General features: G+C 39.5%; 9 protein-coding genes across 12 annotated transcripts; 6 read left to right on the top strand and 3 right to left on the bottom strand.

The window, feature by feature from the left end:
- Nucleotides 1-8,511: 8,511 nt before the first annotated feature.
- Nucleotides 8,512-12,797, bottom strand: LOC120545491 (proteinase-activated receptor 3). Its single transcript, XM_039779853.1, has 2 exons — nt 12,537-12,797; nt 8,512-9,944 (listed from the first exon to the last, which is right to left on the bottom strand). The coding sequence occupies exons 1-2, from the start codon at nt 12,601-12,603 to the stop codon at nt 8,875-8,877; spliced, it is 1,137 nt and encodes a 378-aa protein (XP_039635787.1). The 5' UTR covers nt 12,604-12,797; the 3' UTR covers nt 8,512-8,874.
- A 9,092-nt stretch (nt 12,798-21,889) lies between these two features.
- LOC120545490 (proteinase-activated receptor 1-like) lies at nt 21,890-24,991 on the top strand. The gene is made up of 2 exons (XM_039779851.1): nt 21,890-22,100; nt 23,138-24,991. The coding sequence occupies exons 1-2, from the start codon at nt 22,022-22,024 to the stop codon at nt 24,376-24,378; spliced, it is 1,320 nt and encodes a 439-aa protein (XP_039635785.1). The 5' UTR covers nt 21,890-22,021; the 3' UTR covers nt 24,379-24,991.
- Nucleotides 24,992-28,200: 3,209 nt separating this feature from the next.
- LOC120545492 (proteinase-activated receptor 2-like) lies at nt 28,201-36,850 on the top strand. 2 transcript variants are annotated; one of them, XM_039779855.1, is made up of 3 exons: nt 28,201-28,336; nt 30,856-31,574; nt 36,231-36,850. In XM_039779855.1, exons 1-3 carry the CDS (start codon nt 28,258-28,260, stop codon nt 36,567-36,569), a joined length of 1,137 nt encoding a protein of 378 aa, XP_039635789.1. In that variant the 5' UTR covers nt 28,201-28,257; the 3' UTR covers nt 36,570-36,850. The 2 variants fall into 2 exon arrangements, with proteins under 2 accessions (XP_039635789.1, XP_039635788.1); XM_039779854.1 differs by lacking the exon at nt 36,231-36,850 and having other exon boundaries at nt 30,856-32,237.
- LOC120545494 (proteinase-activated receptor 2-like) lies at nt 28,209-53,768 on the top strand. 3 transcript variants are annotated; one of them, XM_039779858.1, is made up of 3 exons: nt 28,209-28,277; nt 50,840-50,898; nt 51,894-53,768. In XM_039779858.1, the coding sequence occupies exons 1-3, from the start codon at nt 28,258-28,260 to the stop codon at nt 52,946-52,948; spliced, it is 1,134 nt and encodes a 377-aa protein (XP_039635792.1). In that variant the 5' UTR covers nt 28,209-28,257; the 3' UTR covers nt 52,949-53,768. The 3 variants fall into 3 exon arrangements, with proteins under 3 accessions (XP_039635792.1, XP_039635793.1, XP_039635791.1); XM_039779859.1 differs by lacking the exon at nt 28,209-28,277 and adding an exon at nt 41,861-41,929; XM_039779857.1 differs by lacking the exon at nt 28,209-28,277 and having other exon boundaries at nt 50,820-50,898.
- LOC120545493 (proteinase-activated receptor 2-like) lies at nt 41,847-44,555 on the top strand. Its single transcript, XM_039779856.1, has 2 exons — nt 41,847-41,988; nt 43,382-44,555. Exons 1-2 carry the CDS (start codon nt 41,910-41,912, stop codon nt 44,437-44,439), a joined length of 1,137 nt encoding a protein of 378 aa, XP_039635790.1. The 5' UTR covers nt 41,847-41,909; the 3' UTR covers nt 44,440-44,555.
- Nucleotides 53,769-60,150: 6,382 nt separating the features above from the next.
- On the top strand, nt 60,151-62,947 carry f2rl1.2 (coagulation factor II (thrombin) receptor-like 1, tandem duplicate 2). The gene is made up of 2 exons (XM_039780873.1): nt 60,151-60,328; nt 61,158-62,947. Exons 1-2 carry the CDS (start codon nt 60,259-60,261, stop codon nt 62,246-62,248), a joined length of 1,161 nt encoding a protein of 386 aa, XP_039636807.1. The 5' UTR covers nt 60,151-60,258; the 3' UTR covers nt 62,249-62,947.
- Nucleotides 62,948-69,091: 6,144 nt separating this feature from the next.
- Nucleotides 69,092-70,914, bottom strand: ch25hl2 (cholesterol 25-hydroxylase like 2). The gene has a single exon (XM_039780334.1). The coding sequence runs from the start codon at nt 70,789-70,791 to the stop codon at nt 69,901-69,903; it is 891 nt and encodes a 296-aa protein (XP_039636268.1). The 5' UTR covers nt 70,792-70,914; the 3' UTR covers nt 69,092-69,900.
- An 8,398-nt stretch (nt 70,915-79,312) lies between these two features.
- Nucleotides 79,313-90,079, top strand: s100z (S100 calcium binding protein Z). The gene is made up of 5 exons (XM_039780203.1): nt 79,313-79,406; nt 80,532-80,604; nt 86,281-86,598; nt 86,684-86,871; nt 89,850-90,079. The coding sequence occupies exons 4-5, from the start codon at nt 86,731-86,733 to the stop codon at nt 90,003-90,005; spliced, it is 297 nt and encodes a 98-aa protein (XP_039636137.1). The 5' UTR covers nt 79,313-79,406; nt 80,532-80,604; nt 86,281-86,598; nt 86,684-86,730; the 3' UTR covers nt 90,006-90,079.
- Nucleotides 90,080-100,316: 10,237 nt separating this feature from the next.
- Nucleotides 100,317-106,425, bottom strand: LOC120544969 (corticotropin releasing hormone binding protein). The gene is made up of 7 exons (XM_039778877.1): nt 106,293-106,425; nt 106,044-106,137; nt 105,475-105,632; nt 104,732-104,942; nt 104,038-104,183; nt 101,656-101,773; nt 100,317-100,983 (listed from the first exon to the last, which is right to left on the bottom strand). The coding sequence occupies exons 1-7, from the start codon at nt 106,380-106,382 to the stop codon at nt 100,829-100,831; spliced, it is 972 nt and encodes a 323-aa protein (XP_039634811.1). The 5' UTR covers nt 106,383-106,425; the 3' UTR covers nt 100,317-100,828.
- Between the last annotated feature and the right edge of the window lie 14,429 nt (nt 106,426-120,854).

Below are 120,854 nucleotides of genomic sequence, written 5' to 3'. Positions count from 1 at the left end.
TGAAAAAAGCTTCTGGGGGGGTGTTTGGCTCGAGGTCATGGTGTAAAGGACCCTAGGGTGAAACTACTCCGAACCATCACTTTAAAGAATCAGTTCACCCAAAATCCAAAAAAACATAATTACTAGCCATGCAGATAGTACTGTACATGTGGACCTCACGGGGACACCACAGTCAGTAAGACTCATCCTCTGGGAAAAAACATAAATGTCTGTAGAACATTTCAAGGCAATCCATCCAGTATTTGTTGATATATTTCACTCAAAACCAGAAATGTCAACCTCAAAGTCAGGGGATCATCAAAGTCATTAGGATTCATCCTCTGGGGAACATGAATGTCTGTACAAAAATTCATGGCATTTCATCCAGTAGTTATTGGCCGACCAATCGACATTGAACAAGGCGTAGATGTTTCCAGTTCACTCTGGATAATCCACAGAAAACACTTTGACCAGTATTCATTTGTACAGGAATGGATGTGCCCAAGAGTCATTTTTGTAACACAACTTCCTATAGATAGATAGATAGATAGATAGATAGATAGATAGATAGATAGATAGATAGATAGATAGATAGATAGATATGAAACCTACATGACAGTCTGAACAAAATGGCTTACTATATAACCTATTTAAAATGGCTGAGGATTAAAATACACAGAATACAAACAAAAGCAACCATTGTGTTTCTCTATTGCAGTACACAGGGGTGTAAATATAGACAGTGCAGGCAGTGCGGTTGCACAGGGGCCTGTAGAAGGCGGGCCCTCCAATAATGTGTTGAGTGCAGAATGGGCCCTTGCAAGTGATTTATTGTTTAAAGAAGAACTTGTGTAAAATTAGAAACTATGCCATTTGCTATACAGTATATGCCTTCATTTTGCCTTTTAATAAGTGCATTTGTGAGGTTATTGCACAGGAAAGAAATGCTAAAATCCTTGGATAGCTTTCTCTTTGACATCTCTACTTTCCCCAATACAATAGTAACTCATTAAGAAAATAAGTCTGGAGTGCTCAGAAGTGATGAAGGTGCTCTTTGGAAGGGGAACACAAATGTTCAAAAGGGAAAAAAGGTCAGAGGCACTCTTCTAGCAAACATTTTAAAGCCTTTATTCAGGGTGTAGAAGGCCATTTTAAATATATTTGCAAGGAGAGTGCCTTGGACCTTTTTTCTCTTTTGAACAATAGTAACTCATTTGACTTTAAAATCCCAAACTGCACTCGGGCTCTGCATAGTAGCGTGCACTGTTGTCATAATCACCTTACGCCACCGCATCAGTAGAAAGTAGATCCAGTTAAAACTGTTAAGAATGAGGTCTGGGAAGTTGTTTCTGGTAGGACACATTGGTGCTGAAATTGAATTCATGTTGTTAACAAAACTCCATTCACCTTTTATTAAAATAAGGTGGAGGCAGACATCTTAGAGACGAATATCTGGGCAAATAAAACTACCTGCATGGCTGAATACTACTCGAGCTAAATAAGAAAAATATGTTTTCTGTGATTTGGGTGAACAGACCCTTTAAAACCTTTAATCAAAGGAACTCTTGCTGCTACGGTGTAAAAATGCATTAAGCAATTTGAAAAATTAAAACATGTAACATGTCATACTTGTGGGTTGTTTAATCATACAAAAAAGTCAGATAACACAAAAATACAGTATACTGTTTCATTATTTTTTTAATCAGTTTTATGATGATATTTAGTGTCAACGTGATGTTCTGTTGTCATATTTCTTACTCTGGAAAGTAACTTTGTGCGGTAAACAACCTCTTACATGCAGCACATTTATTTATTTTTTTATTTCCTTTTTAAGATAACATATTTTGACCGAAATGCAACCGTTTCAGCATCTGGTTTCCTGATGTTTGATGCTTTATCTCCGTCCGTCTGCTCGTCCGCATCGCCCCCCCCACCCCTCCACCCTGAACAAACTCACTGTTTCCAAAAAAGAAATCCTGCATGCTTGTTACTGAAGTCCTTCTGTTGTGTGTGCTTTTCCAATTTCGGTGTCTTCGCTGTTCCTCTGCGCAGGGGGACACAGATTCCCGGGTCAAAGGTGAATGTATCATTCTCGTGCGTTGTCAGATATTTGTTGTGAACAGGTGTCCATTCTACTGAGTTCTAGGTCGTTGTTAAAGGGCATGCTAGTGCTGAGATGACTGTATGTACTACATGGCGTTATGCAGCAGGGGTGGTCAAATCTGCATTTGGGAAGCAAGGTTTCCAGTTAGTTCACCATCATGAAGTCACAGTAACACGAGTTGCCAGAGTTGTGACTTTTCAGATATGAAAACTTCTGCTGTCAAACAATACGTGGAGAGGTGTGTAAAAACTATGACCTGTCATGGATATGATTTATTTTGATAAGAAAAGGCTCAAGTGAATGCAGTGTGAAGGTGGATTCCTCTGGTGTCTCCGTATTGAATAAAGAGTTTCATTTGAACAGCTGAGGGGCTTTTCTTCATTGTGTTCAAATATGGCTGAATTCAATTACACCAGCAGAGGGAAGCATTTATTCTAAATTAACCAAGAGAGGCTCCTTTGAGTTACACAGGGACTGTTATGGAGCCTTGTTTTGTAGTTTACATTAACTTTCTGATTGTGAAGTATTCATGTTTGTTTTGAGGCCATCTGAGAGGAAATTGGTTCAATAAAAGACAATGTTGTGCACATTCATGTAGTTGCTGCTGTAGGACAAAAAACTAAATGTTCAAATAACATTTTGAACACAACGTTTCGGCCCAAAATTTGGGCCGAAACGTTGTGTGCCTGAATCTGCACTATTAAATATTTTTTCAGAGCATTTCACTGTCGTGCGGACTTTGCCTTATTTGAACATTTGAGAGGAAATGTCACCAATATTTTAAGATTTATTAGACATCAATGGTGGTTCTGGCCCATTTAAACCACAGGGGCCAAACTAGGGCCAGCTGGTATTTCCGAGGGCCCAGTTAAATTAAAGCGAGAATAATTTACTTTCACTGAACAGTGGCTACAAGTTGAGAGCTACAGTTTTATTGCACATGAATCCAACCTCTAATGTGTGAGAGGAAGATTGGGTTATTTTGACTTTAAAATTTTTTTTTTTTTTATTTAAATTGAAATCCCTCTTATAAACATCAACTTTCAACATTAAATTGCCACTTTGTTTGTCCCCGAAGGGCAATGGCTTTTGCAGCTCGGAGTGCACCATTAAACAACCACGAAATAACGACTCAGCAGCACTGCATCAATGGACAAGCATAATCATCAATACGGCTATCCTTCCATCCCCCTACATAAAAGTATAAATCATTATAATGAAGATAAAAATATGTCAACACAATCATCCAGCGGCAACTCCTTTGACCTGAGTTTAAGGTAAATAATGCATTTAATTTGCATCTTATTTGAAAAATGAAGGCCATTTAAGGAGCAACATAAAGGTGCAGTAAGTGATGATGCGTAAAGATGGTTGATATTTGAACTCAACTGCCAAACAAATACAACCCCCCCCCCCCGCCCTTTAGAAGCTCCGCCTCCCAGATTCACGGACAGATAACTACTGATCCGGCACATTCACATGCTGCCCTCCCCCACATTAACTGACGCTGCCTGTTGCCGATTGGCTGGAATAGTGTTTTGTGGCTGTTGCACTCCTTTCTGTTTGTTTTCCATTTAAACAGCCAGGGCTGTGTATTAACGCCAGATTTTTCTTCAGTGCACACAGAAATTAGAGAGCTAGGTGACCGTGAAGAAACATACACTGAATTTGAAGTGTGTATTGGATTAACATCACTTACTATACCTTTTAAAGTGTAGATACCAATGTTATTTTGAACATTTCAAGGGGTGTTTTAAAGGATTGTTATCTCTTAAAATGCAGTTAAAGGTCACATCATCATCAGCTCCTCTAGCACTTGCAGAATTGAGAGTTCAACAGCCTGACGACTAAAATACATACCTTAATATTTTTAAAACACCCATCAAGCTAGCTAGCTCGACCACCTGGGCTCACTTGGACTTACGTGTTTTCTGTTTCCTCCTCGTTGTTGACGATGTAAATTCGCAGGTGTAAATCGATGCAACACAAGATCTCAACGAACAGCATTTGAAGTTATTAGTTTTTGAACACACAAATGAAATCACATACATACATTCATCACAAACCCTCCTGTGTGGCATAACGTAGGAGGGGTTCGAACCCACGTCTCAGCATTGGGGGCGGTTGGTGTCCTTTTCCACTGGACCATCTTCGACGTCAAGTAACCAGAGAACCAGAGGAACCAGAGAGAGTAAGAAGATCAGGCTGAAGCTGCAGAAAGTTCACCTTCATCTACCCGAAGAGAAACAAAGTTTACACTGAATCATGTTCACACTGAATCACGTTCGCACTGAATCATGTTCGCACTGAATCATGTTCGCACTGAATCACATTCTCACTGACTCATGTTCACATTGAATACCTCTCAGAATCCTAAGAACTTAGCTGGTAGAGAAATGTTTTCACTGTGTGAGGGTTGTGACTTCAAATCCCTCTTGTGCATTTTATGTTTTCTTTTTGTCAACCCTCAACATGCAGAGAAACACTGACAAAGTCTTTATTCTTCTCTGTGAGACTCAGCTCATTTCACGGTCCTGAGAGCTAAGCTAGTAGAGAAATTCCTCCAAAATCTGAAGGTTGAGGGTTCAAATCCTTCTTGTACAGTTTGTGTTTTCCTTCTGTTACCCCTTAAAAACCCTTTAACCACGCAGATAATCCACATCTTGAATAGGAGAGTTAGGATTGGCTCAAATTAAAAGCTACAAAAAAGTAAACTATTTAGAATTTTTTTAGGTTTAAAAATAAAGAAAATTTAAATGGAGGAGATAACCAATTAAAACCCTTTCATATATATCGTACTGCATTTATTTATCTATCCATTAATTAACCCTAGACCTGTTGTGAACCTCATAAAATGTGGATCACCCCCTTAAATTTGCACCTTAATGGAAAAAGGAAGATATCCCAACAAGGTAGAAAGCTCAGCAGGAAGATAAACTGATCCACAATCTGAGGGTTGTGAGTTCTAATCTGTTGCTCTTTGTGTTTTTATTTTGTCAGCCCACAGAGATGTCTCTTATTGTGAAAAGCCTCTAATGGATTAGCCTAACTCAGGGGTGTCAAACTCATTTTCACTAAGTGCCACACTGGAAAAAGAGAATCACACCAAGGGCCAGACATGTAGCGTTTATTGACGTGCTTTTGTTACTGCATGTCACTTTTTTTTTTTTTAAACATTTTGGTGCTTTTTTCCAAATTTTTTGTTGTTTTTGCTCCAACGTTTTTGTGGTTTTCTCCGAAATTTGTCACCTTTTTGTAAATTTGTTGCTTTTTCCGACATTTCTGCACGCCTTTTGTTGCATTTTTGTTGACATGAAGCCCTAAAAAAGTCATCCAAAGAGTTCCTTAGCCATCATAGAATTTAGCAAATCAAGAAAAACTATTTTTTTTTAAGAACAACCTGTTTCACAGCCTGAATATGAAAACTCTCTAATTCTGTGGGAATTTCTGAGTCTCAGAGTTGGCAAATCTGCCATATTCTGCTTTGAATGACAGGTAATTGCAGTTTAAAAAAACACTTTCCTGTGTTTTTGGTTTGGCGCACAACTAGGCGGGCCAAAACGTATCATGAACCCAAATTGATATACGGCCGTAACTAAATCTGCAAGGGGCCGGATTTGGCCCACGGGCCTTGAGTTTGACACATGGCCTAACTCCTCTGCAGCTCTGATACATTTCAGCTGAGATATGATTCTCTTCACAAGTCTTCACGAGACGGGCTGAAACACGTTAGGCTCATTCAAGACAGGCTCATCACCTATATGGATCTGAGGCTTGACAGAAGGAAAATGAAAACGAACTGCCAAAGAGAGATATTTGAACTTGCAACCTTCTGACAGTGAAACAGTTCCTCTACCAACTGACTTCCCAAGATACTGATAGGTAATCTTTTACGTAAGGTCCAGACTCAGAGGTTTGCTCCACATTTATTGGCGTTCATAGCAGGTTTCAGGATGGGTGTATTAAAGGGTTTTGATTGGTTATCTCCTCCCTTTAAGGTTTTTATGAAACCCTCAAAACTTGTTTTTTCTGCCTTTTGATTTGAACCAGTCTCATCTTTGCCATAAAGGGTTTTAATGGATTATCTGCATGATTTAGGTTTACTACACAGAAGGAAAACATTTAACTGTTCAGGACAGGTTTGAACCCACACCCTTGTGACTATGGCCCAGTTACCCTACTGGCTGAGCTATCTAGACTTCAAATTAAAAAAAAGGCTGATTTTTACAGTCAAGAATCTTACTTTGTCAGTTGGCTACTATGAGCGTGTGTTTCAGTGTGAACATGATTCAGTGTAAACTTTGTTTCTCTTCGGGTTGATGAAGGTGAACTTTCTGCAGCTTCAGTCTGATCTTCTTACTCTCTCTGGTTCTTTGTGTTGCTTGACGTCGAAGATGGTCCAGTGGAAAAGGACACCATCCCCCGCTCCAACGCTGAGACATGGGTTCGAACCCCGCACAAGGTATGCCACGCAGGAGTGTTTGTGATGAAAGTATGTATGTGGTTTCATTTGTGGGGTCCAAAAACTAAAAATTTCAAACGCTGCGTTCGCAAAAGCCCTTCGTCGAGATTTCCCGTCCATTTCAACTTGCATATTTCCGAATTTACAACATCATCAAGAAGGAGGAAACAGCACACGTAAGTCCAAGTGAGCCCAGGTGGTTGAGCTAGCTAGCCTAGCTAGCTAGATGGGCATTCATTTTTCAATATTTCTTTATGCTTTTGTTTTCTTAAGGCTTTGTGTTTTTGTGCAGGTGAGAGGGGACCTGCACCTTCATATTGATATACAGTAGATCTGCCTAATTAAGGCTTTTTAATGACTATCTGCATGTAGAACCTAACAACTTTCACTTTAATAAAAAAACGGATTAAAGCATTTATAAAGTGAGTGAAAAACTATTTAAAATGTACAAAATTATATTATCTACACTGTAATTTGTATTCCCTAAAGTACCTGAATTCTTCAATTAAGATGCAAGTTGGATGTCAATTAATTTTTGATGAGCACACTGCAACACTGCAATGGTAACTAAAATAGGATTTGCTCTCTAGGGTGCCCTTCCAGTGGAGAAAACATGATGCAGTGGCATATAAAACTTTTCCACTGAGTGTCACCAACACCTTAGTAGGGTTCCTGCCTGCTTAAAACGTGGTTGAAGACACGTATACATATTTAGATTTTGGCAACAGACTTTACATTTGTTTCCAGACAGATAAAGTCACGTACAAATCACTTCCTCTTACAGTTTTTTTTCCAGTTCTCTATAAGTCTGGTGTGTGTCATCCTACATCCTGTGCAGGCCGGGCAGGAAATACCTCCTCCCTCACAGTGTAGCTGCAAACCTCAATATACAGTGAGGCTTTAAGTTATAGAAATTGTACATTAGGCTTGGCTGTATGAAGAGATTTAAATACATTTTGGCTTTAGCAATATTTAATACAAAACATCCAAATAAACACTTAACACAACATAGCTTAGGCATAGTTTAGATTAATAGCTCCATATGTGATGACAGAAATACAAAAAAAAGCCTGGAAGAATTATATCTCCAAAGTCAGTCTCTTTCATGTTATTACTTATCAGGTATTAATTTCAAGCATTAATGCTAAGGCAGTATGTAAATATGACGAAATTACTCCTCCAAACTCTACAGAATTAAAATATGCAACACAGACTGATGTTTAAAAACCAAAAAAAAAACTAAAACCATTAACTATCATGTGTATCATATATAAAATGCATACTTTTCTTTTTTCTTTTTACATACATAAACATTCAGTACAGAAAAATACTTTGTACATCACTAGTAGGCAAAGTGATGGTTTAGTACCGAAATGTTGCCTACTATTAAATTCATTACTTTTTGCAAATTAGACACTGTGTGAGAGTTTCTTTGCAACATACATAAACATTAATATTAAAGTGCCCATATTATGAAAAAAATCACTCTTTCTGGGAATTGGGGTGTTATTTTGTGTGTCTGGTGCTTCCACACGCATACAAACTTGGAAAAAACCATCCATGCTGTTTAGAGTGAGATACGGGTTTCTGAATGTATCCTGCCTTCAGTCTCCGGGTGAGCTGGTCAAAATTGGCAGGGCCTTCTACGTCATCGGCCGAAACATTTGGTGTGTGCTAACCACTTTAGCTAATACCAAATCAGCTAGCTGTTTCTCCAACTTCGGTCAGTACAAGGCAGGATTAGCTGGGAGACTTCTTCTAAACGAGGGCGCACTTCCAACTTTGCGTGGAATACCTTGTGTTGTAGCAGTGTTTTGCCATTGAGAACGAGGTGGCTAACCGCTAGCAGCGCTAGCTTCTAGCTAGTAGTCCTTACCTAGCTACTGCGCATGTGCAACTGCCAACAAAGATGGGACAGAAGTGTGATGCCTCACTCTGTAGCTAAAACAGAGAGCTCAACACACAGGGTGAAAAGAGGAGCTGCAGCAGTGTGCAGTACAACAAAAATATGGTGTTTTTTGAAAATTAAACCATGTAAACCTATTCTGGTACAACCTCTAAATACAATTATGAACCTGAAAATGAGCGTTTTAACATGTTAACTCTCTGTCTTCTTGTTACCTCTCTCTGACACGGACTCCACTTGCAGAAAAGACATTTAGTGCAACAGGGAGTCTGTGTTTTGCTTGTTTATCATAAATGCAGACAAAATTTGGATTGGAGTTGGATTTGGATTCCAGCCACAGAGAAAATGTGCTTCCTCATCTGCTATGCAAATCAAATTCAAATGCAGATTTTCTAACATTTCTAACATTTTTCTAACACTTTCTTAGACAGATAAACTCAGGGATTTCCCCTTTTTAAAGGCCCTGAAGTGAAATGAAGAGCCTGCAGACTTGGACATGAGAAGAAACAGGAAGGGGTCCAGACAGGCATGGAGGCAGCACAAACACACCGCCACTTTAAAGTGCACGTACAAACTCTCCGTTCTATCCACAAACAGTTGCACATAATGGAGGAAGTGCAGGACTCCAGCGGGGGCAAAACACACCAGGAAGATGACAAACACCAGCGAGCTGGCCTTGATGTACATCGCCCAGTCGTGGTGCGATCGATTCAGCTCGCAGACGATTCGGGCGTAGCACACAACCGTGACCACCAGCGGCAGCAGGAGGCCGAAGACAGTCAGAAACAGGTTGTAGTAGAACAGGGAGATGTGGGACTCAAGAGGCAAGACGTCGTGGCAGGTGATGCGGTCCACCTCGGGGATCCAAAAGCTCTGCTGGACCAGGAGCTCGGGGACGACTGCGGCACCAAACACCCCCCATACCACCACGCTGACCCAGGCGGTGAACATCCTTTTGGGGAGACCTTTGTACATGAACGGATGCACCACAGCCAGGTAGCGCTTGATGCTGATGCAGGCCAGCGTCAGGGCCGAGCAGTAGAGGTTGCCATAGAAACAGGCCGTGACCACCCGGCAGGCAGCCTCTCCGAGCACCCAGTGGTTTCCATGGAAATGGTAGTGAGCCTTGAAGAAGAGGGATAGGAGGAGGAAGAGGTCGGAGACAGCCAGGCTGCAGTAGAGGATGGCGGAGGACACTTTTCTGATTTTAGAGGCCAGCGTGCACAAGATGGCGATGTTGGCCGGGATCCCCACGGTAACGACCAACATGTAAATAATAGGGATGACCCGTGTGCTCAGGGTGCCGCGGAGGTACCCGACTGTGCTGTTGCTTAGAGACTGCAGAGCTGGATGGGACTGGGATGAAATGGGAGCTTGTGTACCATTTGGAACAGTCAAGGATTTGGTCTGAATAATTAGGGTTCCTAGAAATGTTCTGGGCACAGCAACCAAATCCTCCGTGCTGTTTCTCCGCCTTTTGCCTCTGCTTTTCTCTGTAACAAAAAACAAGAAGTCATGAGTTAATAATAGTGTTAGGCTATTCATAAGATCCATTACACTCCAACATGTTTTAACCCTTGTATGGTGTTTGGGTCTGTGGGACCCGTTTTCAATGTTTGCTAAAAGAATAAATATGCTATTTATTATTTCTTCTAACTCAAACTCATCGGCCTTGGCTCATTTTCTGTGAATAACATAAAAAATAACTTATTTTCATTGACTTCACACGGTACACCCCCCTACACATACTATTACATATGAGGTGTTTGGGTCTACTGGACCCGAGTGTAATAATTGTGTAATAATTGTAGGTGTTATGAAACTTAACTGTGTCCTCCTTCTAACTGGGCGTGTGTGTGTGTCTGTGTGTGTGTGTCTGTGTGTGTCTGTGTGTGTGTGTCTATGTGTCTGTGCGTCTGTATGTGTGCGTGTCTGAGTGTAGATGTCTGTGTGCGGGAATGTTGTCTTTCTGCACCTGCTATTCCCACACAAAGTTACAAAATTGTTACATTTAAAGCACATTCACCTGCTCTAATTAAGTTCCAAGAAATAAGCACCAATAATGATCAAAAATCTTGTTTCTATTTTTTTTTTTTTTTTTTTATAATTGAATTTCCTTGTTTTCTCACAAAAAACGTAAATGATCATATGATCATAAATGTGATCTCACAGGGGTAAATGGCAAACATGAACCATAAATGATGTATATATCATTGGTAATTGAGTTAAAGTAAACATCTGTTGTGTATTTTTACATAAATTGGCTGTATTGATTTAAAAGCCTAATAATAATGTGGTGGGTCCACCAGACCCAGGAACATTCAATTTCAATTTCAATTTCAATTTCAATTTCAATTTTATTTATAGTATCAAATCATAACAGAGTTATCGCGAGACACTTTACAGATAGAGTAGGTCTAGACCACACTCTATAAATCCAACATTGGCTGTGTAACAAAAATATGAACATCACACAGGGGTTAATCAAAATACATTTGAATGTTTTGTGTCCAGTGGTGGAATACAACTAAGTACATTTACTCAAGTGCAATTTTGAGAAATCTACTAATTAACAGGGGCGAAGCATGGGGGTGGCTTCTGGGGCTCCAGCCCCGAATGTTTTCTCAAAAGCCCCAAATCTTTTAAGGTTTTAAAATAACTAACTCTTTCCTCTCATTTCCTCTTTAGTCTCTCTGACTGGATGGCAAATCAATGGAACAAAAGTTCCATTACTGGGGAAATATGGCCTTCGTTTCAAGATTATTTGCAGTTTACGCCAAATTCCTACCCTACACATGTTATGTAACTTAAAAAATACTGACATCTTTTTTAGGTGCCAGGCCCAGGAGTGAAAATGAGTCATCCTCAACATTTGTTGTGTTCTGGTTTCAGAATGATGAAGACAGTTGGAGAACAATTAGATACAAAACAGGATGTCAGTTCTACAGGATGATTTTATTCCTTGTTGGCAACTATCATGTTTTTGCCAAATGATGTACAGATTTTTAAGGCATTCTATTTAAGGCTTGAAAAACTGTGCATGTAGCTGCTGCCGTAGATGGAGCATGGCCAGGGAGTGATGATTATTTCCTTGGTTAATCATTTTGTGTTTGAAATGCTCGAAAATAGCACAACAGTTAAAGAAAAAAATCCCAAGTGTTCAGTTGCGTCTGACCAACAGTCCACAAACCAATGATGTAATCTTTTATTACAAACAATCTGGTGTCATTATAACTGATAGCGGAACAGTGACGACAGCCACCCCTGTGCAAACGGTGGATTGTTGTTCTTCCTGTGGGGTAAGAAGTATTCAGATAGTATCTATTTAAATTATGAAAAAGTAAAACTACTGGTTTAATAATCCTTCTGAATTAATGCACATGTTGCATTTTCCTGCTGTAGATCTTTAAGGTTGTGCTAATTATAACTCATGTGTAGTCTGTTGGGTTTAATCTACAGCAATGCATATTAAAATCCCATAAGGTCATCATATGTTTGTAGCTACGCTGTCCTGTGAGAACCACGTATCTCAGAAAAACAGCCCTGATTTTAGCTTTGTTTCGATGCATTTCCCAGCTGATACAAGAGGCTTTTTAAAGACTGTATTTAGCTTAAGAAGTGGAAGATTTTTTTTTCAACACGTAACGGAACACTTCATCCTTCACACATCTTTATCACAAACATTCAACATCCACGCATCTGGAGATATGTGGTTTTCACTGGACAGGAAGGGTAGGAAACACTGTACAATGTAAAGTGACTAAAGCTGTCAGGAAAAAAAAATTGTGGCGTAGAAGTGTGACATTGCATTAAATGGAAATACTCAAGTAAAATACAAGTTCCTAAAATATGTACTTTAGTACAGTACTTGACTAGAAATCAACTCAACCAAAGATCATTTATTTACTTCACTGAGAACGATCCCCAAATAAACAGTTGGCACATACAGTTACAGTTGACATTAATCCAAGACAGGTAAATCTTTCAGAATAAGTTGATTATAAAGCAAAATATAATGCAAAATAGGGATGGTACAACAAAAGGCTTATTCTATCTTAAAACTATCTTTGATCAGCATCTCTTACCTTTGTTTTGAAGAGTACCACTCAGACAGAGAACAAAAACGAGGAAGAAAAAAAGTACTTTCGCCATTTTCTTTTTAATCGTTGAACGGCTCTGTAAAAATCACTTCTCTCCGGTTGACTGTGTGCTCAGCTTCACATTTCATCGCTGCTCTGTGTCACCTTTGTTTGCTGCTGCTCTGTTGGTGCACTTGAGTTACAACAACACCTCCCCATGTCTACCACGTAGAGCGGGGAATGTGGGTTGTCTTTGGTTTCTGTTTTAACATGCACAGTGTGAACTTAGGAGGTAACACCCTCACCATTCTCTATTGCCCTGTCCTCTGTTTGATGAGATTTAAAGGCGACAGTACTTTGTATGTGTGTATTTGCCATGTCTATTTGCTCATTGGCTCTTTTTCTTACTTAAACTTTCACCCTAAAATGTTTTTACAAACCCTACTCTGTATGTACTTGTTCAGACACTTAATTGGAACCATATGGTGCTTGACTGTAATATCCAACCCCAAAGTTGCTGTATAGGAGCGTAGCACAAAATTCTGGGCCCTGTAGAAAGGCATTCTCTATGGGCCCCTCCTCACATCCACAGCTATTCATTCTAGCATCTTTTTGGGCCCTCCTCACATGAGGACCCTGGGTACTCAGTCCCATTTCCACCCCAATTCCGACACCCCTGTTGCTGTATGTTATACGTACACAATGCAATTTTCTGCCGCTTGGGATCTCCATAGCATAGGTATAGTCCTTTTCTTAAGACATTTCTTTTTCCGAAAGTATTTCTGCTGAGCGTTTCAAGAATTTTTACACACAAGATAAAAAAACAAAACAGAGATGGGATAAATATTACATAAGAAATGAGGAAAGGGGACAAAAAAAAGACTAAAATAAAACAACAGAAACAAAAAGCCATCAGCTGAATGTAAAAATATAACAGAATAAAAAAACATTTCCACAGAGTAGGTCAACTTAAATCAAGCAATACCCATTTTTTCAAGAGGAAAGAGACATATAGGTAAACGTCCTACGTGACAGATTAAAGGTTTTGTTACATATTTTTAAATGTACATAAATATGTGGCAATTTTGAAACTTTGGGCCACATTTTCCCTGATGCCTGGAGCGATGTGGAATGAGGTAACATACAGGAAGGGGCCAGTGGGTAGGCAAGGAAATAGCTGTCTGAAGATGATAAGCTTGTCCAAACATGAGCAGTTTTGCTTAGTCTTCACCTCCGGAAATGTATCATTTCAACACGCAGATATGTCTTATTGTGGATCATAACCCCTTTTTTAGAAATACTTCCATTCAGCTGTTCATTTCACGTTTTCCGCTTTTGTCTTAAACTTTTATAATTACAGAAAACTTGATGTGCTTGAATAGTGTCGTAACCTTCAGGACAAACGGTTTCAAGTAACAAGTATTTATTTGTGCTTTCCGGTGACCATTTTTAAAGCTCTGCCTAAGCACTAACATCCAGCTGATCACAGATGTGACCTTTAACCAATTGTTTTCATCTAATGTGTTTGTCAGATGTGGGAAGAAGAGATGTTTTCGTTTCCAGCATCTGTTTGACCGATTTACCCCAGATACCACTGTGGTGTCCTCTCCACCCCCCACCCCCCCCTGTGGGGACGTCATTGCTTACATGCAACTAAAATTATCATGGAGATGACTCAAACTGAGACCAAAGAAGTGCATCTGCCTCGACACCGCAGCTTACCGTCAATACAAACAGAACATGGACATGTTTTTTTTTTATGGAGAGTTTTTGTTACCGTAAGATGCAAGAATAGTCAAAGAGTTATCCATGTGTGACACACGTCATTTGTTACCAATTAAAAAGTTTGCCAGTAAATATTTTAATGCAACATTGATTCGTGAACATGAACACAAATGAAGGCAATATTCTATTTTATTTGAATTTTTCATATTAATACCAAACAGTCAACATACAGTAAAAGAAGAAGACCCTAACCCCTAATCAATCCGATTTCATCAAAGAACAAAAATGGTTGGGTGCCTGTGTGACCTAGTGGTAGAGCATGCGCCCATATATAGAGAATCAGTCCTCGACGCAGAGGCCGCAGGCCCATGTCCGACTTGCGTCACTTTCCTGCATGTCATTCCCCCCTCTGTCTCTCCCTGCTGTCACAGTAAAGGCCTAAATGACAACAAATAATAAAAAATATTATGATGATTATATAATCCTGGCCCTACTTTACAGTATCATATTATTACAAAGTGTTAGGGTTAGGTTTCATCAACTGTGAAAAGCACACATATCACACATCTATGTCAGGCCTTTTTGAGATAGGAAGCATGATGACAACTCCTTCCTTTCTGTTCAACACCTTTGATAAGCAGAATGCCCACCTGTTTCCTGTACAGTTTGCAACTATGCAACAAAACTGCTTTCTGTTTCTCACTTACCAATACCACGCCATACGCTTTAAAACAGGTTTATTCTTTCCAAATTAATGATATGAATTTCTGAGAGAAATAAATGAATGTGTGTAAGGAGAAACTGAGATAACTGATAGATAGATATAACTGTAAGTATGTTGGACTTACACATCGACAGGAAGGCTGTGACCTATTACAGATAACTGTGTCTCTGTAATAATTCCTTCAATCTCTGATAACTCTATAAGGTTATTAATAAAACCCTAAACATATTTTTTGAATTAGAATTGTTAGAAAGAACTGCCAGTTTTCCCCACAAGAGGGCGACGTTTCCCTTCATTGACTGGTGCGTTCCATCTTTTTTTGTACATTTTAAGACTACAGCTCTCAAAAATATAGCGGCCACAGTATTTAGTTTGCCATGTGAAAAGAAATAGTCACTCCCTTAAGACACATTTGTAATTACTGGTAATCACAGATGGCTCAGATGGATGCTTTGGATGTTTTCCTGTCCTGTCTTTCATGCTTTCTGCAGCATTTATATAAACACTATTTAACACTGTGGGGAATTTAGACCACATTTGACTGTAAAATGTGCTTCTTTTCTGACATCAGAATGATTTTTAAAAAGCAAACAGGGACACATCCTGCCCCAAATATCCTCTTTGAAGCTCTGCACACTGACAAGTACATGTTGCTGCTAAGACTTTCTGTACATTATAAATGCAGGAATTGTACTTGTAATGGGGTATTTCTACACTATGGTGTTGCTACTTTCATTTACCTAATAATAATTTGTATTTAAATAAATCTTTAACTCCAGACAAGGCATTACATTAAAAATACTACTACATAGCATGTTTGACTGTAGGTTTCCTGCACTGCCCGCCTCATTTAGCTATGACTGCACTCCAGATTTAAAATATTACTCCATCACTCAGTGAAATGTTGGTCCATGCATGCTAAATGTTGCGACTTGCTGTTGAAGAAGTAGTTTAAAAAGTGCTAACTTTTTTTATTCGGACCTCAGTTTGCATATCTTATTTGTAGTCTATTTAATACCAGGCACCTTCCTCTCTCTGATAAACAAAAATACACAAAGTTCCTCTTTGGAGGAGTTTTCGTTGTGTCCGACACGTACACACATATGCAGACAGTAATGCATGTAACTGACTGTTGGTTTTGGTTTTCACAGTTGTAGATCTGAGTCACAGGCCTACACCAGATGGCATATCTGAGATTTTGCAGGAGTGTAGTCAGAATGCCTCTCTCTCTCTCTCTCTCTCTCTCTCTCTCTCTCTCTCTCTCTCTCTCTCTCTCTTTCTCTATATTGTGTCTGCATTTCTTCTAAATAAAGAGTTCAAAGAAAGTAAATTGTATGTTTAGCGGACATTTTGTGGATTCAGGGATCTCTGTTGACCAGTTAAACTTTGACTGAGAACTCAGCATAACATCCTCTTTGCTTGCCTTATTGTTCACCTCCATGTTTTTGTTTTTTGGTTTCTGTTCCTTTTTTCGCAGCAGTTTAAAACAGCCTATTGTTGATTTCAAAGCCCATCCTGACTGGACGATGCCCAGAGGACGATAAAATGTGCTGCAGTGGATACAGAAAACAACAGGAATTGAACTGGGCGGGCACTGTGCCACTGGCTTCGCTCTGGACGAGCTAATCTCCAACAGTCTGTATCCTGCCTCCTCCTATGAGGAGGAATGAGCTCATGTTAGTTCAGAAACGCCCCAAGCCCGGCACACTGCAGAAACAACATAACCTCTAAAGTGTCCAGCTGCACTTTCTTGTTCTCATGACACAATTTCAAGGAGCTCTAAGCCATGTTTCTACATTAACAATAGATTGCATCACCCTGCTCTGCAGTTCCCCTCAGCTCTGTGCAGCTTTATAGTGTTTTTCTTTTCTTTTGTTTTTATAATATTATTAATATTATATTAATATTTATAAATAAAATAACTTTACTGTTTTTGTTTCCTTTTTGCCACTCTTACATATAGTTGTTTTTGGCTGTTTCAGGCAGAGGAAAAGCTCAGATAAACCTGCTGTATGCTTCCTGCTCAGCGCCAAACACCTGACAGGCAAAGTTAGGGGCCAGCTGGTGAACATAGTGGAACATTTACAGCAGTTGTGTCAAACTCATTTTAGTTCATGGGCCACATACCCCTAATTTGATCTCAAGTGGGCCAGACCAGTAAACCACTCCAAAAAGAACAGAAACTTTATCTACCACAGAGTTGCTTGTCAGCTTGATGTTGGCAAACAAAATTATAATATTACGGACCCGGGAGAGAGGGGTAATATTCCAAGGAAAAACTAAAGACTAAAGATTAAAGTTGTAAATTTACAGAAAAAGATCTCTGATATTCTCTGAGATTAAAGTGATACATTTGGAATTGTAATTATTTACTGTAGTTCTCTGCAATTTTCACAGTTTGCAAAGTCACTGATTGGACCCTTTGGTGGGCCTGTTCTAGCCCACAGGCCGTATGTTTGAGACCCCTGATTTAGAGGCTAAAGATGCAGATATTTCCCTCAGTAATGGGTGGAGACCATAAATGGAGCAAAAAGAGAGTGCATTTTAGACATACTTTAATTAGGTGGATACAAACATGACTCCAAATGAATGATATGAATGCATGTTTGGAAACTTGAGTCACTTTTTTGCTAAGGGATAGATGAGAAGATTAATACCATTCTTACATAGCAGAGTGGTACACAGCGGCTGCGTGGCGGGAGCGTGTCAGCTGCGTGGCGTGTCAGTTTTTATTTTGGCTCCCATGTTAACAGGTTACACTGCCTGTTACACACTGCCTGCGTGACACGCACGTCTCGTGTGCCTGCTAGAAATAGAACCGACGCCTATTTTTCACACAACACGCAAGCGTGTTGGAAGCGTTATCAGGAAAAATACAATAGGAAAAGATGTGATTTTGACACAATACATATTAATAAATGGCATGTTGATGTTTGAAAGTCTCAAGGTTTTGACATAAATGCTGATATAAATGTTTATATTATACTGCTGACATCTTATATTTATGTTTAACATGAAGGATACTACTGCTTGAGTGCAGTAATGGGAAACATATATGTGTACAGACAAGACTAGCAGCAGCAGCGCCGCCTCAGACACGTTTTCTGGTGTGTAAAGACATAGAAAAATCCACGCAGCCACCACGCAGCTGACACGCAACAGAAACGCCATGCAGGCAGTGTGTAGCCGGCCTTACTCTGAGCAAGAAAGGGACAATTCCGGCGCAAAATGAACCTAGGGGTTAATAACACATGGGTACCGAGTTAACCGTTCTCTGGGATATGTTTTCATGCTAATCGAATGTGACCAGTTTTAGCGCAATCCTTTAAGAAACATTAACATATATGTATAAGCATGATAAGATCTGCTTTGTCATATGAAGTTCAGTGGACTCATGAGCAAGTTACAGAGCTAACTGTTTTGAAAATAAGAAACACATTATTGTGACAAATAGTTTTGTGAGGAAATGATTTTCAGCTGGCCGTCTGTGAGCTCAGACACAGAATCCCAGTGGATATGAAGCTCAGGATGAATGAGTCAGACTCCCACCCCCATCCTGCCCCCCACCCCCCGCCCCCCTCCAATCATCTCCCTCTGTCAGAAACTCAGAGAAAGTACCCAGAACATTTCCTTCTTTCTTACAAACACACTTTCTCTGCTTCAGCTTGTTTAATCTTGGTATCTACCAGAAGCAGCGGGAACTGCCTTACCATGTGGAAAAATGTAAATATTTATCATGTGAAAAAGGCTATTCGAACATCTAGTTTACAGAAGAAAGCAGAACGATTGTAACAGCACAGAGACAAAAAAGGAAAAGTACAGGGCAGATGTTTCTGTCTAATATCAACATTTTCCCGAGAAAAAGATCAATGCCAAACTCATAGCAAAGGGTCAGACGAAGTGTGCTCCTCACCCTCCAAACTTCTAATCTGTTCTAAAATACCTCGGGCTCGGGGTGACCTCTAGCTCACCCAGTAAGAGCGTGCGCCCCATGTAGGCAGAGTCCTTTGCAGCGGCTTGTGTTCGAGTCCGACCTGCGGCCCTTCGCTGCGCGTCATCCCCCATCTCTCTCCTACCTTTCCTGTCTATCCACTGTCACAATCAGATCAAGGGAAAAGCAGCCAAAAAAATAATCTTTCTAAAATATCTTGGGCTCTGTAATTGTGATGCATCCGTCGGCTACAAACAGGAAGCACTTTGGCATCTCCAGGGATTCGCGTCAAACAAATAATGTGTTTATAGACAAGCTGTACTCCCCTGAAAGTGTGTCGGTGGATGATTTCTGTTCCACAAAAAACTCCACACTCCACTTCAACTCAGTCTTCTCATATTCAGAAACAGCACTGGCAGTGAAACCTTAACCTTTGTGTTGTCTTCCCGTAGACCATTAACTTATTGTCCTTCTGGGTCAAAATAGAAAATGAACTTTTTTTGGTGCTTTTTCCAACGTTTTTGTTGGTTTTTTCTAAGCTTTTGACGCTGTTTCTAACGTTTTTGTCACTTTTTTCCGCTTTTTTTAGTGCATGGTCAATAAACCTAATTTAAATGACATTATACCTCATTTGTGAGTTAAAAGTAGCAGAAATTATGAATTATTTTGACTAATAGTTAAGTTTAGAGCAGGGGTCTTCAATGTTTTTTGAGCCAAGGACCCCTTAACTGAAAGAGAGATGGAGCAGGGACCCCCTACTACATATAGTGTATAAAATGAAGTTGCCTAAAGTATATAAAGAATGCATACAAAAACGTGGCAGTTTTCACAGCGTGTAGTCAGCCTGAGTTTTAATACAGTGTACAGCTGTGACAGTTTTCTCTTCACTTCACTTTAAACTCAAACCCCAGACACACCCCAGCTGGAAGGTCACTACTAACCCCACTTCACATCTCAACAACACCTCTGCTGCTAATAATATATGCATGTTAATGATGTAGCTTATCTTCTAACAAAGACAAATTGCAGGGACCATGGTTCTTCAGTGTTGGCCTCAACAATGTAAAAATGTTATTTCCTTAAAGGTCCCATGCCATGAAAATTTCATTTTATGAGTTTTTTTTTAACATTAACATGAGTTCCCCCAGCCTGCCTATGGTCCCCCAGTGGCTAGAAATGGTGATAGGTGTAAACCGAGCCCTGGGTATCCTGCTCTGCCTTTGAGAAAATGAAAGCTCAGATGGGCCAATCAGGAATCTTCTCCTTATGAGGTCATAAGGAGCAAGGTTACCTCCCCTTTCTCTGCTTTGCCCGCCCAGAGAATTTGGCCCACCCACGAGAGAGAGAGAGACATCATGGCTTGCAAACAAGCAAAGTGGCAGTTGGTCAAGGCCCCAAAAAAATGAAAACCGGCAGCTGATTGGACAAACGCGTCACATGGGTCTGGCTTCTCCCGAATTTCAAAACCGACCATAATGGCGGCTCGTTCGGAATACAATCTTGTATTTTACAAAGATAGACCACCGAAACGTGTTTCTGAAAACACTTTAATCGAGAAATTGGCCGTGCAGTTGCTGAATCTGTCTTCATTTCAGATCAACAAAGGTCAGTTTAAAAGATTTTCGTCCGATTTTGAGAGGCGTTAGTTTTTGTTTGTTTTATTTGGATCCCCATTAGCTTCAGCATCAGCTAAAAAGCTATTCTTCCTGGGGTCCTACAATCTATCATGTGACAATACAATTTACAATATTATATTACACACCATACACAGAAGACATTACTTCACATTACACAACATTTGAAAATACAAATCGCTCATCCCGCTCGTCATTTCCGGGTTAGCACTCCACCAATCAGATGAGTCATTGAGTCCGACTGCCCACTGCCAATCAGATTGGTCATTGAGTCTGACTGCCCACTGGCTGATTCAACAAGTCAAATCGGTACAAATGAACGCCGACGTCTCCTCCTCCGACTGACGACGGCACGGAACACACCGAACAGACTCGAGTCACCGACCTCGCCAGACTGTCCGATGGCCGATAATCGGGTTGGTGTGTCAGCGCCTTAAGGCATAACTTTGGTAAAGTTTTGGATTGAATGTTACCACATGGTATGTCTCTATTTGGCTGACTATTGATTGCTCCCCAGATTTTTTTAACTTAAATCATTTAAAAAACAAAGTCAAAACTCACTCATTTAAAAACAAAGTCAAAACTCACTCTTTTTTTTGCTTTTCTGAACTGATGTTTTTGCTTTTTTGTTGATGTTATTTCTGTTTTGTTCTGTTGCTTTTGTGTCAAAAGCTTTTTGCACTTTGTAACTTTTGTTTTGAAAAGAACGCTGTGCAATAGTAGATACTTTTGTTTTATTAATACAATTTCTGTTGTGATGAAGTCAATACAATACATTATGAAATCAATACATTACCTATACAGAAAGGGTTATGTTTCACTTTCAGATTAAAATTGACGAAAGATTTCATTTCATTTATTTATTTATTTATTTCGAACAATCAACAATGTTGCAAGACAAAAAAAATGTAAAACCATAAAATTAAACACAAACAATCAGAATTTAACAACAAAAAAACTAAATTAAAATTAAAATTGAAATTCAGTTCTGATTAGCCTACTTTACTGAAATGATAAACACATACGCTACTGAATTATTCACATTTGCTTTCAGCATTTTTAGTTGTAATTATATTGTTTGCAGCCACAACGGGTTTCTAAAGTGTCACATTAAAAAAAAGATGAAATGGTCAGTTTCTGTTATGGTTCATTCAGCATTCAGAGCTCTTTAATGGTTTAATATGTGCACGTGGGTTGCTGCTGGGTGACAGGAAAGGTGACATCACACGATAGGAATGCCTTTCGGTGTGTGTGCAGACTGCAGTTGATTAGTGGACCGGGGCGTTCCGGACCCACCGGACTGTGTGGGCGGGAACCAGTTCACATCCAAACGCATTCTCTGGACGAGCAGCAGAAACAACCTGGAGGAGGCACGAGAAACACGGGGGACGTAAACGCAGGATTATCGACATATTAATATTCTCTCTGCTGTTTTATTTTTTTTATTTTTTTGGGACTGCGTTTTTTCGACAGCAGCATGTTTTCAGTGGGTCCAAAAACGTTGCTGTTGGTGCTGGTGGTGTGTGCGCGTGCTGCCTCGGCTAGAGACACAAACGGTAACGAGACTTCAAGTTACTCTCTGCTGAAGTTAAAACAAAACTAGTTAAATAGGATTTTTAAAGGGATCTCATCACAAATATGTAGCATAACTTTGTACAGAAATGCAGTATGGTAGAAAATGTCTATCATTTGTTATGATTATTTTTTTGTTTAGCCTCTTATCGTAGAAAATATGAGTTGAATAGCCTAATCGATATTTGATCGACAGAAGGTTAATCAGCAACTCATTTTGATGGTAGAGCAGAAATAGTGAAATATTGTCAAACAGTCTCTGATTCCAACTTTTCAAATATGAGAATGAGTTGCTTTTTTGTTGTCATAATTAATAATGGGTTGAACATTTTTTGGACATGTATTCAAACTAAACATAGCTTTTGATGACGTCGCCTTGAATGTTGAAATTTAATGGATAATGAAAATAGCCATAAGTTGCAGCCCTGTAATGTAGTAGGCTATATTAGTAGAGGTATGCCAACAAGGGTTATTTTCATTATTGATTGATTTGTGGGTTTTGATTAGTCTATCATTAATTAATCATTAATGTTGGGCTATACAACTTCCCAGAGCCCAAAGGTGACGTCATCAAATACCTTTGTTTTGATTCACCTTAAGTCCACAACCCCCCCAAAAAGCAAGAAATCCTCCTATTTGGAACCAGGGAATATTTATCTTTTTAAAAAAAAAAATTATAATTTTTTCTTGAAATATGACTAAAACCAATTTTCTGTCCATCGGCTAATTGATTAAAGGCTGCAACACCCACTTGTTTCCTGGCTTAGGCTTATCTTCTCGATTAATTAACCGCTAATATTCACATTTGAAAATCTGAAATCCGCTTTATTTTTGGCATTTTAGTAAAAAAATAAATAACTACTTAAAAGATTGATTATCAAAAACAATAAACAAGAGTTGTGTATTATTTTTCTGTTGATTTAATCAACTGATTGTCTCAGCTCTTCAACATGAATCACTGTATGAATAAAAATAACCTGATTTAACAATATTTCAACCCGACATTTCTTTCTCTCTCCAGGCACAAAAAGTGCACGAGGGAGAACCTTTTCTGTTTTTGACCCTTTAGCCGATCCAATAACCCCGGATGCACCAGATGATGGCGTTCCCAAATTGAATAGCTCCGCAGGTGTTCCGGTGGGTAATGTAACCACGGAAATCTCCGATGAGGCGCTGCTGTTCCTGAGGGGCCCTGTGTCCACCGTCCTCATACCTTCCTTCTACACGCTGGTCTGCCTGTTCAGTGTGCCGATCAACATCTGTGCGGTGCTGGCCTTCGCTCGGAGGATCCGACCTAAGAAGCCGGCAGCCATCTACATGCTGAACCTGGCCTGTGCTGACCTGCTCTTTGCCGTGCTGCTCCCCTTCAAGATCGCCTACCACTTTGGCGGCAACAACTGGATATTCGGCGCGCTCGCGTGCCGCGTTGTCACTGCGGCTTTTTACTGGAACATGTATTGCTCTGTTCTCCTCATAGCCTGCATCAGCGTGGATCGGCTTCTCGCTGTAGTCTATCCGATCGAATCCCTGGCGTGGAGGAGGCCGTGGAAGTCATGCGTAGCCTGCGCGGCCATGTGGATGCTGTCCTTCGCCGGTTCGGTGCCGCTCGTCCTCTCCGACCAGACCTACCACCTGAGACAGTTGGACATCACCACCTGCCACGATGTCCAGCGCTCGGGTGAGCTAATCTGGCGCTACAGGATCTACTTCGTCACGCTCTGCTGCGCCCTCTTCTTCCTGCCGCTGCTCATCACAGTGGTGTCCTACGCGCGGGTCATCTGGTCGCTGAGCAGAGTCCCGCGTGGGGTTCCGGGACGCTCGCGCAGGAGAAGCAGAGCAGTGGTGGTCGTTTTGACCATTCTGGTGATTTTCGTGCTGTGTTTCACGCCCACCAACTGTCTGCTCCTGGCGCACTACCTGCAGTTCAACGAGGGAGTCCAGCAGAGCCGGGACGCCCCCGATGGCTCCTACGCAGTCTATCTGGTCTTTATGTGTTTGGGAAGCCTCAACTGCCTGCTGGATCCTCTGGTCTACTACTTTGGATCGTCCCAGTGCCAGAGGGAACTGTACCGCGCGCTGAGGTGTCAGAAGATCACACAGAGCATCTGCAGCAGTCACACGGCATCCAATTCATGCCAATCCACCCGAGGAACGATTGTGAAAACCAGCCGTACAGAATGCTCCCAAATAAACACTCAAAACACAAAAATGGACTCTTTCCAAGGGAACCTCGGCAGCCAGTACAAGAAGCTGCTGGTCTGACGCACTCGCACTGAGCAGACATGCATCAGAGTGACTTTAACTGACCTACCTGTGATTTTAAAGTTATGAAACGGTAGTACTATTTTATTACGAATAGGAAGCAAGAGCAAATAAAGAGCACAATGTTAATCTGCTGGCTTTAGTTCCCTGTATTTCCTTCGTGATTGGAATGAAGGGAGGACAACTGAAGCAATTATGCCAACAGAAATACCTAAAAGTCTTTGTTTCATAACATGTGCAATGACAGCCATGCCGGTCGAGTGATTAATGAAGTAAAAATGGAAGGTTGTTGAGATGAGATAAGAATGTATGTCTAGATTAATTCTTCTGAACAGTTGATACTTTGAAATGCTTTTATTTCAAGCACTGTATGTGTAGGAGCTTATGAGTTTATAAGCTGCAAGTGGCTCTGTAAGTATTTCATTTAACTGAAGGAAACGTACTTGTGTTTTTGTATATATTTTTTTTAATATATGATTGCTAAGAAGCTGATTTTCAAGCACTTGTGTTTTACAGTTAAAAAGCTGTCTTACTTTGTACTTTACAAAATATATATTTACCACTTTTTATTTTTTAACCACTTTTAGTCTTTGAATAAATATGTTCTCTTTTATCCTCGTGATAGTGTTTTTAAAAGGACCAATGAACAACAACAATGGGCATAGTTTGTTCCATGCCGCTCTCTGCTGGTTGGAAATGTGAAGTACTTTGTAAGACTGTTGTTTGAAACCATTGTCTAGATTCTTTTCTCTCTTCCAGCAGGTAGCGCTACTACACTGTTGGTAAAAGTTAACCTGACTCAAGAGACTCAACCACCTCTCTGTCACTCTGTATCAGTCTTAGCAGAGAGTCATGTATAGGGTCAACTTTATTTCTTTAAAGCAGACATCTTCAACAGGGGGTCCGGGGCCCCTAGGGGGTCTTCAGAGTTAATGCAGGGGGCGGGGGGGAGGGGACCTTTTAAATTACTGATTTTCAATTTTTTTTTTTCTAAAATGAAAATGTCTTAACCCTTGTGTTGTCTTCCCGTCAACCATGAAAAACCCTTTTGTTGTCCCTATTTCAATGTTTCAGTCACTTTTTAAAAAGTTTTGTACTGGGTTTTTCCCATTGTTTTGGTCACTTTTTTCAACATTTGAATCGCTTTTTCTGACGTTTTTTGTGCTTTTTTCCCCAATGTTTTTGTCACTTTTTCAATGTTTTGGGTGCTTATTTTTGCCGTTTTTTACGCTCTTTTTGCCATTTTTTTCATAATTTTTTTGTTGTTGCTTTTTTTACATTTGTCGTGTTTTTATTTTCTTTTTTTTTACATTTTCGTGTAAATACAATATGCAACTTCATTTTATACAATATAGTAGTAGGGGGTCCCTGATCCGCCTCTCTTTCAGTTAAGAGGTCATTGGGTTAAAAACACGTTGAAGACCCCTGATTTAAAGGAACCACTGACTGAATAAATACTTTTTGAATCTTTCTTTGACAATTGTTTTCTCAACTTATCGTTCAGTCTTTTAAGTGTCAAAAAATATTGAGAGATTGCCCGTCACAATTCCTGAGAGGCCGTCTTTAAATGTCACGTTTTGTCTGACCAACAATCCAAAACTAAAAGATGTCCAATAAACATTAATATAGGGATGCTTTTCAATTTTATATAAACCAGGGAAAAGCCCCAAGCCCTCGCATGTGAGAGGCTAGAACTTGAAAATGTAAAATAATGTTCTGTTGATTATCTCCATCAGCCAGACAAAAGGAATATACAGTATATATTTGTTCATGCACGATCCGTATAACTTAGAAAACGTGAAATATTTCCTTATTTGGTGAAATAATGTTTTGTGATCTTTTCTATACTTTGTTACCTTTATTAAATGTGCCACTTACATTGGGTTTCAATAAGCTCAGAAGAACAATGGTTTCGCTATTATCATTTGAATTGAAAAGCACTTTGAATTGCCTTGTTGCAAAAATGCAAATAAAGCTGTAAATCATTTTCAACGGCAACTAAACACATTTATGTTTTAGCCTTTTATTCCTTTATTATATGAAATATAGATGATATGCAAAAAAGGACCCCGGCTGGACTTGAACCAGTTTAGAGAAACGGAAGCAGTGAAGGAAGACTTGTCTATTTGGGCAACCATACAGTAACCAAACTATAAAGTATTGCACCTAATATAACATATCACACGCACCCACATGTACAGGTGTGAAGAAACTTTTGTTCTGCATTCTTCATAAGTTCACAAATAATAGTCCTAAAGAGGAAAACAGAAGTAGATCCAACTATGACCTTAATTGTATCATACTTTAGGAAATGCCATTTTGATCAGTTCAATGCTTGTGTTTCATAAACGAGGCTTCCGGCTCTTTTAAAAATCAATGGTGGAAGAAGTATTCAGATCTTTCCCCAAACACTCAAGTAAAAGTACAAAAGTATTGGCATCAAAATCAACTTAATGTACTAAAAGTAAAATTAGCCACCCGTTATAGAGAATGGCTCATTTCAGATTTGTATATTACATTACTGGATTATAATGATGGATGCAATTATGTGTTCATCACTTTAATGATGCAGCTGGTTAAGGGGAGCTCATTTTAAATACTTTATATAGGCCTACTGTGTAGTGTAACCTGTAATAATACCTCATCATTTATTAGTTGATTTATATTTTGTATGAATAATCTGAATCTGCACAGTGACTTGTAACTACAGCTGTCGAATAAATGTGAGTGGAAAGAGAAAGTACTGGTAACATAAAATGGAAATATTCGAGTTAAGTACAAGTCAGCGGATAGGCAGGTATACGCAGTATACCCACAAAGAAAGCTCCAGGATTTCCATATACCCACTTAAAAATGTGCAATGGCACATAACAACAACAAATTATAATTTTGAATGTTCTGAATTGTCATCTGCAGGTTTTTTTTCCTTCACATAGGCTAAATAAAGGTATTTTAACCGTAAATTGGTGCATAAAAGTGTGTCAGAATGTAGAATATGAAGTGACGCTCAAAATTTCCAGGGGGGAGGACACCAGACCCCCCACTATGATATGCCGCCTCCCCCATACATATACAGTACAGCACCCACTACAATACATTACCACGCCACTGGTACAACTACCTCAAATTAGTTTTTAGCACTTGAGGAAATGTATTTAATTAGGTTACCTTCTGTCTAAAATAAAAGATTGGAGTAGATGTTTGCATAGGGGACTTATCTAATTTGGGGTTGAACGGGTTAACCAATCAGACAAGAGGCCAGAAGGGTATAAATAAAAGAACGACAGACGTATAAGAAAAAAATCTGCAGGGTCACGTTCATTTATGTGTCGGTGTGTCAGAAATGTTACCCAATCAGCAGAGACGTGTATGTAAACTCGTGGTAGGCTAATAAAACAAGGCAGGGTGTTGAACGCTCCTACGTTTCACCAAAGAATTTCTAATAGGTTTCACTTTAAATAAAGGTTTTGCTACGTTTTGTCGGGGCTGAACGTGCCCCAGGGGGTTTTCTTCACTAGTATACTAGAATACCCTTCAATAGGCTGAACTATTGCCAGGTGTTGTCAGAGCCTGTCTATGGAGAGCCTGTTCACTCCCTATCTCGCTCCCTATTAAGCCCCATTGTACCAACCCGGAATTTTCCCGAGAGTGGAAGTTCTCCCCTTATTAGACATTCTCTGACTGGCGGCAAGAAGAAGTCAACATACTTCCGACATCAACCTGTGAGGTGTGTCTCGGTTGGCTACGGGCGGTCACAAGACTGGTGACATCACGTAGGTGTTAAAACCGGCTGTATGAAGAAATCCCAGCAGGTACATCTCCGACAGACAGACGGACGGAGCGAGCCACACCTGAGGACGCTAGTTATCTTCTGCAGTTATGGCTCCGCAGACGCGATGGTTTCACCTGTTCCTCCTTTTGTGCTGCGTGCGGAGCTGCCAGTGTATGACAACGATAGGTAAAGAGATATCTTTTTATTTCTCTTTATCTCTGTTGTTTTTGTTGTCTTAAAACATTCAAGTCAGACAAGATTAGGATCCAAAAAGCGCTTTACTGAACTACATATGTCGAATTTAGGCCATGTTTGTTTGATGTGTTGGTCCTGATTTCCTTTATGCACTGTGTTAGTCTGTCAGAAGTAGTTTGATGACACTAAATGATTAAGATATATGTAAAGTGAGTCGCTCTCAGTAAGATGGCTCAAAGTCCAAGTGTGTAACTAAGTACATGTACTTAGCTCTACTTAGCCTACACGTTAGAGGTACATTTGATCTAACTTTATACTTGTATTCCACTACATCTCAGAGGTAAATATTGTACTCCACTACATTTGTCTGGCAGCTTTAGTTACTTTTCAGATGACCGTTTTTCACCCCCTCTCTGTCTGTGGAAAACCACGTATCTCCAGATGTGTTGATGTTGAATGTTTGTGATAAAGTGAAGGATGAAGTGTTCCTTTATGTGTTGAGAAAATTCTCCTACTTCCTAAAGCTAAATAACGTCTTTAAAAAGCCTCTTGGATCAGCTGGATCATCTGCATCATGAAAAACCTGAAAGCAGGGCTGTTTTGGAACAGTTTGACAACTTTTTAGAGATACGTGATTCTCACAGGCCCGCAAGGCTATAAACCTATGATGATCTCATATGATGCAATGCTGTAGATTCAGGATTGGGTCAGATTACTTTGAAATGTAATCCTGACTACAAATTACATGGCAATTTTTGTAATCAGTTGGATTTCTCATATTTCTCTCCGAACATTTCTCATAACTTACAATGAATCCTAGGATAACGTTAAGAGATCCATTTAAAAAAAATACAATATAACATGAGCGGTCGACATAACGTTTAGCCTAACCATTGCTACCATGATCAATACTGATGTGGCAAATGCAAATTTAACCTTCACTAAATGGTGAAACAACTGAAACCATTAGTTTATCATCATTTGACCACCTGATAGCTAGCAATGTTTGAAGAATGCTGAGCATGTTCCTATAATGTTAATGCTGACGTTCAACTTACCTCCAAGTGTTTCTTCAGATTTGAAGTAGATGTTAGCGCCGTTGATAATACTTGCACTTTTGGTTTGCACAACTTGCACACAACAAACATTTTTTTATTTTTTTTTCTATTATAATTTTGTCTTTAAATCAAAGTTGTGGCGATATTGCCAACTAGTAAACGCATTTTTCCCAACTGAAACGGGTCTGTCTTTCGACGTTGACGGCTCCTCCATCTTGAGTTTTGATTTTGAAACTTTTTTTTTTGTAAAGAAACTACACAGGCAATTGGATGATAGTGACATCTATTGGACAAACGACTGAACTGCTTGTCAAATTAAAACATAGTTAGGCTATCATAAAAACGTTGCATTGTTTACATGATAAAATGTAATCAGGCTAATCCTCAATAATGTAACTGTAATCTGATTACACATTTTTTCATTGTTATCTGGGCTGATTATAGTTACTTGATTTTTGTAATCTGATTATGTAACCAGATTACATGTAATCCGTTACTACCCAACCCTGTGTAGATTACACTACCCAACAGCATATTTAGGAGTTAAAATGAGCATAGTTTAATTATCCACAGCAGTGAGTTTCACATGTAGGGTCAATTTTGTATCATGCGTCCATACTTCTCCAAATTTGCTCCTTCTGTTCCTGTTCGTTGCGTCAAACTTGTTAGAGATACTGTATGTGATTCTCACAGGACAGCAAGGCTACAAACCTATGATGTTCTCATAGAATATGATGCAGTGCTGTCGATTACACTACCCAACAGCATATTTAGGAGTTACAATTATTTATTATTATTATTATTATTATAGTATTACTGAATCATCCACAGCAGTGAGTTTCACATGTAGGTCAATTTGTATCATGGCCACCCTGCGTCCTTCTTCGTTCGTTGCGTCAAATATGTAGTGGCTGGCAGACATCAAGAAAATATGTTTTGAAGAAGAATCTTGTAGCCGGAGATGGTTATTTAAGATATTTAAGATCTCTTTATTAGCACAAGAGAAATGAGACAATTCTTTCTGCAGAAAAGAATCTCGTGACTCGCTTCAGCCTTCGTTTCTTATACTTGTCCAACCCCTCATCTAACCTCCCCAAACACATGGTTACTATGAGACATCCAAACACTCCCAATGAGGTTAGTCATCACCCTACTGTCCACCATACCTGATCTATCACAGACTCGCTGTCTCCCACAGACGTTAAGAACGGCACGTACACCAAAAAGTCAAAGACGGGTTACGTAAATCCCAAGCCCTCAGAGTCATGAGACCAGAGTCGAGAAGAGTTTATACAGAAAAATAGGAAAGACAGATTAACATAGGTCAAAAATAGTAGGTTGAAGTACTAGATTAATACAGGAATGTGAAGAAATAAAACAGAAGTCATTCACATGCTTAAACCCTGTTGCACTTCTGCTTTTCATATGTTTTCATGTCATTATTTGACTCAGAGAACAGAGGCCTCACTGGTACAGAGACAGCCGAAGGGGTGCGGCTCAACTCCCAAGTCAGTCAAGTGTTGACCAGCCGTCTAACAACCGTCTTCATCCCAATCATCTACATCATCGTGTTTGCTGTGGGACTGCCCACCAACGCCATGGCAATCTGGGTGTTCCTCTTCAGGACCAAGAAAAGGCACCCATCGTCCATCTACATGGCCAACCTGGCTCTGGCTGACCTGCTGTTTGTCATCTGGATCCCCTTAAAGATAGCGTACCACTTCAACGGCAACAACTGGATCTACGGGGAGGGCTTGTGCAAAGTGCTGGTGGCGTTTTTCTACGGCAACATGTACTGCTCCATCTCCTTCATCACCTGTATAAGTGTTCAGCGTTACTGGGCCGTGGTCCACCCGCTGTCCCATCAGCAGAAAGACAACCGTGTAGCTGTCGCTGTCTCCGTCACGGTCTGGGTGGTGGTCTGGCTCCTCACCATCCCGCTCTACCTGTATGAACAAGAGGTCCGTGTCCTGAACCTCGACATCCAAACCTGCCACGACGTCACCAGGCCCAGTCAGAAGGAAATAGCCGCGGGCTACTTCCTGACAATGGGACTTGTGGGATTTGTTGGGCCCACCATCGTGTGCATCATATCCTACGTCCTCATGCTCAAGTCTCTCAGGAACAGCATGGCGGACCCCGACATCGCCAAGAGGCGACGAAAAGCCGTGGTCCTGATCATCACCGTGCTGGTGATGTTTTTGGTGTGCTTCACCCCCAGTAATATCATGCTGCTGGTGCACTACGTCCTCCTGTTGGTTGGGGCTGAAAACAACCTGTACGGATTTTATATCACCACCCTGTGTTTGGCGAGTCTCAACAGCTGCTTCGACCCCTTTGTTTACTACTTCATCTCCGAGGACTTCAGGGATCATGTGAAGAACACGTTCCTGTGCAGGAGTGAGAGGACAGTGGAGAGGATGAGGGTCTCCTTCAGCGCTCTCAAGTTCTCCAAGAAGAGCAACACGTATACGTCTGATTCAGGGAACACTCGGAGCACCGAGTGCTAGTGCAGCTTTGGTTTTTATGTTGATCATTAAACTCCCCCTAAAATAACTTATTTAGTCTCTGGGAACTTTGGGGAGTCATCTGTGCTAAATACCTCCGAAAAGCTTTAAGCTGTCTTAAGTTACTGCTTTTTTCAAAGACATTTTTGTAAGCATCCTTGACAATTAGGGCTGCACAATATGAGGAAAATATCTAATTGCAATTATTTTGACTGATATTGCGGTACGATTCACGATGTTGGAAGGAATGATCGATTTTGTATCATTATTCTCATTTTCGTTGAAAATTATTAACATTGAAAGAAATTAAAATGATTTATAGTGTGATTTTTGTGAGGATCTGTACCAAACAAAGATTTTTTTATTTTTTTTTCTTTAGTCTGTAGGATACGATTTGTAGGCCAGGATGTCTCTGCAGCACCACAATACTTAATTCAGAATGGTTTGACACATATTTTGCCTTTAACAAATATTGCTCCCCCCTGCGATTTGGATATTGCACTAGTCCATATTGCGATTTCGGTATAATTTTGCAGCCCTATTGACAATTCAACTAATATTGAATTATTATTCCGTTCCATTTGTTGTGGAACATAAATGATTGTACTTTGGTCCTGTTTTAATGTGTCTGATCTTTTAGTCCATGCTGTTATTTTATTGAGATGAATCATTTTCAGTTTTCTGACCTGCTTGCCAGACCAAACATTTAGCTTGTTGACTGACTCATGATACAAGCTAGATAATATTTATGTTTTGTTCATTTTTAAATTAGCCATTTTTAGAAGTTTCATAACTACATTACAAGTTGTATAAATACATTTTGAAGTTTCTTAATAAAAGTAAATGTAAAACATTCCTCCTTCACACTGTCTGCAGGTCTTAAAGTCTCAAAAAGCATTGAACTCGTTTCTTAAAAAATGTCGAAGTTTGAAATTTTATTTACAAAAGTCTTGAATACTTTGTTTTGCCTAACAATAGTTTAAGAAGTATAAATAGCATAAAAAAGTTGTAGTTCCATCATTTGCTTGAAGAGCTGAACATTTAGCTATGTGAATGGTTTTTGTAGCTGAACGTAAGGAGAAGGTAGAGGCGACCAAAGAAAGTTGAAGAATAAACCCGATAACAATACTGTTATTGTGTTAATGCTGCTGAATCAGCATTCACACAATTAATCAGCACCAAAGGTCCATGAATAAAAGACACAGACCTATAACAAACCAGCAGGGCCACATTCAATCATGAGTGAGATAATAATAATAATAATAATATCCTTTAGGCTGAATGTCAGTGACTGCACCAGTTATTTTCGCCTGTGTTATAACTGATTTAGTCCTATCACTGGCGGTATGTATGAAGGCGTCAACTTCTGACATCAACCTGTGAGGTGTGTCTCGGTTTGCTACGGGCGGTCATGAGACTGGTGACATCTCGCAGTGGTGTTAAAACCGGCTAAATGAAGAGCGAAAATGACAGAGCGAGCCACACCTGAGGACTCTAGTTATCTTCTGCAGTTATGGCTCCGCAGACGCGATGGTTTCACCTGTTTCTCCTTTTGTGCTGCGTGCGGAGCTGCCAGTGCCCGCCAGAGATGGGTAAAGAGACATCTTTTTATTTCTCTTTATCTCTGTTGTGAAAACTTTTTTCAATGATTTACCCCTTTTGAATTGTTTCTTTAAGCCAAGTACGCCCTGACCAGCAATAGATTTACCAAACAGCCATGTAACTGAAAAACATTTAAATTGTAATAAAAAAAGGCAACAAAAACTTAAAAAAAAAACTTAAAAAGTTGGTAGAAAGAAGGAAGTAAGGCAAGAATAGGTGGAAAATAGTATCAAAAACTTAGAAAAGAGCGACAAAAACTTAGTAAAAAACGCAGTAGAAAGAAGGAAGACAAACCTTCGAAAAATGTGACAAAAACCTTGAAAAAGGCGGAATTCTTTTTTTGAAAAAAGCGACAAACTTGGAGAAAAAAAGAAGACTGTAGAAAAAAGAAGAAAGGCAAGAACCGGTCAAAAATAGTGACAAAAAGCGACAAACTTAAAAAAGTGACAAACTTAAAAAACCGCGACAATAACGTAGAAAAAAAGCCCTCACGTACCCCCTGCAGTCCTCCAAAGTACCCCTATACTTGTCCAACCCCTCATCTAACCTCCCAAACACATGGTTACTATGAGACATCCAAACACTCCCAATGAGGTTAGTCATCACCCTACTGTCCACCATACCTGATCTATCACAGACTCGCCGTCTCCCACAGATGTTAAGAACGGCATGTGCACCAAAAAGCAAGTCAAAGACGGGTTACGTAAATCCCAAGCCCTCAGAGTCATGAGTCCAGAGTCAAGAAGAGTTTATACAGAAAAATAGGAAAGACAGATTAACATAGGTCAAAAATAGTAGGTTGAAGTACTAGATTAATACTGGAATGTGAAGAGATACAGTGGGGCAAAAAAGTATTTAGTCAGCCAGCAATTGTGCAAGTTCTCCCACTAAAAAAGATAAGAGAGGTCTGTAGGTAGGTAGGTACACTTGAACTATGAGAGACAAAATGAGAAAAAAAAATCCAGAAAATCACATTATAGGATTTTTAATGAATTAATTGGTAAATTCCTCGGTAAAATAAGTATTTGGTCACCTACAAACAAGCAAGATTTCTGGCTCTCACAGACCTGTAACTTCTTCTTTAAGAGGCTCCTCTGTCCTCCACTCGTTACCTGTATTAATGGCGCCTGTTTGAACTTGATATCAGTATAAAAGACACCTGTCCACAACCTCAAACAGTCACACTCCAAACTCCACTATGGCCAAGACCAAAGAGCTGTCAAAGACACCATAAACAAAATTGTAGACCTGCACCAGGCTGTGAAGACTGAATCTGCAATAGGTAAGCAGCTTGGTGTGAAGAAATCAACTGTGGGAGCAGTTATTAGAAAATGGAAGACATACAAGACCACTGATAATCTCCCTCGATCTGGGGCTCCACGCAAGATCTCACCCCGTGGGGTCAAAATGATCACAAGAATGGTGAGCAAAAATCACAGAACCATACGGGGGGATCTAGTGAATGACCTGCAGAGAGCGGGGGGAAAAGGGGAGAAAAAAAAAAAAAAAAAAAAAAAAAAAAAAAAAACAGCCAGGGGGAAAAAAAAGAGAGAGGGGGGGGGGGGCCCCCCGCTGGGCAAGTTTCTGTCGAGCCGGGCGGTGATTTTTTTAAAAAAGATTATAAAAAAGAAAAAAAAAAAAAAAAAAATTAAATATAGAAAAAAAAAAAAAAAAAAAATTTTTTTAAAAAAGAAATTTTTTTTTTTTTAAGGAAAAAAGAAAAGGAAATTTAAAACAAAAAAAAAAAAACACAGGAGGAAAAAAGGGGGGGGAAAAAAAACATTGGGGGGGTTTTTTTGCAAAAAAACAACACAACCAATTACGTGTAAAGGAAAGAATGAATGGGGCCATGTATCGTGAGATTTTGAGTGAAAACCTCCTTCCATCAGCAAGGGCATTGAAGATGAAACGTGGCTGGGTCTTTCAGCATGACAATGATCCCAAACACATCGCCCGGGCAACGAAGGAGTGGCTTCGTAAGAAGCATTTCAAGGTCCTGGAGTGGCCTAGCCAGAGTTGAAAGTCCGTGTTGCCCAGCGACAGCCCCAAAACGTCACTGCTCTAGAGGAGATCTGCATGGAGGAATGGGCCAAAATACCAGCAACAGTGTGTGAAAACCTTGTGAAGACTTACAGAAAACGTTTGACCTCTGTCATTGCCAACAAAGGGTATATAACAAAGTATTGAGATGAACTTTTGTTATTGACCAAATACTTATTTTCCACCATAATTTGCAAATAAATTCATTAAAAATCCTACAATGTGATTTTCTGGATTTGTTTTTCTCATTTTGTCTCTCATAGTTGAAGTGTACCTGTGATGAAAATTACAGGCCTCTCTCATCTTTTTAAGTGGGAGAACTTGCACAATTGGTGGCTGACTAAATACTTTTTTGCCCCACTGTAAAACAGAAGTCATTCACCTGCTTAAACTGTCAACCTGTTGAACTTCTGCTTTTCATATGTTTTCATTTGACTCCGAGACCAGAAGCTACATTGGTATAGAGACAGCCGAAGGGGTGCGCCTCAACTCCCAAGTCAGTCGAGTGTTGACCAGCCGTCTAACAACCGTCTTCATCCCAATCCTCTACATCATCGTGTTTGCTGTGGGCCTGCCCACCAACGCCATGGCAATCTGGGTGTTCCTGTTCAGGACCAAGAAAAGGCACCCGTCGTCCATCTACATGGCCAACCTGGCTCTGGCCGACGGAAAGCCGTGGTCCTGATCATCACCGTGCTGGTGATGTTTTTGGTGTGCTTCACCCCCAGTAATATCATGCTGCTGGTGCACTATGTCCTCCTGTTGGTTGGGGCCAACAACAACCTGTATGGATTTTATATCACCACCCTGTGTTTGGCGAGTCTCAACAGCTGCTTCGACCCCTTTGTTTACTACTTCATCTATGAGGACTTCAGGGATCATGTGAAGAACATGTTCCTGTGCAGGAGTGAGAGGACAGTGGAGAGGATGAGGGTCTCCTTCAGCGCTCTCAAGTTCTCCAAGAAGAGCAACACGTATACGTCTGATTCAGGGAACACTCGGAGCACCAAGTGCTAGTGCAGCTTTGGTTTTTAAGTTAATCATCATTAAACTCCCTGAACTTTGGGGAGTCATCTGTGCTAAATACCTCCGAAAAGCTATAAGCTGTCTATAGGGACCGTTCGGAATTTATGGAATGGACCACCGGAGGAAATTGGGGGAAGGTCAAGTCTTTTTATTATTTGTTGAGGGGAGGGTCACCTAACAGTTTTTTGTCTAGGGGTAACTTTGAAATTTTCTAACAGCAAAATTTCAAAGTGGCTTTTGGTGCATATTTTTCCATGTAGCTCTTAGTCTCGGCCCTCCTTCGCTACCAGATGGGTCTGACCCATTAGTTTGCTGGGGGGGGGGCAGGGGGAGCACTGCCCCTCTGGTGGCTGAAACGGGTAATTGCATTGTTTAAAAAATGAGTGGAATAATTACGTCTGGCATGACCAGATATTTTATAATATCTTAAATAACACAAAACAACTAAATGGTGGTAGGTAATACTTCAGATTTCATATACTGCTTTAATAAAAAACATATTACCTGGCTGACGATGGGAGCAGCAGGACGTAAAAAAACAACAATTAGGTCTACTGTTCCACTAGTCTGGACATCTTGCCGTGCCAATGTTGCAATAAAGGTTTCCTAAAAGCCATGTATATACATTTTATGTCGGCTTACTAATTGATTGCGGGTTTTGTGTAGATTTGGACTTTTATATGTTTTATTCCACTTTGTTTAAACGGTGAAGTGGAGAGGCCTCGTTCACCTGTTTGGACCTGGCTGGTGAATGTAACGCTCGGCCTTGCTGGATACACTGTGACTCTGTTTGTGGATCTACTGGTCGCTGTGAATTACTTTTTGTTTTTGTGTCATTGGATTACTGCAAAATACGGATCTTTTTTCTTTGTTTCTGCGTTTGGAGAGGCATTTCAACAGACTGTAGGTCGAACACTGATTGTTCACGGTTACATTTTAGTTTAATTATTCCGCCACAGTCTGTCTATTGCACAGCCATGCCGCGATTGGATTTCATAAGTGTGAATTGTTGAATTGTTACAATGTAATTTAAAATCTGCTTTAAAAATAAACATGTATGTTTTGGAATATAATGTTAAGCTATGTTAAGCAGCTATGTTCTAAAATATACAATGACTGAGGAAGCCTAGTGCTGAGTCCATAGCAACCAGTGTTGAATTTGTTATTTCCCAGTGTCCTTTGCTGAATGGTCTCAATGTTGTATTGGTTTTATTTCATGTGAATACTAGTTTACTAGATGATTAACTTAGTATTTGAAGTAATGTAGCAATGCAGGAAGTGTGTATTTAGTTTCCATGCTTACTGTGTTTACACAACAATGTTAGTGAGTAAATCTACTGAAATGGCCACCACACCATAACAGAGGAGTGTGATGCATCAGATGAGAAAGCAGAGGTTAACTCATGTACTGTATGTCATGGCTGTAAAAAAATCAAGGGACATCTATATATTGTTCCCAAGCGCAAATTAGTACAAAAGGTATCAGCTGATTGCTGGGGAGGGACATGCCTCTTTATCAAATCATTTTGGAGGGTCATAGAAAAATTATCACTGGCGAGGGGAGGCTCATGTCTTTTTAGCCTAAGGGTCCCAAAGCTCCTCCGGTGGCCCCTTAAATAAATAACAAACAGTCCCTTACTGCTTTTTTTCAAAGACATTTTTGTATGCATCCTTGACAATTAGGGCTGCATGATATGAGGAAAATATCTAATTGCAATTATTTTGACTGATATTGCGATATGATTCACGATATTGGATCGTTTTGTATCATTCTCATTTTCTTTGAAAATTATTAACATTGAAAGAAATTAAAATGATTATAGTGTGATATTTGCGAGGATCTGTACCAAACAAAGATTTTTTTTTTCTTTAGTCTGTAGGATACGATTTGTAGGCCAGGATGTCTCTGCAGCACCACAATACTTAATTCAGAATGGTTTGACACATATTTTGCCTTTAACAAATATTGCTCCCCCCTGCGATTTGGATATTGCAGTAGTCCATATTGCGATTTCGATACAATTGTGAATAATTGTGCAGCCCTATTGACAATTCAACTAATATTGAATGCACTTTACTCAATGTAGTCTTTTTTCGTTCCATTTGATTTCATGTGGAACATAAATGATTGTACACTGTAATAAATTTCATGTTAGTTTAACTTGGAAATGCAAGTTCCCTTGCTGCCTTGAAAATCGAAGTTCACTCAACTTGAAGACTGCCTTTGTTTCAACTTAGAAATTAAAGTTAATGAGGTTGATGTAACTACAGTGTTCTAGTTTTGTTAAAGTTGTTCTTTTAGTTGATTTAACTTTGTATTACTTGCTTTAACTTCATACTTTAAGTTAAAACAAATCATTTATTTTCTTTAATAATGCCAGAAACCTTCCTTGCCTAGTATAACAGACATACCTTTCTGCTTTATTTCAACTCACACTTTCAAGTTTAAACAACATAACCACATTTATAGCAGAGATACCGTGGGTGCTTGGGTGGGGCCACCCCAGGGCCCCGTGAAAAATAGCGGCCTCTCTGCTGATCTTGTGTCACTTGACATAAAATGGCCACTAGTGAAGTGACACACCGCAGATTAATGGCTGAAGGAAGCCTATTACTGCTCAATGTCTAACACCGTAATACCTCTTATCAAACGTAACAGTCACTTAACTCATGGTTACAAATGTAAACCAGCACAACAATGACAATTACCAGGCAACAAAACACTACATTCTAAACACACGTTTAATAAACAGAATTCATAAAGTTACATTTGTATTTCGAACAAACTGCAAACTTTTCAGCAAATTTTAACAAAACTCTATTTACCGCCTTGCATCATGGGAATTGGCCAGCCAATGAACCAGTTGCAGTCTTGACTGCAATTGGTTGATAACTTAACTTACATACCTAAGTTCAATCAACACATACATTTTTTTAAATAGTCAACCCAACGAATAAATGCAAGTTTAACTTTCAAAAACTCATAAAGTTGAGTTCAAAATCGATTAAAAATCGATTAAAAATAAGAACTAAGTGGACATAACTAAATGGTTCTGTAATATTTTACAGTGTACTTTGGTCCTGTTTTAAAGTGTCTGATCTTGTAGTCCATGCTGTTATTTTAGTGAGATGAATCATTTTCAGTTTTCTGACGTGCCTGAAGGATTTCAGACCAAACATTTAGCATGTTCAATGATGCATGATACAAGCTAGATAATATTTATATATCCTGTTCATTTTTAAAGTAGCCATTTTTACAAGTTGTATAAATACATTTGAAAGTTTCTTAATAAAAGTAAATTTACAACTTTCCTCCTTCACATGGTCTGCAGGTCTTAAAGTCTCAAAAAGCATTGAACTAATTTCTTTAAAATGTCGTTGGTGGTTTATAAAAGTTTGAAATTTAATTCACAAAAGTCTTGAATACTTTGTTTTGCCTAACAATAATTTAAAAAGTATAAATAGCGTAAGAAAAGTTGAAGAAGTGAATCATTTTCTTAAAGAGCTGAACATTTAGCTATGTGAATGATTTTTGTAGCTGAACGTATGCAGAAAGTAGAGGCGACCAAAGAAAGTTGAAGAATAAGGAATCCGATAACAATACTGTTATTGTGTTAATTTATTATTAATCAGCACCAAAGGTCCATTGATAAAAGCAAAAGACCTAATAAGAAACAGCAGGGCCACGTTCAATCATGAGTGCAAAAGCTTTGAGGTACATTTTCTTTCTGTTTTGTGGGTGTGTCAGATATGTCCCCAAATCAGTACCGACTTGTAGGCCTGTGTACAGATGCGGCGTCAGCCAATTTTGCCGAGGCTTCAGCCCTGAATGTATTTTGAAAAGTTGACTGACAAAAATGAAACCGGACAGTAGCCTATGTAAACCCCCAAAATCATAAGTTACCTTATTTCATTGTGCTTTGGCTTTGCACAAATGCATATGGTGACTCAAACACACAGAGCTCTGAAGCAGACCTGTGCGTCGCTTAGTGTCCACTCTTGCTGTAAAAAATAGAGATGAGCAGCGTGCCTTCCGTGGTCTGTGCAGCTTCCGGTTTATAATGGACGCGCTCTGCTGTCAACATGCTGCAGCAGATGTGTCTCGTGTGAGCTCCGTGTATTTCTGCCGTAGTTTCGGTTTTCCACCTCTGACAGAGCAGCGTACGCTTACCTAAACGTTTGCTCATTCAGAGACCACAGACCCAAACGGGGCTCTGCGTCTGTCAGAAGGTCTGAGATCTACCGTACCAGCAGAGCAACCGCGTAATGCACAGCAGACTATGGTGCAGGCAGATTATTTTTTGAAATATAGTGACTTTACTCTTGTAATAGCCTATTATAACTTTATTTTTCTCAAAATATCATGACTCCTCCAAATCTCAGAGAACACATATATTTTGAATGTGCATAAAGTTTTGAACGTGAGCAGAAATCGTGCTCAAACACATCTGAAATATTACAGTCCAGGGGTTTATTAATTCATTAAAATGAATTAATGTATCATTGAGGTGAATCATTGTCATATGCACATTTAAGGAGGTTACTTCCTCAAAAGAGGGAAGAGTAAATGATGCCTGTAGGCTACATGTGTGCTGACTCAGATATAATTAGAAAAACCGATCGACAGGAGAATAAATAGATGAAAACAATACAGAATGCCTGACGGCCATACTGCTAAATATTCCATTATGTTTTTATATTTGGATTGTAATCTAGGATTCACTTTACATAAAGATATTTCCAGCAAATTGATTCAGAAAAAGGTATAAATACGTGCATACAAATTCACCAGAATGCAGGAAATTAAGTGTTTAATCCCCGCCCACCCCCCACCCCCCCATTCGCCTAATCGATTAGGCCAAATAACATCTACAAACTGGGCAACTAAAATGAACATACACTGGTTATTAACAAGCTGGGCAAACCAATCAGTGTTTTGAATCGAATTCAGTTTATTTGAATGAGTCCGGACTAAGCCCCGAATCTACTCAAGTACCAGAAACCCCCCTGAATTAAAAAAAAAGAAAAGAAAAAGAAGGCAGTGCACATAGCTGAACAAGCCCCAGGGGTTGCTTACTAGTATAATACTAATATCCTTTAGGCTGAACGTCCCTGCACCAGTTATTTTCGCCTGTGTTATCACTGTGATGCAGTCCTATCACTGGCGGTCAACTTCCGACGAGGCGTGTCTCGGTTGGCTACGTACGGTCCGGAGACTGGTGACATCACGTAGGTGTTAAAACCGGCTGTATGAAGAAGTCCCAGCAGTTAACAGCCCGACAGGCGGACGGAGCGAGCCACACCTGAGGACACTAGTTATCTTCTGCAGTTATGGCTCCGCAGACGCGATGGTTTCACCTGTTCCTCCTTTTGTGCTGCGTGCGGAGCTGCCAGTGTATGACAACGATAGGTAAAGAGCTATTTTTTTATTTCTCTTTATCTCTGTTGTTTTTGTTGTCTTAAAACATTCAAGTCAGACAATATTAGGATTCAAAAAGCGCTTTACTGAACTACATACGTCGAATATATGTATATGTATACATACACACACTGTGTTAGTCTGTCAGAAGTAGTTTGATGACACTAAATGATTAAGATATATGTAAAGTGAGTCGCTCTCAATCAGATGGCTCAAAGTCCAAGTGTGTAACTAAGTACATGTACTTAGCTCTACGTAGCCTACACGTTAGAGGTACATTTGATCTAACTTTATACTTGTATTCCACTACACCTCGGAGTTAAATATTGTACTTTTGACTCCACTACATTTGTCTGGCAGCTTTAGTTACTTTTCAGATGACCGTTTTTCACCCCCTCTCTGTCTGGGGAAAACCCCGTATCTCCAGATGTGTTGATTTTGAATGTTTGTGATAAAGTGAAGGATGAAGTGTTCCTTTATGTGTTGAGAAAATTCTCCTACTTCCTAAAGCTAAATAACGTCTTTAAAAAGCCTCTTGGATTAGCTTGATCATCTGCATCATCAAAAACCTGAAAGCAGGGCTGTTTTTCTGAGTTTTTTTGAGTTTTTCACGTATTCTTAGAGATACGTGATTCTCACAGGACAGCAAGGCTATAAACCTATGATGATCTCATAGAATATGATGCAATGCTGTAGAGTACACATATTTAGGAGTTAAAATGAGCATAACTGAATCATCCACAGCAGAGAGTTTCACATGTAGGTCAATTTGTATCATGGCCACCCTGCGTACATACTGCTCCAAATTTGGTTCTTCTGTTCCTGTTCGTTGCGTCAAATATGTAATGGCTGGCCGATATCAAAATATTTTTTGAAGAAGAATCTTGTAGCCGGAGATGGGTTATTTAAGATCTCTTTATTAGCACAAGAGAAATGAGACAATTCTTTCTGCAGTAAAGAATCTCGTGACTCCCTTCAGCCTTCGTTTCTTATACTTGTCCAACCCCTCATCTAACCTCCCAAACACATGGTTACTATGAGACATCCAAACACTCCCAATGAGGTTAGTCATCACCCTACTGTCCACCATACCTGATCTATCACAGACTCGCTGTCTCCCACAGACGTTAAGAACGGCACGTACACCAAAAAGTCAAAGACGGGTTACGTAAATCCCAAGCCCTCAGAGTCATGAGACCCGAGTCGAGAAGAGTTTATACAGAAAAATAGGAAAGACAGATTAACATAGGTCAAAAATAGTAGGTTGAAGTACTAGATTAATACAGGAATGTGAAGAGATAAAACAGAAGTCATTCACATGCTTAAACTGTCAACCTGTTGAACTTCTGCTTTTCATATATTTTCATGTCATTATTTGACTCAGAGAACAGAAGCCTCACTGGTACAGAGACAGCCGAAGGGGTGTGGCTCAACTCCCAAGTCAGTCAAGTGTTGACCAGCCGTCTAACAACCGTCTTCATCCCAATCATCTACATTATCGTGTTTGCTGTGGGACTGCCCACCAACGCCATGGCAATCTGGGTGTTCCTCTTCAGGACCAAGAAAAGGCACCCATCGTCCATTTACATGGCCAACCTGGCTCTGGCTGACCTGCTGTTTGTCATCTGGATCCCCTTAAAGATAGCGTACCACTTCAACGGCAACAACTGGATCTACGGAGAGGGCTTGTGCAAAGTGCTGGTGAGGTTTTTCTACGGCAACATGTACTGCTCCATCTCCTTCATCACCTGTATAAGTGTTCAGCGTTACTGGGCCGTGGTCCACCCGCTGTCCCATCAGCAGAAAGACAACCGTGTAGCTGTCGCCGTCTCCATCACGGTCTGGGTGGTGGTCTGGCTCCTCACCATCCCGCTCTACCTGTATGAACAAGAGGTCCAGGTCCCGAACCTCGGCATCCACACCTGCCACGATGTCACCAGGCCCAGTCAGAAGGACATAGCTGCGGGCTACTTCCTGACAATGGGAATTGTGGGATTTGTTGGGCCCACCGTCGTGTGCATCATATCCTACGTCCTCATGCTCAAGTCTCTCAGAAACAGCATGGCGGACCCCGACATCGCCAAGAGGCGACGAAAAGCCGTGGTCCTGATCATCACCGTGCTGGTGATGTTTTTGGTGTGCTTCACCCCCAGTAATATCATGCTGCTGGTGCACTACGTCCTCCTGTTGGTTGGGGCTGAAAACAACCTGTACGGATTTTATATCACCACCCTGTGTTTGGCGAGTCTCAACAGCTGCTTCGACCCCTTTGTTTACTACTTCATCTCCGAGGACTTCAGGGATCATGTGAAGAACACGTTCCTGTGCAGGAGTGAGAGGACAGTGGAGAGGATGAGGGTCTCCTTCAGCGCTCTCAAGTTCTCCAAGAAGAGCAACACGTATACATCTGATACGTCAGGGAACACTCGGAGCACCGAGTGAGAGTGCAGCTTTGGTTTTTAGACAAGGCAAGGCAACTTCTTTTGTATAGCACATTTCAGCAACAGGGCAATTAAAAGTGCTTTACATAAAACATTAAAGAGCAGTTAGAAAACAATTAAAAAACAAATTAAAACATTAAAAGACAAGAATAAAATTGACAGTGCAGTATAAGAAATTAAAGAACTGAGAGATAAAATGCGCGAATAGAAGTTACAGTGCAGTATAAGAAATTAAACATTAAAGAGCAGTTATCGAGTGTCATACAGTGTCATCAATGCAACTTCAGTATAAGAAATGAACAGTTATTTAAAGAAAGGCAACATCAAAAAGAAAGGTCTTTAGCTTTGATTTAAAAGAAGAGAGTTGCTGCTGACCTGCAGTTTTCTGGGAGTTTGTTCCAGATATGTGGAGCATAAAACGGAATGCTGGCCCTAAACCGTTTAGTGATTTATAAACCAGCAAAAGTATTTTGAAATCAGTTCTTTGAGGCACTGGAAGCCAGTGTAGAGACTTCAGTACTGGAGTGATGTGATCCACTTTCTTGGTCTTAGTGAGGACTCGAGCAGCAGCGTTCTGAATCAGCTGCAGCTGTCGGATTGATTTTTTTAGGGAGAACTGTAAAGACACCGTTACAGTAGTCAAGTCTACTGAAGATAAAAGCATGGACAAGTTTTTCCAAATCCTGCTGAGACATAAGTCCTTTAACCCTTGATATATTTTTAAGGTGGTAATAGGCTGACTATGTAATTGTCTTAATGTGGCTGTTAAAATTCAGGTCTGAGTCTGGCTTTGTTTTTAACATTGTCGTTTGAAGCTGAGTGCTGACTTTTAATCGTTCCTCTTTCGCTCCAAAAACAACCACCTCAGTTTTTTCATGATTTAATTTAAGAAAATTCTGGCACATCCAGTCATTAATTTGTTCAATGCACTTAGTCAGTTGTTGTATTGGACTATAGTCCCCTGGCGATAAGGTTATATACATTTTTGTGTCATCCGCATAACTATGGTAACTTATTTTATTGTTTTCCATAATTTCAGCCAGTGGAAGCATGTAGATGTTAAACAGGAGAGGCCCCAGAACTGAGCCTTGGGGAACTCCGCACGTCATATTTGTATGCTCAGATGTATAATTCCCTATAGAGACCAAGTAGTCCCTATTCTTTAAATAAGACTCAAACCACTTTAGTACTGAGCCAGAAATGCCAACCCAGTTTTCCAATCGGTCTAGTAATAGGTCATGGTCGACCGTATCAAATGCAGCACTGAGATCAAGTAATACGAAGATTGAAATTTTGCCACTATCTGTGTTTAAGTGGATGTCCTTAAAGACTTTAACAAGAGCTGTCTCAGTGCTATGATATGGTCGAAAACCTGACTGGAAAGGATCGAAACTGTTGTTTAGTGCCAAGAAAAGGTTGAGTTGTTGAGAAACGGTTTTTTCAATGATTTTACTTAAAAATGGAAGGTTTGATATTGGCCTAAAGTTGCTCATTAGTGATGTGTCTAGATTGTTCTTTTTATGACTGCAGTTTTCAGGGCCTGTGGGAAGATACCTGAAAGAAGATACGTGTTTACAATCTGTAGAAGATTGATTCCTCCAGGTTTGTACGGTTAATCATATGGAATTGGGTCATATTGGAATTTGTTTTGCCTGGACACTGTGACAACACATACCCTGTTTTAATGTGCCTGAAGGATTTCAAACCAAACATTTAGGATGTTGAGGAATGCGTGATACAAGCGAGATAGAATGTATGACTATCCCCCGTCACACTGTCTGCAGGTCTTAAAATTCTTGGTCTATCTTTCATTTGTTTGTTTTTTAGGTTAATCATCATTAAAGTCCCCCTAAAATAGCTTATTTCGTCTGTGGGAACTTTTGGGAGTCATCTGTGCTAAATACCTCCGAAAATCTTTAAGCTGTCTAAGTTACTGCTTTTTTCCAAGACATTTTTTGTTTGCATCCTTGACAATTCAACTAATATTGAATGCACTTTACTCGATGTAGTCTTCTTCCATTCCATTTGATTTCATGCGGAACATAAATGATTGTACTTTGGTCCTGTTTTAATGTGTCTGATCTTTTAGTGGATGCTGTTATTTTATTGAGATGAATCATTTTCAGTTTTCTGACGTGCCTGAAGGATTTCAGACCAAACATTTAGCATGTTGAATGATGCATGATACAAGCTAGATAATATTTATATAGCTTGTTCATTTTTAAAGTAGCCATTTTTACAAGTTGTATAAATACATTTGAAAGTTTCTTAATAAAAGTAAATGTACAACTTTCCTCCTTCACACTGTCTGCAGGTCTTAAAGTCTCAAAAAGCATTGAACTAATTTCTTTAAAATGTTGTTGGTGGTTTTTAAAAGTTTGAAATTTATTTACAAAAGTCTTGAATACTTTGTTTTGCCTAACAATAATTTAAAAAGTATAAATGGCAGAAAAAAAGTTGAAGTCCCATCATTTGCTTAAAGAGCTGAACATTTAGGTATGTGAATGTTTTTTTTTTGTAGCTGAACGTATGCAGAAGGTAGAGGTGACCAAAGAAAGTTGAAGAATAAAGAATCCGATAACAATACTGTTATTGTGTGAATGCTGATTCTGCAGCATTCACACAATAACAGTATTGTTATCATCAATCCATGAATAAAAGCCACAGACCTATAACAAACCAGCAGGGCCACGTTCAATCATGAGTGCAATGAGCTTTGAGGTACATTTTCTTTCTATTGTGTGGGTGTGTCAGATATGTCACCAAATCAGCACCGACGTGTAATAGTAGGCCTATGTAAACTTTTGGTAATCAAAAAGAAGGCAGTGCACATAGCGGTGTGTTCAACACCACGTTTCTGTTTAAATAAATGTTTTGCTATGTTTTGTTGGGGCTGAACAAGCCCCAGGGGTTGTTTACTAGTATAATAATTATATCCTTTAGGTTGAACGTCAGTGACTGTTATTTTCGCCTGTGTTACCACTGTAATGTAGTCCTATCACTGGCGGTATGAAGGAGTCCACTTCCGACATCAACCTGTGAGGCGTGCATGTGGAGGTGTCTCGGTTGGTTACGCGCGGTCACGAGACTGGGGTGACATCATGCAGGCACTACTCTATATCCTTGACGTTTCACTTCCGGGATTGTGTTGGAATTTTAAATTTGGTGGATTAATGAGGACTACTGTTGACTGCTCCTCAGATCTCCGCATGGTAAATTGAGACACTTATCTAGACTATCCGTCCAATCTGAGTTTTCTCTCACGCGACTATTTTGCAGCGGCTCTGTGCGGAGTTTAGTGCTGCCCATGACGATTCTGATTGGTTTAACGAAATGCCATTAAACCGGAGCACGTTTTCCTCCCATCTCGAATGCTATGGAGTAGCCAGTACGGTGGCCGAGATGGTTAAACACAAATACAAAAGCCACAACACAAACACAAAAGCTTAAACACAAATACATAAGCGACAACGGAAGTGAGTGACAATGGAAGTGAGCGTGTTGTTGACAAACGGAGCCGGCAGATGAGCTGGTGGAAAGTTCATGTATGTTTGAGAAGTGAAACATGGTTCCTTGCTAATTATGATTGCTGTTGCTATGCAACATGGCATCATGACTTTGCGTAAACATACACTCCACTTTCCTAAAGCCAAATGGCGTGTTATCTGTATGCATTTTGAGCTATCCACGTGTATGTCTACGCTGTATACAGCTGATGTAAACATACATCCACGTCGCCACGTGGCGTGTTATCGCGAGAACGTGCCGTGTTATCGCGAGAACAACGTCACACGTGGCGTCCTTTCATACTACTCGCTATGGCGATAATTCACACGTAAGGTAGGTTAATGGTGGCCGAACGGCGTTGATAAACACGCTAAAAAGCGATTATGCATCTTGATAACACGCCAAAATGGCATATGAATTGGCGTGTCATACATACGCCACTTAATGAGATCAGTCTGTGCTATGTGATTGTCACAAATAAGCAATGTTGTTCAATATATATATAGTAATAGTATATATGTATACTCTGCCATTTTGGCTACGAAGGAAAGTGTGTGTGTGTGTGTGTGTGTGTATACATATGAAAATAAAAAAGATATTGAACAACATTGCTTATTTGTGACAATCACGTAGCGACCGTAATCATAATGAGCCAGGAACCATGTTTCACTTCTCAAACATACAAGAACTTTCCTCCTCCGGCTCCGTTTGTCAAGAAAACGCTCACTTCCATTGTCGCTTATGTATTTGTGTTTTAGCTTTTGTGTTTGTGTTGTAGCTTTTGCGTTTGTGATGTGGCTTTTGTATTTGTGTTGTGGCTTTTGCGTTTCTGTTGTAGCTTTTGTATTTGTGTTGAACCATCTTGGCCACCGTAGGGGACTTGTAACAGCTGTCGAATAAATGTAGCTGGTAAAAAGTACAATATTTCCCTCCAAAATGTACTGGAGTGGAAGTAGAAAGTAATGGTAACATAAAATGGAAATACTCAAGTTAAGTACAATTACCTCAAATTAGTTTTTATTACTTGAGGAAATGTATTTAATTAGGCTACCTTTTGTCTAAAATAAAAGATTGGAGTAGATTTTAGGGCACAGGGCATAGGGGACTTGTCTAATTTGGGGTTGAACGGGTTAACCAATCAGACAAGAGGCCAGAAGGGGTATAAATAAAAGCTTCAGACAGACGTATAAGAAAGAAATCATCAGGGTCACGTTCAATTATGTGTGGGTGTGTCAGAAATGTTACCCAGTCAGCAGAGACGTGTATGTAAACTCGTGGTAGGCTAATAAAACAAGGCAGGGTGTTCAGCGCTCCTACGTTTCACTTTAAATAAAGGTTTTGCTACGTTTTGTCGGGGCTGAACGTGCCCCAGGGGGTTTTCTTCACTACTATAATATGATTACCCTTCAATAGGCTGAACTATTGCCAGTGACTGCACAGGTGTTGTTTTCGTCTGTCCTATCACTGGCGGCAAGAAGAAGTCAACATACTTCCGACATCAACCTGTGAGGCGTGTCTCGGTTGGCTACAGGTGGTCACGTGACTGGTGACATCATGTAGGCTATATGAAGAAGTCACAGCAGTTAAAACCCCGACAGACAGACAGAGCAAGCCACACCTGCGGACACTAGTTATTAGACTCGTTCGAGATTAGCCAGGCCTGCGCAGAATCATTCACCGGCAATCGCCGCCCAATGCATGCCAGTGAGATTTGTGTCCGACTTGATCCAGACTTGCTCTGACGTCATGCACACATGGGCAATGATAACCTCACGAGATCAAGGCGCCCGCAGGTTTGAGACGCAGGCAGCGCAGTTGCTTTCCACCGACTGCAAGACCCAGGCGGGCCCAGGGAATGCTGGGAAACGCCTGCCACCTGACCTTTAGCCCCAAATGAGAATGTGACACGGTTACAGTGCCTTGCAAAAGTGTTAACCCCCCCCAAATCAGTAATTTCATTAGCTGTTAATCTCTGAGCTAGCTACTGAAAAACAACGTCAGCTAACATTCTTTTATACTTTTAAAATTATGATGGAACTAAACCTGACACTTTATAAGTCACAGTAATAACGACTAATTTGACACAATGTTCTCACATTGTAGTTGCTTATGTTAATTGATAAGTCTCTGGGGCCTACCAACGCACTCCTGCTCTCCTTCTGACAGATTAGATCAAGCCTCAGCCAAAGGTGGGAGACTGGCATAACTGCATCTGATTTTCCAAGACTACGTTTCTGTTAACAACTTCACAAACTCTCACTTAAGCTCTAAAATTGATTTAAAAAGAAAGAAAAAAATTATTATTTGAAATTTTAGGGGGGCTGAGATGAAATTTAGGGCTTGAGCCCCCATAAAAAGGGTCTAAAATCGCCCATGCGCCTGCCTCTCAGCTGATCTAACAGCTGATTGGTTCAGAATCGACTCAACATGATGACGTTTTATATAAACTTTTTATTGTTTTTGAATTGGGGGGATGTTTTCTTTTTTTGTACCATCTTCTTTTTTTCTCTTCATGTATTGAAGTAGCCTGACGTCGTCATACTAAGATTGATAAATTCGGCTGGCATCCAGGCTAGTATTGAACTGCCTTTCTTCTTGAGTTTTATTTTTTTTTTTATCATTAAGTAAGGTTATAATGTTCTTTGAATGAGAATTAATATCTTTTTGTAATGTTTTGTAAGTATTATGACGAATTGTTCAAACACTAAGAGAAAAAAAAAGAAACTAAAAGGCTGCTGGAAACAGCTGGAAACTGTCCAACTTGACAGCGGATTTTTGTCACCGCCCCCGGCTGCTGCTGCCTGCTCTCGTCCACTTTACTTTACAGGCGAGGAACAGCTCATCTATAACGAGCCTACTGTATTTTCTGCAGTTATGGCTCTGCAGACGCGATGGTTTCACCTGTTCCTCCTTTTGTGCTGCGTGCGGAGCTGCCAGTGCCTGCCAAAGGAAGGTAAAGAGCCATCTTTTTATTTCTCTTTATCTCTGTTGTTTTTGTTGTCTTAAAACCTTCAAGTCAGACAAGATTAGGATCCAAAAAGTGCTGTACTGAACTACATACGTTGAATATATGTATACACATACATACACACACTGTGTTAGTCTGTCAGAAGTAGCCTAGTTTGATAACCTTAAATGATTAAGATACTCAAAGTCCAAGTGTGTAACTAAGTACATGTACTTAGTCTACGTAGCCTACACATTAGAGGTACATTTGATCTAACTTTATACTTGTATTCCACTACATCTCAGAGGTAAATATTGTATTACACTACCCAATAGCATATTTAGGAGTTAAAATGAGCATAACTGAATCATCCACAGCAGTGAGTTTCACATGTAGGTCAATTTTTATCATGGCCACCCTGCGTCCTTCTGTTCCTGTTCGTTGCATTAAATGTGTAGCGGCTGGCAGATATCAAGAAAATATGTTTTGAAGAAAAATCTTTTAGCCGGAGATGATTATTTAAGATCTCTTTATTAGCACAAGAGAAATGAGACAATTCTTTCTGCAGAAAAGAATCTCACGACTCACTTCAGCCTTTGTTTTTTATACTTGTCCAACCCCTCATCTAACCTCCCCAAACACATGGTTACTATGAGACATCCAAACACTCCCAATAAGGTTAGTCATCACCCTACTGTCCACCATACCTGATCTATCACAGACTCGCTGTCTCCCACAGACGTTAAGAACGGCACATGCACCAAAAAGCAAGTCAAAGACGGGTTAAGTAAATCCCAAGCCCACAGAGTCATGATACCGGTCGAGAAGAGTTTATACAGAAAAATAGGTGAGACAGATTAACATAGGTCAAAAATAGTAGGTTGACGTACTAGATTAATACAGGAATGTGAAGAGATAAAACAGAAGTCATTCACCTGCTTAAACTGTCAACCTGTTGAACTTCTGCTTTTCATATGTTTTCATGTCATTATTTGACTCAGAGAACAGAGGCGAAACTGGTACAGAGACAGCCGAAGGGGTGGAGGTCAACTCCCAAGTCATTCAAGCGTTGACCAGCCGTCTAACAACCGTCTTCATCCCAATCATCTACATCATTGTGTTTGCTGTGGGACTGCCCACCAACGCCATGGCAATCTGGGTGTTCCTCTTCAGGACCAAGAAAAGGCACCCATCGTCCATCTACATGGCCAACCTGGCTCTGGCTGACCTGCTGTTTGTCATCTGGATCCCCTTAAAGATAGCGTACCACTTCAACGGCAACAACTGGATCTACGGGGAGGGCTTGTGCAAAGTGCTGGTGGGGTTTTTCTACGGCAACATGTACTGCTCCATCTCCTTCATCACCTGTATAAGTGTTCAGCGTTACTGGGCCGTGGTCCACCCGCTGTCCCATCAGCAGAAAGACAACCGTGTAGCTGTCGCCGTCTCCATCACGGTCTGGGTGGTGGTCTGGCTCCTCACCATCCCGCTCTACCTGTATGAACAAGAGGTCCAGGTCCCGAACCTCAAGATCCTCACTTGCCACGACATCACCAGGCCCAGTCAGAAGGACATAGCTGCGGGCTGCTTCCTGACAATGGGACTTGTGGGATTTGTTGGGCCCACCGTTGTGTGCATCATATCCTACGTCCTCATGCTCAAGTCTCTCAGGAACAGCATGGCGGACCCCGACATCGCCAAGAGGCGACGAAAAGCCGTGGTCCTGATCATCACCGTGCTGGTGATGTTTTTGGTGTGCTTCACCCCCAGTAATATCATGCTGCTGGTGCACTATGTCCTCCTGTTGGTTGGGGCGGAAAACAACCTGTACGGATTTTATATCACCACCCTGTGTTTGGCGAGTCTCAACAGCTGCTTCGACCCCTTTGTTTACTACTTCATCTCCGAGGACTTCAGGGATCATGTGAAGAACACGTTCCTGTGCAGGAGTGAGAGGACAGTGGAGAGGATGAGGGTCTCCTTCAGCGCTCTCAAGTTCACCAAGAAGAACAACACGTATACGTCTGATTCAGGAAACACTCGGAGCACTGAGTGAGAGCGCAGCTTTGGTTTTTAGGCTAATTCTTCATCATAAAACTCCTCCTAAAATAATATGGATTTCTTTACTGTGACTTCTTCCATATCTGTGAGGAAACTTCGGAGAGTCTTCTGTGCTAAAAACGTCCGAGAAGCATTGAGCTGCTTCTTTTAATTTTGTAAATACATAATTCTTTTTATCCATCCTTAACAATTCAACTGATATTTAATGCGCTTTACTCGATCTAGGCTTCTGCAGTTTCATTTGACTTCATTCAAACATGAATGATTGTACTTTGGTCATTTTTTGATGTGTCTTGATATTTTAGTACAGAATGTCATTTTATAGAGGTGGATAATGCTTCAGTCTTTTTAATGTGCCTGAAGGATTTCAAACCAAACATTTAGCATGTTGAGTGATGTGATAGAATATACAACTTTCCTCCGTCACACTTTCTGCAGGTCTTAAAATTCTCAAGCAGCATTGAACTTGTTTCTTAAAGGTGGTAGAAGGTTTACAAAAGTTTAACATTTAATATACAAAAGTCTTGAATATTTTTTTGCCTGTTTCTGTACGATATCATACAAACTCATTCACGTTGGAATATCAGTTATACAATTTTTTTTGTTTCTGATTGCAGGCTATCGGGAGATGTTATCTATAAACCAAAAGTAGGATTGTGTGACAGTAAGTTGTCATGCAGGAAGCTGTCTAATTGTTTTTTTGTTGAGTTTCAGAGGTTTAGCAAACACTGTCACTACTGCAGCTACATTAGCTGTAGGAAGCTCATCTACTTAAAGGTGCTATAAGTGATGTGACGCGTTTTTTAGGCTACAACATTTTTCGTCACATACAGCAAACATCTCCTCACTATCTGCTAGCTGCCTGTCCCCTGAACACACTGTAAAAAAAAACGCAATCTCTGTAGACAGCCCAGGCTCCACAAACGGCAACAAAAACAAACTGCGCCAACCTGCACCACCAAACATAACAAACAGTGTTCCAGCCAATAACCGACAAGATGGAGCTGGTTGAGCCATCACTGCAGCAGCGTTAGTAGTAGGCTACTTCCACAATGCGTATTCTAGGGCTGTGCTCGATTGAAGAAATTCTTAGTCGACTAACACTCACTCAATTGTATCAACTAATCGATTAGTTGATTTAATCGACAGATCTGTAAATCTGAGTTTCTCTGCAAAGAGTGATTCAAAAGCGCCACTTTTATTCTTGTGTTTACCAGAGATGTGCTCGTACGTTTCTTGGAAATAAATCATTCAGCATGAAAAGAAGCATAAAACATGACTAATCGACTAAAGCAATCTAAGTTGACTAAGCCCAAAACGACCGATTAGTCGACTAATCGACTAAGAGGGAGCAGCCCTAGCGTATTCATGACTCATGCGTATTCATGACTCAACCAACTCCTTCTTGTCGGTTATTGGCTGGAAGACTGTTTGTTATGGTTCGTGGGGCAGGTTGGCACGGTTTGTTTTTGTTGCCGTTTGTGGACCCTGGGCTGTCTACAGAGACCATGTTTTTTTACAGTGTGTTCAGGGGACAGGCAGCTAGCGGATAGTGAGGAGATGTTTGCTGTATGTGACAAAAAATGTTGTAGCCTAAAAAACGCATCACATCACTTAGAGCACCTTTAAAATGGGAAAGTGTTGGTTTTAGCAACAACTTTACCTCGGCTGGTTTGATTCTGATACAATTCAGTTCAATTTTATTTATAGTATCAAATCATAACAGAGTTATCTCGAGACACTTTACAGATAGAGTAGGTCTAGACCACACTCTATAAATTCCCAAACCCCAACAATTACAGTAATTCCCTCAAGAGCAAGCATTAGCAGTGGCTATTGCGACAGTGGCAAGGAAAAACTCCCTTTTAGGAAGAAACCTCGGCAGACCCAGACTCTTGGTAGGCGGCGTCTGACGGGCCGGTTGGGGGTGTGATGAACAGTGGCACATAATAGTCACATTAAAAATAATGTAACAGTGACTTCGAAGGTCATCGTGGAAGTTCATGTCATGTCGGATGCGGCGGACGCAGCAGGACGCAGCAGGACGCAGCAGGATGCAGCCGGGAATTGCAGAGAAACATAAGTAAACTCCCCAGAGCTAGGTTAGTAACAAGCATTTCTGGGACAGGATGCATACAAAAGGAAACAAGTAGAGATGAGAGAGCAGCTCAGTGTGTCACAGGAAGGAAGGAACCTGGTAGCTCAAGGCTCTGGCCCCCAGTCTACTTTTAGAGACTCTAGGAACCACAAGTAGCTCTGCATTCTGGGAGCGTGGTGCTCTACTAGGACAATAAGGTACTAGGAGCTCTACCATTTAGTGCTTTGTAGGTCAGGAGGAGGATTTTAAATTCGATCCTAGATTTTACAGGAAGCCAGTGCAGAGAAGCCAATACAGGAGAAATATGATCTCTTCTCTTAGTTCTCGTCAGAACACGTGCTGCAGCATTCTGGATCAGCTGGAGAGTCTTAAGGGACTTATTTGAGCAACCTGATAGTAAGGAATTGCAGTAGTCTAGTCTAGAAGTAACGAATGCATGGACTAGTTTTTCAGCATTGTTTTGAGACAGGATATTCCTAATTTTGGCAATGTTACGAAGATGGAAAAAGGCTGTTGTTCGGGTTTGTTTCGGCGTTGAAGGATATATCCTGATCAAAAATAACTCCTAAATTTCTGACAGTAGTGCTGGAGGCCAGGGCAATACCATCCAGAGTAGCTATATCTTTAGATAATGAAGTTCGGAGGTGCGTTGGTCCCATCACAATAACTTCAGTTTTGTTTGAGTTTAACATCAGGAAATTGTGGGTCATCCAGGATTTTATATCTTTAATACAAGCTTGAAGTTTAGCTAACTGCCCACTTTCGTCTGGCTTAATTCACAGATATAATTGGGTGTCGTCTGCGTAACAGTGAAAGTTCATTGAGTGTTTCCTAATAATATTACCTAGAGGAAGCATATATAAGGAAAATAGAATTGGTCCAAGCACTAAGCCTTGAGGAACGCCATGGCTAACTTTAGCGTGCTTGGAGGGTTTATCGTTAATGTTAACAAATTGGGATCGCTCAGAGAAATAGGACTTAAACCAGCTAAGTGCGATTCCTTTAATGCCAACTAAGTGTTCCAGTCTCTGTAACAGGATGGTATGGTCAGTAGTGTCAAATGCAGCACTAAGATCTAGTAAAACAAGAATGGAGACAAGTTCTTTGTCTGCAGCAGTTAGAAGGTCGTTAGTAATTTTCACCAGTGCCGTCTCTGTGCTATGATTCTTTCTAAATCCTGATTGAAAGTCATCAAATAAACTATTGATATGTAGAAAATCACATAACTGATTAGCAACTACCTTCTCAAGGATCTTGGATAGAAAGGGAAGGTTAGATATAGGTCTATAGTTTGCTAAGACCTCAGGATCGAGGGTGTTTTTTTTCAGAAGAGGTTTTATCACAGCTATTTTAAATGACTGCGGTACATAACCTGTTAATAAGGACATATTGATCATATCTAGTAATGAAGTGTTAACCACGGGTAACGCTTCTTTGAGTAGTCTCGTTGGGATGGGGTCTAAGAGACAGGTAGATGGCTTAGCTGAGGATATCTTTAACATTAATTGTTGAAGGTCTATAGAATAAAAGCAGTCTAAGTATATGTTGGGACTAGTCGTTTTTTCTAGCGGTCCTGCGTTTAAAGGTGAACTGTTAGAAGTTGAGGGCAAAAGGTGATAGATTTTATCTCTAATTGTTATAATTTTATCATTAAAGAAGCTCATGAAGTCATCACTACTCAGAGCTAGAGGAATAGATGGCTCAGTAGAGCTGTGACTATCTGTCAGCCTGGCTACAGTGCTGAAAAGAAACCTTGGGTTGTTCTTATTTTCTTCTATTAGTGATGAGTAATAGTCTGATCTGGCCTTTCTATACAGGTATATACAGTATATTAGATATTTGCCCAAACCCGACGAGACCCGACGTTTCTTTGTTCCAACTTCCAAGTGGCCTATAGCCTACGTTAGTCATGAATAAATCATGTTTAAAAATGTATAAATTACTAATGCTTGACAAAAGGCAAAAGAGCTGTGTGCGTGCGCACATTTGAATAATGTCGGGCTGTAAATGGGTTCGGGCTTTTAAAAACCTGTCAATCAAAATGTACTTGTCGGGCTCGGGCCGAATTCTGTCGGGCTCGGGCCTTAAAAGTTAGGCCCGATTACAGCTCTCTAATATATATTATATGGGGTCTTGAAAAGGTCTTAAATGTATCTAAGTAAACCTTGAACTGCAACTTTGTATGTGGTCATTGATATTGTCTCTGAATTACTGTCAGGCAGGCGGTTGAAAAGGTCAAGCTGCTGAATGACTTTTTTTTTTTAATCTCTTTACAGTCTGGTGTTAATCTAGTACTTTAACCTAGTATTTTTAACCTATTTAAATATGTTGTTCATTTGTTCTGTGTAAACTTTTCTTGACTCTGGTCTCATGGCTTTGTGGGCCTGAGAGTTATGTAACTTGTCTTTGTCTTGCCTTTAGGTGTTCTCAATGTCTGTTTAGACTGGAACTGCCAAATATGTGATACATAAGGTAACGGGGAACGTAGGGTGATGACTGACCTTATTTAGGAATGTTTGGGGAGTTGGATGTCTAATGGTATCTGTTGCGGCTGCAAGCAGTCCAACAAAGTGCTGCCGTGAGGGACTAAACACTGACAGATGCATAAACACACTGCTCAAGATTGTATTGCAATGATTTATTCCTCCACACGTAAAATACAACCAGCACTGCAGTTACCAAATGTAAAGTTACTTTGTGAGTCAAACTAAGTGTGTTTGTTTTTATGCCTTTATCTGTCTTTTATATTGATGCTTTCACCCTGTAGCACTTTGAGATTTGTTTTAAATGTATTGCAAGTAGTTTAACATCTACTACTTAAGCACTGAAAGTAAAAGTACATGTATTGTGTTATTTAGTTATTAAAGAAAGCTGTCAAAAGTTTGAATATCATATTGTTTATTATTTTAAATGTTTAGCCTAAGGCTGCAGCCAAAGGAATTCACGAATATTAAATATATTATATTATATTAAAAATAACAAATATTAACAAATACTGAAATAAAATGTACAATTATCACACTGTGCAAGTAAAATGAACATCCTCTCCAGCACAGTAACGATTAAAGCCCCAAAAAACGTATCACACACTAGCTAGTAATGTGTGATGTAGCTACAGGAAAGTTAGCAAGCTAGCAGCACACAGATAAACTAGCAGCTTCACATCACAGGGTCAAACGGTTAACATGCAGGACTCACTGCAGACTGAAACAACTCAGAAATAGATTACTCTGCTGCAACAATAGCTAAATAGAAAGTAATTAGCGTACATAACTAACGTAGCCGTAGCTACACACACTGTAACCTACACAGTCTCCGTAGCGTGAGGAATTCACAACAGTAACAAGTAATGATGCAGCACATAAAAAATGTATTACAGTAAAAGTATTTCATCCATCGAAAATATGTACATAAGTAAAAGTGGAAGTAGGAGAAAAAAATAATGCTCCAGTAGAGTACAGATACAGCCTTTTAGTACTTAAGTAGAGTAGTGAAGTAGTTGAACTAGTTGTTGACTGCAGCTTTGCATATTCCACTTGTTAGTTGGCTTCAGTGTTGTTTGTTAAGGTTCAACTGATCCTCTTACGTGATAAGAGCAGTTTGGCACCATGGGGGGAGGGGAAGAGATGATATGAAATGAGAAAGATGGTCTGTACAAACTTACAAACCAGTGGTGTAGTCTAATGTATGTTCTACATAAATATATGGACCAGAATGGAAAAAGTGGGGCGTCTGGGTCTGCTCACCCAAGGAAATTTAAGTGCCAAAGACTTAATTTTTTTGCATTTTGATACACTTTAATGCACCAATTTACAGTGGAAATACCTTTATTCAGCCTATGCGAAGGAAAACACAGATGACAATTCAAAATATATCAAAAATATAATGGAAAGTATGTTGTTACATCCAATTGCACATTTTTAGGTGGGTATACTGCGTATACCTGTCACGTAGACTACACCACTGTTAAAAACTTAGGAGGATATTTACTCTCATAACGTTCATAAATGATTCCAGTATACTGTATCTATTTCTCTCTTTTTTTGACATTCATAGTGCCATACTGTGTGAGTTCTGTAATAAAATGTTAAAAATGGCTGAAATAAGTAGTTGATTCGTCCATCAACAGATAATCTACAACGATAACAGATTCATTGTTTCAGTAATTTGATGGTTACAGCTTCTTGGATGGGATAATTTTGCGTTTTTTCTTGTCTTACATGACAGTGAACTGAATATCTTTGGCTTTTGGATTGTCGGTCAGACAAAACAAGACAGTTGAAGATCACTTTGGGCTTGAGGACATTGTGATGGACACGTTTCAATATTGTTTTAATGTTTTACAAAACCTAAGAGTTACTCGAGAAAACAGATGGCAGATGTATCGATATTGTACATAATCGGTGTGGACAAGGAATGCGACTCATCGAACGCAGTTCAGTCTGCACATTATTTCCACAAAACTGCACACATCCACCCAAAATAAAAAGAATACAGTAAAGAAGCAAATGAAAAATAGTTTCCTCTTCCAAACCACAGAAATCAATAGTATCATCTAATTTATATTTAACTCAAACACTTGAGGTTACTTCTCTGATTGCATTTGTAGTGCAGTGGGCTACGCTATTTATAATAAAAATAAATAATAATAATAAAGTAGGCCTATATGTTATCTTATCTGTATTATCTATCTATCTTGGTAAACTTTTCAAAGTAAAGGCGAGGAGGGCCGTCCAAGTCAAGTTCTATCTATCTATCTATCTATCTATCTATCTATCTATCTATCTATCTATCTATCTATCTATCTATCTATCTATATGTCTGTCTGTCTGTCTGTCTATCTATATCTAGGCCTTTCAAGCCTACCAGAGAGGTTATATTTCAAGAAGGAAAAAAAATAATAGGCTATTAAGTAAATATCTGTGGGGTATGTTATAAGTTATGAAACAAATATCAAGGTACTAAAATCTGCTACATTACGTCAGTGTCAGTTTGTATGTTCTTCGTGGTTCCCTGAGCTCCATAGCAACCTCTGAAGGGAAACCCAGACTGGAGTGAACCGGGCGGGTAGGCGGGCCCCTGATGACGGTACACACAGGTAGTCTCGGGGTGTGTCCCTCGAGGTTAGGTGTTTATCGATTTAAGAAGTCGTTGGAGGCATTCTGCAGAACAGGACTGGCGGCAGAGAGCGTGTGAAGGACACAGACATGGATTTAACTCGGTTATTGTCGCTGCTCTTTTTTATTTTCTGCTACTTTTCTGCCTCTCATGCTACAGGTAAGACCGGAGGTTTCCCTGTGCTTAATTGTGTCGAAAAGCGAGCTAGCTTACATAAAGGCGTCACGAGACTCATCTCAAGAGATTAAAACGCACATTAATATTGAAGTAGCCCATATTACGCTAAATATTTTCGAACATTGTTGTCGTAATTAGAGAGACTTTTTTTGACGGAATTGGTCCGCTTCCAAGCAGCAGGTGTTTGTTATATTATGAATATTAGCCTATACTGTAAGGTATTTGATTGCGTAACTTCCTCTTAAACGTTAGCCTACATTGCAGTACTTCAGTTACAGTAGGCTAATAGTTGTAGTTATATTTATTAGGACTGCAACTAATGATTATTTTCATTAGGTTATAATCTGCCAATGCCAATACTGCCAATAACCCTTTCCTGACCCTTTTTAGCCTAAAAAGGGTGAGGAAATAATGAAAAAAAAAAATGTCCAAAGTGACATGTTCATGTAACAATTTAAGTAGGCTACACTGTCAGTCAGTATCAGTTTATAATGAAATCAATCAGAGAAAAGCAGCTAATCCTCACTTTTAAAAATGCGGGACTATCAAGTATCAGGAAAGAACGAAAACTGTCATTTAACATTTTTTAGTAAACAGTCTGACCAACATTCCTCCACCCAAAGATAGGCTACTAGAAATCGGGAGAAAAGCAGCTAATCCTCCCTTTTTATTCATTTAATATTGTCATTTCACTGTGAAAGCTCTTCTAAGAACCTGAGCTCATGGAATGTTTAACATTTTTCTTTGGTAAATGATTAATTGATTATCATGTCAGCCCTAATATGTATTTCATCTTGTCATATTGTTTTAGGGAAAGTACGGGGATTCGTTGCGTTTGAGGACCCTTCAAACTCAAACCAATATGTTGTGGACCAGGCAACATCTGACACACTGAAGAGCGGTCTCACCACAGTCTTCCTCCCGATCGTCTACATCATCGTGTTTGCGTTGGGACTTCCTGCCAACGGCATGGCCATCTGGGTGTTCCTCTTCCGAACCAAGAAGAAGCACCCGTCGTCCATCTACATGGCCAACCTGGCTCTGGCCGACCTGCTATATGTCATTTGGATACCTTTAAAAATCTCCTACCATTTAAACGGCAACGACTGGATCTACGGAGAGCCGCTGTGCAAAGTCCTCGTGGGCTTCTTCTACGGGAACATGTATAGCTCCGTCCTTTTCATCGCCTGCCTCAGCGTGCAGAGGTACTGGGTGGTGGCTCACCCTCTGTCCCAGCAGAGGAAGAACAACAAAGTGGCTGTGGGCGTCTGCGTGGCCATCTGGTCTTTCATCTGGCTCACCACCACGCCTCTGTACCTGTATGACCACACCGTCAAACTCAAAGACCTCAACGTCACAACCTGCCACGATGTCAACATCATAAAGAACCCACTGGATCCATTCCCTTCTGTGCAGCTGCCGTACTTCTACTTCATCTTCATGGGTCTGGTCGTGTTCCTCGTCCCGTGCATAGTGATCGTTGTGGCCTACGTTCTGTTACTCAGGGCTCTGGGGAACGGCTTGGAGAACAGCAGCGCCGGAAAGAACCGCCAGAAAGCCGTGCTGCTGATCGTGATCGTTCTGGTGACCTTCCTAGTGTGCTTCATCCCCAGTAACATCATGCTGGTGGTGCACTACTCTCTGCTAAAAGACGGAGTGGTAAATAATGGTTACGGCTTCTACATCTCCACGTTATGCCTGGCCAGCCTCAACAGCTGCCTGGACCCGTTTATCTACTACTTTGTGTCGGAGGACTTCAGGAACCACGTGAAGAACACGCTGCTGTGCAGGAGCAGCAGGACTGTAGAGAGGATGAGGGTTTCGTTCAGCTCCCTGAAATACTCCAAGAAGAGCAAGTCGTACACGTCGAGTAGCGGCAACACGCAGAGCAGCTCCTGTTAGAGACGAGCTCAGTAAAGGAGAGCAACGACAACAAAAAAGAACTCTCAATACGATATCCCGCCTGTGCTTGCTCTGGTTTACTGAAAACATGGCATCGTACACACCTTGTGGCACTGAGACACAGTAGATAGGTCTGTAATAATGGACAAAAGGCCAATCAGTCATAACCAGGTGACCTCAACACATCATATAACCAAATATGAACTGTAAATGTGAAGATGACTGTGCAGGGGTCAGAGACGGAGTACATTTTAAAATGAATATGACTTCATTATGAACTGTTGTTTAGTGGTCATGTGTGAAACATGACTACATGTTTTCTTTTTCTGATATAAATGGAGAGAATGCCTTTTTAAAGACTGCCTTTGTGTCCTCTTGGCTGCACAAAATGAGGTCTTTTAACCCGAGAATGTGACTAGTTAGTTCACTGCACTCAAGATCATTTAAATCAGTGAACATCTGTATGAAAAGAACTAAACTAACCTGATGTGTTCAGAGGAAAGGAACAAAAACAAACCTATGTGTAGCTTTTGTCAAATCAACAACCCAACCTTCTTAATGTTAACTTGTGTTTTTAGACACTTTCCTGTTTATCCCGTCCTTTTTTTTTTTTTTAAACCAAGTGTCAACTTACTTTTGAGTGATGAGGAAATAAGGTGGCCCTGTTACATTTTTTCTTAAATAAATTATAAAACAAGATGCAGTTTCTGTGATACTTCTCTGATATGACGTAACTGGTTTACATTTTTTCTGTGGCGTGAGTCACCGGCCTTCTTTGTCATCATGCAGCCGGAGATGAAATGTAGACTCGCTGTCATCGATCATTCTCTTCGCCATTCGTGGGAATGTTAGGAATTCGTGGAATGGCTAGTAGTCTGCTTTTAGTGTCAGAAAGGATACAAACCAGGTTATATATATATATATATTTTTTTTAAACAAGTCTTTTAATGTTTACTTAGTTGTTAATCATACTGTTTTCTGAAGAAACGGTGAGCAAAAAAAGGGTGTCCGAGTGGAGCGGGTTAAAGAATGTTTGAGAGCGTGATGAGGCCTGTTGTGATGATGACCTAAATAGGTTGTCCTCCCACTAGTTTCAGTCGTCACCTTTCACCTGTATGTGAAACTCGCTTTGCTATTTATATTTATTTATTGATACACACACTGCCTTTCCCCTCTTTAGCTCTTAAAATCAGCCTTTTTCTCATTTCATTTTTTAATCTTGAAGCTCATACAGTCTGTGTTTTAGTCATTTTTACTTTTCAGTACAAAACACCTCCCTTATACACCACATTTTCTTCTAAAAGACAATATGCTGTCAACAAAGGAGTACTGTGAATTAAAGTGAATGCATGAATGCTCCTTGTCTTTCATCTCTAGATAAGAAGTCAGTCAACTGGTGTGTTTCCAGCCACAGCCCCACCCAAAGAGAGTCTTTACCCTCCCCCAGGTACGCACACAGACTGTGAATTGTGATGGCTTCCTGTGTAATGACTGGTTCAGGCACAGCTCTGGGATGTTTTAAAGAGGTAAATGATTGTCGTGCGTTTAAGTGTCATCTTACCTTTGTCAGCACTCTGTGAAATAGCTTCATTTTACATGTTGGGGACGGAGCCACTCCCTAGCCTTGTTACATTCACACAGTTAACACTGTGTGACCTGGGCCAACGCAAACACTCATAAATCAGGTTTTGTCATTTATTAAACCAAGCACCCTGTGCAGTTCATAAAATGGCACCAGGAAAAGAATTTTAGAAGTTTGAAACTGATTATGTGTCTGATAGTTGTATAAAACAGAGACAGAAGAAAAGGTAATGCAATACCTGTTAAATAGAACAGAAACATTGGATGGGATTTGTAAAAGTTGGGAAATCATTTGCAGAGGTGGAAAGTAAACAAATTCCATTTACTCACGTTACTGTAATTGAGTCGTTTTTTTTGTGTACTCTTACTTTTTAAAGTTTTTTTTTTTTTAAACTACTTTTACTTTCACTTATGTATTTTAAAGTATTGTGTATTTTAAAAGCAGCTTTGTGCGCTTATCAAATTACAAAAGGCTGAGATTTGATTATATAGGTGTAAATAAGACATTAACTAAGTATAAACAAACACACTATATCCCCCGCTCCTGCCCTCTGGCTGCTCATTATCAGGACTTTTGCCACATAATTAAAAAAAAAAAAAGATGTGCAGCAGAAGTTATAAAACAGAACGTTTGGAAAAAAAACTTCCAAAGTGTCAAAAAGGTAGAAAAACCTGACAAAAACGTCAAAAAAACGTGTTGAAAAGGATGTAAAAATGTTGAAAAAAGTGACAAAGTTGGAAAAAAATTACAAAGTTGAAACAACTTGCGTGATTATGCAATTTGAAATGTAATAAATAAACAACTGTGAATCACGCTCTATGGACAGTTTCTGTTAAAATATACTGATATACAACTGTTAATACATAGATATTTTAGTATTTGTTTGTGATATTAGTGTAGGATTGAAATTGAATGGCAGCCATATCATTGGTTGCGCTTTCGAATGCTCAGTGGCAACTAGGTCAAGTTGAAATAATTTCAATTTCGAGCGCAGAGCAAAGGGCACTCGAGACTGGTAATATTCTCTCTAAAATGTTACTTTAAAATCTGATGATTCTAGTTAACTTTAGCGATGTTTTATAAGTCAGTGTTTTTAACAGGCAGAGTGCTTCATGATTAGCCTGACAAGCCAGACCCACATCCAGATGTTGGTTCTGGGAACTCACCATTGGCAGGGCTCAATACGAGGGGCGGGATAAAAGGTTGTCTTTCAAATTCCCTCTGCACGTAATAGGATAGCACTACAACCAGGCAGAGCAACGAAGAAGGTAGCGAAGCTAGTTGATAGATTAAACTTTTGCCGTATCTGGTCCGCAAAACTCCGAACACATCTTCCTTTTTTAAGAATGTTTTCTGTGCCGTTCTTTTCTCAAAGAAAAGCTTAAGTCCAAGTCTTCCAGAAGACCGCTGTTCCCAGCAGCAGCAGCCATAAGCCCGCCCACCGACTCTATACACGATATGATTGGCCTGACCAAAGTTTGGTTCCTAGACCCCCCCCCCCCGGCTGCAAAATAAATTTGCTGCCACTAGGGTGCGTCTAGATTTCTACGCTACTTCATGATGGGAAGGGAAAAAAAATAGGGCAAAGTTCGAGTGGAATTATTTCTGCAGTTGCACACTCACGTATGTGTGGCAGCTTGTGTTACATATTTATGATGCAACACGTACAGTATGCTGTCAGGTTGCTTGTGAATTGCAACAATCCTGTAACCACAAGATACAAAGGATATTTTTAGATGTTTTTATAAGAATACAAGTTTGTTTACTTCTGCACAACGGAGTAGTTTTCTTTCATAGAGTGCTGGGATGGATTGTAGAACGCATCACAGTCGTTCAAACCTCACCAGATAGTCCTAAGAAATGATTTTTTTGAACAGGAAATAGCTTAACTTGAACTGAAGTTATTTCTGTCATTATAAGATCCTTTAAGATGGATAACCATGTGATTGCACGCACATTAGAGGTCCATGACCATTACCAGGCGTGGGGATAAAGTCATTTTAATTCACATCCATTTTCACTCAATTGTACTAGAATAACTGGTACAAAGGTTTGGGTTTGTTGACGCATCAAGCATCATGTGAATGGAGTGTTCCTACAATAAACACGGCGTGTGGCAACAGACTATTTCGTTGAAAACCAGAAACACGCCAAACCAGTTCTGACTGCCAGTGTTGTTGCCAAGTGTATGGAAACAAAGAGGAGAGTCACAGTGTGAGACTAGATCACAGCCAGAACACAGCTACTCTGACCAACTGTGGGAAGTAAACTAGAGATCTTCTGATACTGATACCAGTATCGGAAAAAAGCCTCTGATACTGCTTAAAATGCTGATATCGGTATCGGCAAGTACTGGAATTTATGCACCGATCCAATATCACGTAATAGTTATGTACTGACTGTCCACTGGCCCACTGTTTACCTCTTACACTGTTTACACTTTTTACACTGTTTACTGGCTATGTTAGCCCATATGCACAACCTCTCCTTCCCTCCTTCCCCCAGCCTGGACTGAGGTCTAAATTAATACTTGAACAATGGCTGTGACACTATTACTTCAAACCTTTAATACTGACTGTTGATTTGTCTCTATCCTACTGTCTACTTTATTCCTTTATAATGCCCATATTTAATGCTGTCTTTTTGTTTGTTTTTTACTTTATCCTTGCACTGCTATAGTTTTTATATTACTATGTCTACATTATTCTCTTATATTGTCCATATTTAATGCTGGTCTCTAGACTTTATCCTTGCACTACTTATTTGCACTACCACCATGACACACACACTCTCATAGAGGACCTTACCATGCATACTGACTCACAGGGTCAGTCACTGCCCTGTCACTGCAGGCGTCTCATGCTTATACATCCCCCAGTACATTCATGTGGATTTTTTTTAAATTTTATTTTAGTATCTTTTCTTTTATTGTCCATATTATTCATGTGGATTTGTTATTTTCTCATACTGTTTATGATGTATGTGTATGTTGTGTGTGATGTCTTTAAGCTACTGGGACCTTGAATTTCCCCTTGGGGATCAATAAAGTGTCTATCTGTCTGTCTGTCTGTCTGTCTGTCTGTCTGTCTGTCTAGGAAACTTTTAAAGTTGTTTATTAATGTCCTTTTCCCGTTATGACTGACTGACTGGATAATAAAATAAAGTTCTATGGCATTCATTGTTTGTTTAAGTTTCACCAAGAGTTTAACAACAATGATAGCAATCATATCACATCCATACGGGGATAGTATACAGCTGTTAAAACATAACATATATGCTGGTATTGGATCGGTACTCTGTATCGGCCAATAAACAAGTTCAGGTATCGGAATCCATATCGGGAAGGAAAAAATGGTATTGGATCATCTCTAAAGTAAATGCAATACTTTGTACAATTTTGGGATACTTGTACCTAACTTGAGTATTTCCATTGGATGCTACTTTACTCCGCCACAATTCAGAGGGAAATATTGTTCTTTTTACTACACAACACTTATTTTAAATCTTTGGTTACTAGCTCCGTTGAAGATTTAGATTATTAACACAAAATATGATCAAAGAATGTATTATTACAGATCAAACTACTGGACAGTAGAGTTAATAAAAATGAGCTACACCTTTACCAGCTGCAACATTAAAGTGATGGTTCGGAGTAATTTCACCCTAGGGTCCTTTGCACCATGACCTCGAGCCAAACACCCCCCCAGAAGCTTTTTTCACCTGGGTCGAACATTGGGAGAGTTAGCGTAGAGTAGCGTTATCAGCTGAATAGCTTAGCGCAGGGGCTAATGGACTCATCGCCCTTCTCGTAAATGACCCCACTAATAATGCCCGAAATGATACCAAACTTCTACACTAGTACAAATAGGTTATGCACTCATAAAACGATGGATTGGAAAGTTTGTAAGTACACCAGAAGTTTATGAACACTTGCCTGCTCTCTTCAGCTCTCTGCTGCTGCTGCTACCTGCAGTTAGACGAGTGCTTAGGGCCGTCTACAAATTACTACACCGAAAAGAGATACAACAAAAATATATATTATATATATATATATTTAATGATTAAATAAGGTAATGTCTCCAAACTTACCTCAATTATTACTTGTCTCCTGCTAGTTATACTACAGCACTTACTTAAAAAAAAAAGTTAAATTAAAAAATATTTATTTTGCATCTCTTTTCGGTGTTGTAATTTGTAGACGGCCCTAAGCACTCGTCTTACAGCAGCAACAACAACAGCAGAGAGCAGAAGCCAGCAGGCAAGTGTTATTTACATAAACTTCTGGTGTACTTACAAACTTTCCAATCCATCGTTTTATGAGTACATAACCTATATGTACTAGTGTAGACGTTTGGTATCATTTCGGGCATTATTAGTGGGGTCATTTACGAGATACAAACGTGGGTCCGTTAGCCCCTGCGCTAAGCTATTCAGCTGATAACGCTACTCTACGCTAACGCTCCCAATGTTAGACCCAGGTGAAAAAAGCTTCTGGGGGGGTGTTTGGCTCGAGGTCATGGCGCAAAGGACCCTAATGTGAAATTACTCCGAACCATCACTTTAAAGTGATACAAAAATAAACATCAAACCAATAATATAATAGACTCTATATTGAAATGTGTCCTTATACATCTACTTTTGGTACTTTAAGTATATTTTGGTGCCAATACTTTTGTACTTTTACTCAAGTGTAACTTTAAATGCCAATAATATCTTTGTATGCATTTACAGTTCTCTCTGCACATGCACAGATCAATGTACACATACAATCTGCCTACACATTTGAAAATCTAAATACACTTGCAGATCAGAATACAAATTTGGAGGTGTTTTTTGCACAGTCCTTATGCATTTAAAGATTATTTTTTACATTTACACACACGGACTGAGATACAGTTGCACTACTCTCAATATTTGCTTCCATAATAGCTCCTTAGGCTACATGGTACTGCTTCTTTCGCTACTGACTCACTGCACTTCCTGTTTGACATCATTATATATGCCAGTGGTTCTCAAACTTTTTCACATCAAGGACCCCTAAACTAAGACAAAAGAGATCATCTTTTGTTTGACTGGAGTTAAATCCTTTAAAGTTAGTCATTGTAGAAGCTGCTGTTTGCTCGATTTTGTGCTGTTTGCAGCGTCCCCTCTCTGATTTGTGTTGGGATGAAGGGGTCCTCTGCTGGTTTGTTTGTTGAAGTGCAAGTAATAAGTGAATCAACCACATTTTCCCACAAAGGTTAAGTAGTCACTACTTCAGTAGAAATTTATTGGATTACCGCATTATTTCTGCTTTGAAAACAGCCACATATTTATACATTTGGATTTATTCTAAAATGTGAAATGAATGTGAAAAATCTCTTGAGTGAGCTCTATCGGTCCAACATAGTAAGATATTTTGAAGAATAACACCTGCTGCTGTAAATGCAAAGGCATGAATGAAATATTCATTTTTCTTTTTTTCACAGTTGTATCACAAAGGTATCGTCTTTTTGGGGAGTTTTATTAAGAACTCCTGTAAGAGCATGTTGTCTCAAAAGAGATGGACAGATTAGTATTGCGGCCACGCATCATACTAGGGTGCAGCTAAAAGACCGCTATTCATGCGTGTGAGTGAGAGGGTCAGAGCTGAGGAGCGAGAGAGGGACAATGTACGTGCTAACACGTGTGCAATCACTCTGACAGATCACACCATCTACTATCAGCGAATACTCAATAAAAGAAGAACAGACCAGAAGAAAATGACATAACGCATTAACAGAAATGGGGAATCTCTGTGAATGAGAGGTACATGCACAACAGTACAGGATAATCTATACTATCATTGTACACGAAACAGAAGTAAAAGATAATTCTTCTCAACAACTTACCACAGAGTCAAATGCTAGACTGATAATCAGCTCCTAAATGGTGAGAGAGCAGTGGAAGATAATAATATCATAAAGACACACGGTAGAGAAAGAAACTGGTTGAAAAAAAAAAAAGCAAGTGTGTTAGAGTGAGTGTAGGTACAAAAGAGGCAGTTTGAGTCAAAAAGCGATCGAGTCAATGAGTGACGAATTCAAGCTCTTTAGTCTTTTGTCCCTTTCATCTCGTCTGGCTCCTCCACGGCAGCGTGGCTCGGGGGAGTTGGCACGGTGTGGGTGCCCCCGAGCCAGTCCCAGTGAGAGAAGAATGGGGCAAAGTTAGTGTTGGGCCGCTGGTGGTGAGCATCATGCTTGGGCGGACCACCCCACAGGCCAAAGGGCACCAGGTTGTGTATGGCCCACGGGAAGTCGTAGCCGCAGTGGTCCTCGGTGGAAATGTAGATGTTGAAGACCATGAAGCCCCATGTTGTGAGGCAGTGGCACCGGAGCAGGATGGGGTCTACTGTAGCCCAAAATCCCAAGTTGAATAACTCACAACCAGACAGGTACTGGGTGACGAGGCTGAAGGGCTGGTTGTACTGGTGGTGCACGGCGTGGACCGTGCGGTACAGCCACGGTATCCGGTGGTGCAGCAGGTGCCACAGGTAATACTGGAAGTCAAAGACCAGCGTGCAGCCTAGGATGCCCAGGAAGAAGCTCCGGAGAGTGGGTGCCTCACAGGGCAAGAGGCTGGGCGGCCTCCACAGCCACTGCGCCACCGCAGCGGGAAAGATGTACAGCAGATGGTTGTAGATGGTGACTCCCAGCGTATCCCAGATGTTGGGCCAGGTGACGGCTCTGTGAGGATGGAGCCTGTAGCGGTTAATGCAGGGCCAGGTGGGAGCCAGCAGGTCAAGCAGCGTGTAAAGACCAACCACGAAGAAGTAGGTGGTGACGGAGAGCACCACGGGGCACAGAGGGCTTCTCAGGAGGTCATGGTGGTTCTGGTGGAGGTAGTCCCAGATGGGCTGCAGGACCAAGCCCTGGGACTGGCCCCCGGTCATGTCCCCATCCGACACACAGGATAAAGTTCCACGTAACCTGCCTGTGCTCATCACTAACGTGGCTTTCTCTTCCCAAAGAGGCCGATCCGAGGGGATTATTGTTTAACAAGCCCCAGAAGTGAATGAGCAGGGTAAGATCCAATCAGCTTCCTCGTATAGGTTAGGAAACAGCAAATTGTCTGGTGATGTTGTGCCAAATTGGACAGGCAGACTGTCTTAGCCTTTTATATATGTGCAAGCCCCACCTCCACTCCCCCCCCCCCCCCCCTCCACCTTCCCCCCCGCTTTTTAAAAGAAGGCGCTCTGTAAAGGACCTTTTTCATGGGCACAAGGACGGCAGCCAGGATTCAAGAGCGGGGCCACAACGGCTCTCATTTTTTGACCCAAATCATGGAGAGAACGCTTCCGTTTACTTGTGATCTTGACTTTATCAGAAAAAAAACTACAGGAGCTGTGTGTGTTTTTTTTAGCTGTTAACATTAACGGAATGAAAGAATGAAAGCATTACGTAAGGCCTATAACAGCGAGTTATATATTCATTGCTGCGTGTTAATAATCAGCCTGTTAATGCTTCTGCCTCTCATTCATACATCATAAAGCACGTACAGTACACATAACACACACACACACACACACACACACACAACAGGAGCCCAAATGAGTCATTAATCATAGAAAAGCTGTCAAACGAGAAATGAATTGAAAAGCCCTTTCTTTGATGCTGGACTGTAGTGGGCTCATTGCTCAGTTTGAGTTTGTTTACAGGAAAAAGAACCGGGGCAGCGACCACAGCTCTTGTTTCTATGGTGCAACACAATAATTTTGTAGAGAGCGGAGGTCTCACTAAATATCATGTGATACCACGTGCTTCATAGTCAGACATTAGTGTCATTTAACATACACTCCTACTGTTATCACTTATGTTTCATTAGATTCTATCACAATGATCAACTTTCCAAGAGAGAAGCAGTGAGAAAGGAGCCTGGACACCAAATGTTTCATTACAGCATCGCAACACAAAACACATGAAATACTATTTGGAGTTTTTTCCACAAACATAAATGCAGCTGACATGACAAGAGACATGACTCAAATTGAATTGAATGATTTAATAATAGAATGCACAGTGAATCAATACCAGTGGTGGAATGTATCTGCTTACATTTACTCAAGTACTGTACTCAAGTACAATTACTTGAGTATTTCCATTCTATTTTGCTTTATCATCTCAGAGAGAAATATTGTACTTTTGACTTAACTACATTTACTTTAGAACTTTAGTTACATTGCAGATTTAGATTATTAATACAAAATATAAATGAGCTAATAAATTATGATGTATTATAGATTAAATAGTCCATAACCACGACCTTCCACTTCCTGGATTGCCCTTTTGCCGCTGGAAATTCGCCGTATGTCCTTCTTTTGGACCGGATTTCCGTTACCTAAGCTTTCCTTTGTGTTGTAATTTTAAACTGGTCGATTTCTGAGGACTGTGGTTCATACCTGTCAAGTTTTGGATTTGAAAATAAGGGAAATTTTCCGGCGCCCACCTCGAGCAGTCCCTCCACCCCAACCAAGCTCCAGTGTCCCTTACATTTTAAGACCGGTGTACAAGAAAGCTAAAATCACCACTTGATGCAGAATGCTGAAAACATTTACAATTTATAACATTGCTTGTCTTTACATTTAGCTACATTTTATTTTCATTCCACACATTCTTTTCATTTCATATTGCTTTTCTTTTACAGTTTTTCTTTTCATTTCACATAACTTTTCTTTACTCTTTTAGTGAGTTATTGTACAAATTTCTTGCAGACTTTGCATTCTTTAAGACTGTTGTGGAAGGAGTGTATTTGTGGGCTGGGCCAGAGTGGTTCATTTTTCATGAGAGTAGAGCGCAGACGGTTCTGTTGTCTAACGTCTTCCTATTCTCTGTAACAATCTTTCGTACCATACTAAACACCCTTTCTGAACTTGCATTGCTATGGGGAATGCATAGTAAAGCCTTCATAGGTTTTGGCAGCGCACCGTCTCTGTCGTAGCATCCATCATCATCTGACCTCACACACTAACCTCGCGACAACTGCCACCTACAGTACCTGTAGTAGGCTACTGCAGGTGGCAGTTATCGCGAGGCTAGTGACAGAGCTCAGATTGGGAATGTTTGTTTTTTTTACTCCGCTCGGGCCCGGGCTACTATTATTTTTTAATAACGCAGGTTAAAATATGGGAGATTTACGGGAAAATACTAATACGGGAGGACGGCGGGAAAGAAGAGTAAAATACGGGACTTTCCCGGCCAAAACGGGATACTTGACAGGTATGCTGTGGTTAACTGCTCCTCAGATCTCTGCAGGGTAAATCCAGACAGCTAGCTAGACTATCTGTCCAATCTGAGTTTTCTGTTGCATGACTAAAACAACTTACACGTATACATGTTCCACCAAAACAAGTTCCTTCCCGAGGCTGTTTTTTAGCGGCACCGTGGCTCTGCCCGGTGCTTAGCACCGCCCAAGACGATTATGATTGGTTTATCCATCCATCCATCCATCTTCTTCCACTTATCCGGTGTCGGGTTGCGGGCGGAGCAGCTCCAGCAGGGGACCCCAAACTTCCCTTTCCCGAGCCACATTAACCAGCTCCGACTGGGGGATCCCGAGGCGTTCCCAGACCAGGTTGGAGATATAATCCCTCCACCTAGTCCTGGGTCTTCCCCGAGGCCTCCTCCCAGCTGGACGTGCCTGGAACACCTCCCTAGGGAGGCGCCCAGGGGGCATCCTTACCAGATGCCCGAACCACCTCAACTGGCTCCTTTCGACGCGAAGGAGCAGCGGCTCTACTCCGAGCTCCTCGCGGATGACTGAGCTTCTCACCCTATCTCTAAGGGAGACGCCAGCCACCCTCCTGAGAAAACCCATTTCAGCTGCTTGTACCCTGGATCGAGTTCTTTCAGTCATGACCCAGCCTTCATGACCATAGTTAAGGGTAGGAACGAAAACTGACCGGTAGATCGAGAGCTTTGCCTTCTGGCTCAGCTCTCTTTTCGTCACAACGGTGAGATAGATTGAATGTAATACCGCCCCCGCTGCGCCGATTCTCTGACCAATCTCCCGCTCCATTGTCCCCTCACTCGCGAACACAACCCCAAGGTACTTGAACTCCTTCACTTGGGGTAAGGACTCATTCCCTACCTGGAGAAGGCATTCCATCGGTGATTGGTTTAAAGAAATGCAAATAAAAAAGAGCATGTTTTTCTCCCATCCCCGAAATGCTGTGTGGACTAGCCAGACCTTCCGCCGCGGCGCTGTGGAGGAGGGTCTGGCAAAGCGAGACTATAGATTAAACTACTCAGCAGCATATAAAGTAATTAAAGTTAGCTTCACTTTACCAGCTGCAACATTAAAGTGATGAACACATTAATGCATCAATAATTATAATCCAGTAATATATATTATTCTGAAATGGGCCATTCTGCATAATGAGTACTTTTGCTTTTGTTACTTTTAAGTGTGTTTTAATGCTAATACTTTTGTACTTTTGCTTAAGTAACATTTCGAATGCAGTACCTTTACTTCAGTAAAATATTCTTCTGCCACTGATCAATACCCATTAATGTAACTTCAGGCAAACATTAGTGCAACGTGCATCATTTTCTTATAAGACAAATTGATACTTAGGCTGTCCAATTCCGACACCATCCATCGTGACTTCACGGTCCAGAGTTGTCTTCATCAAACAATAATTCAAAAGGCCGAAAACATATCCAACCGTTCCCGGGTCTCAACAAAAAAAATAAAAATAAAACAAATGTATGAGATTCAAAGTCCATTCTTAACTTCGGAAAAGCAGTTGAGAAAACAATTTCACCACACGCTGCATTTAATAGCCATCCTGATGCTTTCAGTCATATCGTGATCTTCATCAGCAGATTGAAGTTTGCCCTGTTGGAATCGTAGATGTTCACATGTCCACTCGTTGTCCACATTGCCTCAAACGCTGAGGTTCAAAGTTATTCTTGACATCGGATACAGAAATTGAGAAGTACATTTAATTATGACAAATATTTTATAAGTCTGTTGCTTCACATTTTTCAAAGGCTTTTTGCAATTTATGCTTATCAAGGAGAGGAACAAAGTAAAATCAGACAGAAGTGACACACTTTAGAAGTGGAATGATACAGTAGTAGTGTGTGCGGTGTAAACAGTGTGAGGAAACACAAGATGTAGAGCAATAAAAACATACATTGTGTCTCTAGAGCATGGGGCTTTGTAACGTTCAAATAGTTTAGACGCCGGTACCGATACCAATAACGTGACTTCGACACCGGTTCCTAAAAGATACTTTTTTTGATACCAATTTTATAAAACAAAAATAAATTACAACATTACACATCACGGCACAAATGTTTTTATTCATTTTTGAGCTCCTACTACATGAGCCCCGTCTCTGTGGGTAACGAAGAGTTTTTTTCCTGCGTGTCTGTACGACGTGTAACGTTAGACAGCCATTCACAAACATTATCAGATCTTGGTAGAAGCATGCTGCGTGCTTATTGGCTCACTGACGCTGATGAGATTTATTCATTTAGGTATTGAAATTTGGTATTGAATGACACATTTTTTCAATCCTCGATACTTTAGAGGCAATTCGGTCGGTGCCTAAAAAGTACTGAATTCGGTACCCAGCCCTACTGCAGTAGAGCAGCATGCTCACTGAGCAGATCAGACCTCAGCATATGAGCTGATAGCCCTGATCAGCCAGTAGAGGACAGTAAAAACCAAGCCTTCACCAAAGACACAGTTTTAGATGACACTCGGTGAATGACGAAAAAAATCCTCCCAAGTGATTTAAGTGGACCGATGATATTTATCTGTACTGTTCATAGCCACTATACTGGTAACAATGAGAGCAGCCCGTTCATTAAAATACATAAAGAGGCTGTGACTCAAAATTGCCAAAGGCCCGTGAGATTCCAGAGGTCAGTGATTCATTGACAACACTCACTCTACTTTCATCAGCCTTAGGCTCAATGCACCCACACACCCAGAGGAATAACTCTGAAAGTAAAAAATAACCTTCTTTAAAGGTGTGTTATGTGGTAAGTATCGCCTAAACGTCCCACACTCACACAACTAAGAAGAAAAGAGGAATCCAGGCAGAGGGCAGCTCTCTGTGTGTCTATACACTCTTTTTAAGGATAATACTGCATATTATACCTTTACATGTAGTTATAAGAGAGTTACAAATATTGTCTTTAAACAGGGGTGTCAAACTCATTTTCACTAAGGGCCACGCTGGAAAATGAGAATCACATCAAGGGCCAGACATGTAGGGTTTATTGACATGCTTTTGTTTAAGAGTAAAAGTCAAATATCTTTGACTGTATTATTGCATGTCTCATATAGTCTTCTCACTTTCAGTTTGCTCGACATAAAGCCCTAAAAAAGTCAGCAAGAAACTTCCTTAGCCATCGTAGAGTTTAGGACGTGAAATAAAATTACATTTTTAAAAGCAGCTACCACAAAGCAGACTCGCAACAACCTGTTACACAGCCTAAATATGAGTAAATATGAATATAAGTTTCTGCTTCTGTGGGAATGTCTGAGTCTCAAAGTCGGCAAATCTGTCAATTTCTGCTCTGAGTGTCGCGTAATTGCAGTTTGAAAACAGTTTCCCGTATTTTTGGTTTGTAGCACAACTAGGCGGGCCAAAATGTACTGTGAACCTAAATTGATATGCGGGCCGGATCAAAATTTGCGATGGGGCCGGATTTTGCCCGCGGGCCTTGAGTTTGACACGTGTCTTAAAAGGAATGGTCGATGGCCATAATCAAAATTGGCTAACTGACATTTTGGGTTATAAGGTGGGATATATTATGATTATAAATGATTTGTTCTCTTAAAACGATTTTTATTATTTTTATTTTTCCTTCTTTCTCTTCAGATGTCCATTTGTTGCATCACAGCTGACAGTAATGGGAATGCTTCCTTATGTATATATATACATATAGATACTGTATGATGTCTTCCCATTTATACTTCCACAACATAGGCTGTTTATGTGAGTGGATCTCTTGAGTTTATCATGTGATCTATACATCATATATCATGGATCTAAGTCCGATGTGGCCGCAGTGTGTTGAGGGAGCTGTCCTGTGTTTATGTGTTGAAAAACATGGTAAAACATAATTGTAAAAATAAAAAACATGATTGTAGAAGATCTGGCCACCCACTCACTGACTCAGGTGAGCCAAAAGAATGGACCCTTTCGGGATATAGAGTACGGCTGTTGGCACATTGTCTAATACGATAAGAAGAAGTTTGTTTTAGTGGATACGGGTGACCGGATGCAAACCATTTTTACCTCTGCTAATGAGACTCGGTTTGTCTGTCTGCAGGATTAGAGACAAACTACTGGCCTGACTTTCATGTAACTTGGTGGAAAGGTCTAGCATGGGCCAAGAAAGAACCCATACAAATTTGGAGCAGATCCAAACTACGGGCTCGGATGCACAAATTATTGTGCGTGAGTTTTCCACTAGGGGGGGCTATAGATTTATGTTTACAGCTGCCACCCTGGAAGCCACAGACAGACACTCAGCGGTGATATTTAGATGCTGAATTTTTCAGTTTTTGATGTGTGATTGATTATCACCTTATATTTTATTAGCGTTACAGAGCGTCATCCTCAAATTGTGCATTGTGCAATAGGTTTCCTAGTTATCCTGACTGCTGGTGCTAATAGTTTTTGGAAATATCTGCAGTTGCAGATCTTTGTATTATAGATGAACTATTGGCCTTGGCGGAGGTTGGCGCTGTCTAAGAGCCCTTCTAGTTCTTTCTGTGTTAGCAACATGGCAGACAGTTGTTGGTAAAATAACTGAGAAGCGGCACTCTACACATCACTAACATGCACCGCTTGGTGTCTGAAAAGACGACGACAAGGTGTGAGACCGCAGACTGTATAAAATAGTGTGAGATTCCTCCATTCACTCCCGAGGGAGAGAACACATCCATTGAGGCATTGGTCCCCCAAACTGCTCCAGAGATGCTGTATCATGGCTGACCCTGCGCTACGCCCTTAAAAAAATGCATGTGTGTTTTGTGTGTACAAAATGAGGAATTCGCGAAAAAGACGCATTTCAACTACCAATTGGCTTGTGTACATTGTGTAGAATGACAAATAGTTTTTAATTTTTTTTATCTAGAGAATCAAGTCCAATGCCCCTGTGGAGAAAAAAGGTCTTCATCACACAGACACACCCACACTCACACTAAGTGTCCAGTTCAGTCACTGAAGTTCAGACAGTGAGAAATCCTCCAGCGGCTGTTACACTGATCCTGGCAGGGTGAGAGCCACAGCGATGGGGACACCTTGAACTACACTTTACTTGAACTTCTACATATTTAGTATTTATACCCACTGCATCCACTATATCAACTCTTCATACATATAATGACATTTATTTATGTGTACACCAATGCTTAGTCTATATCGACGATGTTTCATTTTCGGGATTGTTCAGGAAATTCCGCCCGATGTCCCTCATTTCGGCCGGATGTCCGTCACCTTCCGCTCTCTTTGTGTTGGCGTTCTAAACTCCAGTGGATTTATGAGGACTATGGTTAACTGCTCCTCAGATCTCTGCAGGGTAAATCCACACAGCTAGCTGTTGAATCTGAGTTTTCTGTTGCACGACTAAAACAACTTTTGAACATCGACATGTTCCACCAAAACAAGTTCTGTCCCGAGGTTATTTCGCAGAGGCACCGTGGCTCTGTCCGGTGCCCATGATGATTGTGATTGGTTTAAAGAAATGCCAATAAACCAGAGCATGTTTTTCTCCCATCCCGGAATGCTGTGTGGACTAGCCAGACCCTCCTCCGCATAGCTGTGGAGGAAGGTCTGGCAATGCGAGACTAATGACTAATTCAATTGCTATACATGCAACAGAAATGGAGATGTGGACAGCGATATTGAGCTGTGGAAATGGCGACTCTGCCTCGACTGTTTCATCCTGAGTATATTTCTTTCTCTAAGGCTGTGTGGCAACATGTGCGAACACCACTGAAGGTATGAAAGGAACAGGAGCAGCATCATGTCAGGGCTCATCAACAGGCGCAGGTCTACATCTGCTCCAACAGAGCCTCCAGTCAGCCTCATGGTGCACAACAGAGGAGTGGGTGAAAACCTAAGAGTGTAGAGTCAGTGTGAGACATCCGCAGGGTTGATCTCACACATGGGAAAAGTGTCTGCAGTGCCTCACCTGTCCTGCAGGAGGCAGGGTCGTTAACCTAATGTGGTGGCCCCTGTTGGATCCAACAAGGTTACAAATGCCTCCCACTTCTCAATGTTTTTTTTTTTTTTTTTTTTTTTTTTTTTTTTTTTTTTTTTTTTTTTTTTTTTTTTTTTTTTTTTTTTTTTTTTTTTTCTGGGCTCCACATCCCTCCCCCCTTTGTCAAATGCATGGAGCTGTTTGTGACAGGCTGTACTTAGGTGCTACTGCAAACCTTGAGCTAAATGCTACTAACATTAGCATGCTAACATGCTGATGTTCAGTGGGTGCAATGTTTACCATGCCCACCATCTTAGTTTAGCGTGTTAGCATGCTAACATAAGCTAATTAGCAGCAAACACAAAGAGCAGCGGAGGCTGATGGGCAGGTGTGTATATACCAAAGTTAAATTTTGAAAAAATAGAACTTTTAAAACTGATTAGCTTTATGAAGAACCAAGAGGATCATCAAAGGTAATTCATCCTGAGGGTGACACGAATGTCTGCACCCAATTTCATGGCAATCCATACAATAGTTGTCGAGCTATTTCACCAAAACGTCAAATGTTAACCTCATGTAGTGCTAGAGGAAAAGTCAGAGGAACACCAAAGTCACTAAGATTGTGTGGAAACCACGAACGTCTATACAAAATGTAATGGCAACTAGATAGCGATATTGGACATTTTTGTTGTGCACAGACAAACATGACCGAAATTTTCCAAGCCGTTCCGCTTGAATTTGAATAGCCGCAAAGTATCCATGCTTAAAGTGTGAAGATAAATGTCTTGATCCCATGCAGGCAAATGAAAGCCTCAAAGCAACAGAAGGTCCAAGGACAGATGCATAGTATAGATGCAAGTTATGTGACTAATGTGTATTTTAAAACGACAATTACGTTTTATTGTTCTTTTGTTTTCCTTTTGATTTATTTTTGTCTTTCACATATTCTATTCTTAACATTCTTGACATCTGCTGCCTCTGTTGTTTTAGTTGCTCAGATGATTTCTTGGTTTTGATTTTGGTTACCCTCTCTGTATAAAAGGTGCTATATAAATAAAGATTACTATTATTATTATTATTATTATGATTATTATTATAGATAATCACTAAAAAATACATATGTATATATATATATATTGTATAGCCTACATTATGTGTATCTATTACATATACAATTAAGTATAAATATAAAAATGTATAATAGAAATGGTAACTATAAAGTGCATTGGCACAAAAGCCACAAATAAACTGGTGAGACATAGAACTAAAAATGTGAAAATTGACGAATGAAATAAAGCTATACTGCACATGTGGCATCAACACAAGTAGTCTATGTAAATTGTGTAAGACTGGAGTGCTGAAAGGGAACACGTGAGTATATTAAAAATTCATACATTCAGTACTCAAAGTTCCTGACTATGTTGCATTCATTTCAAATAAATGTTTCTATCTTAGACATTTCAAAGCTTAGGTGCAAACACAATGGAAGCATCATCTCCTGTTGTCTTTGCAGTGACCTTCGAGATGCTGCAGAGGACCTGAGGGTGCACGAGGGGAGATAAAATGATTCATCATCTGTCATGAAGGTAGGCATGCTTTTTTTTTTTTTTCCCTTAAAGACCGTGAACAGGGCTTTAAAATCTCTGTTTTTTCTCAAAATATTTCAATGTATCTCTAAGAAAAGATGTCAGGAGTGAGGTCTTGTATTTTTTAAGAGGGGTAGACATGTATAACTGAGATAAATATTGTAAAGACCTCCAACAATGGCCTTTTATTTGAATCAGAGACTGAGAATAAAAATCTACTAAAATGGTCTAAACTTACCTGTTTAACATTTGATGATCAATTCTTTTAATATTACAATTTATTTTCTATCCGGTAAATAAAAAAAAATAAAAAATGCTTTGCTCCTGTATATGATACGCACTGAAATCAATTCCTGTGCTGATATCTAAAATAACTCTGCGTGTGTATTCTGTACTGAAATGATTTGAAACCACCGCCGTGTTTGATTTGGTGTCAGGGGTTTTAATGGATAACCTCCCTGCACAACACTTACTATTAGCAGCTGTGAGGGGAAACAGTGTCAACACCTTAATAAATGGAAAGTTATTTTCTCCGTCGCTGCAAATGGAAGAAAAAGTTGCAGGCGCACCTGACAACTAACATCCCTCAGGTGTTGTCTTTGGGGGGCTGAGGACTGAATGGAGTGTTATTCTCCACTGTCAGTTATGACACAGTGACAGAGGAGGGACTCTCATGTGTGAGAGCGGCCGTCGGACACAAAATGACAAAGGATGAAAGCTGCTGTGGCTAAAAATAACCCCCCCCGATGAGAACATGACGAAATCCAGTCACAAGGTGAGACTAAGAAAATGGTGACCTGCTGGCAAGCAAAGCAAGTCACAACAAGTTTGATTCATTTCACTGATATGAAGTGACACCAGAGGCTTCTTGGGAGGAAGACGTTTGAAACTGAAAGTCAATGGAATATGTATAAGTGGCCTGCTTGGGCAACCCTGTCTCCCTAGAAATAACCTTTTTTTATATACTAATTTGCAACAAGAAACATGTTTTGGGAGAAACTGACTTTTCTTTTATTAAAGAACGTAATTGCAAAATGTTTAGTGACAATGCATTTTATTTGTTTTCCCTAAAATATAGGCTGCTGCTAGCTTAGAACACTAGACGCACCCTAGCGGCAGCAAATTTCATTTGCAGCCAGGGGGGTCTAGGCACTCTCCGTTGACTTGCGAGCTGGAAAAACCCAAATCTGGTCAGGCCAATCACATCGTGTATAGAGTCGGTGGGCGGGGCTTATGGCTGCTGCTGCTGGGAACAGCGGTCTTCTGGAAGACTTGGCGTTAAGCTTTTCTTTGACAAAAGAACAAAGAACGGCACTGAAATCATTCTTAAAAAAGGAAGATGTGTTTTGCCGACTGGATACGGCAAAAGTTTAAAGTTTAATCTATCAACTAGCTTCGCTACCTTCTTCCTTGCTCTGCCTGGTTCTAGCGCTATCCTATTACGTGCAGAGGTAATTTGAAAGACAACCGTTTATCCCGCCCCTCGGATTGAGCTCCGTCAATGGTGAGTTCCCAGACCCAACATCTGGATGTGGGTCTGGCTTGTCAGGCTAGGCTCCTGCAGTACAGTTTTAACATTTTTATAGTTATATTCAGGCAGTCACAGGATTTGGTTAAGGTTCTGGAAAGATCGTGGTCTTGATGCATGAGAAACATGTTTCCCAAATGAACCAAAATCACTTTCTTTCCCTAACCAAAGTGCTTTTGATGCATAAACCTAACCACACACATATTCTCTGGCATCAAAGTCCAGGACATTGCACGGCCATCATCCACCAGATCACCTTCATTTATATATATATATATATAAAACCTTCCCACCGACCTTAACCCTTGTGTTGTCTTCGGATCAAATTTGATCCGTTTTCATAGATTCTTTATCAGAAATATGGGTTTCTTTCAACCAAATTAAGCAAAAATAACGTGGGTGTTTTATTTAATTTTATAGCATTTGTGGTCTTCCCGGGTCAATTTTGACCCGGTGGTGCAATGTGGCACTATTTTGCTTTACAGCTGATGAACACACACACACACACACACACACACACACACACACACACACACACACACACACACACACACACACACACACACACACACACACAAATACAAACATACAGACACAACTTTAAACTACAGCTTTGTACATTTTTTGTCATAACACCTTTGATGTGTCTTTTCCTAAATGGAGACAAGACAATTTTCCGTAAATAATTTTTTTTCCTTTTTGTTAGCTCTCCATTGTTTGTGAATACAATTGCATCAGTTAATTTTGACCTGGGGATATCCTGGCTAATAATTACAGTTTTCTACAATCACTTTGCTACTAATTTCAAAACCTTGACGTAATTTTTCAAAACTCTAGACACAAAACTCAAAACGGTCATCACTTGTAACACAGACTGTCCAATGTTCAAAACATTGCATTGTGCATTCATATCTTTAAAGAAATCTTGCACATACACAATCATTGCTTCAAAAAACTGATTGTGAAATCCCTTTGAAACATTACTTTAGATCACCCACACACAAGCTACCCATAGTTTCACTGTGTCATCATTCGTACAATCATTAAATATTGTAGTACAAAATAGGTGATACATGTTTCATTATAGTACTACATGTAAATACATCCCTGTAAAAGCATGACAGTAGTAGAGAGAATACTACAGACACAGTGGAATCATTGAGCAAAACCTGAAATGTATTGATGAAAAACAATACAGTACAATCACAACATAGGTTGATTTGAATCAAAGCAAAAGAATTTGCTACAAAATAGAAAAGAAAAGACAGTACTGTAAAATATCAAATGCAGTGTTCCTCAACTTGCTTGTACTGTAAAAAGCAAAACAAAGGAGTGATTACTGTACATCTACATCTTCATCAAATCTGTCTTGTGGATTTGGCCACAGGTTCTCATCTACATTGCAATTAGCCAAACTTCTTGGAAAAAACCTTCGGGCATGGCGAAAAATGTGGTATGAGAATATATAAATATAAATATATATATATATATATATCAATCATCAGTAAAGAGTTGGCAGAATTGGACAAGCAATTCCAAGGGCCTGCATCCATACAGTGCAGTACTGTCAATACTGTAAATAGTCTCAAAGGTGGTACATGTAACCATAGAAACAGTGTCTGATACAGTAAACAGTAGTACATTACAGTAAAGAAGGATGATGAAATATTACATCCATAGATCATGTAGTCTAATTGGTTCATGCTCCACGCTAATTGGTGACAGTGAATCTTGTTATCTTGAAACTTTCATGATCTAAACATGGAATATTGTTTGTCTGTTTCCATACAACTATGCATTAAGAGTAATGCAACACTAGCTTATCATTTTGAGCAGTTGTATCGTTTGATAGTTAGATCGTTGTAATGAAATGAATAGACAATCATCTGAAATGTAATGTGTGAATTGCCTTTTGAAATAGTAGTACTTTGATGTTAAGTTGTGTCATATTGAACAGGTGATCTTTTGAAAAAAATTGTATTTTGATCATTGGTTGTGAGTTTTGTGTCTACAGTTTTGAAAAATGACGTCAAGGTTCTGAAATTAGTGCCAAAGTGATTGTAAAAAACTGTAAACAACTAATGATTGATGATCCTCATTTTACTCAGAAATTGGGTATCATTTCATGTAAATGAGGTCTGTTGACCATGAATGGAAAAATTAAGTGTAAAACTAGTTATGATGAGTTGGAATGAAGTTGGATAAAAGTAGTAACACAGAATTGAGTGATTAATTATAATTGTCTATGCTTTATAAACAAGTAAAGCAGACCAGGTCACTTTTGACCTGGGAAGACACCAGGTGTGATTATTGGCTGCCATTAAAAATAATAAAATGTTTTCAAACCAGAATCCTGACAAATCACTAACATATACCAGTCAGTCAGTGATTATCCATAAACATAGATTCATCTGATCTTAACTATAATGAAAATAATTGATTATTTATTTATATTTACTTATTTTACTTCAGAAATTAGGTATTATTTCATGTAAATTAAGTTTATTCACCATACATTCCAAAAATAAGTGTAAAACTAGTGGTAAGTTGTTAAGAAGGTGTAAAATAGAATTGGGTCATAATTTATATTTTATGCTTTATTAATAGGCAAAACAGACCGGGTAAATTTTGACCCGGGAGGACAACAAGTGTGATTATTGGCTGCCATTAAAAAAATTGAAATAGTTTCAAGACAGTATCCTGACTAAACTTTGACTTATACCTGTCTGTGATAACCCATCAACATATGTTCCTGTTGATCGCAACTGTTAGTCAAAATAAATCATAATTTCAGCTTTTTTTAACTCAGAAATTAGGTATAATTTTATATAAATGCATTTGTTTGACCATATATTAAAAAAATAAGTGTAAAACTAGTGCTAATAGGTTGGAAAGAAGTTGGCTAATAAGATGTAACACAGAATTGGGTGATCATTTATACTTCATGCTTTATAAACTGGCAAAACAGACCGGGTAGGACAACAAGCGCATGGTCGACGGGAGGAAAACACAAGGGTTAATCCAAGCAGCAATACCGTTTCCTTTAGCAAAACAAATTAGTGGTACATGTGTCATTTCTAGTAGACAAGTTTTGGCACGGGATGTTCTTTTTATTCGTATCATTTGTCTTCGGACTTCCCCACTAAAGCTTAAATGCAAGTTGTGTACATTTCAACCCTTTAAAGCGCCCATATTATGCTCATTTTCAGGTTCATAATTGTATTTTAAGGTTGTACCAGAATAAGTTTACATGGTTTAATTTTCGAAAAACACCATATTTTTGTTGTACTGCACAGCTCTCTCTCACTGCTGCAGATCCTCTTTTCTTCTGGTCTCTGTTTTAGCTACAGAGTGAGACCTCTTTTCTTCTTCTTCTTCTTTACTATCTTTGATTGCACTCGCACATGCGCAGTAGCTCAGATGTAGATCATGTCAGCTAGCTAGCTCCATAGACAGTAAAAGAAAGCCTGTTTCTCCAACTTCGGTCAGTTACAAGGCAGGATTAGCTGGGAGACTTCTTCTAAACATGTAAGTAGTTCTTTTGTAGATTATGGTGAACTTGTGTGTGTTGTAGCAGTGCTTTGCTATTGAGAACGAGGTAGCATGCTAGCGTTAGCTAACGCTAGCACGCTAACGCTAGCACGCTAACGTTTGCAGTTAGCCAGCTCGTTTCGGCTTGTGACGTAGAAAGCCGTGCCGATTTTGAACAGCTCACCCGGAGACTGAAGGCAGGACACGTTCAGAAACCGTATCTCACTCAAAACAGCATGGATGGATTTTTTTCAAAGTTTGTATGTGTGTGGAAGCACCAGAGACACAAAATAATACCCCAAATCCCAGAAAAAAGTGTTTTTTTTTCATAATATGGGCACTTTAAAGTCCTGTATCCATCTATCTGTAGTGTAGTCTATATCCTTGACGTTCCACTTTCGGGATTGCTCCGTTGCTGGCGGATTTCCGCCGGATTTCACTCATTTACGCTGGATATCCGTTGCCTTGGGCTTCCTGTGTTGGAATTTTAAACTCCGGTGGATTTATGAGGACTTTGGTTAACTGTTCCTCAGAACTTGACCCATGTTGTGCATTAAAAGGTTTTTAACATGTTGCATTAGAGGGTTAAGATGACTACAAGTACATTCCCTTAACAGGTCTTAACCCATCCTCTGACGTGCTTCAGAGGGCTGGAGTCACTTCAGGGATGTAAGTGTTGCAGACACATGTGTTAAAAGACCCATGCATGGCCCAGAGTCTGATGAATCCCCACGGGGGCTCCAGGGTTACGCTGAGGCATGTTTTGTTTTCCACTTTGATTAAAACCTGGAAAAAAAGATGGTTACCATGGGAGTTTCACCGGTGGAATTAATTATCGGCACAAAGAGTATAGGCTCACTTAGCTTCTCCTCATTTCCTCATAAACAAGCTGTGCCACAGCGTCTCTCCTCTCAGTTATACGGAACTCTAACCAGGTAAGAACACCTCTCCCATAAGATATATATTTTTTTTACTCTTGTGGAAATAAGATTCATTATATTGCATGATAAAATTGTGAAGCGTTTTCATTGTCAGGAAGCCGCAAGAGTTCTCATCCTTCCAGCAGAATGCCGAGCCAGCTCGAGGGTGCAATGGATGCACTGATAACGGTTTTCTACAACTACTCTGGACAGGATGGAGACAAATACAAGCTCAACAAGGGCGAGTTAAAGGAACTCCTCAACACAGAGCTCAATGACTTCCTCACGGTAAAGTAAACATGTCTACATGCATGATCATGTTATTCATTTATTGTGTATTTAAGTAGAAGTTGTCACATCATGACGTAGAATTTTCAGATTGTTTGCTAAGCTTTTTGTTGCATTGAATAGAGACAAGTCTTCCAAAAAGGTAACATATAAACCCTGATCAGCTCAGTAGGTACCAATGTGTTTTAAACAGAAAAGTCGAGTTTAGACGGACCAGAACACGTCTTGTCACTGGAGCATCTGCAGGGAGAGTTTCAGGACTTTAGGCCTTTATGTCCTGACACCAAATTGAAACACATTGCAGACTGCTTTGTCCGCTTAGACTTATGCTGTAAATAATAACCGCTCATTTATTAGCTGTTATTTCAAGTGGCTGGAATATTTGTCTAAAACTGGATGAAGCATTTTGTTATGTTTGACATCAAATTTGTTTTCTAATGAATGCTTGTTTTTGTTTTATGGTTTTTCTCAAGGAACTTGAATTTCTTATACATTGCTTAAAATATAGCTTTGTTTTAATCAGTGTTGTATATGTTAAAATAGGCAAGCGCTGATCAAATTAAACGTTTTTAGTATTAATATTTGTGGATAGACGTGTGAATGCAGACTCATTGACAGATCTCCACTGACCCTAGAACCGCCCCTGATTGGGAACATGTTGGTGCACCAAAGTGTGACCTTTTACATCTCCCTTATTTCCTCAATGGATCTATAATGACCAATAGTAATGATGGTCATTTACTTATTCCGGATCTTTGCGTGGCGCTTCGTGTTCAGACAGTTTAAAATCAGAGCATTCCGACCTTGTCTGAGGAAATTGTTTTCTCATTGATTGCTATCCTGCTGGTGGCTCTCACATCCCAGCTCTGTGTGAAATAAAGGATGTGGAGAGGGAGATAGGTGAGGTCATTCCAGATAAGACCCCAGCCCCACTGAGTTTGCGTGATAGCGGCGCTTATGAGCCTGCGATTCCAAATGATTGAGACCAACACGTTAACAAAACGGCCGAGGCCTGAGAGTCAAACGTCTGATGCCTTCAGATATATATTTTTTTATTGTTCTGACTTCTTGTACTCCCTCATGCGGACGGGAAGCCTCAGGTGCTCACAAATCATCATCATCAGTGGCCCATATCGCCTCCAAAAATAGACATGATGTCATCACATCCCCTCGGGCTGCAGGCACCTCTGAGAATAGACGCAGGCACAGCGTAACATTCACCCTCGGTCTCCTCTGACAGAAAACATTGACACTTCCCAAAACCAAGTCATGATAGATTACTGTGTGTATGTATAGTTTGGTTTAGAAATGAGTGGGTAGCATTAAAAAGATTCTTTTCGGACTGAAAATCCAGACAGCAGAGGAAAGGAAAGCTTCATTTTAATTTTTTCTATACTTTTTGATTATTTCAGTTTAGCTAAAGTTGTCTCTCAGTTCAGGGTTGGCAATTTGAATTAAGATTTTTTTATTTTATTTTATTTTTACTACTTTATTCTATTTAATCAGTTTTATTTAGGTTTGAATATATAAATATTAAAATTCTGACCCACTTTTATTTTTCAAGTCATTGTGAAGTGACTGACTCTCAAAACCATCTATCTCAGTTTTTTTTCTTTTTCAGATAAACTGAACTGATTCTTCTACTTTGAAATCTAAATAAACCATATTTAAAAATGAAACCATAAAACATTATTACATTATACCTTATTGGAAAACGGTCAACAAGGCTAAATTAAAAAACATGAACAGTTGATGTTTTGGAGATACGTGGTTTTCACAGGACAACAATGTAGCTAAGTCATCAAACTGTCAAATTTATTTTTGCCTCATAATGTTTTTGTCGGGAATAAACATGGCAATATCTGTATTTCACAGTCACAACAGACACTTAAAAAATATATATATTTCCTATTTAGTTTTATTTTCATTTAGCTTATTTTTTGTGCTGTGTGTGTATTTTTTTTACTATATATGCAGCCATGTTACTGTGAAACAGGGCTTTGCCGGAAAGGAGAAAGCATAAAGGTGATATTTTAAAAGTAAATGAAAAGTATATATAATCCTATAGTTTTTGTTCTGAATTTCTTTACCGATAAGTAATGCAGGATTTATTGTCTTTTCACGTCTCAGTCATACTGCCAACTTTATTTTGATTTTTTTAACTTTTATTTAGCACATCAAAATAACCAATCCATCCTATAAAAACAATTGCAAGGAAGACAAGAACCCCCAAGGGGCCCATAGTGTATCCCTTTAACATAGAGTATGATTACAGTTTAATATGAAACAACAAAGTAAAAGACAAAAGAGAAACCAAATTACATAATACAAGATATACACATCAATAAATGTATATTGATGTCATTTTCACTCTCTCAAATGTAGCTTTGAGTCTTTTTAACCATCAAAAATCAAAACGACATTTAAAACGTGCAGCTGAGGCGATATTTTTCTAATTAAAAAAATAAAATAAATCCCTCGAGTAAGTTAGCCCTCACTGTGGACTAGATTACTAAAAAATGTTAACTTTAATGAGTGCCACGACGTAAAGATCACCGGCGCCTCGGAGGTTGGAGGGCGTAAAAGGAAAGCTACGTCTTGTTTCTGGATCCTGGGGGAAATGAGCAAAAGCAATAAATGTCGTGTGTGTGTGTGTGTGTGTGTGTGTGTGATCAGCTGCTACTCATGGCTCATTCAGCAGCAACATCACTCTACTCTCCACTGGACACTGACAGCTTTTTGCCTTGAGTCAATACCAAGCAATCGTGGTTGTGACTCATCCTGCACGGACAGACTTATATTTCCTACATTACAACCTAAATCTACTATGTGTTAAAGGTATTTTAAGTGCTCTGACAGGGATCTGAAGTGTCAATGCTGTTGGCTTACAAGGCCATACGAATCATTACGAGACTAAAAGCTAGAAAAAGTCCCATTTGTTGCACTTATATTCTCTTTTTATTTTTTTGGTTTTTCAGTCTCAGAAGGATCCGATGCTCGTGGAGAAAATCATGAACGACCTGGACACGAACAAAGACAACGAGGTGGATTTCAATGAGTTTGTCGTGTTGGTGGCCGCCCTGACTGTTGCCTGCAATGACTTCTTCCAAGAGCAGAAGAAGAAAACCAAGTAGATGTCTTGTGAAAACCAGCTGTAAATCTTCAATTGTTTAAAAATGTCATGACATTAAAAAAACAATACAGTAAATGTAACATCAGTTGAATCCTTTGTTTTAGCATTCCCCGCTGAATAGGATCGTGAATGTAATATTTATGAATGTATACACTCCTTCCTCTTGTCACAGATAAAAAAAAAAAATGTTGTCGTCCTACCAATTTTAAGCCCGGAGCTGTTAAACGACTTTGATCTCACACCGTGCTGATCCAAATTGTAGTCATTCTTATATTCGAGTGATGTTTGTAACTAGAAAATACAAAAGTAATGGTCATGGTGTTGTCATTGTCACCTTTTTTTATTGTGTTTGTAGCATAGACTGTAAGTGGACATAGCCACCGTGACGTCACCCATTGGTTTGTGGACCTCTGTTTTAAATCGAGTTTGGCATTTCGGGCCGTCGTCATCTTGGTTTTTTGGTAACCATATTTGGACAAGAAGTTGGAGCCAAGTTATCAGCTAATGCTAGCTAGCTAGCTAGCTTGGTTAGCAATGTGCAACCGTTATTCTCTTTAACTGTGATGTTATTTGGTGTGCTAATTTTGGCTACCAACATAGCGGACTAAAATGACAATATACCGGAAAAATTAACAACTGGCTCCTTAGTCTCTTTTAGTACAAACGAACACTGAACAACACGGTTTAAGGCGACCACGTTAGCAACTTTCATGAACTGACAAACACTGACAGGGAGAGGGTCAAAGTTCTAAGACGAAAACACCCAAAACAAGTTCATGACTATTTTAATGTACACAGCAGTGTTGTAGTCAAGACCACCTAAACCGAGACCAAGTCATTTGGTGAACAACTGAAACATACAGTATATACACAACTAGCTAATACTGTATAACTACCGTTTTTTTCAACCTTTCAACCCTATTTTTCAACCCTGTGTTTTTGTGTCTAAGTGACTGATAGGAACAACAATCCTTGATATTGGTCCAGTATTAAGCGAGATTGCTGCAGTCGGCAGCAGCGAAACAAGCTACGATGTGATTTAATAGGGTTATTGTCTAGCTTGTATTAAACTTCACAAAAGTGCTGGTTTTGCCACTGACAGGCTCAGATTAATATTCTAAGTGTCTTGACCACATTATGGAAAGGATTTCTAAGGAGGTCGACCTGTCTGTTAAAAAGTAAGATCCTTTTTTTAAACAAAACAACATCCGCTAAATTGCGTTCGCTAAACCCACCAGACTCCATGTAAATATAATTTTAGCATCGTAAAGACCATTTCATTCAAAGTCGACAGAAGCAAAATAAAACTATGAAAAGCCGTTTTGGGTCGTCATTCCACTTTTCTAACCATCACAACTGTAGTTTTGGTTATAACAAACACATAGTTTACCGATTTACGAAAAGCAGTGTTGGGAAGGATACTTTCAAAACGTATTTCGTTACAGAATACAGAATACATGCCCACAAATGTAATTTGTAACGTATTCCGTTACGTTACTCAATCTGAGTAACGTATTCTGAATACTTGGATTACTTCAGGATTACTTCCACATTGAATTGCGTTTTATAAGTGTAGAAATGCAGCTATCACATCCAGCTTACTAAACAGGCCTATAATGGTGTGTTCTTTTTATTCCAACTAGCAGAATGTGCACCTGAACAAGCAGATAGATTATTGTATTGGTAGTCCGCCGCCCCACCACCAAAATCTAACCGCAGTCTTGCTACCACGAGCTAATTTTAGCTAACGTTAGCTGCATGTCAAACGGGCGAGGCGTCAGTCTTTAAACGGCCTTGGAAGCTAGTAAATCAGCACGTAGGAGAATATAAAGTCGCACGTCAATGTTAAAATAGCAAGGTGACCAGTAAAACTACAGCAGACGACTACCCTTGGCTAATTAAAAAAATAGCTTACCTTAAGATGCTTCTTCAGGTTGGAGGTGGAGTAATTTGGACGCTGAAAGGAGGTTGGTTGCTGGCAAGCAGAGGCTGCACTGCACAGTTATATTTCATTCTCCCTGTTCGTTCTTTAATGTGAAATGTTGTTTGAATTTCCAAGATAGAAATTCTTAAAACTTATTCCTGCCCTGGCTCTGTCGTGCCGGTTCCGACTCCATTGTGACTGATCACGCAAATAGCTATTTTTTTCGATTTCATATCGGGGCTTCTGGAAAATGCATAGAGTTGCCTTAATTTAGTCAGAGTGAAATAAACTCGTGAAACGGAGAAGTATCGTCATGTAATCCATTGATTTCAACAATGTAACTGTATTCTAAATACCAACGATTTAAATTGTAACTGTAACGGAATACAGTTACTCATAATTTGTATTCTGAATACGTAACGCCGTTACATATATTCCGTTACTCCCCAACACTGACGAAAAGTGGTCTTGAGACAAAGACCGGTCTCGAGAACCACAACACTGGTACACAGTGCCATGGTTAGCATTGCTATCCCTCTATCATGATTGACAGGTCGGCGTGTAGCCACACCCTAAAGCATCCCCTACTTTATCGTCTATTTTACTCCTAATTATGAATTACTAAATGAACATCATGCTGTATTGAAGAAGACTTGGAAGCAGCTATTGAATCCATAAACTTGTTAGGACAATATTGACTGAGGTAATAAATCAAGGGAGAAATAGGGTCCTTTTCCCATAGACCTCTGTAGAAACTGACTTCTTTTTGCAACAAGTGGAGAAGTTGCCCCAAGCTGGTCACCAGAAAGAATTCAGGTTCGCTTTTCAGGCCTGGAGGTTGAGCAGTGTTTTATCCCAAACCTGGGTGCAGTGGTGGAATGTAACTAAGTACATTTACTCCACTACTGTACTTAAGTACAAATTTTAGCTACTTGTACTTGACTTGAGTCTTTTCTTTTCTTGCAACTTTCTACTTCACTACATTTCAGAGAGAAATAGTTTATAAAATAAAATGTTTTATTCTAAATTAAACTTCCCAACAATATAACTGCCTACAAATCCAGCTGAAATGATTGACCATTAAATACTTAGTTAATTGAAAACTGTTTGGATCGTTTCCAAATCGTTTCTAAAATATGAGGATTTTTCTGCATCAAGTACTTTCACTTTCAATAATTTTAAGTACATTTTTCTGAGGATACTTCTTTACTTTTACTTAAGTACAATACAGGACCTTTACTTGTAACAGAGTATTTTTACAGTGTGGTATTAGTACTTCTACTTAAGTAAAGGATCTGAATACTTCTTCCACCACTGCCTGGGTGCATTACAGTTAAAAACTCTTCCCTCCTAGTTTTGTCTACGCAGTAAAAGAAGGCACAGTACGTTAAGGTCGTTGCTGAAGAATAATTGAGTGGCCATAACCTTTAAAAAGACACCTTTTTTCATCTTAAAATGTCCTTCGTCGTCATTTATTTTTGCTGTCTCTGCTGTAATACAAATGTCAAAAGTTAAATACCATATTGTTGTCTTTGGAGGCGTTGTCACACCCTGATGGTGCATTTAGTGGAAAAATTTTTTGTCCCTTGTCTGTCTTGCTGTCAGTCTACAGCATGTTCCCCAAAGAGGAACACTTTTCCCCTCACGTTGGCACAAAGCTAGAGTCCTGGAGAAATGCAGGCTCACAGTGAATAAGCCAACTATTCATGTTATGTTTCAGTGATAAGAGATTTGTCCCCTAGATGTAATGCTTTCAAATCGATTGTGTGAAAAAGAAAGTTTGATGTTTCTTCTTTCCTGAGATATAGAATGTTTTTCAAAACTTTTTTTGACCCATTTTGTTTTTGAACAATATTTGACTTTAAATCTTTTAATATGACAACTTACAGTATATGGTAAAACAAATGTTTAAATGTGAATAAGCAGTGCATGTGCAGTGGTGGAACAAGTATTCAGATCATTTACTTAAGTACTAATACAACATTGTAAAAAAAGTCCTGCTTTCTAAATCCTACTTACTACAGAAGTATTATCAGCCAAATGTATCTAAAGTATCGTTCTGCAGAAAAATGGCCTCTTTGACTGAATATATATAAATATATATCACATAATATAGACACATTAAACACTGATCGATGCATTAATATAGCTGCTCGAGGTGAAGCTAGTTTTAACTACTTTATATACAGTTCGTTTGGTCCAGTGGTTCCCAACCTAAAGGTCACCAGATAAATTCTGAGGGGTCGTGAGATGATTATTTGGGAGAGAGAAGAAGCGGAAGTTCTTATGAAATATTGAATCATTTTATTTCAAACACTTATTTAAATAAAACTATCTTAGAACTTCCGAGGGGAAATGTCTCTTTGATGGAACTGCAAACAACTCCCAGACATCTGAAATGTGACAAGTGGCCTCAACTAGACACTGTTTTTTTTTGGCAAGTGGTCAACTTGAAATCATAGTGTATTTCTTATAGATATTTAATTTGTTTATGTGAAACCTTAATCTACAAATGACTAGTAACTATCAAATAAATGTAGGAGAGTCAAAACTAATTTCCTTGGAAGTATAAAGCACCATAGAAATGGAAATACTCAAAGTGCATAAATGTGTGTGAGAGTGAGTGAGCTCACACTCCCAATCCCAGTAAGCACAGACCACCTGGGTCCAGCAGCGTCAGCCAATCACACAGCCACGTCTTCCCCTCAAGCAGAAATGCTGATATTGTCACCTTGGGGAGGACAAAAGTGTAGACTCAAGCTGCTTTTTTTCCGAGGGTTTTCCTCCGAACGTCCCTGTTCCCAAAATACCCAAGCAGACAGTTAATTTGCGATGACATTCTCAGCTGTGACGTGAAGGAAAAATGACTGAAACTAAATACAGTGCGGTGCTTTTATGCGCACAGATGGTGCTCGCACAAACCTTCAACGTTACAATGCAATTTGTCTGTGATTGGCTGTAATGGAGCAGGATAATCACCCTATCTCCCGTGAGAAGATGCCGTGCAGTAATTATGTCTTTTGTTTCATTTTCAAAAGGTTGCAATCATTCTTAAGTGTCACTTGATTATTTTTAAATGTGGATATTTATATTCTCACGCTCCACTTCCACACACGCGCTCGTCAAAGTAAGTGTCTCTTCATCTCCTCTGACTAAACGTCATGTTCAGGAACTGGTTTTCAGCAGAAGAGAACCCACCCCACCCCCACCAATCGTAAAGTTTGAGTCATGTGTCGTGAGCATCTCTGATAGTTATCTGTATAATCATGACATCCTGTTAGTGTGGGGGACAATTACTGGCAATTAAGATATGCTTAAGTCAAAATTGCTTGCCCCTGAAGTGCACATGCTACTCTTCAGTTTAGTGTGTGTGCGTGTGTGTGTGTGTGTGTGTGTGTGTGTGTGTGTGTGTGTGTGTGTGTGTGTGTGTGTGTGTGTGTGTGTGTGTGTGTGTGTGTGTGTGTGGTTACACAGCTGCAAGTATTAACAAGTTGGCTCTGTGTTTACAGTGTGTGTATGCATCTAAAATGGCTCTACAACAAAAATTGTATTGTGAAATTGTAAAGAGAGCAAAGACATGTAGCGTATACAATAAATACCATTCAAGAAAACCCAAGCAAAAAATACAACCAGAAGCATGCGGATGAAAAAAAAACAATGAAAAGGGCTGAAATTAATATTTATTTTTGTTTTTATATTCCTAACGTAATCTGTCCTATCAATAAAAGCAAAAAAAGGAATAGAAATAATCTTTAAAAGTGATTAAAATTCATCCTGAGGACGACATACGTATATTTGCACCAAATGTCATGGCATGCCATTCAATTGTTTGGGAGATATTTTAATCGGAGCTAAAAATGTCAACCTTTTGATGGAGCTGAAAAAAGGATAGCATCATCATTTCCTTGAGTTTCATCCTCAGGGGACCATGAATGTCTGAACCAAATCCTTAGCAGTCTTATGTAATAAAATAGTTGACGAAAAATTTCACTAAAAGGCCGGACAAAACAAAAGGATCTTTCACTTAATATGCGATTAGAACCACCAATCACCAAGCAAATATTCAAGTCATTTCATAAATATATTTGAAAAAGAAAATAGTTCAATTCAAAATATTTTTAAATAGAAAAGACTTTATTGTCAATGCACAACCTTATGTACAACAAAATGTGCTTTGCTGTGCCTGAATATAACAGTAATAAATACTCTAACATACACTCGTTCACAGTCATTTTCATACAAAACCTAAACAGACTTATTAAAAATAACTTTCCTAAAATATGAACACAAGCAGAGTATATTATTAAAGTAACAAATAGAATTGTGTCATTAGTATGAAAGTTTGCTGATTTTAGAAGCACAGCACTCAAACATTAAGTATGCCCTTTAAGCCCCTGCTGAGTGATTGACAAAGAATTGATCATTTTGTTTCTCAGAAAGGCCAGATTCAAATGTCACACTTGATTCTCTCAATCTGTAGAGTAACAGAGGAGTTCAGTCAAATTGTCATCATCACAATCAACCTGTCAGTCCAAAACACACTTCCTTTGAGCAACATTCTAACTGTTTTGTATCACAAAGGAATGTGAAGTGATTGACTCTACTGACAATTTATTAAGACATATATGTATTGAATAAGTTACTATATATAATAATCCATAGAACATAACCTATAGACCATGTTTTCTTAGCTTGTTCATTGGTGTAGTGAATGCATCATTGGCAGGCTTGCTCATTATCCTCATCACTGAGCACAGAGGGGATACACAGGACGCTGCCAGAGATAGTGAACAGATCTTCAAGCATATGAGCATATAATATAGTATCATAAAGTATATTCATGAAATAAAACATGCAAGGATTGGATATGGCATATAATATAAATATACTGTATATATTTTTTTTATAAAATAAATAAAATATATTTTTTATACATATATGATATTTATACTTTTAACAAAGTTTTTGTTTCAAAGCCTGATATATCTTCTTCCTCTGTGCCATATAGCTCCATTGTTGTTTAAACTGGGTGACATGTTCCTTCTTTACCATAAAATACACACACCGTAGTTTATTTTGACTCAATCCCACATTCACCGTCCTGCCGCCACAAATACTCACCTAATGTGGATTAAACCGCTGCTGAACATAGTTCCCAACAAATGCACAATTTCCTGCTGTTAGTTTGATGAAAACTACAGCTGTTGTAGAACATAACTGAACCTCTTTTTTTAAAATAAAAAGAATATATCTGTGACCACTGTTTTAAGAGATTTTCCTCCTTAGAAGAAGAACCTCAAACAACATCTGTTCATATTCAAGTGACAAAAACCTCTATATTCGGTAAGTAAAGGAGGAAGTCGTGACGATGTTAGTGTCACTACGCACATATACTGGAAACCTGATCTGTTTTTAACCTATGCCCTGAACAATTTAAATTAGTGCAAGACCACTAGAGGTACTTATACGCCCCCACACACACACACACACACACACTTACACGCACACACACACACAGATTTCTGATTACATGGGTCGTCATCACACACTCGTTCATCACCAGCTGTGGCTGCCTGCAGGTGTCTGTCAACGATAATACACCTGCAGGCCTTTAATCACTGCTCGCCCCATTGGTTTGTTCCATTCAGGCCATCAATTTCAGAGATAACGCCCCCTGTTCTCCCTGTAGTGACAGTGAGGGGCGCTTATATACCAGAAACCATGACATCATCCCACATCTGAGGGGGTGATGAAGTGGCACATGCTCCCCTGACAACTGAAAGGTCTTGTGGTTGTTTACCAAGACATGAGCCTGCAATGGGAATTACTTCTTATAAACAACATGGAAAAGCTGAAATGTAACAGTTACTGGGTGTTTATTTTTATATATATTATTGCAAATAACTGAATATGTGTAGCCTAAAGTATGATGTCAGCTGTTCATTGACTGTCTACATCTTTAACTAACTTCAACTAGACGCAATTACAGCCACAGGAGCAGCTCTGCGAGGCCGTACTTTGGTGCATTAGTCCTTTGCGCTAAATGCTAATGTCAGCATGCTAACATGCTCACAATGACAATTGTGACTTGACAATTAGGACTTAACACAAAGTACAGCTAAGGCTGATGGGAATGGCATTAGTTTTGCAGGTATTTGGTCATAAACTAAAGTACTGGACAAACTTAACCTGCTAGCCATCGCTAGAACCAATACTGCTAAACGGCTAAAACAGTGATCCAGCACGTAGAACACAGGGATGTTTTGATTGTCAATATCAGAAATGGTTGAACTAGTCAGGATCAATGGAAGCACATTTCCAGGATAATTGACTGACATTGAGCCGAAGGCGACGACATCCCCTTGCTTTCGAAAACTCTGTTCGTTTCGGGAATCAACAACAAACTTTGAGCTAGCAAGCTTCAAGCTGATAATGGCAAGTTTTGAAGTAAATTTGGATCGGGCAACAAGGCAGGCCTGCCTGGTTCTTTTGGGGAATGATTGTAAAGATTTACAAAGAATGTGTTTATGGCATTTACTCTCTAACTGGGAAGTTTTGGGATCGATTGGCGGGGATTGCTATGGACTAAGTACACACGGCGATACACTGATAAGATCAAATGGCGTTTAACCATGTATCCAGCTAATTTAAATAGCTCACGTTGCTGTATTGTGTGAACAGTTAATGTCATTTAATATTGTATGTGGCGTTTTATTTTGCGGGGTGCAAATGTTCCACCCAAAACAAATTCCTTCCCGGGACTATTTTGCAGAGCCACCGTCGTTGTGTCCGGAGCTTAGCGCCGCCCAAGACAATTGTGATTGTTTTAAAGAGATGCAAACAACCCAGAGCAGTTTTTTCTCCTATCCCAGTATGTATCTATGGTGTAGCCTGACCTTACTCCACAGCGCTGTGGAGATACATGTCTGGCTATGCGAGACTATACATATAATGTACCCTACATTTAACTCCCGTATACCACAATGCAGCGCGGTCGTGTTTTCCCAGAGGAGAAGAAGAAGCAGAACCAACCGCGAAAACTGAAAAGGAAATATGGATCGGGCTTTCTAAGCTAAACAGTGGAAATGTAACATGCAACATATATATTTTTTTTTACTATTCTTCTGAGTGCTCGGTTTGCTTCAGGGAAGTATTAGAAGTATTTTTGTTTCGGGTTTGTTTACATGTGGCTGGGTGCGGCCGCTTCCGTCACACAAATAACCGGCGCATCTTCTGACACAAGTCACGCAACGATGTGTTTTCAGTGAGTGTCCGAAATCTCATTGTTGGTCATCTTACTTTAAAAAAGTAATTAGTTACAGTTACAAATTACTTAATAAAGTAAATCCCAAAAAGTAATTGAGTTAGTAACTCAGTTACCACATTGTAAAAGTAATTAGTTACTCAGCAAAGTAACTGTGACGTTATTTTTTATGTTCTATAACGCTATTACGTTCTATAACATCTTTAACGTCAAAGCTTCATAAGATTCGAGTTGCTTGAGGCAGACGTGGACAAAGTCTTTTTTCCTGGGCATAGCGTGCATGTTACATAAACATTCTTGCCTTTAATTTCAATGTGCCGGTACTTCCAGTTCGAGAACGCTACCTTTGAATTTCCCTGGCTTGTCCCCATTGTCGCTGTCTTGAGTTTAGTGGTAGTCAGAGCGTGCAGTGAGACAGCGTGAGCAGGCCATCGCTCTCTCCAGGCAGCTGATGTGTAGCGAAAGCCACCTCGCGCTTCATTCAACCAAATTATAGTAACACGTCACTTTACATTCTCAGTAACGATAACGGCGTTGCAACGATGGGAAAAGTAATGAATTAGATTACTCCGTTACTGAAAAAATAACGCCGTTAGTAACGCCGTTATACTTAAACGCTGTTACTCCCAACACTGGTCATTCCCTATGTAGTTCACTATTTAATAAACACTATATAGGGAATAGTAACTGAGCGAATGAGGGTTTCGAATGCAGCTCTCACTTACACATTTCAAAATGGCGGCAGAATGTTCCTTTAAAGATTGTGTAAGTGTCCCTCTACCTTGGTACGCTCGTGAACAAACAGAAGCAGTCCTGTCTGGATAAGTGGAGCAGTGAATACCTCCCCTATGTGTTCCTCCACTGAAACTAATTAATTAAAAGTAATTTAATGGAGCTGTGCACAGAACAGACAGAAATAGTTGCAGGAACTTGCGTTGAATACAGAGAGCCAGAAGACGTGGTGCATATCTAAATTTATAGGCAATGTATTTATCTGATAAATTGATCAGATCACAGAAATAAATGTGAATGTAGTTCACAATAACTGTTCATGATTGTGAGTGGTGCAGTGCACTGCTTTGTTTCTCACTGTAGCATAAATGAAAACGGGAAACACAGTCGAGTGCTTTGTCATGCAGTATAATTTTATTACAAAAAGGTTTTATACAAATTTAACTTCATAATGGCAATGAACACTTGTATTTATTATATTGATAACACTTTACCTATTGCCCTCTATGTCATCTGTGGCAGGATGTGACTCAGCACATTGTGTATCATTCAGCAAAATAAACACCAGTAACATTCGTTTCAGCACCATTCTCTTTCAAGAATGTTGGCCATGAACTCATATGTAACATAATATCATAAGTCTTAATAAATACACATACTGTACACAAAGCAGAAACAAAAACAATAGCAGTTCCACCAAACACAAAAGGACACTTCATATTTAGCAACGACCAGAATGAGTGGAAAATAAAAGAATCAAAATGCAGTTAGAATAAAAATAAAAACGAGTCTGGGAATGACCAAGTGGATCTCTTGTTTTTTTGTTTTTTTTTTAATAAAATAATTGGAGAAAAACAATGTTTGCAGTCAAATGATCATTTGTCACTTCATGATCTTGCTGGGATCAGTTGTTGAAACAGAAATCCTCCACGTTGTTGAGTTTGATCGTCTGCAGTTCCTGGCTGTCCAGTAGCCTGTAGCTGAAAGACACTCGGCTGACAAATTTCCCGCTGGACACCATCCTCACCACTGTGTTATCACAGCCGATCTTCATGTGGGCTGCGGGGGGAAAGGAGGAGAAATATTAAGTCTTTGTATTGTATTGCATTAACTGACCAATCACAATGCTTGCGGTCTGCGTCGACTTGACGTGTAGTTACATTTTTTGAGAGGTGCGCGTCAGGCTACGGCGACGCAGAGGGGTCTGCGGGGGTCTGCGGGGCTAAAATGGCCTTAAGTTCAACCAGTTTGGTAGTTTGGTCTCGCAGTGAGAAATCTCCTCTGTTGTGTACCTAGTGCTATAATTATTATGAGTCATATTTCTGTATTAATTGTAGTTGGGTATTATTCTCTCTCTCTCTCTCTCTCTCTCTCTCTCTCTCTCTCTCTCTGAGATAATGTCTGTAATGATTTAATACTATAAATAAAATGTAATTGAATGGAACTGTGTCTGCGCTGAAGTATGGTCTGGCTACACCGCTTATCTATTCTGGGATAGGGGGAAAAAGCTCTGGCTTGTTTGTATTTCTTTAAACCAATCACAACCATCCTGGGCAGCCCTAAGACCCGCATGCAGCGTGGTGCTCTTGTAAAACAGATAGGAGAAGGGGGAGGGACATCTGGCGCGTGAGAGATGTGCTGGATGTCAGGCTTTATCCCGGCAATGTACATCCGGTAAGCCAGATTTCCTGTTTGATGAAGATGGAAGGGAGGAGATGAGTGTGTACTCACTGGGTCCAGTGAAGGAGATGCAGAGGTCTGTGATGGGCAGCAGCTTGGATGTGTCGATGCCGTTTCCTCCCAGCAGCTGCACAAAATCTCCTGATTCTGCACAACCAGGCATGGACCTCTGTGGAAATCAACACATGATGGGATTATGACATGTGGCAAACACAACCTACATTTAATTCATCACAGTGCATTGACGCTGATTTTTTTAAAGACCACGTTTTCATTTAGTTTTAACTCTTAGAGCACTTGACCCATCAACAAGGGACCCTACAGTGATGAGTAGGAATCGATATTCTTAAAAAATGTTCAATACCCGTACCGATACCAACACCGTGATTTCGATACCGGTTCCTGAACGATGAGATTTACTCCTTAGCTATTGAAATTTGGTTTTGAATGATCAATACTCGATACTAAGGAGGCAATTCAGTTGGTGCCTCAAAAGTATTGAATTCTGTACCCAGCCTTAGTGAGGTGATTTCGTTTGACTTAGTCTGAGATAAATTGCTCAATAAAATGTTTTCAAATTAGCCTTTTTTCATATCCTGAAAAACAACGGTTTAGGAGATACAAGGTTTTCAATGACAGCGACAATATGATTATGTTCAGGAGCAAAAAAAAAACAAAGTAGCTTGATATCCTTGGAACATAAGAAGTGGTAGGGAGCAGCTGGGTGGTTGAGTGTACAAATCACGTGCAGGTCATGTCCTCTGATGTTCCTCTCACCTCAGCCTTGCTATATAATTTATCTCTAACATTAAACCTGCATTAACTGAATTCTTGGCCACATGGGGGCAGCGTAAACCATCTGTAAACACTGACATATTATCGGTGTTTAAGTTGATATGGTGAACTTGTTAGAAAACAGTTGCTTATTTACCGACCAGCAGATACAGAGCAACATTTTCTGGGTATTAATAGCCAAATTGCTGCCGTGTGACTATTCTCACCTGGGAGCAAATAGACACTCCCAATTATTTTTCAGTTTCATTAACATTGAGAGACCATAACATGGTCTTGGCAAAGGTCTGTGATCTGAATGATTTTCTAGTTTGAAGTTGTATTTCTGCCCATCTGATGATTGAAAGCCCAATATTCATACTTCTTTTAGCTCTGGTTTCGGTCTCTACCAACTCCTAAATATAATATCTGTCTAATTAGCTGTTAAATGGTCCACAATGATCACCAGCTCGTAGCTTACGGTCTGTGTCTGCTTTTTGGTGTTGGGCAGGTAGTGTACAGCGGGTTCTAGAGCTTTTTCACACACAAAAACTACTGTGGAAATGATGCTGGCGAGAGCAGTGAGACTCAACCATAACAACGCATTTTAATGAACGGGTCCATATGATATCATCCTAAAATGTATGCACATCAAAACGTGTGATATCTTACGAAATTAGGAGACTCCCAGGTGGGTACGTGACGCCAGGTGGTCACGTGACGCCGGCTGGCTATTAGGCCGAGCAGCAGTTGCTAGTTTAAGACGCTACAGAGCTTCGCGACGCGGGCTACGGACCTCCATCATAGCTCGGTCGTATCAGCGGCAGTTAGTAGATGTAGATGTAGTAGATGTTTAGCCGAAAATGGGTGACGTTTCGACGAAGATTGCAGTTAAATTTAGTCCACAAAATATGAGCATTTTGCCGCAACAAAAGTCAAGATTAGGCACCAAAACGACTAAGACTAGGAAAAAGATCGTGGTTTGGATTAAAACACACCCAAGGAACTTTTGGTAGCTTTTTGAACAAATGGTTCATGAGAACGGGCTGACCATAAGCAATAAAGTTGTGGGCCGTAAAACCAAAACAATGAGCTGAAAAATGCTAAAGTGCTTCATAGGGCTGGGGGGAACTCCAGAGTTGGGTGATCATTCTCTCTGGGTTCTTTACTATGAGCGATCACTTTCATGTTATACGTAGTTATGTGATCCATTATTAATATAAAATATTAATTTTAGACCTGTTTTTTTCATACAGGTATGAGGACTTCTAAAGCCTCAATAAAATTTAAAGAATGTGCATGATTTAAAAGTCTTACTTTCAGCAAGCAGGCAAAGCATGTGCAATTAATGTAGCATAATAACTATAAAGTCAAGGTTTCAGGGTCAGTTCACTCAAATTACACCAGTTTTCAATCACGTTTTACAGAAAGTGGGTAATAGTATGTAACAGCTGCGATGTTTTGCGATTGCTATTGTTTTCCTGATGTGATTTTGGGCTGCTTTGAGCACCCTGAACCAATTTCAATTGATCTCCGTCGTACTGGAGTAGTGGCAAAACCTTGAGTAAAATGAGATGAGGAGAATAATCAAAACATAGACAAGGACGAGGAAATGCTAACGGTGATATTGTACCGACATTAGTGTTTTATGTATTTGTTCACCTTGGGAAAGTTGTTGTAGTGTCCCAGGCTGAACTCTGAGACGTCGATCGCCACTGGATAGATGATGGAGAAGCTGCAGTTCCTGTGCTGCTGCGGGATCACCATTGTGTAACTGCCCTCTGGTGACTGGGAGATGACATTACAGGCTGCGAGGAGACAGGGAATGGCAAAAACAGGCATGTTACAAGGATTTCCTGGATGGATTCTGAAGGTAAAGCAGGTGAAATACACCCAGACAAAGTACAAGCACAAACAGTTTAATGCAAATGACAAAGAACATAACCATATGTAAAGGTGCTTTTATAATGAGTACCTGTTCTGACAGAGCAGATAAAAAATATAAAACTCTTATTTATAAAAATGCTAGTTGTATTTCTGATTAGTGGAGTCAGGTCTGGTATCATGAAAGTAAATGAAGTGGTGGTTTTAATTTTAAAATGGAAATCGACACATTTTAGGTTTAATTTGGCCTTTAGATTTAATTTTTTTGGTCTTGTCCCGTTATTTCATGGTCCTGATCCAGAACAGTGATGGCAAATTGTCCCATGTTGCTGCAAAGGATGACTGAAGCACCCTGCCAGGCTTGTATCATCACCACAGACTCCCACATTAATCACTCCACAAATGGGTGGAAGCTGAAGCGGCTGCATTTGTGTGCCTGTTTGCTTTTTTTGTATGAATGTGATGTACTTACGGAAAGGATTGATGTGTTTCCTCACTGTCAGGGTGAAGCTGCTGCCAGTGTTGTGAATGCGGAAGAAGACCATGGCCACGTTCTGAGAGGAGCGCACGCTTCTCCTCACTGATCCTGAGTCACAGTAATCCACATAGCGCTCGTACAGAGGCAGCGGGTGATCCTGGGAGCTCGGGAACTTCTCTCCTTTCATCACCCAGCCGTCAAACACCTTCATGGGACACATTAACAGGGAAAGTAAGATTTTTCAGATGCAGTCACAGATGCATTTGCACTCTGGCTGATCTTACTCTGTGGTAAACACATTGAACTAAGTAGCCTACTGATGGTTTAGACTATCTTAAGTGTACTTAAGTGCTGGGTAAGTAAGCAGGTTATGTACAATTGCCTTATGTTAAAAGGAGCTTTTTGTCTAATCAGGAAGTGTTTCTAAGCTTAGTCAAGCAAGTTGACTGACCCCAGTATGATGGCATGAAAACAAGCACAAGCTGTCACATTTAATTTCTTCCCCAGTGATTACTGACTTTATACATAGGAATAGATTAAATAATAGACCTAAGAAGCTGTTTCTTTGTAACAGGAGTAAATGATGTTACAACTAAGGCTGAACATCTTAAAATAAATCATTTTAATTTGATATTTTAGTGCCACTTCCAAGAACTAGATGTTGTTTCATGCCTGATTGAGGGGGTTACGTATAAGAGGAGGAAAATTATATTTGTGGGACAAGTTTTATAGTTTACCGTGATTAAGTCCCCTCCCCTGCAGTCGATGTCAACATTGTCATAATCCACAGTGAGCACTTCGTTGGGCTCTGCCATGAAGAAAGCAGCACAGCTGAGCTGAGGGCGCTCTGCTGTGAAGGTGAACTGACCCTCCACTGCAACCATGTCCAGACAACCTGATAGACAGTCGCACATCCGTTAGAGTACATGTGCCAATCATAAACAAAACCAAATACCAGGTGAGAAGATGTATTTTGTTTCATTCAAACCTTACCAATAGATTAGTCTTTTGTATTTCTTTGTGCCTTTAACCTGTATCCCCTATTTTGCTCCTCTGCTATTCAAATACATTTGACATGTTATGCTAATAAAACCAATTGAAACTGGAAAACTAAATTAGAGAGAAAAGGAAGTGTTTCATAGCGTGTTTCTATGTCCTGTTTAAAATTGACACTCAATCATTTTGTAGTGAAGACAGTGTATGTGAGAGATAAATGCATGTAAATGTGTCCATTTATCTCGCTCTCACATAAAAGTTGTGTCCTTTTGCAAGATATGGGCTAAAATATAGATTGCATATGACTTACGTAAAGGTCGTCGGTACATTAACTCTTCAGGTGTTTCTCTCTTGAGTTCCGAGTTGAAAAATGAAAATAATTCATCTTTAGAGATCTCATTGTTCTGCAGAGAGACAGAGACAGACAGAGAGACAGAGAGACAGAGAGACAGAGAGAGAGAGAGAGAGAGAGAGACATGGAGACAAAAGTGTGAATTCAAAGTTTAACAAGAATGTGAATATTTACAGAAGTGAATAACAACAAAGTTGAAGTACTTACCTCTATATATCTGGAGTCTCCCTTGAGTACAGACAGACACAACACCAGAAAGAAGAGCTGCTCTCGGAAAGTGCGCTCCATAACACGCATCTCTGTCTGCAAGGCGCACCTGAGTGGAGAAAGTGTGGGCAGCTCTGTGACCAGCACTGCTTTTTATAGGCCCAAGTGCGGGTCTGGTGTGTGACATGTTCGCTGTCACACACCGTGGATCCCCCCCTCCACTCCCCCCGCCCAATTACGTCCTCGGACCAAGGCATGATGGAGAAGCAAGTTGAGAGAGAGAGAGACAGAGAGAGAGAGAGAGAGAGAGAGAGGGAGAGGGAGAGACCATCTCACACACACACACACAGACATTATTTTATTCTTTTAATCCTCATTTGAACAGCATTTGTTGTTGCTTGTTTACTTTCTGTTTTGGATTCTATTGTATTTTAATCAAATGTCTTTTGTGTGAAGCACTTTGTGACTCTGTCTTTGAAAGGTGCTATATCAAATAAATTACTTACTTACTTACTTACTTACACACACACACACACACACACTATAGAGATTGCATAATAAAGACATGATATTCTGTATATATAATATAATCAATCCTAATTTTGTGTTAATTTTCATAGTTTGTGTGTGTGTGGGTGTGTGTGTGTGTATATATATATATATATATATATATATATATATATATATATATATATATGAAAATAAAACAAACTACATCATTACATCTTTACTATATATATATAGTAAAGATGTAATGATGTAGTTTTTTTATTTTCATATTGCTTAATAACTTTTGTTTTCATATTTCTGTTTCATATTTGCCATACAAATAGATTTATATGATTAATGTAAATCCTTCCTAATATTGCGTTAATGTTCACTGTTTGTTTGTTTGTCAGCCGCAGCTGATGCCAAACGAGGCTCAAACAGCATAAATCAGATGTCAGTATCCTTCCTCAGTGCTGAGCATTAAATAGCTGACCCAACTTAATTTAATGCCACTACACTGTTTTAATTCTGACCGGCCACTTTTCTGTCTTCTGCAGGTCAAATGGAACAGACAATCGAGTGAATCCAGTGGAGCAATTCCACTTAGTATCTAACCCTCTGAAACGCAAGTATCAAACGTGAAATGCAAGTAGCTTTGTGGGCGGATCTCGGCCGCTGTTGTTATTATACCGGCGGGATAAATGACTCTTGCGTCCGATGCAAATCTAAAATGAGTTGTCTGAAGTAGCTAGGTGTGGTTTGGGCGTAACATGCAATAAAGCAATCAGAACATCATCTCACATTCCCTTTAAGAGCAGGCGCGCTTGTTCCATGGCGGATTGCTATTATGACAGCGGATTTTCCTGGCGCACGCCAGCGGGAGCTGTCCGGGATGCGGCAAAGTAATAAATGCCCGTCTTGGCCAGGTGGCGATGTTGCTGCGGCCTCTCGGGCGCATCTCCTCAAGTCTGGAGAGGATTGCTGCAGCCATGGAGCCTGGGCCTCCAAACGCACCACCTGCACCTGTTGTGCCCCTTCCTCCTCCCCCCCACTCCATCTCCGTCCACCCGCTCCACCAGGATCACATCACGCATTGCCACTCCCAGACCAGATTCCGCCGGAGTGTCCAATCCTGCCGTAGTTCAACATCACGTCTCCTTAAGTCCTCTAATATTTCCTCATTTATGTCATCAACACATCCATGATTCATGGAATGTTGTGTAAAACACAACAAGCCACAAAGAATGCTGCGACTTTTTGAGGACTGTACTGTAAAGTGCCTCCTGATCTATCCAAACACCTGAAGCGCATTTTCAGTAATATTTTTCTTTGTAATTATGTATGGTTTGCCAAAAATTGGAACTGCTGCGTCCATGTAGATGAGAGAAGCAAAGTGTATGCGCGTTGTGCACATGCTACATTATGGCCAAGCATGCGCCACTGACTTTAGACTAGCGCCACTGACTTTAGACCAGGTTTTTCCTGGTCTGTGGCAGAATTGTTTTCTGAAACTGCAAAATAGCACCAGGGAACGTTTGCACCGGAACACGCCTCCTCTTTTTGCTGAACCGCCCCCGGGAGCGCAAATACATTCCCTAATTTACCGACGTGTGTCTCTGGAGGGAAAAGTCTGCTGTGCGTCGGGTGCAAAATAGGAATGATACATGCATCGGTGTACAAAGGCAATTGCGCTGAGTGCAAGATAGGGCCCTCAGTGTGTTTTTGCTGTTTCCTATAGCACTTCACAGGGCTCCTTTAAGAGATGTGGTGTGAGGATGTGTGGAGGAATGTATCGCACACCCATAAAACTCTTTTTGTTTATTAAATCATCGAATGCATTATTCTAGAAAACTGAATTTCCTCTTTTTTTCCAACCTTGGCTACACAAATTCTACTCTAGGCCTACTGTTTGTGAAATTTCAATGATTCACGTAGCTACAAAAAGAAAAGAAAGTCAAAAAAAAAACAGCCACTGTTTATTGTAATGTGTATATATTTGTGAATGAAGAACAATCTTTTGCCAAAAGTGCACTTTGACTTTTCAAATCAATAAGTGAGTATTGCATGTCACAACTGCATATAATCTGTATTCATCAGTGGTTTTTGCCATTCATGAACACAAAAACATGATCAGAAGGACAGCTGGGGCTAACACGTTCACACCTAAAGGTAATATAGAGTTTCCAATTAATCTGGAGCATCAGGAGTACATCCATGTTAAAAATACAGTACATGAAGATAAGGAAAATGAGAAATGGAAGATTGTATATGTTTGGCTCAGTTGAGACCCCCCTGTATCTGTTTGACTGTCTGATAATAAAACTGGATGATGGAGTGTACATTCACACAACAGCGACATCATGTAACAACCTGCTGTGATTTCTACAGCATTCACTTCACACCCACTAAGCTGCTTTCACGCCTGCTGTGTGTGTGTGTGTGTGTGTGTGTGTGTGTGTGTGTGTGTGTGTGTGTGTGTGTGTGTGTGTGTGTGTGTGTGTGTGTGTGTGTGTGTGTGTGTGTGTGTGTGTGTGTGTGTGTGTCGCAGCCCTAAAAAAAAAATCCTCCAGTGCTGTAGTATGGGAGAGTGAGAAATAACACCCAGTTTCTTAACGATGGTCCCATGCTTTTGTTTTTATAATACTAAACAAACTACATCTCAAATTATACACATAATCGTTGTCGTTGATTATGAACTGATGATCAAAAAGACACGCAGGGTAATTTCTCTCATCATGCAAAACGAAAATTGTGATTGCGCTTCTGCTGTACACATCTGGCTCCAAAACTCCACTGCAGCATCTGTAAAAGAATTGTTTTTCTCGTTTATGGGCGTGAAAACAAAGCAGCGGTTTCATTAAATGCACTATCAACGAAATAGTTGGTTGTTGAAAAGTTTTAAGTTACATTGATAGACTTTATTGAGAGTCAAGGGCACTCATCTTCCACGTGTCCCTGAGGTTTGCAGGTGCCTCAGGATATTGAAAAGGTCACTGCATTCAAATGTTGAAATTGGCTCTCGGTGTAATTCACAGTCTTGGTGACGAGTTGGTAGCAAGCATGTTTGCTACCAAGATAAGCTGGAGGATATACAGTGTACACTTCACAATTCAGAGCTTGTAAAATCTATTAAAATATGTTTCATACACCTAGAAGGCATATTCAGATACAATCTTGAGACAATATAAGTTTTAGGTTAAAACTTATATTATAAAAATGAACACCTGTGCATTTCCTATGACAATATCCTTGTAATGATGCTTATGGAAGCCCTTCTCCGCCAATGTGATGGAAAAAATATCCTGTAAGTCATCATTATAATGACTTAGTTTCTGAAAATAATGACTTTTTATTTAAAAATAATGACTTAGTATCTCAAAATAATGACTAAATATCTCAAAATAATCTAAAAAATAATGACTAAATATCTCAAAATAATTACTTTGTATCTCAAAATAATGACTTAGTATCGCAAAATAATGACTAAATATCTCAGAATGACTTAGTATCTCAAAATAATAACTTAGTATCTCAAAATAATGACTAAATATCTCAGAATGACTTAGTATCTTAAAATAATAACTTAGTATCTCAAAATAATGACTAAATATCTCAGAATAATGACTCAGTATCTCAAAATAATAACTTAGTATCTCAAAATAATGACTTAGTATCTCAAAATAATAACTAAATATGTCAGAATAATGACTTAGTATCTCAAAATAATAACTTAGTATCTCAAAATAATAACAAAATATCTCAAAATAGTGACTCAGTATTTCCAAATAATGACTTAGTATCTCCAAATAATGATTAAATATCTCAGAATAATGACTCAGTATCTCAAAATAATAACTTAGTATCTCAAAATAATGACTTAGTATCTCAAAATAATAACTAAATATCTCAGAATAATTACTTAGTATCTCAAAATAATAACTTAGTATCTCAAAATAATAACTAAATATCTCAAAATAGTGACTCAGTATTTCCAAATAATGACTTAGTATCTCAAAATAATGATTAAATATCTCAGAATAATGACTCAGTATCTCAAAATAATAACTTAGTATCTTAAAATAATGACTTAGTATCTCAACATAATGAATTAGTATCTCAACATAATGAATTAGTATCTCAACATAATGAATTAGTATCTCAACATAATGAATTAGTATCTCAACATAATGACTTAGTATCTCAATATAATTACTTAGTATCTATTTTACAATTTAAAACGTTGGAAAAAGCAAAAAAAAACGTGTGAAAAAAAGGCGTCAAAAACTTATAGAAAACAAACGGGAAGACAACACAAGGGTTAAACCAATATTTTACAGGACGCAGTCAGTAATTAAAGTAATGACCAACATAGTGTCATTTACTGCAGCCCTCTCAGAGAGACACCGTTTTAGTTTAAGTCCAACAGTTTGAAGTATAGGATGGGTTGCACTCCATAATTAAAGTACAAATGTATACTTCATGGGCCTCTCATCTTCAGTGGGGAACTGCATTTAATTCAAGTGTGTATGTAAACTATGTGTAAACAGTATAGAATGTAGAAAAAACACTCAGCAGATAAGAGGTGTTATAAACCTTAGATAGAGAAAGTAAACCTAACAATTGCACTGTGCAGGCTTTAATAGGTTTTGTACATTGTTTATTTTTATTAATGACATGTCACACGTCATCCTCTATATGTGCCTCTACAACCTAATGTGTTTTGCAGGAACCTATTTGCTCACAAGGCCAAAGTGTTTTCCATCACAGCAAATATAGCAGTTTTATATGATTTATATTAATATACAAGGAACTTTTATTTTTTTTGAACTCACAGACACACTTTTCATTATGTCCACTAATCTGAGCTATTTTGAAATATGCACACAGGCCTTCTCTGTTTGAACACTCATTATAACTATTTTCTGCCTTTTTGAAGCGATGTGCGTAGGACGTTTCATTTGGCTTGTGGGTGAATTTGCAGAGATGCCGGCCATTTAACGCGGTCCTGTAGCCCTGAGAGGTCTGGCTGAATAGCAGAAGCCATTACTGGTGACGAAGCTTCATTAGGCTCCATCAAATCAGATGCTCCCCATTGTGTCCTTTCTGGAAGTTATTTACATTATCTTTTAGTGGAGTGGGCTCTGACATAATTAATGTCCACTTTAAGCAAATTAGCTTTCTGATGTGCTTTGCGGGAGGAAGTATTCACACAGTTGCAGCTCTTTGGACAAAAATGTCTCGGTATAGCACGAGTGCCACTTATTCTCAGTTGTGCTTTCAATGAGATTCATATTATAGGACAAATCTGTTCCTTTTTTTCACAAGTGTATTTATTTCAGCATAATTTCTCTGACAACAGTGGCCTCAATACAAAAAATATTTGAGCCAAATCATTTTTAAATAAGAAGGAAATTCTAGACATTGGTTTATAGATAGATAGATAGATAGATAGATAGATAGATAGATAGATAGATAGATAGATAGATAGATAGATAGATAGATAGATAGATAGATAGATAGATAGATAGATAGATAGATAGATAGATAGATAGATGTTAATTGTTTTAGAACAAAGAAGGCTAATTGCTAGTGGCTACAAATAAAGACAGGTCATTTTATTTCTTCCTAAATATATTGAGGCTGAATGGGCTGAACTTGCAGCTTGGGGGCCCAATGCATTTGCATAGTCCGTCTATAGGAAGAAAGGGCTCTGAGATAGATAGATAGATAGATAGATAGATAGATAGATAGATAGATAGATAGATAGATAGATAGATAGATAGATAGATAGATAAACAGCAGTTTTTTATTATAAACTTTATGGAACAAATGGAACTACACTGCCTTCTGCGCCACGTGCGTTAGCGAACTTTAAAGGTGCAGTAAGTGATTCTGCGCAGAGATATTTGAACTCAACTGCCAAACAAATACAACCCCCTCCTTCATAAGCTCCACCCCCAGATTCACGGACAAATAACTACTGGCCGGCACATTCAAATGCTGCCTAACCCCTCCTACCCCTACCGTCAACTGTTGCCGATTGGCTGGAATAGTGTTTTGTGGCTTGTGCACTCCTTTCTGTTTGTTTTCCATTTACACAGCCAGGGCTGTGTATTAATGCCAGATTTTTTTTAAAGCACACAGAAAATAGAGAGCTAGGTGGCCGATGATTTTGACAAAAAGTGTATTGAATTGACATCACTTACTATATCTTTAAGTAACGTAGCATCTGATTTTAACCCCACCCACAATCGTTTTATAAACCTAACCAAATAGATTTTGTGCCTAACCCTAACCAAAATGCGGCCGTATTACAACGTTAACGGCGTGTTGAACCCTCTGAGAACGAAAGACGCACCGGTGCGTCCAAGCGATGTTTGACAAAACTTCTACTCAAAAAGCGATATTACAAAATTTCATTTCAGAAATTTTTTTGTACTATTCTTATCGTATATTACACTACTTTATGTACCTAAAGACTTTGGTAAACTCATTTTAACACATGATAAGTTAAGGTTTGTTTTCAAAAGAGATTTGAGGAATATCAAAAAAGCAAACATCAGCATTTCAGCTTTAGTGCCAAATTATCTCTTTACACATTGCTCTGGGACAGATTTGGGCATCTCTCTACGGAAAGCTGAGTTTGGAGAAGATGGCAAGGTTTGTTTTTTTTTGGCAGTTCATACTGTAATTCTAAGCCGAAAAAAGTGTGTCTGTCAGTTGGTTACAGAGCTCCACGTGAGCACGGGCAACCAAAATGAACTTTGAGTCTGGGGAGGAGGGGGCGTGAGAGACGACTCTCTCCAGTATTTTGAATTTGTACTGCAATACCTTTTTTAAACACTAGCTGTCAGTATTACATATTGCACCTTTAAAACCGCGACCGTTCTGTCATTTGGATACAAGGACAGAAAACGCTCTTGTGGGTCATAACAGACGTTAGGAATGAGGGGTGGGAATCACGATACGATATCATCACGATACGATATCATCACGATACGATATCATCACGATACTTACATCACAATACGATATTATTACGATTTTAAACATATTGCAATATTCTGCGTATAATAATATAATACATTGGATTATATCACCTTATTTCCAACTTCAAATTTTTCCCAATTTCAAATGATGTCCCCAAAAGGAAACTTTGTCAACATCTCGTTTTATCTAAAAAGATACATATCTCTTTGTTCATCTCACTTCAGTGTTATTGCTGCAAAATGGGATTTTTCAAGCAGACAAACTGACCAACACATATATAATAAAAGATCGATACTTGGTGTCTGTGTATCGATGCAGTACTGCCACGCAAAATATCGAGATACTATGCTGTATCGATTTCCCCCCCACCCCACCCCTAGTAAGAATAAACAACCTATATCGTGGTATGGATTGGAGGACTTGTCGGTTTTCTTAGCGGTGTCCTCCATCTGACATTTTTAAGACTAAAACCTAATAAATGTATCTGAAAAACAACCAAAACCAAAATGTATTCATCTGTTACTTTTCAGATGACAATGCTTTATTTTTTTTATTAAAAACTGAAACAGATAAACAGACACCAGATAACCGCACCACACATGCCGATGTAGACACTGATAAACAGCCCTCACATTCAACAGAAATACATTGCATTTCTTATCACATGATAAACTGTCACGTCTTATGGATCGCCCCCTTGCAATACATTTTGATGCTCGGACTAATATAAAATGTGGCAGAGGTAAGAAGACAGCAACCAGATCCAGGTTTGATCATATCATTTTAAGTTTACAGGTGCCGTCACCTTACACCAGTGCTAACGTGCAATATGTGCAAAGCAAGAGGCCTGAAGGTATTAACTTTGTCCTAGTCTTGCTTGCATTGCCAGACCTTCCTCCACAGCACCGCGGAGGAAGGTCTGGCTAGTCCACACATCATTCTGGGATGGGAGAAAAATGTGCTCTGCTAAGCGCAGAGACGGCGCCACGGTGCCGCTGCAAAATAGCCTCAGGAAGGAACTTGTTTTGGTGCTCGATCAAAAGTTGTTTTAGTCGTGTAACAGAAAACTCAGATTAGACAGATAGTGTAGCTAGCTGTCTGGATTTACCCTGCAGAGATCTGAGGAGCAGTTAACCATAGTCCTCCTAAATCCACCGGAGTTTAAAATTCCAACGCAAAGAATGCGGAATGTAATCCTTCCCGAAAAGAGTGAAATCCGGCGCAAATTCCGGCGGCATCGGAACAATCCCGGAAGTGGAACATCTTGGATATAGACTATCTTTGTCCTGACATCCTGCTGCTTTGGTGGATAAGAAAAGTAAAAATCACAAACTTGTCACTTTATACTTCATATACAGTATGTCACATATAACAACAAAACAAGATGAATATGAATGTATGAAGGCAAGACAACCCGAAAAACATTTGTGGAAGAAAAAGCAATGCAACCGTATATATACAATTTTGAAAACACTTTCAGGCTATAAAATAACTGCATCCGCTCCTCCATTTTCAATGTCCTTGTTGTTATGGATTCGTTGTTGGAATCAGTTGAAACGTTACTGACCTTGATGGTTGATGGTTGATGGTTGATCATTGATTGTGCTGGTTTAGATTTGTAGGGATTGGTTGTAGTTTTATTTGTGATGGTACTTGTTGCTCAGATTTTATTAGTGATTGATAATGGTTTTTATAGATGTCTGTATTTATTTATCTGGATTTTATTGCGCTTGAACCTTATGATGGAATAACTGACACCTTAATGATGGAATGTAGGACCTTAACTACTTTAAATTATGTGATCGGTGTATCCCATGTGCTTATTTTCAGGGCTCCACTTAATGTGGATTTCCTTTTGTTGTCTTTTGCTGTGCTGGGTGTCAGATTGTGTGATATCAATAAAGTTGAAGTTGAAGGCAGTAAAACAGCTGAGTTCTGCACTAAAAACAACAAGTAAACTAAACATTTTAGCATGATAAATTCAGCTAGTTTGGCCTTTTTATAGGATTTGCAACATTTTGGAGAATGTATGGATGAAACCGACTGAAAGTGATAATGTGCAAATGTGTTTACTCAGACAGGTCTTCTGGTTATAATACACAAAACGTGTCATGGTGTTACAGTAGTTGTATAGTAAGTGTGATTAGAGAGTCACTAGATGGAACAAAAGTTGTAATGAACTGTGACTCTTCAAACAAAGTCAAAGTCTGATCAAAGGTTTCAGTGACAATGAAGATGTGTTTGGATCTCTGCCAAAACATATTGTAATGACTAGTCAATTGTATTCACAATTCATATTCACTTTTATGTAATGTAATCTTTTAAATTAAAAAGATCTGTTTACAACATTCATTATAATGTTGCCATTTGATCTATTGTACCAGTTACTTATGTAAAGCTATTTTCATCAGCAGTCTCTTGGCAGGTCACAGTTAGAACATAAACTCAAAACAGGACGTTTAATAGAAAATTACACATCAGCAGTACATCACACACACACACACACGCACAAACACACACACACACACACACACAGACCACAGTAAACCCTGTGAGAGAAATAAATCAGATACAAATTACACTACTATTGTAGGCAGAGTATTTTTATTCAGGCATAAAATTTCCTCATCAATTATATCAATCTTGCACTTCACGTCTGCACACTGCACACCCTCATCTCTAACATCGCATTTCTCTGAATATTCAAAAACATTTAGACATTTTCTCACAACTAACAGGGGAAATGTGAATACCACCGTCATCAGAACAAATTGCACATTTCTCTGACTTGTTCTTCACTTCACAAATTCTTCACAAACACAAGAAAGCTGATGACTGATTTGAATGTACAGGAGAAAGGTCTGTGACAGCCTCGTGACCTCAGACGTCACATATGTGTGCACAAGTGACTATACGGACAAACACATCAAGTGTGAAAGCCTCCGTGCATCAAAGTGTGTGTGTGTGTGTGTGTGTGTGTGTGTGTGTGTGTGTGTGTGTGTGTGTGTGTGTGTGTGTGTGTGTGTGTGTGTCTGTGTGGATCTGTGTGTGTAAGACGGATTCAGTTCAGCCATGCATAATTCAGATTTAGGAGAACAAAGGCCTGCTTATGTCATAACAGGGTAAGCTACGCATTCTTGCAAGGTGAGCAGAAGATACTGAAATCCAGCTTCCTGGTAAACAGGATGAGAGCGCATTCAGCATCTTTAGCTTTTATGTGTCTCCTACCTATTTTACACATTTATGTATCTAATAAACACACAAACATGAATACTTAGCATTCAATGTAATTACTTCTTAGGAAATTATATTGGCTATAACGATAAAATATTGCTTTGTTTCCTCTTTTTCTGTTTGTTTCACTTACCACCCAGCTGTTTCTTCTTCTTTTGTTTTCCAGTTTACATTATTGTCTTCTATCAAAATGTGTCATCCCATTAACTCTGCTGCTGTAAGATTATTGACCAACACGAATCACTTTCTTTTGCATCTCATGTTTCTCTTCAGTTGTTTTCTTTGTTGTCATCTGCCTCTTTTGCATTTTCCCACTTCCTTCTACACACAAAAAGAGAAGAAACACAGCTGAATGGAGCTGATCAAATCTTATCTACCGTACTTCTCATGCCCTCTGCTGGCCAGCTGAGAAGCCTGGAAAGGAATTACATCCTTTCCAATAAAATAAAAAAAAATAATAATAATTTACACTTTAACATATTATGCTGATCATTAAAACTATCACACATCTATAATGTTAAACCTTCTGATTAAAGAAATAAAACAAATGCAACACAAACACAAAAAGTATCTGCCACATCATTTGCTAAGAAGATATAAAATGTCTTTGTAAAGACAAAAATATAATAATAATAATAATAATAATAATAATAATAATAATAATAATAATAAGGGGTGCACAGTGTTGTGTAGAAGGGCCATGCATAGCAAATGTATACATTTCAGGGAAGTGATGATATTATCCTATAAAATAAAAAAATAAAAAAATATAATAATGAAACAATTCTTCATGTAAAAACGAACTCTCACAACTCTCGCTCTGACATGCCGCTCAACTGTGATTATCATCTACAGTTTAATTTACAGTACAAATGAAGGGAGAAAAGTGCATGTCAGTGGACCAAACGTTCAGACTCTCGTCTCAACTTTTCAGGGTCAACAATGAACTGTCGACCTCGATGGACAGGAAGCCCTAACCGTGCTCAGAAGCATTGCTGTGGATATTTACGGGTTGTATTTTATATGCTCATACATATTTTGTATGTAAAAATGATACAGTATGTATCATATTTATTAATCGAGCAAGGCAAGGCAGCTTTATTTCTGCAGCACATTTCAACAATAAGGCAATTCAAAGAGTTTGAAACCGTTAAAAACATTCATTAAAGTAAATATAAAAACAGCTGAAATTTAATAAGACAGGTATGAAACACATGAATAAATGTTTCAGTGCAGTAACAAATAAATAATTCCTGTCATCATCACCTGTTCCGTCTGTTACCCTCTGGGAGGCGCTACAGAGCACTCAAAGCTCGCACCTCCAGACTGAAGGACAGTTTTTACCCAAGAGCCATCATTTAGATGAACAAAATCAAACATTTCCCCACCTGGGTGTCATGACCTATATGTGCAATAATACAACCCGTGCAATACTGTTTCCATGCTTTTAGAATTGCTTGTTTATATATTTATTGACTGGGATTGACATGGGATGTATGTTGAAGTGTATGTTAGGGTGTATGTTTTTGTTTTTGTTTCAATAAAGTTTATTCTATTCTATTAAAAACAAAAATGGCGGGATCAAAAAGAAAAGTTTTAAATGCCTTGTTTTAAAGAACTGAGAGTTGCAGCGGACCAGCAGTTAAAGTGTAATGCAACACAAAATTGAAAAGCACAAGTCAAATTGTGCTCAAAAACAGTTCTTTAGTAAATGAACTCACTCACTCAGTGCTGCCAAGTTGGAGTTGATGGATCTCCACACATACAGCAGCATTCACTGCATTCCAAGTACTGTACAGTACAATACCATTAGTAGGGGGGGGGGGGGCATAGTATCGCAATACTTTCCGTGGCAATACTGTATTGATACACAGATGCCAAGTATCAATCTATTATTATATACTGTGTGTGTTGGTCAGTTCGTCTGCTTGACAATCCCATTTTACAGCAATAACACTGAAGTGAGATGAACAAACAGAGAAATTGAGCTTTTTAGATAAAACAGATGTTGACAAAGTTTCCTTTTGGGGACATCATTTGAAATTGGGAAAAATTTTAAGTTGGAAAAAAAGGTAATACATTGCAATATATTGCAGAATTTTGCAAAATGTTTAAAATCGCAATAATATCGTATCGTGACATAAGTATCGTGATGCTATCGTATCGTGAGGCCTCTGGTGATTCCCACCTCTATCCATTAGCATTAACTTCTTGCAGGTCTTGCGATTTCAATGTGCAATCTGATTATGCACCACAATAGTCATGATTAAGATTCAGTTTTACTGTCTAGTCAATTAAAAATGCAAATTTCTCTTTGTCTTCAAACTGCTTCAACATGTAAAGAGTATATAAAAAGGTAAATATCATAGAGTCAGTAAAACAACACACAGCTTCTATGCCATTAAAAAAAACATTTGTTTATGTCTGGGAATGTTAGAGCTTTGAGCCATAGGCGTAATTTACAGGGGGGATAATAATAATAATAATCAAATAATAATCAAAATAATCAAAACTGACTAGGGCAGCCCCCACACCCTTTACATGAATAAAGACATTTGCACCATAAATTGAAGCAGAAAAGGCATGAAATGTTTGATGTTCAAAATTTAAATCATTCAAGTTATTCCAATTAATCCTGAGGAAAACGTGATTGTCTGTGCAAGATTAAATGCCATGGCAATCCATCCAATAGTTGTTGGGACTCAAGTATGTTTCTGTTTAGGAAGCACAGTAGATATCGATCATATATCAGGAGCATATTGAAGGATTAAAATCCAGTTTAAGGGAGGTGACAGCTTGTCCTGGGTTTTCTGTGTTGACAGTGAGCATAAAACACAACAATCTCTAGTTATACACGATGCCCCTCATCTCTTGTTTACGAGTGAGTCAGCCAACAGCCACATTTCTTTGAATCCTCCCTCCAGAAACACGTGTAAACTGGGTCATGATCTGGACACACTGCAGGACATGAAACATCTCCGTCATGCTCTAGAATCAGATGTAACGCTTCTTACATGCATTACGAAAAGCTCTTTGTTGACGACGTGTCTTCATGTGTCTCGTATAAAGCGTAGAAGACAGCTTTTTGAGAAGAGATACGTTTATAACACCTCTTCATAATCATTCCCAGTTCTATGAATATATGCATATACCTCAAAAACACTCAAAAAGGCAACTAATTGATGCACCCAGTGCCGCATTAGGTCATGGTGTTCTCTGCTGCTATACAGACAGAGCCAAAACCTTGTTCATGAATTTCAAAACCAGCTATTTTCCATTAAAGAAGGCCATTATTTAATTTGCACACGTGTCTGCACTCTGGACAGGTTTAATGTCTGATGTTGATGTGAAATGCAACCTTAAAACTGAAATTATATTCAGATCTCAAATTGAATTAAAAGTGGCAATTCCTCAAGGTAAAAAATACTCCACTACAAGTACAAGTCCTGTATTGACAATTTCACGTAAGTAAAATAAGTCTTATTAGCAAAGTGTACTCCTCTGTCAGAATGGCTATGGTGCAATAATATTTATAATAATTTGTTTGTGTGTGTGTGTGTGTGTGTGTGTGTGTGTGTGTGTGTGTGTGTGTGTGTGTGTGTGTGTGTGTGTGTGTGTGTATGGTAGTTTAATTATAAAATGATTTATATACTAAAAGTGGATGTTTTGTATGGAAAATCCTAAATGTAAACTGCAATCTGCAAAATATAGCTTTTAAATAAATATAATTGCTTATATAAGTAGAATATTTACTTCTTAAATGTAGTAGAACTGAAGTATAGAGTAGTGTAAATTGGAAATACTCAAGCAAAGTATCATTACCTCAAAGTCTTACTTTACTTGAGTAGG

This window comes from Perca fluviatilis, chromosome 17 (assembly GCF_010015445.1).
Source record: "Perca fluviatilis chromosome 17, GENO_Pfluv_1.0, whole genome shotgun sequence".
Taxonomy (NCBI): Eukaryota; Metazoa; Chordata; class Actinopteri; order Perciformes; family Percidae; genus Perca; species Perca fluviatilis.
The sequence above is the reverse complement of the archived record's forward strand: the minus strand, read 5'-3'. Positions and strand labels throughout refer to the sequence as shown.

Coding starts and splice junctions, on each gene's coding strand:
- LOC120545493 (XM_039779856.1), top strand. CDS start 41,910: ATGGCTCCGCAGACGCGATGGTTTCACCTGTTCCTCCTTTTGTGCTGC. Junction 41,989..43,381: donor CCAGTGTATGACAACGATAG/GTAAAGAGCTAT, acceptor TATTTGACTCAG/AGAACAGAAGCCTCACTGGT.
- LOC120545491 (XM_039779853.1), bottom strand. CDS start 12,603: ATGGCGAAAGTACTTTTTTTCTTCCTCGTTTTTGTTCTCTGTCTGAGT. Junction 9,945..12,536: donor TGGTACTCTTCAAAACAAAG/GTAAGAGATGCT, acceptor TTTTTGTTACAG/AGAAAAGCAGAGGCAAAAGG.
- LOC120545490 (XM_039779851.1), top strand. CDS start 22,022: ATGTTTTCAGTGGGTCCAAAAACGTTGCTGTTGGTGCTGGTGGTGTGT. Junction 22,101..23,137: donor CTCGGCTAGAGACACAAACG/GTAACGAGACTT, acceptor TTCTCTCTCCAG/GCACAAAAAGTGCACGAGGG.
- LOC120545492 (XM_039779855.1), top strand. CDS start 28,258: ATGGCTCCGCAGACGCGATGGTTTCACCTGTTCCTCCTTTTGTGCTGC. Junction 28,337..30,855: donor CCAGTGTATGACAACGATAG/GTAAAGAGATAT, acceptor TATTTGACTCAG/AGAACAGAGGCCTCACTGGT. Junction 31,575..36,230: donor AGAGGCGACGAAAAGCCGTG/GTCCTGATCATC, acceptor CGGAAAGCCGTG/GTCCTGATCATCACCGTGCT.
- LOC120545494 (XM_039779858.1), top strand. CDS start 28,258: ATGGCTCCGCAGACGCGATG. Junction 28,278..50,839: donor ATGGCTCCGCAGACGCGATG/GTTTCACCTGTT, acceptor GCAGACGCGATG/GTTTCACCTGTTCCTCCTTT. Junction 50,899..51,893: donor CCAGTGCCTGCCAAAGGAAG/GTAAAGAGCCAT, acceptor TATTTGACTCAG/AGAACAGAGGCGAAACTGGT.
- ch25hl2 (XM_039780334.1), bottom strand. CDS start 70,791: ATGAGCACAGGCAGGTTACGTGGAACTTTATCCTGTGTGTCGGATGGG.
- f2rl1.2 (XM_039780873.1), top strand. CDS start 60,259: ATGGATTTAACTCGGTTATTGTCGCTGCTCTTTTTTATTTTCTGCTAC. Junction 60,329..61,157: donor TTCTGCCTCTCATGCTACAG/GTAAGACCGGAG, acceptor ATATTGTTTTAG/GGAAAGTACGGGGATTCGTT.
- s100z (XM_039780203.1), top strand. CDS start 86,731: ATGCCGAGCCAGCTCGAGGGTGCAATGGATGCACTGATAACGGTTTTC. Junction 86,872..89,849: donor AGCTCAATGACTTCCTCACG/GTAAAGTAAACA, acceptor TTGGTTTTTCAG/TCTCAGAAGGATCCGATGCT.
- LOC120544969 (XM_039778877.1), bottom strand. CDS start 106,382: ATGCGTGTTATGGAGCGCACTTTCCGAGAGCAGCTCTTCTTTCTGGTG. Junction 104,943..105,474: donor GGGGAGGGGACTTAATCACG/GTAAACTATAAA, acceptor TGTCCCATGAAG/GTGTTTGACGGCTGGGTGAT. Junction 104,184..104,731: donor GAAACACATCAATCCTTTCC/GTAAGTACATCA, acceptor GTCTCCTCGCAG/CCTGTAATGTCATCTCCCAG.